Below are 101,677 nucleotides of genomic sequence, written 5' to 3' on the forward strand. Positions count from 1 at the left end.
TGTAATATTATAATCACTATTTCTATCCAGATATAAAATACTTTGTATGATAAAGACAAAGAAAAAGTAAATGTGTTGATTTCTTGCCCCTTCCATCGCTATGTACACGCCGTAAAATAGTTCCAATCTTATCTATAAAAGTTAACAAACTGGTTACATCAAAGCGATAACCCGGTTTGATAGTTCGTAGAAACACGAAGTGAGAAAAGTTATGAATGTGCTCTCCATGGTGATGGAATTGAAAATTAAGGTAATATGTCTTGAAATAATATTTGTAATGATTGGAACTATTTTAAAGCTCTTTGTCGCGTTAACTATGATATGAGGGCAGGAGTGTTCTGTGCCCCGGCATTTACTTACTAATTACTCAGATTTCATGATGTAACTATCCTATGCATTGCAAACGCGTTCTATATACTTAACAAAATATATATTGACTGTTCCTCATTAGAATTAAACGTTCTATGAGTGCTTTAGCACTGTAACCTCTATAATCTTCTACTGTTATTATGCTGTTCAAGATAACACAAAATTATTTCAATTTGGATTGACAATCATTTCACGTTATATTTGTCTGACATATATTTTCCTGAAATCTACAAAGATATAGTGAAGCTTTTGCTTTGTCTTTGGTTGCTGTATCTATCTATCTATCTAGTATATATATATATATATATATATATATATATATATATATATATATATATATATATATATATATATATATATATATATATATATGTATATATATATATGTATATATATATATATATATATATATATGTGTGTGTGTGTGTGTGGTGTGTGTGTGTGTGTGTGTGTGTGTGTGTGTACTGCTAAAAAGCTGAATAGATTTTAGCCATGCGATTCGTTCTCAACCAACTGTGCTTCCATGTTATCGACCACATAGTACTCTGGGGGAGGCGACGAGGCCGAGACATTGCTCACGCTTGGACTAGTGCCTCCTACGATGGCGATACCACGGGGAGGATGCTGTTGCTGACGAGTGGGTGCGGCATGTGTGGTGTCGACATGACCCAGTTGCTGTGGTGGTGGAGATTGCTGCGATTGAAGTGGCTGCGATGGAGGTTGCTGCATCTGCTGGGGCTGTGTTCGCTGCAACTGCGGTGGTTGTTGCTGAGGAGGAGATTGGTGCAAACTTAACGGCTGCGATTGCGGTCGCTGCAGCTGTAGCTGTGTCGGCTGCTGCAACTGTTGTTGATATGGCAGTGTCTCTATCTGCTTAGACGGTTGGGATTGCTGAGGTGACATACGTGACTGTGTGTGCCGCTGCCTCTGCCGCCAAGCAGGTTGTTGTTGTAGCGCAGGATGTTGTTGTGATTGTTGTTGAAAATGCATTGGTTGCGGCTGACGGACTGTGGGAGATGTCCCTTGCTGGGAAGTAGATGTCCAAGTATTCTGTGGTACCGTTGGAGATGGGATCGTGTAAACCTGTTGTTGTATTACTGTGTTGTGATGTAAAATAAAATAAAAATTAGAAATGTTTTACTGCCAAACTGTGCAATACTCATCTTGTGAATTTCAATTTATTTGGAATTTAGTTACCTATTCTTTAGATTACCATTGTGAGAAGGAACAAAATATGAAAACATAATTTGTCATTAATTATGCTCTCATATTTTTCATGACTGTCATATTGACTGACTAATATAAGGCACCCTCGCCTTTCCTTTTAAAGAATGATTACCATGTTCGAAGTGTAAGCTTATCACTCATAAAATTTGGATATATCTACGTCAAAGCCTTACCTCTCTGTCTGGCATCAAACTGGGTGTTCCCTGACAATGCATAAGGATTACCAATCACGTGACCTTGTTCTGTTGGCACTCTGTGTTGAGCAGTTTGGTCATGCATTGAAACGCCATACATAGACTAGGGGGTAACAGAAAACATCACGTGATTTTGAATAATTTCTCGAGTTATGATACTGCCTGAAGAGCAAGCATATTCAGGTTTGATTTCGCATATACGCACATACATAAAGATAGAGAGTAAAATGGTAATATATATGTACACACACAGTACACAAACACACATACAACCATAGACACACCCACACAGACACAGACACAGACACACACACACACATATATATGTTTGTGTTTTGCGTGTTTGTGTCTACGAACAGTCCATAAATGCATACATACATACATACATACATACATACATACATACTACATACATACATACATACATACATACATACATACATACATACATACATAATACATACATACATACATACATACATACATACATACATACATACATACATACATACATACATACATACATACATACATACATACATACATACATACATACGTTTGTCTTTCATCCACTACCTATTTACCTATCTATCTGTCGGTCTGTCTGTCTGTTATCTATCTCATTATCTTTCAGTCTATGCTTCCTCTGTGTATCCCCGATCTATCTTTATAGAAAACAAGTGACTTGAACATTATAAACGACAAAATTTAATTTTATATAACATACTCCACTCACGTTTTGGTTTTTGTTACAGCAAACTGCTCTGCAGCAAATAGCTGATGCAACGATAGCAACAACAGCTTCTGCAACAGCCACTGACACTAGAAGAACATCAACCACTAGGCGCCCTTCCTGTTAAAGAAATCGCAGTAGTGACAAGGTAAAGGGGTCTGTTCATTGCTAAATTGCATACGTCGATGTCGTGCAAGCCATAATTACTTAAAGAACGTCAGTAGATTTGTGTAGTATTGGTTGTACACCTGTTCTACCCTTACACCTAAGTAAAAATCTCTGACGGCTAGTATGAATACAGACCACCGAATTTCTTTCAGATATCAATTGTAAAACTTACTCTCTGTAGTTATGAGAAAGGGGAGACTAGACATCATACCAGCAAAGCTAAAATTTCTCATATTCCCAGAACAGGAGAAAAACTTCAAATGACATTGACTGTTAGCTACATATCTGATGAACTGAAAAGTACCATATGAGGCAAGTTTCTTCTGGTTTTGTTTTAGATATTGTACAATGTATATTATTATGTCTTCTCACTGATTTTTTGTAAGACTGCAATTTGGTCACTTGTACCGGAAGAAGCGCTGCCTTCAGTCTGGGTATGCATTTGTGTTTGCATGTGATTGTTGTTTTAATGTTTTGTTGATGTAGGTTTTTATTGCACGTACCTGGAATTGTGTCAGTGTTAATAAATTCATTTGCTGTTGCATTAAGTTTTTATATATCGGAAAGACAACGCTAGAACATTTATGTAACACAGCCAAACTCCCTATGCATGGAAAGATATAAAAAAACACAACTTTAAAGCAATGTCGGACGTCGTACAGTTAGAATACTTACAGGATTGGGGCAGAATGTACAGCTGCGTTCCCAGGTTGCCGCCACAGTACTGATAACAAAGAGACAAGTCGCAAAGACGCACGCCGATATTATTGACAGAACCATGAAGGCTGTGATCTGTGACGAGTGTTCAAGAATAGAAGAAAGAATTTTATAAGTCTAGTCCAGGACATGAGTAGTAACCTTACAGTGAGTAATGTCGGAAGGTTCTACGTGGTTTGAAAATTCGGAGTGTGCAGCCCTTACGCCCATATATAGTGGACTACACTTCTATGGGTGTGAACGACAAACGCACATGCGGGTGGAACACAGTACATGTACTGTATCCAGGGGGTTTCTGTGAAAGATGGTTTCAAAAATAATACTAGCATGTTAAGTGACTGACGAAACATTCGCGTAACTTTCTTGCGACTGAAACAACTTAGGTCATATAATATACACCACTATCACATACTACACATAAACTCTGCGTATGTATTCGTCATACATGTCCTTTTCGCTGTAAGTCGTCTATGCCTGAGACCTAAACAAGTCTATGTGTAAACGAGGTTAATGTGTTTCACATATTCAGTGTAAGTTGTATGGAATAGGGCTAGGAGTACTTTTATGGTACTTTGCACACAGACATTTGCCGTTAAAAACAAAAAAGAAACGACCTGCTGCCATATATGCGCCAAGTCTAGAGAGGGGTTTTACGATCGTTGGAATAAAGAATATAGTTCACATCCTGATTATATCGTCTGTGGATATAATAAATAGAACTCACCGCTCCCGTTGTTTTCTTAGCTGCCGATACGAGTCCAATAATTCCTGTGATTACAAACTGCAATTAATGAGACACGTTTATGAAGTAACAATCAGGAGAACAATGTCTGAGGGGTTGAAGTATACTATCAGTAGATAAAACAATATGTCTTTATTATAACTGTTCAAACATTTCCGATTAAGACATTATTGTTGGGAGTCATACCGCATAACGACAGATAATGTTGTTTTCTATCTCGTTTTGAGAGTATAATACCTGCAATGAAATGATGGTCTTTCTCGTCAGCAAAGAAGAAAAGATTTGAAAAAAAACTATGTGTTCTGCTTCTTGGACACCGAAATACCTTCAGGACTAAGTGTTGAACTTTGATGTGTAATAATAATCGGAAGGTTATTATGGTTTATAACGCCTCGGGTACGCGGGTTATAATCAATGTCAGATTGTGTTGATAGGATCAGGTGTACTTACAAAAGCACCACACCATATCCCAGTGCCGATATGAGACAATTCACATTTGATGGCGATGGCGGCTATTCCCAAGGATATGGCGGTTAATCCAAGAATAAATTGACAAATACTTAGGCCTGCGGTGGTGCGATGCGCGAAGCCTTCCCTAGCGCCATAGTTTGAAGCAGTCAACTGCAGTGGAGCATGGTCTACAAATCAACATAATGCTTTGTTTAAAAACTATTCAAAATGCATGTTTGCTTTTGTTTTTTCAGAATGCTCATACTTGACAATAATGTTTCACGGTAGCATAATACCAAATAATACAAAACAATGAAACTCAATAATTCCTCTGTACTCATATTGTGCTTGACATTATTTAAAAAGTCACACCACCGAATCAGTGCTAGCAAAAATATTATCAATATAAACCTAATATTTTCATTATATTGTTACTGAAAGCAATCACAGTGCCTTACTTGTCTGTCTGGCATTGTACTGGATATTTGTGGACGATGCATAAGGATTGGTTATCACGTGACTTTCTTCCATGGGAGCTCCTGTTTGAAGTGTTTGGCCTTGCGCGGAGAAACCATAGAATACCTGGAATATCAGACATACCATACAGGTAGGTAGGTAGGTAGGTAGGTAGGTAGGTAGGTAGGTGTAGGTAGGTAGGTAGGTAGGTAGGTAGGTAGGTGTGCATGTATGTATGTATGTATGTATGTATGTATGTATGTATGTATGTATGTATGTATGTATGTATGTGATATATGCGTATACAATTAACACGGTCTTATAGGGCATGTCGAACGTATAATTAACTATAGTTTTTCATTAACACCTTCTGTTATTCCATAACGCTACTCACCTGCTGAGGTTTGTTACAGCAAACTGCATTGCAGCAAATAGCAGACGCTACAATGGCGACAGCAGCTTCTGCGACAGCCACTACTGCCAGAAGAACATCAACGGCAAGCCGTCCTTTCTGAGGAATTGAAAAGCAAATTCTTTGTTACGGCATTGATGTTTAGAGATGTAGTGTTAATCAGACACAAAGAAGAAATGTAAAGACATTAAAGCGAAAAGTACATTCTCAATCTGGCCAACGAAATCTAAACAGTCAATTTTCCTTTTGTGTACCACATTGAGCCCTTCATACTTGGAAGAAAACGTTAAACAGTATAATTGTATAGCTTTTCTGTGGTAGATTTTTCTGTGGTCGAGGAGGTTTAAAGAAATCAAAATGATATCCAGTTCAATTATACTTCAAACTGTTATAGCCATGTATTTAGCATATCATCGTGACAGCCAGGGCCATGTTTCACATGCCTTGTTCATGTGGCCTTATGACTTATATTGACAATTTTAAATTAATATGACACCCAGAAATCGAGCTATTCAACATGTTTAGAAATTCATTTTCTCACTTTTCTAAGGCTATTAATATGCGCGCATGTTTAGAATTTATGGTCACGTCTGTTAGATAATTAGACTCAAACTCCATGTGTGCAGCTGGAAATCAAACAACGTAGAAAAACACTTTATTATAACACAAGCCCAAGGTGATAGATCGGCGATCAACATCACACTTTCCTTCTAAGAATTCAGAGATGCACATCGCATATGACACACACTTTTGAAACTTGCCAAGCGTTCAAACTGTGCCTAGTTTGCAAAATGAATATATAATGTTTTATTTTTTTTATGATTTCCATGCTTTGCCATTAGGTTCATAGATACGTATTGCAGGTCAATATACACGAATCATAGAGCTTCCTCGCTGCGTCACAATGTGTAAGGTTTAATACTTACAGGGCTGCTACAATAATAGCATCGATATTCTCTGGTCGCCGCCACAACACTGATGACAAAGAGCATCGTCGCAAAGATTGCCGCCGATGATATTGACATAATCATGAATGTCGAAATCTACAGACAAAAATGTAACAATCATGTCAATGGTTACAGCAATATTAACTTTGCCAATTCTATGAAAATTTTTCATCGAATCAGCAGGAGCTGACAGGACCAACATATCATCCAGATACTTTTCGATGTTCATGTCCGTGATTTTGTTGTAAATATTAATATTCGTTTCGGCAAGTGGTAACACATTATTTAGTGTTACTTTTACACGAAACGCTTCCACTTGGATGACAGCAATACAGTTGTACGCTATCTTCACGGAGTTGGATGAAAGCGTGGCATCTGCGCATGTGTGGTGGGGTGAAGGCGATAGGGACGTTTCAGTCGAAATCACCGACTCTGAAAATCGCGATTAATCCACTACAACTCCATAATTCTATATAGTCTGGTGTCCTGTCCCATTTCTACAGCTGGCTGCGCTGCCTATTTCCGCGAGCAGCACAGCCAGAGGTAGAAATGAAGTAGGGGACTAGAATACATAATTTTACTACATCGCATTCAGTTCAAGAATTAGTTTGATTTACAGACTTTTACCAAGTCTAATAAATATCTATCATCTCTAAGCGTACGTCATCTATGCCTTGATCGATAATCGTTGGTAAAAATATCTTGTGAAACCGGGAGTGCAAAAACTTATTTTGTTCTGTTTACACGCATTGTGTTGTTGATTTGATTTGTTGGGTTTTTTTTTGTTTTGTTTTATATTTTTTGGGTTTCTGGTTGTATATAAAAGATGAGTCAGGCTTCGGAATTGTATTATCAGAAAGTTCTTGATTTTATCGCGAGATCACCTCAATACTGTATAGGCCTTCCTGTAATTTTTCTGCTTGTCCTTTGAGGATGAAATTTATTGAAGCGAAACTTGAACCATGATAATTTTGCAACTGACTTCATTACCACAAAAACTTTTGAACCACAATCTAGTGGAAAAAGTATCAAACATTTATAATCTTCGAATGAGAGACCGAATTACTTAACTATGTAATTTTAAATGTATCACAATTGTCCTGCGGTATATAAGTAAAAAGTCTGAATTCTATTCCGAGTAAATCTGATGTATACGCAACCTACTGAATTGGATGAGGGTTTATTTCTTACAAGAAACCCTAAACTACGATCATCTGTCATATGATTACTTTCACTTACCATTCCAGAGCTCTTTTTCGATGCGGTTACCAGTCCGACAATGCCGGTGATTGCAAACTGGAATAAATAAGGTCCGATTAGAAAGGTTACAAGAAGAATGCATAATTCTATTATATAGAAAAATGCCTTGAATAAAAAAGTGGTTTTTTATATGCTTTTACCCGGTAAATACGTTACAGTTTCTAATTCATGTTTAGGATAAATGTCCACAGTTTAAGTGTTCTGTTCATATAAGACTAATTCGACAACATCCATAGGAAAATATGTCTTGAACTTTTTTTTAAATTTTCACAGAGCAAGGTGAACAATGATTGAAAACGTGTTATACACATAGATATAAATTTCGAAGAGTGCTTACGAAGATACCGCACCATATCCCTGTACCGATATAGGCCAGTTGACAACCAATGACGATCGCAGCTATTCCCAAACACACGGCTGTTCCGCCAAGAATAATCTGACAAATGCTCAACCCGGCGGTAGAACGATGAGCGAAGCCTTTCTTGGTACCATCGTTTGAAGTGTTGCCATGTTGCGAGGAATACCCTTGCATCACTTGTATCTGAGGCTGGTTTTGTTGTGGATACCGCTGCATTTTGATTGCAACTGTGAACAAATAACAATGATGGTGACAAAATGGTCTCTCAGGCTACACTCAATGAAGATATCATAATCAATGCTAGCCAGAATAGGACATCGATGGTGTGTTACACATTAACTTCTGATATTTGTACTGTAAACCTTAATGGCCAACGATCGCAATGATGCCAGATCAATGCAGTTGACGCTGATGTCTAATTGACAGTGACTGCTGACGCTTGTCTATGTCATACATAGTAGACCAGAATCTTTAACAATCGTACCTTGAGGCTAGACCAAACAAACAGTGAACCGCAGATGAACACATGACGCAATCATGTGAACTAACTTCAGTAATGATTTTCATCAGCACGTGTCGCAATAAGAAACCATGGGAAGCGAATAATCTGGTCCTATAGATGTATCAAATGTCCAATATCAATCTAATGGAATGTTTTATGAATGTAATACCCCATATCGTGAGGGTGGGCTTACCTATGTATAACAGTCGTCACCGTTGATCTATCTGCATTCACAGAGATACTAATTAACGTAACCTTTACTTCACCTCTTAAGTTATGACGTCGTTAGCTGCTGACTCGCCCATTATTTTGTTTTGACCCGCTAAACTATTGAACAGTATATATGATCACCTCTCTGTTTTTATACGAATTTTCAGAACAGTTTTGGCGACCATCCCTGTGCAATGAAAGCTCTGTGAGCCGTAACTTTCGAAGAATTTTCCGTCATTGTTCATCTGTTTGTAAAGCACTATAATTCTTGTTCTATGCCAATGATCAATATCTAAATGTCCGGTGTTTAAATTGTCAATACAGCTTGTATTGGCGTGTTATATCCTATCTTATTAAAACAAATTGGCCGGGGCTAAGATTGATTTGTCTACAATAACACCGCGCATTATATCATAATGTCATCTTCAAAAGGCTAATGCTGCCTAATTCAACACACTTGATAAAAATCAGCAACGAAGTGTGCTTGTTCCATACACCAAAAGTCAAGAAATGTTCAAGTTCTCGAATGTAAAAACTACAATGTCCCTTCAAGGTAACAGGTGTTTGTGCTAAGTCTAAATTGCAGCATATTTTTAGTCTTTGAGCTTCAAATTTTACCACAAAATATTAATCCACTTATTGTATCAGCAGAAGTAATATTAACAGGACGATGTATAACAAGCCATTCTATGATAATTATAAGGATAAAATATCAAATAATGATAAAAGATAATCAATATTTCGCAAAATGATGACAGTATTATTTTATAGTTCCCATTTTCATAGTATTACAAACCATTTTGGGCTTAGAACTAGACTTGATCTAAATATGGTGACAATGCTCCACTTGAAATGACAGGTCATGTCAAACGTTTACTCGTCTTATCATACAGTCGTTCCCCATGTACGCCATTCTACCCAACCCTGATTTTTTGTGGAATCACTGATTGCTTAGGCTGCCCAGTTATTTTTCAATTTCAATGAAAAAACATTGTGACTTTGGATTATGATTTGTCCAATCGACACACTAGGTACAAAACAATTTGTTTTCCACTCTGGACATCTGCACTGAGGTTAGCTTGGTTTGTCGTAACCTAGATATTGCCTGCGATCAACATACAATACGAATTGCACCGTTACCACGGTATTAACCTTCTGCGATCCAAAGGTGTCGACAATCCAAAGAATCAGCATCCCGTCAGATATAATCGTAATACAGTTCCTTTGTTCAACTTACCTGTAAGATGAGAAAGTCGAGTCGTCCTACTGCTCTTCTACCCTAATCTCAGACACATATGACGTCACGAGTACCTCTATCATTACAAATATTTTACTGTTAATGTAGAGCCCCCGGGTTACTGCTTTTTTGTTCACTAGCTTCTGTCTTGTCTTGCCAAATGGCTATGCGATATGCAAATACTCGTCTTTACGTAGATAGAATAAAAATCAAATCATGCCCAATGCGATCACGTCTCCTCCCCTTCGTCCCATCCTCTTACTTGATTCTATACAGAAACTGCGTGCACGAAGTGGTCTTGGCTGGAGAACAAGTAGCAAGATCAACCGAATGTGATACGGACTAAGCATCTTGATCGATGCTTGGAATGTATTATTATAGAGTTCTACCTGCATAATTGTAGTGGTGATGAAACTTAAGGTAGATAAAGAAACAGATGATAGTGAAGGCTATGTAAATGAAAAAAATGTCCTCACTATGATTGAATACCTCGATGAAAGAAGCTAAAAGTGTGTAAACCGAGGCAGACGAAGACATCCATTAATTAACAAACCCGGTCTAAGCCACGACAGTGCAAGTGTTGATGATAAACAAAATGATGGAGGGATGAAAGTCGGTGGGAGTAACAAAACAAATAAAGGTTCGATGTATCAGCTACTGTTGATTGATCTACTTCCCACAACATTAAAATACCTGGTATTCGGTTTGACGGTTTGTTAATGCGATGTGTCAGAGTGTGACATTTAACGTATATGCATCCCCTCTAACTTCCATAATATCTCTTTATCAAACTGTTTATATATGGCCAAGGTATATTCTAATAGTAACCAACCGCAATGAAGAACAGCTTATAGGTTAATATTTTTTTTCCATAGCGACTGATAGATATTACTGACTTTCATCGGATACATATTTCAGTAGAAAAGAGCAATTACATCGTAAAAGAAAACGTAAGCGTTTTTTGTTTTTTAACTTGTTGGCTAATCTATCTTTAACCTTTCTCCCCTTGATTGCGTTATTAATTTGCAGTTTGTTGCATTGAGACACATGTAAATCATATCTGCCAACCTATTATACGTCCCATTACATTACCTCGATCAAGCTAAACGTCAGCACATGGGGGAAAAAAAGATTTTTCTATGTAAATTCATCGTCGAAATGTCCTTGAGACCATAGAGAAGGTAACTTAACCTTAAAAGTTTATATTACCTTTGTACCCGTGACGTCAGCAGTTGACTGCCCATGCTGCCACTATCCCCTGCCAACCTTGCTATTTTGCAGAACAGCGTTTGCGACTGAATCTTCACAGCACACATGTACATAAAAGGCGACCGTTCTAAGTCCACAAAACTTATCACATATTATCTTAAAAAGGTGATTCAACTGTACTTTTTTCATTGCATTTAAAGCTAATAACTGCACCAGACAAATAGTCATGCAAAATAAGGCAAAATTGAAGCTAGACGCCCCTATGAACCTAATCCCATGGTTTTCAGCTTACATGTACTTCCTGCTGTACTGTATGTTATCTTTGTAATTTGACACAAATGCCATCTCTAACCAGTTAATCAGTATGCTACGGAAGTCAACAATGCCGTATGGATAGAATGTGAGATATTATAAAAAGAGAAAATGACTTAAGAATAACCAACTGTACATAGGGAAAACGTGACCGACCGTGCTGTCATGTAGTTTTCAACATGGTTCCGAATCTCCAATGTGAACACCATGATTTGTCAAAAAAAGTCCTTACTATCGTGACTGGTTATCCTGTGTGGACATGTTAAATGAGTATCACGCAATCGTTTCCGACTACGTCATTCTGTTCTGTCTCCAAAAAGTTTAACATCAAAAGATGATTTACTTTAATACGCTGCCGAGGCAATATGAATATGTTAAGTTCAAATTGATATGAACCGATTTAAGCTGGTCAGATAAAAACTGAACGACAAAGTATTCATTGAACTCTTGAACCTTGGAAGAAGATAGCCTTGTCGACGAGCACGCTTAAAGCACGATTAACGGAAAGGTAACTCTTTAATTTTAATGATCCTTATTTTCCTTTGAAGCAAGGTCAAAAATGTGTCAATTCGTCCTAGTAGCAAGCTACTGCCGGTAAAATGCTGACATAATGTTAAAATCCTTTCTGCATACTTCCTTTTTAATCTTTATTTTTTACTTTTACTTTTTATTTTACTTGTCTGCTAATTTTAAATCAAACATCAATATTTTAGAACTACGTCCTGCTCAGTCCTTAGTGTTGGCAGCATTCATCGAGTTTATCTGTTCAGAACTTGAGACAAGTTTCAGGATATTTTTCTTTGCCAAAGTGTGTTTAACTTAATCAAACAGATGCGGGTCACAGGGGCTGTATCAGGCGATACTCACAATTTGTTTGGAGAGTAGGGCGCTACGTCGCCTTCGGTGCACCCATTCTTACTCACTGCATGCCAGCGTTACGCCATGGAAATCTCGTATAAATGATATCCGTTGCGGCCTCCAGCATTCTATGTCACTAACGCAAACTCTGGCGAGTTCTACTGCCGATACTTCAACTACTGCTCCTGACCATATGTCCAACAACAAACAATGGCTATATGTTCCAAGTGGCCTATGTTCACCAGTTATTGGTAAAATTCGACTGTCTTTTGTTACTCAGTCACCAACGACGTACAGCGTCATCCAAAATCGTGACAACTTTGTCGTCTGCCGCCGTACTCTGACCTGCTTACTTTTTAGTTTTGGACCGTGTTACTCATCATGCCACTGGATAATATTTTGCGCGTGGAACAAAAGGCTGTTTATCATCCAATCTGAGCTCGAGTAACATATACTGCAGAGTGTGGGACGGTTTCAGAAAGTGTGGGATCGATTTTTCCTACACCGGCGATCCCACACTCCAATTGGCCAGGGAAGTGAGAATCTTTGTTTTTCAAACATCATTACTTGTCATGGGCGAAAATTTGTTAATCCAACTCAAAATCTGATAGTTGAGACATAGCGGGAGTCAGCGACACTGGATTTTTTATAAAGTGCATGTCGCTATATCATTAGGGAATTTTCCAACTAGGTACAATCGCAGCTTTGAGCTAATTTCTAATGAAAAATGTTGGACGAACCCAAATCATACCTTCAAGTTGAAAGGTGTTAGACGCATGCCAACTTGAGCATTAAGGCAGAATGCGCCAGGGGGACAGAAATTCGGACTCTCAAATTTGTACTTTACTTTTCTGATCTACTGCTTGGAGGGGGCTGATTTTTAATGTCGGGAAGTAAGTATATGTTGCATCGTATTATTTTTATGAACATTAAAATATTTCGGTGACGTTAAAAGCAAGGATTTTAACCATTTTAAAGTAAATTTTTTCCCCATTTTAAAACATTGCATGAATATAACTAATTTTAAACCGAGTGATTTGTACTAACACGAAAGTCAAGATATTCATTCAATTTATCGTTTCCTATTCTAGCTTTTGCGTGACACATCCGTTGATGTATTTTAAGTTTCGCTTATTTAGTTTCGGCTGTGTCATTTAACGGTATGTTTGCTTGACTTATCGGGAGATATACCAGTGGTGCAATATATTTTTATTCCTTTTTCTAAAAAATAATCGAATTTTGACTGTGAAGACTCCGCAAAAACTAAATGAACGAAACCATAAATACTTGAGCGGGTGTTGTGATAATATCTTCTTCTGTATGTGGTAGAAGCGCTGTGGTGTTTTGGCTTTGTGTAATGAAAAGACGGTTTCAGTAAGACTAGACATCCTTATATCCACATCAAAGTTGATTTTTCCTGGGTACTGTGAAATATAAGTGAATAACACTAAGACGAATGAAAGTGAAAGTAGTTATATACGCGAAAACACGACCATAACGTTTTTGTAATAATCGCATTTGGTTTAAGATATTGTATTGTTTGTTGCATTGTTTATTGCACAGGTAAAGTTATAACCATCATTTTTATCCAGATATAAAACACTTTATATGATAAAAAAGAAAGTAAATATGTTGATTTCTTCTCTATTCATCGCTACGCAACTATCCCAAAATAGTTTCAACCGTAACTTCTAATTATATAAGTTTACAAATGGTTACATCAAAGCGATAACCTCGTTTGATATTTCGTAGAAACACGAAGTGAGAAAAGTTATGACCCGCTATGCTACTTTCAGTATATGCTAACGATGTCAAAGGAATCAAAAATTATCGTAATATGTCTTGAATAGTAATTGTTATGATATGGAAACGATTTTAAAGCGTCTTTTTTACATAACTATGAAGGCAATTGTGCCACGGCATGATTTACTGATTACACAGATTTCAGGATGTTACTACGTCATAATTACTGTCTATCATTAGAATTTACCGTTGAATCAGTGCCTTACTGCTAAGTCGCAGTGTAAGATGAGACCAAACAATTTGGATTGACAATCAAATCACATCACTTTAGTCTGACGCAATTCCTGATGTCTGTAGACATATAGTAAAGGTTTTGTTTATCTGTGGATGCTGTGAATGTCTATATATTATTTTATGTCTCAGTATATTTTAGCTGTGTGATTCGTTCTCCACTAAATGTGCTTCCATGTCATCGACCACATAGTACTCCTGGGGTGGCGACGAGGCCGAGATGTTGTTTGCACATGGACTGGCGCCCCCTAGGATGGCTGTATCGCGAGGTGGACGCTGTTGTTGCTGACTTGATTGCGTCTGTGTGGTGTTGACATGATGCAGTTCTTGTAGTTGTGGTGGTGGAGGAGATTGCTGCGATTGAAGTGGCTGTGATGGTGGTAGCTGCAGTAGTTGCGGTTGTGTTCGCTGCATTGGTGATGGCTGTTGCTGCGGAGGAGATTGTTGCAAATGTAACGGCTGTGATTGTGGCTGCTGCAGCTGTAGCTGTATTGGCTGCTGCAACTGTTGTTGATATTGTAGTGCCTCTATCTGCATAGGCGGCTGGGATTGCTGAGGTATCATACCTGACTGTGTAGGCTGCTGCCTCTGCCGCCAAGCAGGTTGTTGTTGTAGCGCAGGATGTTGTTGTGATTGTTGTTGAAAATGCATTGGTTGCGGCTGACGGACTGTGGGAGATGTCCCTTGCTGGGAAGTAGATGTCCAAGTATTCTGTGGTACCGTTGGAGATGGGATCGTGTAAACCTGTTGTTGTATTACTGTGTTGTGATGTAAAATAAAATAAAAATTGGAAAATGTTTTCCTGGCAAACAGTGCAATACTCATCATGGGCATTTCCAATTTTTGGAATTTAGTTACTTAATTCTTTAGATTACCATTGTGAGAAGGAACAAAAGATGAAAACACAAATTTGTCTTGAAGTCATATTTTTCATGACTGTCATATTGACTGACTAATATAAGGCACCCTCGCCTTTCCTTTTAAAGAATGATTACCATGTTCGAAGTGTAAGCTTATCACTCATAAAATTTGGATATATCTACGTCAAAGCCTTACCTCTCTGTCTGGCATCAAACTGGGTGTTCCCTGACAATGCATAAGGATTACCAATCACGTGACCTTGTTCTGTTGGCACTCTGTGTTGAGCAGTTTGGTCATGCATTGAAATGCCATACATGGACTAGGGGGGCAACAGAAATGACACGTGATTTTGAATAATTTCACGAGTTATGATACTGCGTAAAGGAGGTTGTTCAGAGTATGCAGATTGATAGAGCAAGCATACTCAGGTTTGATTTCTTATATATGCACATGTATAAAGTTAGATATGGTGTAAAATGTTAATATTTACGTACACACACAAATACATGGTGGTTGCCTATTTGTGTGTCTAGTTTACGTAAACACACACACACACACACATACACACTTGGGGATTGCCCGTTTGTGTGTCTACGAAGTCCATGCAAGCATGCATATGTACATACATACATACATACATACATACATACATACATACATACATACATACATACATACATACATACATACATACATACATACACGCACGCACGCACGCACGCACGCACGCACGCACGCACGCACACACACACACACACACACACACACACACACACACACACACACACACACACACACACACACACACACACACACACATACATACATACATACATACATACATACATACATACATACATACATACATACATACATACATACATACATACATACATACATACATACATACATACATGCATACATGCATATCTATGTATGCTTGCCTGTGCTCTATATATTCATTACCTATTTACCTAATAGTATCTATCTGTCTGTCTGTATTCTCATTATCTATCTGTCTACGCTCCTCTGTGTATCCCCCGATCTATCTTTATAGAAAACCAGTGACTTGAACAATATAAACAACGAAATTTATTTTTATATACCATACGCTACTCACGTTTTGGTTTCTATTGCTGCTAACTGCTCTGCAGCAAATGGCTGATGCAACTATAGCAACAGCAGCTTCTGCAACAGCCACTGCCACAAGGAGAACATCAACCACTAGGCGCCCTTCCTGTTAAAGAAGTCGCAGTGACAAGGTGAAAGGGGTCTGTCCAATACAAATTCGCTTACGTCTGTGTCGTGCCAGCCATAATTACTTAAAGGTCTACGTTGGCACCAGATTGTCTCATAAGAAAATTTACCCACAAGATTACAATTTCAATGGAAAACAAAAGGCTATCACACCTTTCTAATCCTCTTACAGACTAGAACAAAGGCGATCTCAGGGATCGCGAACAGTGCCTTTAAAATGAGTCAGTAGATTTGTGTAGTATTGGTTGTACACCTGTTTTACCCTCACACTTGAATAAAAATCTTTGATTGCTAGTATGAATACAGATCACCGAATTTTTAAAGACATCAATTGCAAAATTTACTCCTTATCTATGAGAAAGGGGAGAGTAGAAATCATACTAGCAAAGCCAAACTTTCTGATATTCTCAGATAAAGTGAAAAAATGCAAATGAGTTCATTGTAGATATTGAACTAAGTACATATTCCATTGTGTTGTAACTGTTTTTGTTTTAGGCTACAATTGTTCATTTGTACTGAAAGACGAGATGTCTTCAGCTTTTGTATGAATTTGAGTTTGAATGTGTTTGTTGCTTTTCATGTTTTGTTGATGTAAGTTTATATTGCACATACCTGAGATTTTGTCAGTGTTAAAGCACAGTCCCTCTATCCACAGGAATTGTGGTTAAAGTATGATTGGCTAAGTTCATTCATTTGATGTTGCATTAAGTTGTTACATGTTGGAAAGACAACACTGAAACATTCACGTAATACAGCCAAACTCCTTATGCGTGGAAAGATATACAAAACACAACTTTAAAGCAATGTCGCACGTCGTACAGTTAGAATACTTACAGGATTGGGGCAGAATGTACAGCTGCGCTCCCAGGTGGCCGCCAAAGTACTGATAACAAAGAGACAAGTCGCAAAGATGCACGCCGATATTATTGACAGAACCATGAAGGCTGTGATCTGTGACGAGTGATCAAGAATAGAAGAAAGATTTTATAAGTCTAGTCCAGGACATGAGTAGTAACCTTACATTGTGTATTGTGGGAGGGATTGACGTAGCTTGAAGAATCGGTTAAGCAGCCCCTTACGTCCATATATGATGAATGGTCTACACTTCTATGAATGTGAACGACAAACGCACGTGCTGGTGGAACACAATACTGCATCTAGGGGTTTTCTGTGAAAGAAGGTTTAAAAAAGCATACTAGAATGTCACGTGACTGACGTAACATTCAAGTAACTTTCTTGCAAATGAACCAACTTAGGTCATATAATATACACCACTATCACATACTACACATAAACTCTGCGTATGTATTCGTCATACATGTCCTTTTCGCTGTAAGTCGTCTATGCCTGAGACCTAAACAAGTCTATGTGTAAACGAGGTTAATGTGTTTCACATATTCAGTGTAAGTTGTATGGAATAGGGCTAGGAGTACTTTTATGGTACTTTGCACACAGACATTTATCGTAACAAAAACGAAACGACCTGCTGCTACATATGCGCCAAGTATAGAGAGGAGTTTATGATTCTTGGAAAAAAGATTATTACATGTCTCGTATATCGAAAGTCGCGCGCTCCATAGGATTCAATGTTAACTTGCCATGACGTCGTGGGCCGCATAGACATCACTGGACTGAAAGTGAACCGGAACTATTTTCAACTTGAAAACTTTTGGATGTGAAAGTCTTGAAATTTCATGTTTCGCACAGAAAATCCGGTATTTGGAAAATTTCGCATAAAAATATCGATCAACCGCATACCAGTAATTAAAATATATCATGCGCCATTCGATTTCTAACAGTTGTTCGTCTAAAATGAAAATAAAGCACTTGACTATAATTTGCCAATAAACGTAAATATTTTTGGTGCAAACGGAGTAAGAGAGGCATGTAATAAAAACATTATAGCCCAAACAAGGGACTATGTACCCTCGGGGCAGGAGACCATTTGCCCTCCTTACGTCGGGCAAATGGTCACCTACCCTCGGGCACATAGTCCCATGTTTGGGCTATGATATGTAATATAGCTCACATCCTGATCATATCGTTAGTGGATATAATAAATAGAACTCACCGCTCCTGTTCTTTTTATCTGCCGATACGAGTCCAATAATTCCTGTGATTACAAACTGCAATTAATGAGACACGTTTATGAAGTAGCAATAAGGAAAAAATGGCTGAGAGTATACCGTCTGTATATAAAACAATATGTCTTTACTATAACTGTTCAAACATTTCCGATTATAACATCATTGTTGGGAGTCATGCCACATAACAACAGATAATGTTGTTATCTTTCGCGTTTTGAAATTATAATGATTGCAATGAAATTACGGTCTCTCTCGTCAGCATAAAAGAAAAGATTTGAAAAAAAAATATGTATTTTGCTTCTTGGAAACCGAAATAATTACATGACTAAGTCTTGAACTTTGACGTGTACTAATAATCGGAAGATTAATATGGTTTATAAAACCTCGGGTACGGTGGTAATAATCAATGTCAGATTGTGTTGATAGGATAAAGTGTACTTACAAAAGCACCACACCATATCCCCGTGCCAATATGAGACAATTCACATTTGATACCGATGGCGGCTATTCCCAAGGATATTGCGGTCATTCCAAGAATAAATTGGCAAATACTTAGACCAGCGGTGGTGTGATGCGCAAAGCCTTCCCGAACGGGTTTTGAAGCAGTCAACTGCAGTGGAGCATAGCCTACAAAGCAACATAATGCTTTGTTTAAACACTATTCAAGATGAATTTTTGCTTGTTTGTTCTTTCAGAATGCTCATACTTGACAAGAATGTTTCAGGGCTACATGATACTATATAAAACATAAAAATGAAAATCCATAATTCCTATGTACTCATACTCTGCTTGACATAAATCTTACAAAATTTAAAAAGTCACACCTCCAATCAGTTCAAGCAGGTAACCAAAATATTATCAATATAAACCTAAAACTTTTCATTAGGTTGTTACTGAAAGCAATCACAGTGACTTACTTGTCTGTCTGGCATTGTACTGGATATTTGAGGACGATGCATAAGGATTGGTCATCATGTGACTTTCTTCCATGGGAGCTCCTGTTTGAAGTGTTTGGCCTTGTGCGGAGAAAACCGTAGAGTACCTGGAATATCAGGCATACCAAGAGTTCTGGTGGTCTTTGAACAAGATAGATCACAATATTCTATAATATATGTACACACACACACACACACACACACACACACACACACACACACACACACACACACACACACACACATATATATATATATAGGGAAAGTCGTATGTATGTATGTATGTATGTATGTATGTATGTATGTATGTATGTATGTATGTATGTATGTATGTATGTATGTATGTATGTATGTATGTATGTATGTATGTATGTATGTATGTATGTATGTATGTATGTATGTATGTATGTATGTATGTATGTATGTAATCCATGCGTATACGTCCGTACAGCCATTAACAAGGTGTCATAGGAAATTTTTAACGCATTATTAAAATGTAGTTTTTCATTAACACCTTCCGTTAATCCATAACGCTACTCACGTGCTGATTTTTCTTACAGCAAACTGCTCTGCAGCAAATAGCAGACGCAACAATGGCGACGGCAGCTTCTGCAACAGCCACTACAGCAAGAAGAACGTCAACCGCAAGCCGTCCTTTCTGTTGAATTGAAAAGCAAAATATTCGTTACGACATTGATGTTTAGAGATGTAGTGTTAATCAGACACAACGAAGGAATATACTTCAGACATTCAAGGGAAAAGTACATTCTCAATCGTGGCAAAAAATCTAAACATTAAATTTTCCTTGTATTTACCTCATCAAGTCCTTCATACTTGGAAGAAAACATTAAACAGTGTAATATTATAGCTTTTCTTTGGTAGAGACGGTTTAAAGAAATTAAAATGATATGTTCACCCAGATCAATTATACTTCAAATTGTTACACCCATGTATGTAGCATGTGACAGCCAGGGCCACGTTTCACGTGCCTTGTTAATGTGGCATTTGGAGTTTTACAACCCTTTTCAGAATTAGAGCGCGAAGCCACTGCAGTGAACTGCAATAAAACTGCTCACACTAATTAGTTTCAGCTGTAGCCAGCTGGCAAAGTCGACAACATTGTATGTCCCATGCAGACAGTTTGTCTGGGAAGTTGAAATAAAAAAAGATTTGTACATGGACCAGTGCATGGTAATGTTACATTGTATCTTAATCTTGAACACAGGGTGCCAATCGTAAACTCTCATTTACAACTCGAGCCTCAGACAGAGCTAGTTTTTCCTTTGTACAAGCAGACTTTTGGTCTTTATCAAGTAGCCTTGTTCAACACCAAAGTGGCCACGGCTACAGTTGAAACTAATTAGTGTAAGCAGTTTTATTGCAGTTCACTGCAGTGGCTTCGCGCTCTAATTCTGAAAAGGGTTGTATTGACAATTTTAAATTAATATGGCACCCAGAAATCGAGTTATTCAACATTTTGAGAAATTCATTTTCTCACATTTCTAAGGCTATTAATATGCTCGCATGTTTAGATAATTAGACTCAAACTCCGTGTGTCTGCATTCTGGAGATCAAGCAACGTAGAAAAACACTTTATCATAACAAAAGCCAATCCGCCGTCTATAAATATTGTCAAAAATCATTATTTTGTGATATTAATGATAGATCGACGATCAACATCCACTTTCCTTCTAAGAATTCAGAGATGCATATTGCATATGACACACATTTTTATAACTTGCTAAGCGTTCAAACAGTGCCTAGTTTGCAAGATGAATATATAATGCTTTAATTTTGTATGATTTCCATGCTTTGTCATTAGGTCCATAGCTACGTATTTCAGGTCAATATGCACAAATCATTGAGCTTGCACGCTGCGTCACAACTTGAGAGGTTTGGATACTTACAGGGCTGCTACAATAAAAGCATCGATATTCTCTGGTCGCCGCCACAACGCTGATGACAAAGAGCATCGTCGCAAAGATGACAGCCGATGATATTGACATAATCGTGTATGTCGAAATCTATAGACGAAAAGTAACATGGTGTCAATGGTAGGTTACAGCAACATTTATTTTGCCAATTCTATGAAAACTTTTCATCGAATCTGCAAAGGCAGACATGACCCACATATCATCCATATAGTTTTCACATAATTTTCACATAATTACACTAAATTACGTCATATCACTTGTATAACAAAAGCTCCAAAAATACATGGTAGCAGACTTGATTCAAGTCGCCTATTTTATAGAATGTGGTCGTTTCGGCACGTATAACACATTTTGTTATTTAGTGTTACTTTAATACGAAACGCTTTGACCAGGATGACAGCAATTGGATCGTTAGCTGACTTCACACAGTTGTGTGAAAACGTGGCATCTGCGTATGTGTGTACGTTGGGTGAAAGCAATAGGGACATTTCAGTCGGAATCACCGACTATGAATCTCGCGATAAATCTACTCCATCGCATTCAGTCCAAAACAAGTTCTATTTACATACTTGAACCAAGTCCAATACAATAGATATTATCTCTCTTTGTGTTCGCATAGTCTTTTATACCTTGATCAATAGTCGCTCGGATGTTGTGAGACCAATAGTGCAAAAACTCATTGTGCTCTGTTTCCACATTTCGTGTGTTGTTCGTTTTGATTTGCATTTTTGTTTGCTTTGGGGATGGGGGTATCCGATTGTATCTAAAAGATGCGACAGGCATCGGAATTATATAATCAGAAAGTTCTTGGTTGTATCGTGAGACCACCTCGATGCTGTATAGGCCGCTAAAAGGCGGGAGAAATTCCTATAATTTTACTTTTTTGTTTTTTTGAAGATGAAACTCATTAAAGCGAAACTTAAACCATGATAATTTTGCAAATGACTTCATCACCACAAAAACTTTTGAACCACAATCAGAAGAAAAAGTATCAAACATTTATAAATAAAGACCATGTCACTTAACTATGTAATTTATATGTATCACAATAGTCCTGCGGTAAATAAGTTAAAAGTCTGAATTCGGTCTCTAGGCCCGTCCAAGCAAATCTTATCTATACGCAACCTACTGGATTGGATAAGGGTTTGTTTCTTACGCGAAATCCTAAATTACCATATCTGTCATTTTGATACTTCTACTTACCATTCCAGGGCTCTTTTTCGATGCGGTTATCAATCCGACTATGCCAGTGATGGCAAACTGAAATTAATAAGGTCTGATTAGAAAGGTTGCGGGAAGAATGCATAATTCTGTGATATAGAGAGTTGTCCCGTATATAACAACATGGCTTATTTAAATGTGCTTTTACCTGGTAAATACGTTACAGTTTCCAAATCATGTTTCATAGGGTAAATTTCCACAGTTTAAGTGTTGCCGTTTATACCAGACTAGTTCGACAACATCCATCGAAAAGTATGTCTAGAATTTGTTTTTTAATTTTCACAGAACAAGGTAAACAATGAACGAAAACATATTATGCACATAGATATAAATTTCGAAGAGTGCTTACGAAGATACCGCACCATATCCCTGTACCGATATAGGCCAGTTGACAACCAATGACGATCGCAGCTATTCCTAAACACACGGCTGTTACTCCGAGAATAATCTGACAAATGCTCAACCCGGCGGTAGAACGATGAGCGAAGCCTTTCTTGGTACCATCGTTTGAAGTGTTGCCATGTTGCGAGGAATACCCTTGCATCACTTGTATCTGAGGCTGGTTTTGTTGTGGATACCGCTGCATTTTGTTTGCAACTGTGAACAAACAACAATGGTGGTGACAAAATGGTCTCTCAGGCTATACTCAATGAAGATACCATAATCTATGTTAGCCGGAATAGGACATCGATGGTTGTCTGTAGGATGTGCGTTACACATTAACTTCTGGTATTTGTACTGTAAACTTTAACGGCCAAAGATCGCAATGATACCTGATCAATGCAGTTGGCACTGATGTCCCATTGACAGTGACTGCTGACGTGTGTCTATGTCATACATAGTAGACTAGAATCTTTAACAAAGGTTGCTTAGGGCTAGACCGTGAATGTCAAACAGTTTACCGCAAATGAACACATGACGCAATCATTTGAAATAACATCAGTAATGATTTTCATCAGCACAAAATGTCGCAATAAGAAACCAAGGGAAGCGAATAATTGTGCGTGTACATTTCATTTTAGTACTAACAGAATGTTTTATGAATGTAATATCCCATATCAAAAAGGTGGTCTTCAGATACCTCTGTAAAACAGTCGTCACCGTTGATCTATCTGCATTCACAGAGATACTGATTAACGTAACCTTTTCTTCACCTCTAACGTTCTGACATCATTAGCTGCTGACTCGCCAATTCTTTTATCGCGAACAGTTCAACTATTGCAGAGTATATATGATCACCTTCCTTGTCTTTTAAACAAATTTTCAAAAAGTTTTGGCCATAACTCCAGGGCAATGAAAGCTCTGTTCGCTGCAGCTTTCGAAGAATCTTTCCATCACTTTTTCTTTTCTGTTTGTAAAACGCTGTCTTTGTTCCATGCTAATGATCAATGTCGAAACGTTTAGTGTTCAACTTGTCATCATACCCTGTTGGTGTGTTATGTCCAATCTTATTTTTAAAAAACTGACTTCTGGTCTGGCTAATTCAGCACAATTAATAAAAATCAGCAATGAAGTGTGCTTGTCTTATACACCAAAAGCCAAGAAAATGTTCAAGTTCTCAAATGTAAAAATAAAATGTCACTTCAAGGTAAAACGTTATTGTGCTACGTCAGTGAGCTTCAAATTTTACCATACAATGTTAATCTAATCCATTTATTGTATAGCAGAAGTAATATTAACAGTATTATGTATAACAAAGCCATTCAATGATAATTGTAATGATAAAATATCATATAATGATCAAAGATAATTTATTATTTCATAGTTCCCATTGTCACAGTATTACAAACCACTTTAGCTTAGAGCTAGACTTGATCTAAATATGGTGACAATGCTCCACTTGAAATGACAGGTCATGTCAAATGTTTACTCATCTTATCATACACTTGTTCCCCATGTACGCCATTCTACCAAACCCTGATTTTTAGTGGATTCAGTTATGTTTCAATTTCAATGAAAAAACGTTGTGACTTTGGATTATGATTTGTCAAATCGACACATTAGGTACAAATACAACTTGTTTTACTCTCTGGATATCTGTACTGACGCTAGCTTGGTTTGTCGTAACCTAGATATTGCCTGCTATCAACATACAGTACAAATTGCACCGTCATCATGGTATTAACCTTCTGCGATCCGAAGATGTCGAAAATCCAAAGAATTAGCATCCCGTCGGATATAATCTGAATATCGTTTCTTTGTTCAACCTACCTGTAAGATGCGAAGTCGAGTCGTCCTACTACTCTTCTCCTGAAATATCAGACATAGATGACGTCACAAGTACCTCTATCATTACAAATATTTTACTTTAATGTAGAGCCCCCAGGTTACTGCTGTTTTGTTCACTAGCTTCTGTCCAGTCTTGCCGAATGGCTATGCGACATGCAAGTACTCGCCTTTACGTTGATAGAATAAAAATCAAATCATGCCCAATGCGATCACGTCTCCTCCCCTTCGTCCCATCCTCTTACTTGATTCTATACAGAAACTGCGTGCACGAAGTGGTCTTGGCTGGAGAACAAGTAGCAAGATCAACCGAATGTGATACGGACTAAGCATCTTGATCGATGCTTGGAATGTATTATTATAGAGTTCTACCTGCATAATTGTAGTGGTGATGAAACTTAAGGTAGATAAAGAAGCAGACGATAGTGAATACTATGTAAAGGAACAAAACTGTCCTCACTATGATTGAATACCTGGATGAAAGAAGTTAAAAGTGTGAAAACTAAGGCAGACGAAGACACCCATTAAAACAAACCCGGTCTCAGCGACGTCGACAAGTGTTGATGATAAACAAAATGATGGAGGGAGAAACGTCGGTGGGAGTAACAAAAAAAATGAAGGTTCGATGTATCAGCTACTGTTGATTTATCTATTTCCTACAACATAAAATACCTGGTATTCGGCCCGTTTGGCCGTTTATTAATGCAATGTGTCATAATGTGACATTCAACTTATATACATCCCCTCTAACTTTCATAATATCCCCTTTATCAAACTGTTTATAGATGGCCTGGGTATATTCTAAAGGTGACCAACCGTAATGAAGCACAGTATATAGTTTAATATCACTACTTTTTCCCAGAGCGACTGATAGATATTACTGACTTTCATCGGATATATATTCATTAGATTACAAGGTACAAGAATACGTAAATGTTTATCGTTTTTTAACTTGTTGGCTGATCTATCTTTAACCTTTCTCTCCTTAATTGTGTTATTAATTTGCAGTTTGTTGCATTGACACACATGTAAATCCCATCTGCCAACCTATTTTACGTCCCATTACATTACCTCGATCAAGCTAAACGTCAGCACATGGGAAAGAAAGAGATTCTTCTCTATAAAATTCATCGTTGAAATGTCCTTGATACGGTTGAGACGGTCACTTAACCTTCAAAGTTTATATTACCTTTGTACCCGTGACGACAGCATTTGACTGCCCACGCTGCCAATATCCCCTGCCACCCTTGCCTTGCTATTTTGTAGAACAGCGTTTGCGACCGAATCTTCACAGTACACATGCACAAAAAGGCTACCGTTCAAAGTCTATAAAACTTATCACACATTATCTTACAAACGTGATTCAACTGTACTTTGTTCATAGCATTTACAGCTAATAACTGTACCAGACAAATAGTCATGTCAAAATAAGGCAAAATTGAAGCTTGACGCCCCCGTGAAGCTGATCCCATGGTCTTCAGCTTACATGTACTTCCTGCTGTACTGTATGTTATCTCTGTAACCTTTGCCACAAATGCCATCTCTACCTAGATAATCAGTATGCTAAAGAAGTCAACATTGTCATATGGATAGAATGTGAAATATTACAAAGTGAGAAAATGACTTAAGAATAACCAACTGAACATAGGGAAAACGTGCTGTCATATAGTTTATGACATGGTTCCGAATCTCCAATGTGAACGCAATGATTTATCAAAAAATGCCCGTACAATATCGTGACTGTTATACTGTCTGGACATGTTAAATGTGTATCACGCAATCGTTTCCGACTACGTCATTCTGCCCTGTCTCAAGAACTTTAACATCACAAAATGCTTTATTTTAATACGCTGCCGAGGCAAACATAAATATGTTAGGTTCAAATAGATATGAACCGATTTAAGCTGCTCAGATAAAAAACTCAACAACAAAGAGATCGTTTATATCTTGAACCTTTGACGAAGATAGCTTTGTTGACGATCACGCCTGAAACACGATGAACGGAGAGAAAACTGTAGCTTTTATGATCCTTATTTCCCTTTGAAGCAAGTTCGAAAGTAGCAAGGTAAAGTCCGAGTAGCAAGGTACCGCCGGAAAAATTCTGACATAATGTTAACGTTCTTCATGCATATCTCCATGTTTTTGTCTTTATTTTTTTTTTCTTTTGTTTTACCTTTCTTTGCTTTTTGCGGTTTGCCCCCATTTAACCCGTATGCCGATTTTAAATCAAATATCAACACTTTAGAACTGCTTCCTGCTCGGTCCTTAGTATTCGCAGCATTCATGGAGTTTAACTGTTCAAAACTTGAGACAAATTTTAGGATATTTTCCTTCGCCAAGGTGTGTTTAACTTTAGTCAAACAGATGCGGGTCACAAGGGTTGTACCATGCGATACTCATGTGTTTGGAGAGGAGGCGCTACGTCGCTTACGGTGCACCCATTCTTACTCACTGCATGCCAGGTTACGCCATGGAAATCTCCTATAAATGATATCAATCACCGTTCAGGTTTTTGCTTTGAAGTGTTTAAAATGCAGACGTTGGAAGATCCGGAGATCGAATGCAATGAGTTTTGTTAGCCATGTACGAAAGAAAGCAACGGGTTTATATTTATAGAGGACCTTCACACGTCGACAACATCCTTCAAAACCGTGTCTGGGATTTTCTTTATATGCCTTTGTTTTTTTTTAATGCGCTCTTAAAGGTGTTAGATGAAGGTGATTTTCAAGGAATTTTAATTATCACGCCATATAATTTGAATGGAGCCTCCGGGAAAAAATCGCAGACACGGTTTTGAAGGATATTGTCAAGGCTTGTCAATGAAGAAATTCCAACCGGAAATCTTGCAGCTTGTTTGCATAAGGCGGGAAAAACCGGTTTTTGGAAGGTTCAGCAAAACGCTTGTCACGTGACTCTTATGCAAATAATGACCGTGTACTGTGCTTGGCCGGATAGCTCTATATCAGGGCTTTCAGAAAATGTATACTTTATTGGGGTTTGGGACGTGTTCAATTGAGAAAAAAATAAAAATCTGAAAGTGGCTAAAAGGTATTTAGCTACCTTAAAGTTAAGTTATACCTCACAATTTGTTGCGGAAACAATTTTGGTGGCCACCTTTGATTGGTGGTATCAATTTCAGATTTTCGTGATTGATTTTACTGAACAAAAAATACCAATGCCCCGACACGTGTAACCTGTCCGAAGACACTGAAATCATTAGTATAGTTATTGAAATACAACCATTTTCAGTATTAGACAGCGAAGCCCCTGCAGTGAACTGCAATAAAACTGCTCACACTAATTAGTTTCAGCTGTAGCCAGCTGGCAAAATCGACAACACTGTATGTCCCATACAGACAGTGTGTCTGGGGAAACTGAAATAAACATGACTTGTACATGGACCAGTGCATGGTAATGTTACATTGTATCTTAATCTTGAACACAGGGTGCCAATCGTAAACTCTCATTTACAACCCCAGACAGAGCTAGTAATAGAAACTGCCCAGTCATAACACGCCAATCTGCCATGCCAGCTGGCTACAGCTGAAACTAATAAGTGTAAGCAGTTTTATTGCAGTTAAATGCAGTAGCTTCGCTGTATCATACTGAAAATGGTTGTATGACACCTTACATGTTGAAACAGACATTTTGGCGGCCTTCTTTGATTTTTATGCAAATGGAGAATTGCACATAAACGATATGAATTCCTTGACCCATGTACCGGACAAAAGACACCAAAATTACTTCAATATTATTTCATGGAATGGCATAATATGATAGAACCCCATGACCTGTGAGTGCAAGCGCGCCGAGGCCTCAGGAAGAGCATAGGCGCAACTTAATTTCCGGTTTAAGTAAGACACATTAAAGTTGATTTTTCCTTGGTACTGTGAAACAAATGTGAATAAACCTAGGACGAATGAAATTGAAATGTAGTTATAAACGCGTAAATACTAAAATAACGTGTTTGAATAATTACATTTGGTGTAACAAATTGTATTTCTTGTTTGCATTGTTTATTGCACAGGTAATTTATAAACATCATTTTTATCCAGATATAAAACAGTCAGTATGATAAAAAGAGAAAGTAAATATGTTTATTTCTTCTCTATTCATCGCTATGCAACTATCCAAAAATAGTTTCAATCGTAACTACTACAAACTGGTTACATCAAAGCGATAACCCTGTTTCATATTACTTGGAAACACGAAGTGAGAAACGTTATGACATGTTATGTTACTTTCAGTATGTGCTAATGATGGTAAACGAATAACAAAATATCGTAATATGTCTTGAAATAGTACTTGTAATGGTATGGAAACGATTTTAAAGCTTCTTTATCACGTTAACTATGAAGGCAATTGTGCCACGGCATAATTTACTGATTACACAGATTTCATGATGTAACTATCACATGCACCGTACAACACTTTCTGTACTTTACTTCATATTGACTATCATTAGAATTTACCGTTGGATCAGTGCTTTACTGCTAAGTCGCCGTATACGATAAGACAAAACAAATTCAATTTGGATTGACAATCAAATCACATCAGTTTAGTCTGACAAAGGTGGTGGTACAGGAGATTGCTGCGATTGAAGTGGCTGTGATGGTGGTCGCTGCAGTAGTTGCGGTTGTGTTCGCTGCATTGGTGGCGGCTGTTGCTGCGGAGGAGATTGTTGCAAATGTAACGGCTGTGATTGTGGCTGCTGCAGCTGTAGCTTTGTTGGTTGCTGTACGTGTTGTGGATATTGCAGTGTCCCTCTCTGCTCGAACTGCTGTGACTGCTGAGGTGACATAGGTGACTGCGCAGGTTGCTGCCTCTGCTGCCAAGCAGGTTGTTGTAGCATAGGATGCTGTTGTGATTTTTGTTGAAACTGCATTGGTTGCGGCTGTTGGACTGCAGGAGATGTCCCTTGCTGGGAAGTAGGTGTCCCAATATTTTGTGGTACCGTTGGAGATGGAATTGTGTAGACCTGTTGTTGCATTACTCTGCTGTGATCTAAAATAATAAAAAAATTAAAAATGTTCTACTGCCAATTTGTGCAAAGCTCATGACGTGCATTTCAGATTTTAGGACTAAGGTACTTATTTTTTATATTAACATCGTGAGAAGGAGAGAAGAAAACGTAAAATTGTCATTTATGGTGCTCTCATATTTTGCATGATATCGTATTGAGTAACTGATAAAACGTGCCCTCGCCTTTCCTTTTGAACGAATGATTACCATATTCGCCAAAGCCCATTACTGTTCCTTACCTATCTGCCTTCTATGAAACTTGGTAGACCCTGACGATGCATAAGGATTACCAGTCACGTTACTCTGTTCCATTGGTGCTCTGTGTTGCACAGTTTGGCCTTCGATTGGAATACTATACATTGACTAGGGGGTAACAGAAAATCACAAGTGATTTTAAATAATTTCACAAGCAATTATACTTGATAGAGGTGTTTGCTCACAGTATGCTTTTTAATAGGGCAAGCATATGATTTCACTCATAAAATCATATGCATATAAAGTAAGATACAGTTAGAAATATTAATATCTTAGTACACATACAATATATATATATATATATATATATATATATATATATAATATATATATATATATATATATATATATATATATATATTTGCAGTGAGGAGACGATCGGATGTAGCATTGTGATTTTTCTCCTAAGTTTATACAATACATTGCCTCGCTACACAACACTGGGGAATCTGTCATATTACATACGTTTATATATATATATATATATATATATATATATATATATATATATATATATATATATATATATATATATATATATATATATATATATATATTATATATACATTTTGGTTTGTGTATTTGTGTCTACAGTCATGCACATGCATACATACATACATACATACATACATACAAATACATACATACATACATACATACATACATACATACATACATACATACATACATACATACATACATACATACATACATACATACATACATACATACATACATACATACATACATACATACATACATACATACATACATACATACATACTACATACATACATACATACATGTTTGTCTATTATCTATAAATCTCCAATCTACCTATCTATCTACGTATCCGTCTGTCTGTCTGTCTCTGTCTGTCTGTCTATTTATTATCTGTCTGTCCATACTTTCTATGTCTATCCGCTATCTGTATAGGGAACCAGTGACAAAAAGAATATGAAATGCAATTTAACTATTATCGACCTATCTAGTCAGTTCGCTACTCACTTTTTGGCTTCTGTTACAGCAGACTGCTCTGCAGCAAATTGCTGATGCAACTATGGCAACAACAGCTTCTGCAACAGCCACTCCCACTAGAAGAAGATCAACCACTAGGCGCCCTTCCTGTTAAAGAAATCAAGTAACAAGGTGAAAGGTGTTCGTCCAATGCAAATTGTCACATATTTATGTCGCTACCTGCTACAGTTACTCAAAGGATGTCAGTAGATTTGTGTAGTATTGATTTCACACCCTTGTTTTCCCTTGCACCTGAAAATATCTGATCGCTATATATGAATACAGATCATTGAATTTGTTTAAGACATTAATGGTAATATTTTTCCTTCTGTATCTATGAGATACGAAGAAAGGGGATAAAGTGAATCATACTAGCGAAACTAATATCTTAGAAAAGGTAAGAACTTTTTAGTGGTCTTGACAGTCTGCTACATATTTGATCAACTTATATGTACAGCATAAGGCATGTTTCTTTTGATTTCATGTTGGACATTGTACAAGTGTATATTTCAGTGTCTTCTCATTTGGTTATTGCTAAAACTTAGTCATATTATAACTTATTTGGTTGTTACATGTCGGAAAGGTAAAGATTGAACATTGACATATTACAGTAAAACGCCTTATGCACGGATAAAAATGGAAAACACATTATCACATGCATATACAAATGCCATGTCGTACCGGCACACATCGTACTTACAGGGTTGCGGCAGTATAGACAGTTGTATTCTCTGGTTGCTGCCACAATACAGATCACAAAGAGACAAGCCGCAAAGACGGACGCCGATATTATTGACAGAACCATGAAGGCTATGATCTGTAAAGATCGTTCAAGAACAGAAAAAAGTATTTATAAGTGTTGTCCACAACATGAGTAGTAACCTTACACTAAGTTACATTAGATACCCATAGCGTGAAGATATGGTGGTATACACTTCTATGAATGTGAACGAAGAAAATCAAGTGACAGACTTAACATTTAGGTATTTTTTGTAAGTAAACCAACTTATGTATATATACACGTCTTTCGCACACTACAAATAATCTCTCTCTATGTATGCGTCATATGTGTTCTTTTGGCTGCAAGTCCCTGTCTTAGAGCGGATAATAATAAATATAAGGTTAAATATTTATTGAAGTTACCGCGTCTCTACTTTTTCGATTCATGTGAAAATGAGTTACTTGGTATTAAACTTAAAATATCTGTTTTGTATATGACATGCGTTAATTTGGGGTTTTATATTCACCCAAAATGGACAATTTTTTGTACACTTTACAGAAATTTCAGAAGATGCCTATGTTACCGTACAAACAAGGCATCCACAATATTCATGATGATATAGAAATACATAGCGCAAAAGTCTCCTTTCGATATGAATAACATATTTCAGCACTTAGAGTCGAAGGCAATATTCGCCCTGAATAATTTCATCCCGTTTTCCAAAGACCCTAAAGGGAATAGGTGTAAACGAAGTGGACATGTTTCAAAGTTTCAAATTTTGTGTAAGTTGCATGGAACGGGACTAAGGTTAATTTTATGATACTTTGCACACAGGTAGATATCGTAAAATATGAAAATAAAACGACCTGCTGCCATTGAAGCTCCAGTTCTGGAAACAGGTTTACGTTCTTGGAATAACCTAGTATTTATTCTTACATCTTGATTTTATCATCTGTCGATATAATGACCAAAACTTACCGCTCCGGTCTTGTTTTTAGCTGCAGATATAATGCCAATAATTCCTGTCATAGAAAACTGCAATTAATCAGAGACACTTTTCTGAAGTAGCAATAAGGAGAAAACGTCTGATAGGTAGAAGTATACCGTTAATAGTTAAAGGTATACTGTCATCTGTTCCAATTTTGCCACAGTTACCATGGAAAGAGAAAATCTAACCAATCACAGATTATAAGCGGGTGGCCGCTTTTTAAAAGAGCACCCTCACATGGGCATTTTGAATACCAAGGAACGCCTCTTTGACCATATGTGGGCATATTTGGATTACAGGTGACTGTACACCTTTAATAGGTCTTTACTATAACTGTTCAACATTTTCCATTGAAACATTGTTGCGCGTCATACCGCATGACAAAAGGTAATGTTTTTTTATTTTTCGTTGTGAGAGTATATAATGTGAGCAATGAAATTTTGGGAAAACACGAAAGTCATCTGTCTTCGACACGGAAACGCTTTCAGGACTTAATGTTGATCTGCGACCGCAGGCATTAAAATCAAAGAAGGGGTTATTCGATAGGATAAAGTGTACTTACGAAAGCACCACACCATATTCCAGTGCCGATATGAGACAATTCACATTTGATGATGATGGCGGCTACCCCCAAGGATATTGCGGTCACTCCAAGAATAAATTGGCAAATACTTAACCCAGCGGTTGTGCGATGCGCAAAGCCTTCCCTAGCGCCATAGTTTGAAGCAGTCAACTGCAGTGGAGCATGGCCTACAAATCAACATAAGGCTTTTTTTTTTTAAATTATTCAAAACGCATGTTCGTATTGGCGTAATTTATGCTCATATTGGCGATGTTTTTGGTTTAGTTAGATCAGGCCAAAGAAAAATAATTGTGCTGTTCTGATCACCCGACCTACCCTATTTTTGCCTGCCGACCCGAAACTTTTTAGAGGTACGTAAATTCTGAATTAAAAAAACACCGTAAAATCAGGTGTTCGTGACCTGGCATTTGATTTTTGCTTGAACAAGGACGCCTTTTATGTTTTCATTCCTTTCATTTGTATGATACATTTTTTTCTGGAAATGTTGTGGCCAGTGTTTGATAGCCCTGGACCCCTGAAAAGTGCATATTTAGAAATAAAAATATTTTGAAAAAAATCCCTGCTGACCTACCTACCCTATTTTTGAGAACTATGTTATCGGAACAACACAATTTATTTTATTTACTTTTTTTGGCCTAATACAAAAAAAGATCATTTATAAAATCAGCGATAGGGCACTTGATGTTATTGATAAATTTGAACAAAAGATCATATTATTTAAAATTAGCTTCCATGTAATCAAAGTATGCTTGATATTAATCTTACAAGATTTAAAAAGTCTACCACCCCATCCGTACGTGTGAACAAGTAGCCAACATTGTAGCAATGTAAACCTGTGAATTTTCATTACATCATAACTCAAGGCAATCACAGTGTCTTACCTGTCTGCCTGGCATTGTACTGGATGTGTGTTGACGATGCATAAGGATTACTGATTACCTGACTTCCTTCCATGAGAGTTCCTGTCTGAATTGTTTGGCCTTGCGCTGAGAAACCATAGGAAACCTGGAATATTGTCAGACAATGAGAATAGATCGTTATTAATTTCAATAGTTGTGATGGTCTTTGAAGAAGGTAGGTCACATGAGTGGAGCATCTTTCCTCTTCAGTATAATGGCGTTGAAATGTGTATAACCGTTTACCTCTGTATTGCTGTATGTATGTATGTATGTATGTATCTATGTATCTATGTATCTATGTATGTATGTATGTATGTATGTATGTATTTATGTATGTATGTATGTATCTATGTATCTATGTATCTATGTATGTATGTAATGCGTGCGTATAAGTCCAACAATTACAACGATGTCGTTGGATATTTCAAATGAGATATCAAAATGTATTTTTTATTAACATCTTCCGTTTGTCCATAACGCTACTCACGTGTTAAGGTTTGTTACAGCAAACTGCTCTGCAGCAAGCAGCAGACGCAACAATAGCATCAGCAGCTTCTGCAACAGCCACTACAGCGAGAAGAACATCAACCGCAAGCCGTCCTTCCTGTTGAAGAGAAAAGTAAAATTTAAGTCATGATATTAATTATTTGAGCTGTAATATTAATTAGACACAAAGTAGGAATATACTATAAATATTCTCGTGCAAGGCACGTTCTCAATCATTGTATTTACCTTATCAAGCCCCTTATACTTGGAAGAAAAGGACAAGTAGCGTTTAAGAAAGTTTAACGAAATTGAATTGATACATGTGTTACATGTCTTTGTTTATGTGGCATGAGTTAATTTGTATTAAACATTAATATTGACACCAAAAAATCGAGTACTCATGTTTACATGTTTAGGAATTAGCCTTTTCACGTTTCTGAGGTTATTTGCGTGAGTTTAGCATTAGCCCACGTCTCTTTGATAATCAGAGTCCAACTCCGCATGTTTGTATTCTGGAAATCAAACGTAGACAAACACTTTCTAACGTCTCAAAAAAGACAAAATACCGTCCATAACTATTGTCCAAAAGGCCGAACCTCTTCATGATATTGATGATAGACTGGAGATGAAAATCACACTTTCCTTCTAAGAATTCAGAGATGCATATTGTATAAACACAATTTTTTGAAACTTGCCCATCTTCAAACTGTGCTTGATTTACAAAATGAACGCGTCATTTTTCATGACCTCCATGCTTCGCTATTAGGTTCATAGTTACATACAGTATTGCCGCAGTAAGCCTATAACTTCCACCGTTGCAATAAATAAAACTCTACATGTTCAGGTCAATATAAACATATCACAGATATAAACAAAAAACTCGCACAGGCGCAGTTCCGACGACTGTTTCTCTTTACATGAGAATATAAAAAAGCTGTATTATCTGGAATGCGACATCCATTGTTGTCTGTAGAATGGGCGTTACACATTAACTTCTCTATGGTCACTGTAAACCTTGATGGTCTACGTTCGCAATTATATCTGGCCGTTTCCTGTACATCCCACCCATGCAGTTGATACTGAAGTCTAATCGACAGTAACTGCTAACATGTGTCTATCATATGTCACACATGGTAGACAAGGATCATTAACATTCGTGGTTTGGGACTCGAGCGTAAATACCAAACAAAGAACTGCAGATAAACATATGACGCAATCATGTGAAATAACATCAGTAATGATTTCATCAGTACAATAAGAAACCATGGGAAGGGAATAATCTGGTCCTCTAAATTTATCAAATGTGCAATCTAAGTCTACTAGAATGTTTATTGAATTGAATACCCAATATCATGAGGGTGGTTTTACCTATGTATAACAGTCGTCACCGTTGATCTATCTGCATTCACAGAGATACTTATTAACGTAACCTTTACTTCACCTCTAAAGTTATGAGGTCATTAGCTGCTGGCTCGCCCATTATTTTGCTTTGACCTGCTTAACTATTGATCAGTATTTATGGCCACCTTGCTGTGTTTTTATACAAATTTTCACAACGGCTGTGGCAATTATTCCTGTTCAATGAAGCTCTGTTAGCCGGAACTTTTGAAGAATATTCCACAATTGTTCATCTGTTTGTAAAACACAATACTTGTTCTGTGCTAATTATCAATGTCGAAATGCTTGTCATTTAACTTGTCAACACACCCTGTAGGTGTTTCATGTCCAATCTTATTGTTTCAAAATCTAAATTCTGATTTGAGATAATATTCATTTGTCAACAATATCATTACATATTGTACATAATGTTAAATTCAGAAGGCTAATGCTGTTATTTCAACACACTTCATGAGTAAAACAGCTAGGAAGTATGCTTTTTTACTACATTAAAAGTAATGAAAATGTTCTTAAAAGCAAAAATTGCACCGTCACTTCAATGTAACAAGTGTTTGTCCTAAGTTTAGATTGCATTATATTTTAGGTCTTTGAGCTTCAAATTTTTAATCTAATCAACTAGTGTTATAACAGAAATAACATCAACAGAATATGTGAAGAGACAATTCGTGATGATAAAAAAACCAAATTATGACATACGACACAGACAAAGAGAATGACAGACTGGCAACGGGTATTTTTTAAGGCGTGAAGAGTGTACGTAAGCCCTCATGTTTGCCTCGCCTCCGGTAGCTCACGTCTCTCTTTTCCGAAGAGTGCCGACCATGCACCCTTCGGTAGTTTACGGATTTTCACCAACGTTAAAGCTAAAGTATGTTCGGCAAACTTTGTGTTGTTGTTGTCGTGTGGCGCTGAGCGGAATGGGCGTGCTGGCGTAAACGGGAAAGTTTTGAGCCTCGGGAAAGTGATCATTACCGTTTTAAAAATTCCTCTCACATTTTTATGAATATATAATGAGTGTGTTTGAACCGAATTTGAAAGTCTTTTATCGATACTCTCTGGTTTTACTCAATGGTTTACGGTCAGTCATATTGTCTCTTACAATTTGGTCATGGAAGGACGTGTTTATGAAACTGCTGGCGTGTTATGTTTTGAGTGTTTCTGCCCTGAGAGCTCAAAAAGTAGGTATGGTTGCTACGCGACTGGCAGCACGATGCCATCTCGTCGTACTTTTCGCATAATCTCGTGCAATTATCAACCACGGACAAAGTCTCCAAAAAATCTAACACCTGTGAAGCTCATTTTAATATGAATCGTCCATAGACTACCGAGACGACCATGGAACAAAAGGCATGCTGCGTTGCTAGTCAGTCTTTCTATTTGTCTGTGCATAAGATAATTAAGATTTCCCAAATTGATGGCAGTATTGTTTCATAATTCCGCTTTTGATAGTGTCACACACCATTTTAGGCTTAGAACTACACTTGATGTAAATATGGTGGCAATGCTCCACTTGACATGACAGGTCATGTCAAACGTTTACTCGTCTTATCGTACAGTCGTCCCCTTGTACGCCATTCTACCCAACTCTGATTTTGAGTGGATTTACTAACTACCCAGGCTGTACGGCTATTTCTTTTCAATTCCGATGAAAATCATTGTGACTTTCGTTATTCGTCCAATCGACACATGAGGTACAAAAACACCTTGTTTTCCACTAAGGTAATCTTTTGTTGTCGTAACCTAGATATTGTCTGCGATCGACATACACTACAAATTGTACTGTTACCACAGTATTAAACATCTGCGATCCTAAGCTGTAAGCTTGACAGCATCATGTCAGACATATAACCTGAATATCGTTTCTTTATTCCGACCTACCTGTAAGATGTCGAGTCGTCCTACTGCCCGTCTGCCCAAAACTCAGATACAGATGAAGTCACGAGTACCTCTATCAGTACAAATATTTTACTGTTATTGTAGAGTCCCCGGGTTACTGCATTTTTTATCACTAGCTTCTGTTCGATCTTGCTAAATGGCTATAAGATATGCAAATATGCGCCTTTACACTGATAGAACAAGAATCCAATCGCGATCCGATCCCTGCCCCCTCTCCTTCCCCGCCCCAGTAATTGATTCTATACAGAAACAGATTTTAGCTGGAGAGCAAGTAGCTCCAAGATCTACCGAATGTGATACAGACCAGGCATCTTGATCAATGCTTCACAGTTATTATCATAGAGTTCTATCAGTATAACTGTAGTGGTGGTAAAAGACAGTATTAAGTGTTGTGTAAAGATGAGAAATAGGAGGTGACACTGAAGGCGATGTAAAGAAACAACATGGTACTCACAAAGAAACTGAAAGTGTGTAAACAAGCGTATAGACATTCACGAAAGCGATGAGTGTGCAAGTATTGATAATTTACGAACGGATAGAGCGAGGAAAGGAGATGGGAATATAAAAACAAATAAAGGTTGTATTTTTCAGCTACTGTTTTTGATCATCTTCCTACAACATTTAAATACCCTGTATTCGGTTTGACCGTTCATCAATGCGGTGTGTCAGAGTGTGACATTTCGCGTATACACCTTCCCTCTATCTTTATGAAACATTTTATAGATTATTCTTGTCTGTTCCTATATTTACCAACCGAACTGATGAAAATCTTATTGGCTACAATTTTTAGGTTTTTCTCTAGAACGACAGATGGACATTTTTATTTTTCAGCGCAGTTACATAGCACATTAATACGTAGGTGTTTATCGATGACAAATTGTTTCCAACTTTTTGGTAATTTTTATTTCTTTCTCACTCTCCTTCAGTCTTACTAGATTCATTCATTAATTTATTTACTGTTTGTTTGTATATTTGTTGCATTGATACTTCGGTAAATTTCCTGTGCAGACCTCAGGCTGTTATCCTGTAAAAAATTCGTCGGCGATGTCCTTGATACCATAGAGACTGTCACTTTACCTTCAAAGTTTATTTACCTTTGTACCCGTGACGTCAGCAGTTGACTACCCACGCTGCCAATATCCCCTGCCAACCTTGCTATTTTGCAGAACAGCGTTTGCGACTGAATCTCCACAGTACACATATACATAAAAGGCGACCGTTCTAAGTCTACAAAACTTATCACACATCATCTTACATGGGTGATCCCACTGTACTTTTATAGCATTTAATTACTGTACCAGACAAATAGTCAAGTCAAAATATGGCAAAATTGAAGTCAGACGTCTCCATGTGCGTGATCCCACAATTCTTCAGCTAACATGTAGTTCCTGCTGTATTGTATGTTATCTTTGTAACCTTTGACACCAGGGCCACTTCTACCCAGTTAATCACTATGCTACAGAAGACGACATTGTCGAATTAATATAATGTAAAATAAACTATAATGTGAGAAAATTGCTCAAGAATATCCAACTGTACACATGGTGGAACGTTACCTCGTTATTGCATTGTTTATGACATGGTTCCAAATCCCGACCACGGGCTACATGTGAACACAGCGATTTTTCCATAATATGCTGACAATGCTTATCATGTCTAGACATGTTAAACTTTTCTCTTAATATAATGCAATCATTTCCAACTAAGTCATTCTGCTTTGTCTCCTGAGTATGATACAGCCTAAACATAACATGTTGTTCTACATGTATACGCTGCAAAGAAAAATACACATATATTTCTTAAATTCTAATTTCATAAGAAACAATTTAACCTGGTCGGATAAAAATAATGAAAGCGGACAATGATAGCCTTTATTGATAAATGAAAAATAATTTGGAACTTTGAACTGCAAAATAAACCACAGTGAGTGTAATTCCATGAAATGACCTATACCTCCCTGAACTCTGATTATTGCTCATTCCCTAACTCTTTTTGTGAACAAAATCTCTGGATTTTTACTCTGACCGACCGTCACGACATTCACATTCGAATGTGCGACGTCCTTACCAATAGAAGTCAAAGTACGCTGCTGGAGTGAAAATATTGAGTACTCCTTGGAAAATCAGCCGAATTACATAAACGAACCAATTATTTGTTCATAAAAGAAGTTAGGGAATAAGCAACAATCAGAGATCTGGCAGGTATACGTCATTTTATTGAATTACACTTACTTTGGTTTATTTTGCCGTTCAAAGTTCCAACACAAGTGGGGTCGTCGTAATGGACCCATTTTCGCCGCTATAGTTGGCCCGCAGCTATCCGTGGCGGGGTTGACCTTTTGATGACCCGCATAGGGACCCACGCTACCCCGCCAACAGATAGCTGCGTTTCCACATCTACATACATACATACATACATACATACATACATACATACATACATACATACATACATACATACATACATACATACATGCATGCATGCATGCATGCATGCATGCATGCATGCATGCATGCACGCACGCACGCACGCACGCACGCACGCACACACACACACACACACACACACACACACACACACACACACACACACACACATACATACATACATACATACATACATACATACATACATACATACATACATACATACATACATACATACATACATACATACATACATACATACATACATACGTTTTAAAACGACTTGAGATATATGGTATGTCAACAAAACAATTTCAATGAATTGTCTTATACTTCCATAGTTGAAAGCAGAATACGGTAATAAAATCAATTTGGTAGTCTATATATCTGTACATTCATAACAGACCTGTCCAAAAATGTTTCAATGTTAAAATTGTGCAAAATGGAATAATATCCGTTATAAACCAAAAATGGGACCATGTGACCGAAGGTACTTGACAATTTGCTATTGTTCGGCGTCAAGAAAGCAAATAGTCTCTTGCCTCGAGAGTACATAGTCCCTTGTTTGGGCTATAATGTTTTTACAGAATGCCTCTGTCACATATTTTCACTAAAATCGTAGAGTTTATTTGCAGATGACAATTATATGCGTAAGTTCCATTTCAGGAGAAAATCCATCTTGAAACAGAAGGATTTTGAACGTCGAAAGATGCATTTATATTATTGAAATCATTGTTATGCAGTTGGTCGATTTTTCATTCGTAATTTTTTAATAATCGGATTTCCTATCAGAAACATGTAATTTTCACATTTTCAAATCCCAAATCTGTCAAGATGAAAATATTTCCGCTTAACTTTCAGCAAGTTAATGACTATGCGGCTCTGGACGTCATTGTCGAGTAACAATTGATTCCTATTGGTATACCAATCAAAAGCGTTTACCTGTATTATGAAAAGGAGAATACTGAACCAAAATTCTACATCTACTTTAAAAGTCTGAAATTTCTACCCAAAGCCCTGTGACTTCTGCAGAAAGTTATCAATATATATTATGGCCAAAACATGGGACTATGTGCCCGAGGGTAGGTGACCATTTGCCCGACGTAAGGAAGGCAAATGGTCTCCTGCCCCGAGGGTACATAGTCCCTTGTTTGGGCTATAATGTTTTTATGACATGCCTCTCTTACTCAGTTTGCACCAAAATTTTACGTTTATTGGCAAATTATAGTCAAATGCTTTATTTTCATTTTAGACGAAAAACTGTTAGAAATAGAACGATTTTCATAAATGAATGGTGCATTGATATATTTAAACTACTGTTATGCGGTTGATCGATGTTTTTATGCGAAATTTGCCAAACCGGATTTCTGTGTAAAACATGAAATTTCAAGATTTTCACATCCAAAAGTTTTCAAGTTGAAATAGTTCCGGTTTCTTTTAGTCCAGTGATGACTATGCGGCCCGCGACGTCATCGATGAGTTACCATTGAATCCTATGGAACGCGACGTTCGATATACGAGGCATGTAATAATGGTAACTATTGTTATACCACTCTCCGCCTCGTGCCCATTGTTCTAACCATGCTCTCTAATTTCCATAACCGAATATTTTATTATATACCACCTGGCTTTCTTTTGTTTAAAAAGTGTCCGATTTACAAGTTCTTTTGTTTAAAAGTGTCCGATTTACTAGTAAATCGGACACTTTTAAACAAAAGAACTTGTAAAATGGACACTTTTTAAACAAAAGAAAGTCACGTGGCGACGAGTAAAAAAACAAATGCGAGACATTATACCAGAAGAAATTTATTTCACCATTAAGTACAGAGTAAAGACACTTTAAAAGAATCACCGAACTGAATTAATTTTGCACGACTGTACATCTCAAAATCAATTACAGGTCACCGTGAAATAACGGTATTGATTGCAAATATCACTTCTGTGTGAGGGATATTGTTATCACGATCATTCGAAGCTGAAATTTAAGACTTCAAAGTCAGTTATCAACACTGAATGTAGAGGTTTCAGTCGCCTTTGGTAAAGTTAAATCTAGCTACAGCAAACACACACGCAGTACCACAGTCATTGTGGATCTACACGTATTTTTATGTACTTGCAGTTTCTGTTGCGCCTTTCTCTGACGTGGCTGTGTAGCTTGGTCTTCCGATTGTGGCCGTTAGCACTGGCGTAACAGGGGGTTTTTCTTTTCCATCTTTGGCTTTGGTAGTTGAAGTGCACCGGATACAGCTTTCATTTGTACTTCATCCGCCATATCGAAATACGTAGAGCGACTCGGCAATTGCGTGTATGTTGCTCAAAGTTTTCGACCCAAATGCGCAAAGCGTGACTCTAACGTCGATCTGCAAACACCTTTTCACTTCATTCAACAACCAATCAATCAAACATAATTCAAAATATGGTTTGTACATCTGTAAATATGGTTTTTACTTCTATAAAGTAAAATACAGTCAGAATAGTCCTATAATACATGAGGGTTCATTAAAAAGCTGAAAATGATCAAATACAGAATTGTCGATTAATGGATTCTTGCACTACTTGTATCGTTCGCCCAGTTAAAGCGATGAAATTCGTTTCTTCGCTTCGATAAAAGTGTGTATGTGTGATGTATGATAGTGAGCATGCGTGCGTGAGTGCTTCACGAACTCTACAACGTGTTGAGCGGTCTCAGTCAGAAAAATGTAACAACTTAGCCGGCTATTGAACCACTCTTTTTAGGAGTGGAGATTTAGCCGAGCGGTTCTCTCTATGTCCTCTCCGCTAGGCGCCTGATGCCGTATGTTGTGGGTTCGAACCCGATTGAAAACTAGCCGTTTATTGTATATCATTTTATCAAAACTATCAAATATCAAGTTTTTGCTATCAAGTTTCTCGTCCTCTGCATATGGACTCATTTAGAGCCTGTTGAGTAAATGATACATTAACTATCTTACTTTTTGTGAAAATTAAAAATTTACATTTTTGTTCTAATTTTAAACTATCATGATCGTAGAGTGAACTATCTGTCGATTTGTTTTTCTTATCATGATATGTCAAACTTTCGTTTTCAGCCAAGCTAATGTAACCTCGTTTTCGATCAGTCCAGCTGAAATGTCTTCTCGGACTGAGGAACTTGTTGGCGACTGAACCTGATCCTGGTCTACATTCACATCCGAGTTGGTAACCTTTTCTACAGGCTGCCCGGGAGGTCCAAGTGATACCTTTGGATGTGGCTGTGGTTCAAGCCAACCCTCTTGTTGTTGAGCCATAGCTCCAGCTTGCACGAATTGCTGTGGTTGATCATACGGCTGCTGGGTATGTAGCTGTGGCACTTGTAGACCCAGTGGTTGCTGATCGATAGCTACTGGTTGCACTGCCTGCAGCATTTGATGCGGCAATTGCTGGGGCTGTGGCTGAGGCACTTGCTGCTGTGGCAACTGCTGCTGCACTTGATGCTGCAACTGCTGGGGCTGTGGCTGAAACACTTGCTGCTGTGGCAACTGCTGCCCCTGTTGTTGTTGATGGATGGCTTCATATTGTAACACCTGATGCTGCTGAGGTTGTAACTTAATTATTAACTGGCTTTGTTGTAGTTGATGTTGCTGCTGTGGTAACTGCTGCCCTTGTCCTTGTTGATACACAACACCGGGTTGTGGTTGCAGTTGGATACTTGGCTGCTGATTGGATGTCACGACTGGCTGCTTCTTCAAGTTATCAACGTAACCTTGCGGTACTGGCTGTTGATCTGTTTGTAAGAATTAAAGTTTTTAAAGAAGACAGCAACACTGGTGCAGTGGCAAGCTTTGTGTCTTAGCTAATGGGATGATGAGAGGTAGTATTAAGTTGCTTTAGTTCAATCTTGACTTGTGTAACATGCTAGCAGCGTACCCTTAACCATTCCGGACACCTTGTCTCATCGCTTAACTAGATAGTGCTTCGAGATCGCACTTTTGATTTTGTCACGGTTTTGTTGTTCTTGTTGTTGTTTTGTTTGTCGTTTTATGGACCTGGTGTTTTACTTGCCTTGAATGATAATGATTAATGGAATTGATTTTATGTCCTATTTTAGTATTCTTAAATATTGGCTGTGGAAACGAATTCGTGGTCTCTGTATTATATAGTATGCTAATAAGTTTATTTTCACGAGTGCATATTGATGAGTAGTTGTAAGAACAAGTGAACCTGACGAAAAGTTATGTCCCATTAATCCCAAATAGATAGGAACTTACTTGGATAATGTTGCACAAACTCAACTCCAGAGGGCGTCATATCCTGTGTGGGTTCGTTTTGGATCACGGCATTAGGAAAGTCATGGCTGGTCTCTTCAGAGCTCCTCGCGGCAATGTACATCTGTGTCGAGAAACCAAACAACACGTTGTGTGTGAGGGTAATTTCTTTGTGAACTAGCACACAACTCCACCAAAATTTTCCAAACATCTTCTTTACTATCAGAGCGTTTATCCCTTTTCCTTCTATTCACAACTTAATAGAGAACAGCCACTTTTGAAAAAAAAGAGTAGATCATGACTTAATTTACATACCATTGAGCATCCATAATCATAATCTATACAAGTAAAATTCAAGGAATGTGTGAAAACACGTAAAGTACACAAATAGTAATATGCGAAGTACGTTCAGGACACACACTACTTTTAGAATAACTTGGGTTTGACATTCTGCATCGCATGCATTCGTCATTGATATGATGGATGACATAAAGCCCCGACATATGAAAACACAGCTTTTGCCTTCCCCTCAAAGGAGCTTTTTTTTGCTATCGAATACATGAAAAGTTAATCGAATACATGCTAGACACTCAATAACGTACCGTTGACGATGAGGGCTTTTGATTACAGCAGTACGCTGAAAAGTAAAAGACGGACTGAAGAGTGGCAATCACTAATTCAGCGAACACTATAACAGCCACTATACTGTCAACGGCAACTTTGGCATCCTGGAAATGAAGAATAAACTATGGATCAACTAACAAGCCATACCGCAGGTATAGAACAGTACTAACGCAACATGTTCATAGTCACTCATTCATTTACTCATTCACTCCTTCCTTCCCTCCTTCCTTCCTTCCTTCCTTGACCTATCCACCCATCCATTCATTCATTGACAATAAATATTAACAGAGACAATAGTTCCAACCTACGTAGCTTGTATGACAGTAAGATAGATCCCAGGGACATGTTTTTTCATTGACTGCAGCCATAATACTTATAATGTAGGCACCGGCCGCCACAGTTGCCGAGATGATAGACAGGATCATGGTGGTAATTATCTGTTGATATACAGATTAATCAATACCATAAATATCTTTGAGCAGATAATATACGTAGACCTGAAGTTCTAATAGGTTTTTTATGACGTGGACTGAGAAATGTGACTCCGAAAACGAATTGTGCCTTTCCTTGCTGAAGAAAAGAAAATGTTAAGCTTCGCTACTTTTAGCTGTGGAAACGCAGCTATCTGTTGGCGGGGTAGCGGGGATCGCTATGCGGGTCAAAGGTCAACCCCGCCACGGATAGCTGCGGGCCAACTGCCATCGAAAGTGGGTCTATTACGACGACACAACATGTATCGGAACTTTGAACGGCAAAATAAACCAAAGTGAGCGTAATTCAATAAAATGACCTATACCTGCCTGAACTCTGATTATTGCTCATTCCCTAACTCCTTTTGTGAACAAAATTTCTGGTTCGTTTACGTAATTCGGCCAATTTTCCAAGGAGTATTTAAGATTTTCACTCCAGCAGGGAACTTTGACTTCTATTGATATGCTAATAGAATCTGACCGACCGTCACGCTATTCACGTTCGAACGAGCGACATCCTTATTAGCATATCAATAGAAGTCAAAGTTCGCTGCTGGAGTGAAAATCTTGAGTACTCCTTGGACAATCGGCCGAATTACGTAAACGAACCAGAAATTTTGTTCACAAAAGGAGTTAGGGAATGAGCAATAATCAGAGTTCAGGCAGGTATAGGTCATTTTATTGAATTACGCTCACTTTGGTTTATTTTGCCGTTCAAAGTTCCGATACATGTTGTGTCGTCGTAATAGACCCACTTTCGATGGCAGTTGGCCCGCAGCTATCCGTGGCGGGGTTGACCTTTGACCCGCATAGCGATCCCCGCTACCCCGCCAACAGATAGCTGTGTTTCCACAGCTACGCTACTTTCTACTCTATAACCCAGTAGGATGTTAACTTTACGACAGTCTAAGCCAGCGTCATGGAGCAGAGTTTAGTATATGCACATTATCTCTTCTTTAGTATCTTGAAGACAAGTGATTTTGTAAGTCCATAGATCAGCAATTGTAGTCAATGATAATGCCATCAATTGAACATAAGATATTATTAAATGTATTTTTTATTATTTGTAACAACAGTTTTGGTAATATCAGAAATTCATTTCGTTCTGTGACAAAGTCGATGTTCTTTAGGCCTCATTTTCAAGCCCTGCGACACTTCGCGATAAAGAATACTTTAATGATATAATTGTCGGTATGTCATTCACGCTAATTCTTTATACTTTTATTTGCTTTACATATTTACAGTCATGTTTACTTGACGTCCATGTTTATAGCTAAAAATAAATTTAATTTCAAAAGTTGGCAAGCCATTGATAATCATTAAAGGTGAACATTTTTCTGCCAGCAAGCTCATGAAATCCAATTACCATCGTGTTCGTCTTCTTCAAAAGATGCGGCTATCCCCAACGATCCTGCAACTGCGAACTGAAAAAAACACCCCAAATATATCACATACCTCTTCAAGTGATTAAGCTTAAGTTTTCTAAGCAGATGACACTAGATCGACACTTACTTTGAAATCTAAGGCGATTTCTTTGAGCACAGATGCATCTCAGATGCCCAAAATGCCGAAGTGTGAACATTTGACAACAGAATGACATGATCATGATCAACAGTTCGGTAGTACACTCTTAAGACTATACCTTTGAGAAGTATCTACTTCGTGGAACAAACACTGGATATAATAACAATCAAGCGGTACTCTTGAAAACCCTCGAAAATTTATTCCTTTGCTACTTTTAATACGTCAATTTTGGTTTGTTTGCTGAAAAAGGGGTCTCTGAAAATTTCACATCTACCACAATACCACACCATATACCAGCACAGGAATTTCTGCTCTCGGTGGCGTGCATTATAACGTCTATGTCAGGTCGAGGTGTTAGATTCAGATTGCTCGTTCAGAGTTCAAAAGTTGACAGTCACTGGTATAATATTTCTATCATTAGCTTTCACTGATCTACGTACAAGTCTGGTACTGTTGATACTTGTGTGTTGAAATAAAACGTTTACTCTTTTGAAAATCCATTTCTTTGCGGTGCGTGACATTTGTACTTCACTGGTCCCGGTGAAAGATAAGGATATTCATGTTATGGGGCCCTCTAAATACGCAAAATTAACGTGAGCTCATGATCAAAGAAAATGTCAGCTTAAAACATTTTACGCAGAATTTCAATATATTGGTATAATATTAGAGCAATAAACGCTCCGAGGGATGGTATACCACTTGATTTTGACTAATTCAACTCCATACGCACTCGCTATCGCTCGTCATTATATTCCGTGAACTGGTCAAAATCTCGTGGTTTACCATCCCTCGGGTGTTTTATTGCTTAATCAAGCGATACCTTATGAAGCCCTCGAAAATCTATTCGTTTTCTACTTTAATATGTCTGTTTTGGTTTGTTTGCCGAAAAATGGTCTTTGAAAACTTCACACCTACCACAACACCACACCATATACCAGCACCGGAATAGCGAAGATTCGATCTGATAACAACAGTAGTAATACCCAGTATTACACAAATGCCGCCGAATATGATCTGGAAGATTGAAAAGACCATGGTCGCCCTCGAAGCAAAGCCCGGTCGTTTTCTCCTTGCGTTGGTGTTTTTATGGGTTCGTCCCTGGGGAGCCTGGGTTGGCTGGCTGGCATAATATTGCTGCTGATGTTGCAGCCGTAGCTGTTGTTGCTGATGTAACATGCTGAAGAGAGATATTAGACACATAATTGTCTGACTTCTATGTAAATTAATTCATTGCATCGTAAGATGACACGGAAGTAAGCTGAGATAAATGAAGTTACACTGAGCTAAACTTTGGCATTTGTTTTGTTTATCTCAAGAATAATAATTCATCGAATTTTAAACAATATATAAAAACTGTTCAATAGAATTTTCATTTCAATTATGTCACAAACAAATTGTAAGAAAAAAACGGAATGTCTATTGACAGGCAGTTGCTCATGAAATCGGGTATTGACAAGGGAAGATATTTCGGTAGAATTACCAAAATTTTGTTTAAATAAAGTGCTCTTCACTCCCGTGCATAATAAATGCATTCTCCCTACTCGCACAATGAGTTCAGTGACATTACGGCTAATGTTAATTATCGATAAAGAATTTTAATTTTTGGTGAATTCCGGATGACAGTCAGTACTTTGATGGAGATATACATGACGTTGCTATGTATAGCTTGATACATGCGTCGAACCGAGAATATGAAAATGCATCGCTAAAATACAAGTTTTATAGTGATCCTTTACCACTTAATGGTACGACTAAATACTAGGTCGGAGGTAAAACACATTTGTCGGCAGAAGGTCAATGTCTCGTCAATATCTGACTAGCCAGTTATCACAATTTCTAGAGTGACATGTAAACTATACTCAAAGTGAGGCCTGGGTAAATTACCTGGTCACTTTCTGCTGAATTCCTGTCAGAGTGCAGAGTGTTCGCCTCTAAGTTACACGACAGACGTAACAAACCTGGCCGTCGAGGATTGGGTTATTGCCTTCTCCCTGACGTCATTGGTGCCCCTTGCACTTTCTCGCCTGTGTTGCCATAGATGCGCTGGTTGCGCTTTGAATATGAAACGCGTGAGTGAGTGTTAACTCTGCAATTTACGTCGGCTCTGTATAGCTATGGTAAAGGGAAGGCCTTCGTAAAATACAGCTGCCCTGCCATGCATAGCTAAATTTTACTGTGTTCAAGATCAGTCCTATCACAAACCGGAACCAAGGTGAGGGCGTAATAAATACAGCAGCCGGTAATTTTTCGCAAATGCTTTGTACATTTTAAATACTAGTAAACTTTCAGTTTATCGGTAAGTTCAACACAATTCTAGCACTGATTTCGGAATCTAGTCACCCTGTAATGAGTAAGGTAATGCGAAAGTTTTGCTGTCAGCTGATTCAATTCGGTAACATGAAGACATGCAAGAAGCAATGTTGTCAATATTTATATTGTTCTCAAAGAAAGGAAGTAATTGAGCAGTTTTTCTTCTTCAATTTAGAAGAAAAAGATATATTTTTGTCTTGATTACTTAATAGATTTCATTTATCTGACATTTCCTGCTGTATAAGAATATTTTGAAATCTGGATCGAAAATGATTTGAGAACTTCGATCTTAGTTTCCCTCTGGCTTCTTTATTAACTATATCAAAGGCTTCTAAGTTGTAAAACCAAATATTTCTCATAACACAACACATCGTAGCAACGACTAGTTGATCTAATAGTTTCAGTATTCTCGTACTTACAACATCCTCTATCTTACAGAAAATGCCTATTTTTTATTCTCACATGTAAGATTGTATGAGAACTAAATAAAAAAGTCGAGATAGGTGCAAACAGAAGCTTTTGAATTTAAAACCATGCAGGGGCCGGGAATGTGGTCAATTGCACAAGAATAGATACCCAGGCTATAGGACAGAGAGACGCACAGATAAATTTACATGCCATAAGCAGGTGACACAATATTGCGGCTTTGTTAAAGTATCAGCGGAGTATGTAGCTTCCTGCCTGAAGTAGTGAAGATTACTTTGACTACAATATATTGATAATGCTAGTTACCATAATATAATTGTTCATAATAATAAAATACGAAGACATGCTCTCTGTTTATTAACAATTAAGTTTATTACAATAGAAATACTAAGGGAATCGTCATTATTTACGGCAAAGGTAGGGGCGGACTGTCTTAGGCATTAAGAAATTTATATAATCCCCTACCCATAACGTGCAAATTCTCAAGCACACATACACGCACGTTTTCAACAAAAAATTACAATGTATCGTCCTATACTTAAATATTTGCCAGTTGATCGAAAATTAATTCAATTCAGTAGTCTTCGTATCTGTACATTCGTATCAAACCCTTTAAAAAGATAGCGGAATACCAAACCAAATCTAATGTAAAGTAATATAATCTAATGTAATTCTTGAAAGGTATCCAGACTTCTGATGAGAGCTGCCACATAAATATCATGCACTCAATAGCCGAGAGTTCGTTATTTTGTAATATATAAGGAGTTTTCCTGAACAACGCAGCATTTAAACGTCTAAACCACTTTTGAAACAATATCGGTACGCCGTCTCAATAATTTCTACTCGTCGGTCGCTTGAGCGAGGAACACTCTGCCTTAGTTGGTGTACGGAGCAAATTTAATGTCAGATGACCTCACACAAAATGGCCACTTACGTACCTTTCGAGAAGTCATGCACGATTGCAAAGATAACATAGGCCTAGAAATCGGACTCTCACAACGTTGGGCTGTTTTTTCGAGAACAAAAATCGACTGAATAAGAGTGACTATGTAATGTCGCACACCGACCGTACACTGATTGAAATGTTTACGGAACCCAGGGTAGTTCGCCGGATTAGCTTCAAGAACGTTGTTTCCGAAAATTATTCAAATGATTGCTTACGGATATACGAGCGTTACACCCCTTTTGTTTTCGTAGTTCGGATTATTATTGTCGCAATATATGAAAATATTGATTTCATAACATGACTTTTTGAGGCTCTGCGAACGGCCTGGATGAGCACTTGACTCCCATTGTTGCAGTGGCAGTTGCATGTCTTCGGCATGAAAGTTGGGCTAGTGTGCAGCATTGAATAAGCTCTTATCCGATTGTGTAGCTGATTCTTACCATTATACTTAAAACAATACAAATAATACAAACTCCCTAAGTCGCTGTGAATAGTGACAATGGACCAATCAGAGAAACAGCTTATTCAATGTTGCACATCAGCTGTGAAAGTACTCTGTGCGTCCAAAGTTCAAGCGGCGGTGGGGTCTTTATCGATACGAATCTCCACAGGCGACAAAAAGGACTCAAAATTTGCTAAGTTGATGTATTTTATTAGATCGATTTTTAAAATTATGGCTGATTTTTACAAATTTTAACTTCGGACAAAGTTTGGGCGCTGTAGAAATACTGGCCGCAATCTTGTTTGCTTACATTGACGAGCACATCGAAGATTTTCGCAAAAAAGTTCCGACGCACCAAAATTGAAGACATTGACGTGGGTTGCCGTGACGTAGAAAGACCAAAGTATAAATCCCAGTATTTCATGTTCAGAGACGACAGACTTGACTTGTGCATGTGATAATGGTAATTATTGGTAATAATGATAACAGAGTTAATATTGTATCTTATCAAATAAATCATTATTTCATTAGAGTTCGGTGATGCTGTAATAATATGTAACAAATAATCCTGGTATATCCAATTATCTACACCACATCTACCTAGATGATTTAGAAATAAAAGAAACAACTGAAGTGTGGACTCGGCATCATACCTAGACGTATTGAAATTAGACATAATACACTATATACTAAGCTGTATGACAAAAGAGACGATTTCAATTTGGAAATGATAAACTTTCCCTCTTTGTCGAGCAATATACCATCATCTCCAGCTTATGGTAAGTATATTTCAAAACTCCATAGGTACAGTAGAGCATGCCATTCATATGAAGTCTTTCGAGTTAGACACAGCCTACTAACTCAAAAGTTAGTGAGGCAAGGATTCTCAGAAAGTAGATTAGTGAAATCTTTGAGAAGTTTTACGGTAGATACGGAGATGTTGTATCAAAATATGACCTGTCTGTTTCTCAGATGAGTGACAGCATACCAAATTTTGACTCACAAAAGTAATTTGGTGAATTCACCAAATAACAATTGATCAATCTGAATTCACCAAATAACAATTGATCAATCTTGACGGGTGCGGCTAGCTGGCAGGGTACGCTTTCCCATTCCGGACACCTGGTACCACCGCTATTTCGTGGTTCAAGATGACCCCATTGCCTTTGTCACCATCTATATGTTCCTTGGACCTGGTAAATGTCATAGTTACCTTGAATGATAACGATTATTGGACCTGATTTGATGTCTATTGACGTGTAAATATAGTTTGAACATCTACAGAAATAAAGATATTACAGTGTCTAATACTAAATAAAAGTTTGGTTGATATGTGGAAATTGTTAGATACATAATTAGGGATCCTTGGATAAAGGTACTACCTGTATGTGAACTCATCAAACTATCAAATCTCAAGTTTTGCGATACTTTACTCGTCTGCTACATATGGACAAATTTGGAGCCAGTTGACTAAATTATATAAACTTATAAGTTGTAAATATTAACATTTTGCCTTAATATGAACGTTTTGTGCTAGTATCTAGAGTATCTGTCAATCTGTTTTAATATATTTCTGACAATGACGTGCGAAAGTCTCGCTTTCAGCTAAGCTAATGGAACCTCGTTTTCGACCAGTCCAGCTGACATGTCTTCTCGGACTGAGGAACTTGTTGGCGGCAACTGAGCCTGATCCTGGTTTACATTCACATCCGGGCCAGTGACTTCCCCTGCCAGTTGCGCGGGTGGTCCAAGTGGTGCCTTTGGTTGTGGGTGTGGTTCTGGCCAATCCTGTTGATGTTGATCCACTGGTACTGCTCCATATTGCAGGGACTGCTGCGGTTGATGCTGCAGCTGCTGGGTCTGTAACTTTGGCACCTGTTGGTGTTGTTGCTGTGGTAGCTGCTGTCCCAGTGGTTGTTGATGGATGGCTGCTGGTTGCACTGCCTGCTGCATTTGATGTTGCATCTGCTGATGCTGCGGCTGCTGGGTATGAAACTGTGGCACTTGTTGGCGTTGTTGCTGTGGTAACTGCTGCCCCTGTGGCCTTTGATGGATGGCTTCAGGTTGTATCACCTGATGCTGCAGCTGCTGAGGCTGTAACTGTAGCATTTGCTGGCGTTGCTGCGGCTGTCGCTGTGGTAACTGCTGCCCTTGTCCATGTTGATACACAACACCAGGTTGTGGCTCCATTTGGATACTTGGCTGCTGATTGGATGTCATGACTGGCTGCATGTTAACAACGTAACTTTGAGGTATTCGCTGCAGATCTGTTTTGTAAGAATTAAAAAGTGTTTTAAGAAGACAGTAGTTGAAATCTTTGTGTAGTATTCTTAAATATAGGCCATGGAAACGAATTTATTGTTTATTATATAGTATGCTTGTGAGGTAATTTTTCACGCGTACATATCGATGACTAGACATAAGAATACAATAGGAACCTCATGAAAAGGTAAATATCGTTCCATTAATAGCAACCAGATAGGTACTTACTTGGATAATGTGGCACAATCTCAACTCCAGAGGGCGCCATACACTGAGCGGGTTCGTTTTGGATTGAAGCCATCGGGAAGCCGTGACTGGCCCCTTCAGAGCGCCTCGCCGCAATGTACATCTGTATCGAGAAGCAAAAGAACAGGTTGTAAGTGTTAAGGTAATTTCTGCATGAACTTACATATAACTATAAACTTTTATTGCCAAATTATCTTAAAATACTATTTATTATCACACTATCAATTTCCGCTCTATTTCACAACTTATGATAACGGCTACTTCTGGACAAAGAGTTACTAAATTAATGTACATACACATGCGCATTAATATTCATAAAGTCATAGTAAAATTCTGCGAATGTGTAAAATCAACACTTTCAGCCCAAACACGCAAAACAGGATACTAATATGCGGAGTATGATATGATAGATATACACAGCTTGTAGAAACCAATTGTATTCGACGTTTTTAGTTGCAAGTAAGTATCATTCATGTGATGAATATTATGAAGTCCGATATAATGAAAACGCTAACAGTTTTGCTTTCCAATCGAAACGGTTTCTTGTTTTTTTTAATATGAAGAATATATCGAATGCAATGCTAGACACTCAATGACGTACCATTGACGCTGAAGGCTTTGTTTGCAGCAGTACGCTGAACAGCAGAATGAAGATTGAAGAATAGCAATCACTAATTCAGCCAATGCTACTACAGCCATTGTACTGTCAACGGTAACTCTGCCACCCTGAAAATGGGAATAAATTCAAGGTCAACCAAACAAACCAAAGGACAGGTTTAAAATTATATTGATGCACATATTCACTAATATTATATAGGGCTCAGCCTTTGGTGTCGCGCCAGGCTTTGAGATTAAAAATATAATTTGTATAAGTTCATGATTAGTAATCGTAAAGGATAAAATACAATTAATTGTTACATTCTAAATACGATTGTACAAATATGACCGGTTTACCCTCTGATGAAAACAGTTCACGTACACGATGTCAGGGCACCCTGTAGGTATAGATTTCATGTAATGTGTAATAATTGGCAATTTTACCATGATAACTACCAATTGTGTTTATTAAAAGATGTATTGTGCCATCATTAACGTTGCAATAGTAACTGTACCGCCCAACTTTCGATATTGTAAGCTGAAAAGCAGCGTTACAGTTAAAAACGGGCAAATTTTGCACCAAGTTATTGACACAGAGGGCGCTTTCGAGATTCAAACCCAGCATTCATTGCGAATGTTCTCGTTTATATGCACGACAGTTTTCTCTCTTCTTCTATTTTTGGGCGTGGTAGTAACGATATTTTGTATCAGCGACAGGGTGTAATAATATTACTCGTTAATAAAAAGACATATTTTATTAATGAGATGTTATAAAATAATAGCGAGCATGTTTCGTATTTGTTTATTAACGAGCACTCCAAAACACATGGCGGCACCCGCGAAAGTCGGGTACACTTCCGGTTACTCGCATAGTATATTATGAATCTGCGCATGCGTAGTCAGTAAGCCGCTGGCGCGACTATTCATTCATTCATTCATTCATTCATTCATTCATTCATTCATTCATTCATTCATTCATTCATTTATTCATTCATTCATTCATTCATTCATTCATCTCCCTTCCTTCCTTCCGTGCGTCATCTTTTCTTCCTTCCTCCCTTCACCCATACATTCTGTCATTTATTTACCAGGAATAGGGAAGATACAATAGTTTCAACATACGTAGCTGTTCTACAGTAATAAGGGTACCAGCCGCCTTCCCATTGGTAACAACGTTCTTCACTAACTGCAGCGATGATACTAGGAATACAGGCACTGCCTGCCATAGTTGCCGAGATGATAGACAGAACCATGGTGGTAATTATCTGTTGAGATACAGACAACTTGTACCATTAAAACATTTAAATAGAGTACATACGTACACCCATAATACCATCGTAAGGCTTACACACGTGGCCACTTTAGTGTTGATCAAGCCTACTTGATACAGACAGAAATTCTGCTTGTATAAAGACAAAACAGACCCTGCCAAGGGTTGTAAATGAGAGCTAACGATTGGCACTCTGTGTTAAAAATTGAGACACAAGATACCACTTCCATTCATTAAAGCCTCTACGCAATAATTAATTTATTGAGGCAACACACTTTTATGAGCTCACTGCTATAGCATCAAGTAAAATTGTATGTCCCATGCAGACAGTGTGTCTGGGGAAATTGAAATAAACAAGACTTGTACATGGACCAGTGCATGGTAATGTTACATTGTATCTCAATCTTGAACACAGGGTGCCAATCGTAAACTCTCATTTTAACCCCAGACAGAGCTAGTTTTGCCGTTGTGTATATAAACAACATTATATTTAGTCAATTATTTAAATTAGGAAACTCACATAGGCCAAATTACATTAAGCATGGCAAAAGCTTTGAATTTATGAAGAAATTTGTTTGTTTGTTTGTTTGTTTGTTTGTTTGTTTGTTTGTTTGTTTTACATACAAATCATGTAGACTTGACATCCAAATTGGCAAGTGATTGAAAACCTATATCGTCAAAGGTTAGACGCCTGCAATACTATGAAAGCTAATTACCATCGCATTCGTCTCCTTCAAAGAGGCGGATATCCCAAACGATCCTTCAATGGCGAACTGTAAAAAACATAAATATATCAATTATATGCCTGTTGTAAATGATTATAGTTTTCCGATTAGATATCACTTATATTGTGATTTCTATAAGCGCAGATGCTCCTCGGATGATCAAATTTCCGAAATGTGGATCAAACCCATGAAAACAGAATGACATCATAATCAGCAGATCATCGTGGTACAGTGCTCAGACATCACCTTTCAGAAACAACTTCTTGAACGAAAAAGTGCTTGATATAATTAGCATAACAAATGTTTACCTTGTATATGCAATGTATGTTACAATGATAAGATGGAAATCATCGAGAGTCCATTCCTCTTCCACTTTTAATATGTCTGTTTCGGTTTTTTGAAAAAAGGTTATTAAACATTTATTTTAGGGTTATACCTACCATAACACCACACCATATACCAATACCAGATTCATGATATCGGCAGTCGATAACGATGGCAGTAATACCCAGTATTACACAAATGACACCGAATATGATCTGGAAGATTCCAAAGACCATGGTCGCCCGTGAAGCAAAGCCTGGTCCTTTTCCCTTTCCATTGGTGTTTCCTCGGGGTCGTCCCTGCACAGCCTGGGTTGGCTGGCTGGCATAGAATTGCTGCTGCTGTTGCAGCGGTTGTTGTTGCTGTTGATGTAGCATGCTGATAAGAGGCATAAGACATCAATATTCCTGTATGATTTCTTATGTATGGAAAGTCACTGAATTTAAAATGGCACAGTTAAAATAAGCTGAAATAAATAACTACACTATGACAAGCTTTGGCAGTTGTTTTGATTTTCCTTTCAATAATAATTCAAGAATTAAAAAAATTGGTCAAATTGCTCTATTTCCGCAATATCTGCTCAAAAGATTTATCATTCAAATCATGTCACTACAAAAATGTGAGAAAAACGGAATGTGTTTTGACAGGCAATTGTCCTTGAAATTAGACTATTGACCAGCTGACGATATTTTTGGCAGGAATACCAAGATTCTAATTAATAAACTGTTCTTCACTCCAATGCATGACAAACACATTATCCTTCCTCTCACTATGAGTTCAGCGACATTACGGCTATTGTAATTGATGATAAGGGGTTTTTCATTTTTGGTGAATACCCTATGCCAGTCAACGCATAGATAGAAATACACTAGACGTTGCTATGCAGCTTAATATGCATCGAGCATGCGAGTTGCATACTGACAAGCAGAACCGAGAATATGAAAATGGGTCGCAAAAGTGCCAGATTATTTCATAGTTTTCCTTTTACTTCTTAAAAATTGACTGGGAGAAATGGTGATTGTCGAGATCGATCACGTTTGTGGTACAACCTGACCTAAATAAAGAGTCAGCGGTATATAAACACATTTATGGATAGAAGAACGATACCTCGACAGTATCAGATCAGTCAGTAGTAACAATTTCTAGTGGTACATGTAAACGGGATTAAAAATAATACTATTTGTACATTACCTTTTCACTATAGCTGCTAAGTCCTTGTCCAAAAGCCAACTGTTTGCCTCTTACTTACATGACAGTCGCAACCAACATGGCCGCCAATAACTGGGTCATTTTCTTCTGCGTGACGTCATGCATGCCCCTTGCACTTTCTCACCTGTGTCACATGTGTCATGCGGAGTACTTTGGTTAACCGTAGTCGGCAGGGTAAGTTGTATCTGAGTTCTTAGTTTTCCGACATGCAGAAATTCTTGTTCAATTCGAGATTGACATCTGAAAGACACGTGATAAAATGCCGCTTCATGCTCCTGCCTATGTGTAAAGTCAGGTGAGAAGTTAGAGACAGAAAGTGCTGTCCTCCTCAAGAAAGCAGAGGCGAGTACTCGGCCGTGTGAGGGGGTTTTGGCTACCCAGGCAAAAATAAGGCTCCGCCGGAGCAGGTAGACAGTTTCCAAAGAGCAAAATGTTTCAAAAATTCCGAAAATTCTCGAAATTCCAAACAGTAAACTTTCTTAGCATGTCAAGCTTATATCCAAGCATAAATTTGAATTTTTTTCCGATATAAAACCACTTAGTAGGTCAATATTAGACAAACGGCCACCACAGGTAGGTAAGCGTTAATGCAGTCAAAACATATAGTGTTGCATTCCTATAAGAAGAATGTAGCTACGAACCTTCGAGCATCTTCGTCTTATTTATGGGGACCAAAAGGGCAAAGACTTGCATGGTAAAAACTCCTTTACTCAAGTATACTTATAGGTCAATGACCCTGAGTGACCTCATGTCAATCCAGAGTGCAGAAAATTGCCTGTTTTGTTGCTTGTTTTGTGCCCTATCCAAACTTTTTTGCAGTATGGGTCGATCCCTTGCATAGATCAGTGAGTTCACTGTCATGCTGAGTGCTTTGGTTACCCAAAAATATGTCGGTAAAGGAATTAGTGTCTGATTTTGAGTTGTCTTGATGTTGAGCAATAGTTTTGCCTAACTTCACTAACTTGAGTTTCAGATTTGAAAGGTGGGTGAGTTCATTTAGTGAGTTCATTATTGTTGATAGTGAAGCTCAGAGAATTTCGATGTTGCAGCCAGCATGGACACAAAATGGTTATGATGCATAGTGGTACTCTACATAAACCTGCATTGTAAAACAACTGACATCAAAGATCCTCGGGATGTGAATGGATGAGCGAAAATTGATTAAAGTGTATTACAATTTCAGTTAATTGTATAGTTCATGTATAATAGCTGTCATGGTATCCCGAGTCGTATTACATCATGACTTGAGCTGTGATACACATTGGTTTGTATTGTACTTGATTGGTAAAACTTTAAATCTTCTTCGAATGTGTGTGCTTTAAAGCAACTTTAAATCTCAAGTACAAAATCTTCGGACCTATAGTAGTAATTTTATTCAAATCCATAAGTGTTTTTTGTTTGAAAGTGTGAATTGTGGTGGTTCTCACTATTGCAGGTTAGTTTGAAAAATACTCCTCGACAAATGCTTTAACAACTTCAGATGTAAAAAATGGCAACAAAACACTTTTATGTACTGTTTTACACATAGATACTTGTGAGCGAAAACCGTCAATCAAATCAATTTGGTAGCCCTCGTGACTGTACATTCTTATCAGACAGGTATAAAACTGTTTCGGCGTTATAGTAAATTGAATACATGTCGATTGAAAATGTATCTCTATTCAATATAGGAAAATACCGATCTAAAATTAATATACATTTTAATTCGTAAACAGTCTGAAGACTTCTGCTGAGAGCTGTTAATTATAATATTGATAATAACGATAACGACGCTAATATTGTATCTTTTCAATGAATAATAATTTCATCAGAGTTCGATGACACTGTATCAGCACAGAAATACACGTCGACTTGTAAATATGGATTGTACATCTATAACAATAAGGTCTTAACAGATTCTAATACTATATGAGAGTTCGCTTTATATGAGAATACTTAGATAGAGAATTGGGGAGGTTTTGATTTAGGCACCACTGTTATCAAACCATAAAAACTCACGTTTTTGCAATAGTTTGCTCGTCTGCTGCATATGGACTTATTTGGAGCCTTTGGAGTAAATGATACATTAACTACATGTATCTAATTTTTGTGAAACTTTCAAACTTGGCTAGATATGAACGTTGAGTTCGAGTTTTTAACTTTTATCAAAGAGTGGTTGATCCGTCAATTTGCTCAAATACATTTCTGATTATAATATGTGAAACCCTCGTTTTCAGCTACGCTAATGGAGCCTAGTTTTCAACCAGTCCAGCTGACATGTCTTCTCGGATTAAGGAACTCTGTTGTTGTTGTTGATCCACTGCAGCACATAACATTGATTGCTGCGGTTGATAAGGCGGCAGCTGGGTCTGTAACTCTGGCACTTCTCGGTGTTGTTGCTGTGGGAACTGTAGCTATTGTCCTTGTTGATACACAAAGCCAGGTTGTGGTTCCAGTTGGATATTGCTGCAGACTGGCTGCACTTCAACACGTAACCTTGTGGTACTTGTCCATGGTCTGTTTAGTCAGAATAAAAGATTCATGAGAAGAGAGTATCACTGTTAGTCTGTGCTCAAGAATGTTGAGGGGGCTGGATGAATTCAGGGGAATTCGAAAAACCTTGGAGTAGTCAAGGGGGAACTTTAAAAATTTTTTCTGCCTATTGGGGAAGGACCTGAAAATATTTTGGTTCCCAACATTTTGATGCTGTCATGGTTCTAATGTTAGTAATAATTAAACAAAATCTAGAACCGTTTTGTCGCATTTTATGACTTTAATCTTGAAAAATTCTAAAAATGTATGAATGCCATTAAATTTACGTAAAAACAACAAGTTTGCCTTGTAACAGGGAAGGAGCTGCAACTGTTGATATATATCAAACAGTTTCTTGGTTTCTCGCTACAGCATGCTGAAGAACACAATATTATGAAGAGTAGTTATTAATGACTAGACAAAACAATATTGAATGTGAACCTTATAAAAGGATACACATCGTGTCATAAACATCAACCAGATAGGAACGTACTTGGATAATGTGGCACAAGCTCAACTCCAGAGGGCGCCATCTGCTGTTTGGGTTCGTTTTGGATTACGGTCACCGGGAAGCCGTTATTGGCCCCTGCGGATGTCCTCAAGGCAATATACATCTGTTTTGAGAAACCAAAGTATTGGTTATAATTTATTCAACAATGACATGAACTTCCTTGTAACTGTATGAATTTTTACGAGCAAACTTTCCTGACATGCCATTTTTATAAAAGTCTTTATCCCTGTTTGATCTATTTCACAATTTGCCCAATGACAAGGGCTTATTCATATTTAATTAATATATGTTCGCATTCATATATTTCAAAATTACAGAATTAAATGTCTATCAATTTCTACAATCAAAACTGTCAACTCAAAAACCAAAATCAAATGTCACAAGACTCCCTATTGAAGGAAATTGTTTGACACAGAATAATTACCGGTAGAAACCATTCATAATTTGACTCTCTGAATAGAAAGCATTCATCACGTGTCTTTGTGATCGAAACTGATAATTCTTGCTGCTTTGGAATATGCGAGGAATTTTTCGAATGCAATGCTAGAAATTCTATGACCTACCGGTGACGCTGAGAGCTTTTGATTACAGCAGTACGCTGAACAGCAGAAAGCAGACTGAAGGACTGCAATCACTAATTCAGCTAATGCTACGACCGCCAGTAGACTGTCAACAGCAACTCTGCCATCCTGAAAAAATGAAGAATAAACTTGTGGTCAACTAAGAAACCGCAGCGCAGGTATAAATCTACAATGTTGAAACAAACGCTGTAAAATTATTATCATATAATATTCATTCGCTCATTCCTCTTCTTTCCCTTCTTCCTTCCTTCCTTCCCCATCCATTAGTTTGTTCATTTACAAGAAATAGGAAGACAGAAAGTAGTGTAAACATACATATTCTGTATCACAGTAATATGGGTACCAGTCACCGTCCCATTGGTAACAATTTTCTTCAATAACTGCTGCGAAGACGCTTATAATACATGCAATGCCTGCCATAGTTGCCGAGATTATAGATAGAACCATGGTGGTAATTATCTGTTGAGATACAGACAACTTAATACTATTAATACATTCCAGCAGAAGGCAAACGTATAACCATAGCGTAATACGACAAGGCTTATGCTCAAACACAGACCTAAATGGTTTCAAATATGAACTGAAAACTTTGAAACCGAATTAGATTTTACCATCTTAAATAAATGAAAATGTGAATTACGCTATGATCTCCGCTCCAGCCGAATAAGGTTAACCGAACTGTATATGTGACGACAACCTTAGCCAGTTTCGTGGAGCAAAGTATGGTATATACACCTTGTCTCTTAAGTCTTTATTCTTTTATTTATTTTACATATCGACAGTCATGTGCATTTGGCATCTATATTGATGGTGAAATCAATTTTATTTTCAGAGAAATTGACAAACGATTGAAAGCCTATGATGAAGACAGTTTGCCGCCATCAAGACCATAAAAGCTAATCTTAATTACCATCGCGTTCGTCTTCTTCAACGATGCAGCTATCCCGAACGATCCTGCAACTGCGAACTGTAAAAAATATAATTTGTCACATGCTTGTTCTAAATGGTTACGGTTTTCTGAGGATATATCACGTACTTTGAAGTCTAACGTGACTTATATAAGTGCAGATGCATCTCAGATGCTCAAATTACCTACATGTTGATCGGACACATGATAACGGAATGACATGACTATGATCAGTAGATCGTCTTGGTACAGTCTTCAGAAAACACGTTTCAGAAATATATCTTTTTAATTTGGATCAAACACTGGATATAATAACCAAACGATACCATTGGAAGCCCCATTCCTTTTCTACTTTTAATAAGTCTATTTTGGTCTGTTTGCCAAAAAAAGGGGTGTTTGAAAATTCCATACCTACCATAACACCACACCATATACCAGTACCAGATTCACTAACTTTACATACGATAACGACGGCAGTAATACCCTGCAGAACACAAATGCCGCCGAATATGATCTGGAAGATTCCAAAGACCATGGTCGCCCGTGAAGCAAAGCCTGGACGTTTCCCCGTTCCGTTGGCGTTTCCTCGGGGTCGTCCCTGCACAGCCTGGGTTGGCTGGCTGGCATAGTATTGCTGCTGCTGTTGCAGCTGCTGAGGTAGCATGCTGAAGAGAGACAAAGGCGACAAATATGTCTGTATCATTTGCCATATCAGTAACGCCACTGAATTTAAGACGGCACAGATGAATAAAGATACAATGTGACAAACTTTGACAGATATTTCTAATATTCCTTCAATAATAATTCAAGACTTTAAAACAATAGGTCAAAACTGTTGTGTTTCTGAAATGTCCGCTGAATAGAATTGTCATTTACGACATGTCACATACATGTGAGAAAAATGAATGTGTATTGACTGGCGCTTGTCCATCGGAAGACAATTCCGCAAAAATGTAACGATTGTGGTGAAGTAAAGTGCTTTTCAGAGTCACGCCCATAAATGACAAATGCACTGTCCTTAACCATGAGTTCAGAAACATCACGGCAATATCGTATATCAACTTTGGTGAATTTGCAATGACAGTCAAATAGGGACATTGCTAGACTTGGTTCAAGTCGGTGAATTTTTTACAAAATAAAATCATTTGCAACAGTCTCTCTTGTGACTCTTCCATTTCATACATACTCATTTGAAAATTAGCAGCCCAGGTCAGGTTTACTTTGTGATCGAACGCGTAATACCTTTGAGTCTGCAGTGCGCCGTTGTGAGTACGTTTCTGCCGAGTGAAACTCTCGGCAGCGTATCGCGTAGTACACCCAACTCATCGCGTTCATCCCAACTCACACGTTTCATATGAAAATAAAACACAAATCATCGCGTTCACCACTCAAACGTTCACAGACTTGACCCAGTCAAGGACGTTACAGCTATACCGGATTTCAATTTCGGTGAATGCGCTATGACGGTCAACGCATCGAAGGAATCATACAAGACGTTGCAAAATAGTTGAGAGGCATTACACGTCAAACCGAGAATATGATAAAAACATGTAGGATATGTACCAGCGTGTTTAACTATGTTCTTTTCTCTATTGAACAGCAAACCCAGAGTCCTTGAGTGACTGTAGGGGTCGCTACGATTACGCCTATTGTACAAGGAGTATTAACTCGGAGGTGAAACAACACATTTTTCGATCGAAAGACAATTCCTTGACAATATCCGATAAGTCAGTTGTCACAGTTTCTCGAGATAAAGGTTGCCTGGGTAAATTACCTTGTTTCTGCTCAGTCTTTGTCTGAGTGAAAACTATTCGCCTCTAACATATATAACAGTCGCAACAAACATGGCCGTCAATGACGGCGGCCAAATTCCTCCTGCGTGACGTCATTGTGACCTTGGCACTTTCTCAGCTGTGTCATTAGAGAAGCACTGTGTGCGCTGTGAATCGCAAAATCGTGAATGAGTGTGCAAACACGTCGCTCTGCATAGCTGTGTCACTGGCGAGGTCTTTGTATGCACACATACATTTTAAGGTATTAGAGCTCAGCCCCTTTACAAACAGAAATCAAAGTGCGGGGCCAAATGAATATTGTAGACTAACATTGCGAAAGTGCATTGTCAGTTAATTAAATTTCGTAGAATATACACATTCAAGAGATAATGATGCAAATGTTGATATTATAATTAAAACAGGAAGTAATTCAGCTGTTCTTCTTATTCGATTTAGAATAAAAAATAATATTTTTGTCTTGGTGACGCTGTAGTTTTCATTTACTTGGTATTTACTGTTGTATAAGAACGTTTTAAAACAGCCGTCGAAAAAAGTCTGCAATCGCAACTTCGATTGCAATTTGCTCACGGCTTCTTAGGTAGCATACACTGTATGAAAGTATCCCGCTTTGTATGAACCATTTATTTCTTACAACTCAAAATACCTTACCAATAACTCATTCTTATCATTTCCTCGTCACTTTCTCATACCAATTCTCTATCTAGCAGAAAATAGTCAGAAAATGCAAATACTTTTGAATTCTTAATGCACATGTGTAAGAAGACCACATTCTAGAGACGAGATATGTGATATATACATAATCGTCTTCGAATTCACGTGGATAATATCACGAAATACGAACAAAAAGTTGCAATGTAGTAGGTATGTGCGGAGAGATTGTTGTTTGCAAAGAATAACTCGTCAAATAGCTCAAAGACAAAACTAGAACATGGCCAACATCATCAACGGTCATGAGTTCAGCAACTTGGCAGGAATCACGTGACATCAACAAGGATGGGCATCTTCATCTTCTCTGAGCTGCTGTGAAGTGATGTTTTTACGATCTGTTTTCTCTCCCTATAACACTTAATGTAGATATACAATCTTTAGGTTTTCCTATCATCATATTAGGTCACACACCATTTCATGAATTTTCGTTGATTAGATTTTTCAATTTGATTACCACGCGCGCTCGTAAAGCATTGCATATTTCCGTTATAGGTCCATTTCAGAAAGACAGTGAGTGCCTCAAATTTGTGCTGTCATACGATATATTTTAAAATTTCTCTCTCCTTTTATTGATATAACCAGTAAATTTAATACGTACAGAAAATTCTTAGCCTTTGTGGGAAACAACCTTTTGCTATAATTGGGGATCAAGTTTACCAAAGATAGTACAATATAAATGACTGTACAAATCTAACACATTTATTTATCTAGAACAAGCGATGAACGAGATTTTTGACGGAAATGAATAAAAACTAAACAAATGTAATCAAGGCCTTCGCCTCACCATATTTTACAGACTGATCACAGAGAAATGTCAGTAAAGCGAAAAAGTAACAGTTAACGAAACTTAAAAGCAAAATCTTGAGAAAAACACGCATACGGTTGGGTGATATGCTACGGTTCGTTTACGTGCTATTATTATATGTAGACCTATGGAGCATATCATTTCTGGCTAAAATAAAGAAAAAAATGGAAAGGAAACTTGAAATTGCTATAGTTGCCAAACACTGGTTACAAGACTGGTAGCTGCGATAAGAAATCACTACTGATTTTTTTTTCTAACGACAATTACTGGTTGCATTTAACTAGTTTCCTTTTGCTGCCATTCGTAATAGCTGTATTGTAATTTTTAATACTTAAAGGAATTACATAGAAACTGAACAATATAATAATGATGATTGGTGCTAGCGGTTAATAATAGAGTCTGATGAATTTGAGAATTTTTGAGAATTCCGGAATTTTTCAAAAGATCTCAAAGCTTCAGCTTGAAATTTGTTAATAAACCATTAATCAAATGTATCTGGAAACAAAAGGTGTAATATCAGGCGCATATATAATATATATATATATATATATATATATATATATATATATATATAATATATATATATATATATATATATATATATATATATATATATATATATATATATATATATATATATACAGGTGATCTCATTACAGCCCGATGGTGTAGAGTTCAAGTTTGGTATACTGCAACTTCAAAAATGGTTTGTATATCAGATTATACCAAAAATAATATCATCAATAATTTCCTGCATCACAACTAATTTCGGTTACCATGGTTACATGTATAAGTAACCACATGTAAGGTGTAGCTGTAGGATAAACAAACTATACGTACTGATAGTGATGACAACAATTTAAAACCGATTTAATTGAACACTATGAATGGTAAAACTATCGTTTAGAGACGATCTGTCGATTAGTTTTCATGTATATCTGATATGACAAGTGGGATTCTAGTTTTCGACTAGCTAAGCTAATGGAACCTCGTTTTCAACCAGTCCAGCTGACATGTCTTCTCGGACTGAGGAACTTGATGATGGCAACTGAACCTGATCCTGGTTTACATTCACATTCGGGCTAGTGGTTTTTCCTTCAGGCTGCTTGGGAGGTCCAAGTGGTGCCTTTGGTTGCGGTTGTGATTCACGCCAACCCTGTTGTTGTTGATCCACTGTTCCAGATTGCAGGGTTTGCTTCGGTTGATACTGCAACTGCTGGGACTGTAAATGTGGCACTTGCTGGCGATGTTGCTGTGGTAACTGCTGCCTCAGTGTTTGTTGATGGGTGGCTCCAGGTTGTATCAGCTGATGCTGCAGCTGCTGAGGCTGTAACTGCAACATTTGCTGGCGTTGCTGTACTTGATGTTGTTGCCGTGGTAACTGCTGCCCTTGCCCTTGTTGATACACAACACCGGGTTGTGGGTCCTGTTGGATTCTTGGCTGCTGATTGGATGTCACGACTGGGTGCATGTTTAAAACGTAAGCCTGCTGCTGACGATCTGTTGTGTGAGATAGAAAGATTTATGAAAATACAATATCACTATTACTTGCAACATGACTGTTTGGTACCCTTGACTACAGACTTGTAAAAGGAACTCATTGTTTCACCATATATTGTGTGCTTGTTCGCTTATTTTTACGATTATTTATCGATGATCAGAAATAAGAATACGATATGAGCCTCAATAAAATGGTCCATACCGGCCAATTAATGTCAACAAAATAGAAACTTACCAGGATAATGTTGCACAAACTCAACTCCAGAGGGCGCCAATTGCTGTGTGGGTTCGCTTTGGATTACGCCCATCGGGAAGCCTTGGCTGCCCCCTTCGGATGTCCTCACGGCAACGTACATCTGTATTGGTAAACAAAAGAATCGGTTGTTAAGTGTTATGATAATTTATATATGACCTTACATACAACTGTATAAATTTTACCACCAAATTATCCTAACATGCTAACATGCTATTTATGATCAAAGTATATACCTTTTTGCTCTCTTTTACTTCTTGAATGGATAACAGCTATCTCTGAACAAAGGGTTAATCATAATTTAATTTAATATATTCATATTCATATTCAGAAATTTACAGAAGTAAAATCGAATGACAAGGACAATAAAATGGTCAGTTAAACACGCATTAGGAAAGTAACAAGTATCCCTATTGGACAAAAGTGCTTGACACAGAATAACATGCGGAGTGCGATATGAAACAGACACACACTACCTATAGATATAAACTGTAATTTGATTTTCTGAATAGCAAGCATACATCATGTGATATGATGATTGTTACAATGCCTGATACATGGAAACAAGAATAGATTTTCTTCCACTCAAAAGTTATATTTTGCTGTTTTGGAAGAATTTATTGAGTGCTAGGTCAGACATTCATGGACGTACCATTGACGCTGAGGGCTTTTGATTGCAGCAGTACGCTCCACAGCAGAAAGCAGACTGAAGGATTGCAAACACTAATTCAGCCAATGCTACAACGACCAGGATACTGTCAACGGCAACTCTACCAGCCTGAAAAATGAAGATATAAAATCAAGGTCAAAGACCACATTACAGAACAGGTATAAAAAGTCAATATTACAATAAATGTTATAGCACTACTATGATTTTAAAGGCGCAACAATATACATTTATTCGTCCGTTCACCCATTCCTCTTCCTTTTTTCTTTCATTTATCTTCTCATCCATTTACAGGAAACAGGAAGGAAGGTTATAGTTTTACCATACGTTGTCTGTACTATAGTGATACAGCCATCCGCCACGCCAGTAGTACGCAATTCTCCAAGTCAGTAATTCCTTACTCCGTTATTCATTTGCTTATTCATTCATTTACACGAAATACGAAGAAAAGCACTGGTTTCAACTTACATAATATGTGTCACAATCGTAAGAGTCGTCATCTCTCACTCGGTTACCGAAATCGTCATAGTGATAGTCATAGTCATAGTAACACTGTTCTTCCATAAGTGCAGCGATAATACCTATGATAAAGGCACTGCCTGCGACAGTTGCAGATATGATAGACAAAACCATTGTAGTAATTATCTGTTGAGACACAGACAGATTGATACCATCAATATCTTTTAGCAGAGAATATATGTATACCTAAAGTACAATACGATGGACAGGATTAAGTTCAGGCATGGACAGAGAGATTCGACTGTGAAAGCGGAATGACGTTTTTAATATAGCTCAGTATGGTACACTCACGTTATCTCTTTTATGACACATGGACACAAGTGAAATTGTATGTCCGTTGTTTGCGTATGGCACAGCAAAATGTGGCCTGTATGACCTCTCTTTTTTGTTGCTCGTGTGTAACCAAAGTACTCTTTAGCCGGAAGTGAGTATTTCCTCGCACACAGCACATTCAGTAACTCCCCATAGTATTAATGTGATACTTCAATCCTGTCTTTCACAACCAAATGCTATCACATGGATGGATAAAAACGTTGTACATTACTTATAAGATGATAAACAAAGTTAATGATTGTTGTTGCTAAGATATCACACTCAGTGGATGCGTTAATTTGTCAAACTAACTCTTTGTACGTTTGTTTCTTGTTGTTTTACATATTTACAGTTATGTAGAACTGACAATCACCGTGAATTAATTTCACTTAAAACACGACAAGACATTAGATTACAAAGCTATAATGTACAAGGTGTGCAGACAGCAAGATCAGAACTCTTACCATTGCGTTAGTCTTCTTCAGAGATGCCGCCATGCCAAAACGATCCTGCAAGTGCGAACTGCAAAAAACATACGCAGAGATCACACGTCTGCTCGAAATGATTTCGGTTTAGGGGTGGACCATTTGATATCCTGGGGGGCTTGGAAGATTTGGGGGAAAAAAGATGCCAGATGGAGTTGCTCGAAAAAAAATCTGGCTTTAAGCGGCTGATGGAAAAACAATTATGGACCATTGCGACTCGGAAAAAAAAATCTTGGCAATTGTTCGATGCACACTGCAGCATCAATAAAAATCAAGTAATTCTCATCGATCTTGCAATTCTCGCGAGTTTGTGATGTCATCCGAGATCATAAGCCCATGTGCAACTCATTCATTGATGCACCGTCCCTCCTCCCTCATGGGTGGAGGGACGGTGATTGATGGCAGCCATATTTGCATGGCACAGTCCGTAACGTTAGCCACGGTCAGTCCCTCCATAGGGGCCGTGCATAAGGTAACCGACTTAGCCGTATAAACATGCCTAGGAACTTGAGGGTAACCAAGGACAGCAGAGTACTCTGAAGTTTTTATAGAGGTTAGAATTTCGCTTGTGTATTAATTCCAAAAGCAAAACGACCTATTGTTAGACTCGGTCGGACGTGTATGTGTATCAGGCTGAGAACACATAAGCGTAAGTGTTATGGTGATAATTTTGACATCGATGAATAAATGTATGTCTGTCGCCATGTTTTCGTTTTCAAAAAATGTAATCTTCATTGAAATCAGTGAACTGGAATTAAAGTTATGGAACACTGTCTCAGATATCTTTTCCTTTGAGCTTTTTTATATGAAAAAATCTGAAAAATACTCCCTAAGTGCCACCAATTAACACTATTTTAATCTCTGTTTTTCAAAGCTCCAATGGCACGAGGGGGACACCCCCCCTCCCTGACCTCCCCCCGCGACCGCTGATGCGGTCGCTTGTGGTGCTTCGCACCGCGTCTTTACCCTCTTTTAACAACATCCTGGGGAGAACACTGTGCCATAAATGTACATGATTTTACAAATATATGTAGGATACCATCATCTCTTCTGATGACACCAGTGATGTTCTCAGAAAAGTTTTCACTGTAAGTTTGTTAATGCTTAATGTAGAACTCAGTAATCAGGTTGTTTGATTTGTATTTTCAGTGTGTTACCCATGGTATAAATAAGATCTATAAACTGATATTTTTGTAAAGTGAATCAAAAATGTACATGTATTTACATATCTTTATTTAGTTTCTTGAATATAGTCTGTGTGCGATAGAACAGCATCTTGTTACTGGGTGTGAAAAACCAAGCAAACAAACATTGCACCGAAATTTGGTAAAAAAAAATATATCTCGAAGAAGGAAAGTGACAAAAACGTTGCCAGCATATGCCCTGTAGAAAAAAAATAATTCATGGCGAAGCAGGTGGGAAACACAATAATGGCTCTCCACCAATCTTCCAAGCCCCCCCCCCCAGGATATCAAATGGTCCACCCCTTATGTAGAATATCACTAATTTGGAGTCTATCATGATTTCTGTCAGCGCAAAGGCATTTCAGATGCTTAAATTGTCTTTGCGTGCATCAATAAGATGAAAACGGAAAGATATCACCATCAATAAATAGTAATCAAGGTACAGTCTTAGGACATTAACTTGAATCAAAAACCTGCATATAATTCCCACCAAGCATTGTTTACCTTGTATATTTAATTTCTTTTAAAACAATGACTTGGAAGTCATCAAAGATTCATCCTCTTCTATTTCTCATTTGTCTATTGTTATTTGTTTGTTTGTTTGTTTGTCGGAAAAAAAACGGTTCATACCTACCATGACACCACACCATATACCCGTACCAAATTCTCGAAGATGACATTCGATGACGATGGCAGTAATACCCAGTATTACACAAATGCCACCAAATATGATCTGAAATACTCCAAAGACCATGGTCGCTCTTGAAGCAAAGCCTGGTCTTTTTCCCTTTCCATTTGTGTTTCCTCGTGGTCGTCCCTGTACAGTCTGGGTTGGCTGGCTGGCATAGTATTGCTGCTGCTGTTGCAGCCGTTGTTGTTGCTGCTGATGTTGCATACTGAAGAGAGACATTAAGATACATACTAAGATAAAAACACGTCTGATTTGTTCGAAAACTGGACCACCTGTCATTTGAGTAAAGTCACTTAATTTATGATTACACGGAAATGCGCAGTGATAAATAAATTTACACTGTGACAAACTTTGGCAGTTGTTTTTATTATCCCTTTGTAAGAATGTTTCAAAAAGTCAATAATAATTCCTTTTGCATGAAATAAACAGGTCAAAACCGTTCAGTTCCTGAAAATGTCCGCTCCTTAGAATTGCTATTTAATTGCTGTTACTAAAAACTGAGAGATAAAAAGAAATGTCAAATACGTCAACATTTTTCTTACACGAAGCACGAATTCAGAGACGTATCGGCTATTGAGAATTTTCAATAACGGATTTTAATCGTGGTTAATTAGAGGTTATTACCCAATATCGCCTGTTCCTGTGTCGTATCAGCATGAGTGTCATTTGTGCTGCGTCAGACATGAGACGAAGTCGAGTGTCTGACGCAGCACAAATGACACGAATGCTGATACGACACAAGGAACAGGCGATATTGGGTAATAACCGATTTATCATATACCCATGCCCATAATTTTAGGGAATTTTTACTAACAGAACCTAAACCTTAAATTTTGAGGCTTTACTTTATTACGCTTTGTGCATAAATATCAGAATGTTTATGTGAACAGGCTTCATTCATAAAGTATACGACGAAGATGTCAACATCACTCGCGCACATCGCTGCAAGTCGTCCATATCTCAATGAAACCCAAAAAGAAAGACACCGGATACAAAAATCGTCATACAGAAGGAACATTTTAAGGTGCAATACGCTATTACAACTGTAACCGATCAAAAACTGCTGCAGCTTTAAATCTATCGTGATTTCGGTCGTCGTAAGGCACGGAGCTCGCGCGGAGAGGGGACGCCATTTTCATGATTTTGTTAGTTTACCTTTAGAGTTGCCATGTCAACAGTCGTCGCGCGCGCGACATCGCTGTCACGCCACGCGCTCACTACCTGTTCGGTGGAGACCGTGCACAGTGCCGGCGCCGCGCGAACGGCATAATGTTTGCTAGAACTTGACCAACAAATACCATGGGAAAACATTTCAAACTCAACGAGATATTTCCGTATTTTGCAACCACAAATACCCGTGTTCCTCGAAGCCCTTCAAGTTTTTACGTCGGCGACATCGCTTCGCAGGCGGGGAGCGGCAGCCATTTTGTTGTTTACGTTGTTTACCAACAAACTGCTAATGTAGTTCGGGAAAACTCTAAAACTGATGACGTTCATCGTGCATATCTCGACGTTTACCGTGAAATATCACGGCTGATATTTTACGTTGAACGTCACTAGGATGTAGCAATATGGGCATGGGTATATGATAATGCGCTGTAGCAATCAACGCATCGAAGGAAATACGTTGCTATGAAGCTTGAATTCATGCGTCACGAATCAGCATAAAATGTCAAGCAAACATGTAGAACCGAGAATGTGAAAACGCGTCACAAAAGCACTGTTTTGTTGCATGTTGTTTTCCCTCTACTAAACAATTCACGCAGAGTCTGTGTTAGCTCTGCGTGGCAGGGCTGTTACTGGCGTTATACGGCCTTCCGCCTTGGGAGGCCGTATAACGCCAGTAACACACAGCCCTGCCACGCAGAGCTAAGTCTTTGTCTATCTGTCGGGATCGCTGCCATTACATGCATTACGCCCATTGAAGTTGGTATAACTAAATATTAACCAGGAAATAACACACATTTAAGTTTTGTCGATAGAAGGACAATACCTCGGCGGTATCCGGTCAGTCACTCGTCACAATTTTTAGAGTTACACGTAAACTAGAGTTACAAGTAACTATTTTTGTAAATACCTGGTTGCTAGCTACTGAGTCCTTGTGTGAGAGCAAACCGTTCGCCTCTAACTTATATAGTCGCAACCAATATGGCCGTCAATGATGTGGCCCTTCCCTTTTGCGTGACGTCATCGATGTACAAGCAATGGGTGCGCTGCTGTCACAAGCCTCACTGAGGCGAGTGAGTGTAAACATTGTGTGTTACAATTAGGTACAAAGGTGGGGCCTAAAAACTGCTGCCGCGGTAATTTCTGGTGTGTGCTTTGTAAACATAATGAATCCTGGTAACTTTATTCCTGCCTCTACTTAAGGAAGCTAGTCATATCTTGTAATGAGTGTTGTAGACATCCAAGATGTGCATATTTTTTGATATTGTAATTAAAACACAAAGTAATTGAGCATTTCGCTTCTTTATTCTAATAAACACATCATATTGTCTTAATTACTCCATCGCTTTTGTTTACCTGGCATTTACTGCGGTATAAGAACGTTTTGAAATATCCGTCGAAAAGTTTTGAAATCTGTGTCGCAAACAATCAGCAAAACTTCAAACTTAATTTGCTACTGGCTTCTTTGTGAGCGGATCATATGGCAAAGTCTCTAGATTTGTATAAAATTTAAACGACGTATTTCTTTCAACTCTATGGCTCGAAGAAATAACTCATTTTTCTCATCATTTTTATGTCTACTTATAATATTATCATATGCCCATGACCGTATCCGTGTCTCCTCTGACGCGTCGTGACGTGGAACGTAAAACATCAGTCTGATACGGCACGTTATACGTCATCAATTGTTGTTTATTTCCGATTTTGATGTTATGATGTTCATCTTGCATTTAACGATCAAATCCATCTTTCACTTCAATCAAAATTTACCGATATAAAACGAAACATATACTAGTACATATGAATTTAACGTTCCTTATTTCAGATCTAAAGAGAGTTACAGGACAGGTTGTTGTAGAAAATTAAAAGTTGATGTTTACAATCTGTTGTATTTTGCGCTACTTCGTCGTTCCTGTTCACGTCAGCCATGTTTCAGCAAGAGTTATTAAAGTGAATTCAAACTTACAATATTGTCCGTGTAATAATTATCCACCAGAACACCGGGACTGTGACCAGAATAAGTAAATTGGCTCCATTCCTTTTCTGAACTGCGGTAAATTGCGCTGAAATAATCCTGTTTAGACTGTATACACTCGACACGATGCGATCGACGACTTGATCAGCTGTTGTAAACAAACATGTATCAATGTGCTCAGACCAGCGGCAGAAATAAAAACATAGTCTCTTCGAAAGACTGACAAAAACTAATAAAATTTCTTGTTTTTTAATTACCTTTTGCATAAATATACGGTCATGGGCATATGATAAATCGGTTATCCTACGATATCAGCGCTTGGTTGGGACGTATTGCCACTCGTGAGGGTGCGCGCCGCATCACACTCGTCTTCGACTCGTGTGATGCGGCTCGCATCCTCACTCGTGGCAATACGTCCCAACCAAGCGCTGATATCGTGGGATAACCTCATAATATCATACTCTATCTTACAGAAAATGACAATAATTTTTAACTCCGAACGTAAGAGTGTGTTCACTGAGAAAACCAAAATCAAGAGTCTAAGTGCTTATATATTGTCTTCATCAAATTCAAGTGAACAGTATGACGAAATCAAAAAGAAACCATCTGAATGCAGAAAGGTAGGTTCAAAGAGGTTGTTGGCTGCAGAGAATAACTTTTCTTATAGGTCATATACGACACTAGAACAGAACACATCATCAAAGGTCACAAGGTCATCAGCTTGGCATGAATCACAAGACATCAAAAGAGTAAATGAACCATCATCTTTAGCCCTCTGAGCTGCTATGGAGCAAAGTCTCTTGTGAGCTGATACACGACTGCCGCTGTGTTGTGTGTCTTAGAAATGTACTTTTTCTAATGCATACAACACAGCGGCCGTCGTGTATTGGTTAACAAGGCGACTGTGCTGCGAAGTTATGTTTTATCACCTCTGAAATCAACGAAACTGCTGCCTTGGAAACGACGCAAATGATGATACGATGACCAATGGTCCTGAGCGGGGATTTCTGCACTAAAGATATTCCTTTGCTTCTCATCCCGGATTTTTCACTCACAAAAAATCTTCCCAATCAACCGAACGATGAGTCATGTTGTCATGTTTCATGGATCTCGACGTTTCGATATTCAAACTATTCAAAGGTCCAAACGACCATCATTAAATATTTTGCAATGCTATACGCAAATGATTTGGTACTTTTCTTTCGAAAAAGTAATCATAAACCTAAATTTTAGTTTTGAGGTAATTTGGTACGCGATCAAAATAATGTTTTTGAGCATATTTTTAAAGATCCACAAAGCAATAGTAGCAGGTGGCAAAGAATCAATCTGTTCTCTGCTAACTGCCTAAAGATATATAAATATCTTTAGATTCCGTATCATTGTACTACGGTATAAATTACTCCATAAATCCTTGTTTATTACATTTTTCAATATGATCATCACGCTTGCAAATTATATAGCCTGTTATTTTTGGGGGTACATTTTTGAAATGACAGAGAATTCCTCAAATCGATGGTATTGTATGATGTATTATAAAATTACCTTTGTTTTATTTATATAAAAAAATATTTTAAGCCTTAAGAAAAAACTTGTAAAATTGATTGTAGAGAACCACAGATACTACAATACAAATGATTGTAGATACCGGACATTTTGTTCCCCAGAAGAACAATAATACGTAAACAAATGAATGACAGTCTTTATGATGCAAACACAGACGATGTCTTGATGGAAGTAAATAGTTTTTAAAAAGTCATGAATGACTTTCGATTCGTAATACTTTAAAAATTGACGTCTGAGAAAGTAAGATGCAAGAAAAAGTGATAAAAAAGGAATAGATGACTAAATTAAAACAAATTCTTGACAAAAACATGTGTGGGTAATCTTGTACAGTTCGATTATGTTTTACTCTTATATGTAGACCAAGGATCATATTATTACTTATTGAGATATTATACAAAATGAAAAAGAACTTAAAAAAATTAATGACTTCAGTCGGCTCCGAGACTTGTAGTCGCTATATGAAATCACTACAGCAGCTTTTCTACACAGACTGTAGTATTGTTTACATTTAATTGTTTTCCATTTGTGGTCATTCGTAACATTTGTATTACCGTTCTTGATAATTAAAGGACTGACTAAGAAAATGAATAATACATAATTATGAGTCTTTGTCTTAGGTTTAAGAGCCCCTTAACAAAGAGCGGCGGTGACGACGCAACGCATGCGATACGCCTCGAACGAAGAACGCAGACGGAGAGCTCTAGAAATCATAGCTTCTTGAGTTGACTTTCCCTTAACGTAGATATACGACGACAGGTACGTATAAGGTAGGAGCTCTTAATTTTTCAACCTAACATGCTTGAGAATTCTTGAGAATTACTGGGCCTTTGCACGGCTATTAAGATAGCTGTTATATATATATATATATATATATATATATATATATATATATATATATATATATATATATATATATTACAAACTACTTATAAGTAAAAGTGATAATATTATAGTCACTCACTGATATACTCCTTCCTTCCTTCTTCCTTCCTTCCCCTCCCTTCCTTCCTTTACCCATCCACCTATCCAATCGTTCATTGACAATTAATATTAAAAGAGACAATAGTTCCAACCTACGTAGTCAGTATGACAGTAAGATAGATACCAGGAACATATTTTTTCATTAACTGCAGCCTTAATACTTATAATACAGGCACCGGCCGCCACAGTTGCCGAGATGATAGTCAGGATCATGGTGGTAATTATCTGTTGAGATACAGATTAATTAATACCATTAATATCTTTAAGCAGACAATACGTAGACCTGAATTACTAAAAGATTTGTTTAATAACGCAGAGTGAGAAATGTGACTCCGACGACGAATGGTGTTTTTCCTTCCTGAAGAAAAGAACAAGTTTAGCTTCGCTACTTTCTTCCCTATAACCCAGTAGGATGTTAACTTAACGACAGTATAAGCCAGTTTCATGGAGCAGAGTTTAGTATTTGCATTTTATCTCTACTTTGGTATCTTGAAGACAAGTGATATTGTTTGTCCACAATTTTCATGTATTACACAAAATCATGACCTGTATGACCTTTCTGGTTTGTTTCTTACGTGTAACCTAAGTTACAATACAACCGGAGGGACGTATTTTCTAACAGATAATAGAACGGTACGAATAGAATCGCAGAAGCATAGTGAATTGATGTTTCAAAGATGTTTCACAGAGGCCTAATCACAGTTAGCATTTAAACATAAATGCCATACATGTACCTGATGCTAAGATTAACACATCCTATTTGAGAGCAAATGTGTAAAGTAAATAAGACAAAAATGTATTTCTTAATTTGTTAGAAAAAATGACCATCAACAACTACAAAGATATAGATCAGCAATTGTAGTAATTGATAATGACATCGATTGAGCGTAAGATGTATTTTTTCATTATTTGTAATAACAGTTTTGGTAATATCAGAAATTCATTTCGTCCTGTGACAAAGTCGATGTTTTCAGGCCTCATTTTCAAGCCCTGCAAAACTTCGAGGTGAAGAATACGCCAAAAATACATTCTCGAAATGAAATAATATAATGATATAATTGTCGGTACGTCATTCATCTTTCACATTCATAGACTGTATTCAGGATAATTCTTTATACTTGTTTTGGTGTACATATTTACAGTCATGTTTACTTGACGTCCATATTTATAGCTAAAAATAAATTTACTTTCAAAAGTTGGCAAGCCATTGAAAATCATTAAAGGTGAACATTTTTCTGCCAGCAAGCTCATGAAAGCCAATTACCATCGTGTTCGTCTTCTTCAAAGATGCGGCTATCCCGAACGATCCTGCAACTGCGAACTGAAAAAAAAAAACCAAATATATCACATACCTCTTCAAGTGATTCAGCTTTTCTAAGCAGATGACACTAGCCCGACACTAAATCTAACGCGATTTCCTTGATAGCAGATCATCTCAGATGCCCAAAATGCCGAAGTGTGGATCAAACACATGATAACAGAGTGACATAATCATGATCAGCAGTTCATCGTAGTACACTCTTCAGACTATACCTTTCAGAAGTATCTTCTTCGTGGAACAAACACTGGATATAATTACAATTAGGCGATACACTTGGAAAACCTCGAACTCCATTCCTTTGCTACTTTTAACACGTCTCTTTTGGTTTGTTTGCTGAAAAAGGGGTCTTTGAAAATTTCACACCTACCACAATATCACACCGTATACCAGCACCTGAATCTCTGCTCTCGGTGGCATGCATTGTAACGTCTGTGTCAGGACGAGATACTAGATTCAGAATGCTCGTTCAGAGTTCAAAAGTTGATACTGGTATTGTTATGTAAATATTTCTATTACTAGCTTTCACTGACCAACGTACAAGTCGGGTACTGTTGATACTTGTGTTCTTTGCGTTGCGTGACATTTGTACTTCACGGGTTCCAGGGAAAGATCAACATAAGGATATTCATGATACGGGGCCCTCTAAATACGCAAAATTTACGTGAGCTCATGATCAAGAAAATGTCATCTCAAAACGTTTTATGTAGAACTTAAATATACTGGTATAATATAATAGCAATAAAACGCCCCGAGGGATGGTATACCACTTGATTTTGACCAGTTTAACACATACGCACTCGCTATCGCCTGTGCGTATATGTCATGAACTGGTCAAAATCTCGTGGTATACCATCCCTGGGGTGTTTTATTGCTAAATCAAGCGATACATTCATTCCTTTGCTACTTTTAATACGTGTATTTTGGTTTGTTTGCTGAAAAAAGGGGTCTTTGAAAATTTCACACCTACCACAACACCACACCATATACCAGCACCGGTATAGTGAAGATTCGATCTGATAACAACAGCAGTAATACCCAGTATTACACAAAGGCCACCAAATATGATTTGGAAGATTGAACAGACCATGGTCGCCCTTGAAGAAAAACCTGGTCGTTTTCTCATTCCGTTGGTGTTTTCTTGGGTTCGTCCCTGTACAGTGGGTATGCTGGCAGACATAGTATTGCTGCTGTTGCAGCGGTAGATGTTTTTCCTGATGTAGCATGCTGAAGAGAGATATTAGACACATAATTGTCTGACTTCTAGGTAAGTAAAGTCATTGCGTTGTAAGATGACACGGAAGTAAGACTGAGATAAATAAAGTTACACTGAGACAATTTTTGGCATTTGTTTTGTTTATCTCGTGAATAATTGAATAATAATTCATCGAGTTTTAAACAATATATCAAAACTGTTCAATAGACTTTTCATTTAAGTTATGTCACACACTTGTTTTGTCAGTTCAATCACGCCGACAACAAAGTGAGAGAAGAAATGCATGTCTTTTGTCAGGCAGTTGTATATGAGCTCAGACTAATGACCAGAGGAAGACATTTCGGCGAAATTGCAAAGATATTGGTGAAATAAACTCCTCTTCACTCCTTAACGGGACAAATACGTTCTCCTTGCGAGTACTGCAAGTTCAGTGACATTATGGCTATTGTTAATTGACAATAACGGATTTTAAATTTTGGTGACTGCGCAATGACTGACAACGCAACGATGGAAATATAGAAGACGTTGCTGTGTAGCTTCATAAATGCGTCCAGCACACGTGTTCATATTCTCGAACCGACAATATGAAAAGCGCGTAGCAAAAGTACCAGTTTTCTTCATGGTGTTCCTTTCACTACTTAACAACTGACTAAGAGTCTATGTATGACTGTTGGGATCGCCGCGATTGCGTTCACGGGGCAACTAAAGTCAGAGGTAAAACACATTCGTCGATAGAATGACAAGCTCTACAATATCGGATCAGTCAACTGTAAAAAGTTCTAGAGTTACTCGTAAACTAGACTAAAAGTGAGTGTCCGGATAAATACCTGGTCACTTGCTGCGGAGTCCTTGTCTCAGCACAAAGTATTCACCTCCAACTTATATGACTGTCTAAACAAACATTCCTTCTGCGTGACATCATCGGTGCCCCTTGCACTTTCGCAGCTGTGCCATTATGGAAACAACAGCAGGTGCGCAGTGAATCGGAAACAAGTGAGTTAGTGTTAAGATAGCATGTTACATCCCTCTGCATAGCTCTGTTATCGGCTAGGCTTCCGTAACATACAGCCCTGATATGCACACCTATATACACTTAACTTTCTCTATATCGCACTCACGATAAAAAACAATCTCCCAATTCAACAATCAGCCATGTTTGAATATGTTTTAGGAATCTCGAAGTGTCAGTTTTCACATAATTCAAACTCCTTAACTACCAGTTTTTCACAAAAAGTTTGGAATGCTACTCAAAGGATTTAATTTTTTTCAAAAAGAAAGGCAACATATTTGTCTGTTGTGGATAATTATGTAAGGTTAAATTAATTTTCAGCATTGCTTTGCAGAAGCAAAAATATAACTTGACGAACAATTGGTCTGTTTTCTTTGCTAGCTAAACTAATGTAGATATACAAAGACAATATCTGTACAATTCGATATCATTGCATTAGGTCATAAACAGTTTCATGAATCCTTGATTAGATTTGTCAATTTGATCATCACCTTTGCAAAGTACTGTAATGTCCTTCATGGGTTCATTTTATAAATGACAGAGGGTGTCTTAAGTCTCTGCTATCGTATGATGTTTTTCAAAGTTACCATAGTTTTATTTATATGACCCGTAGATTTAACAAGTACCGAACGATCTTAGCTTTTCGGAAAAAAGCTACTAAATAGGGTTGTAGAGTACACAGATGGTACAATACAAAGGACTGTACTAATCTGACAGACTGATTTTCCTTTACAATAACACATGCAACAAGCGGTGAACAATATTTATAATGGAATAAATATATTGGAAAAGCCCTTGTCTCATCATACTTTACAGATTGATCACGGAGGAAGTAAACTAATAGTAAAGTTCAAAAACTACCAGTTGACAAAGATTAAACACGAATGGATGATAATGTACGATTCGAAGTTTACTTTTCACCTTTGTATGCAGACCTAGGGATCATATTGAAACCAGTTAGAATAATAAAATGGAACAAGAACTTATAATTTCTATAGTTGTCAAAGACTTCCGGCGGTTTCAAGACTGGAAGCAACTACAAAAAATCACAATTGAGGTTTTCCTACACAAACACTATTGTTTACAATATACTGGTCCTTTGTGGCTATTCGTAATAGTTATATTATCATTTTTCACTCATAAAAGGACTGGTGAGACTTGAATAAGTTATAATGAACGCAAAGTAGGCGACACTAACATGCGAAATACTTTGTGCGAAGACACGAAATGAGAGAGAACCAGCAATTACATCTTCTTGACTTGCTTTCTTTCCCTTACTTTAGATTTGTGACAATCGATACTTGCGCTTTATTTTCAGTCTGACGTGCTTAAGAATTTCTTGGGAATTCCTGGAACTTTTTGAAAATTGTCAAAGCCTTTTGAAGATTTTAAATAGCTGTCAATCAAATGGCTACGGAATACACACACAGATATATGTATAACTTGTAAGCAGAAATCAATGACTGTACAGACGTTTTCTTAAATATTTGGATATTAGGACACCAGACGAACACCGATTAAACTAAATGTTTTAACCACTCTGGATACGAGAGGCCGAATGAAATTTAATAAAACTTTTCACTCTTAATTCAAATATGTCGAAAACGTCTTATTTAAGTCTATCGACTTTTACAAAGAGTCGATAAAGAGGCAATAAGGGCAAACGAGAGCTCTGAAACCGTTCTTTGCATACGATGACTGATTTCACTACAGCACGATAGTATAAACATAAATATAATTATATCACATACTTGTTCCAAATGGTTATTGTTTTCTTGGAATATATCACTTACTTTGAATTCTAACGTGATTTCTATAAGTGCAGAGGCATCTCAGATGCTCAATTTGCCGAAGTGTGGATCGGACACATGATAACGGAATGACATCACCATGATCGTGGTAAAGTCTTCAGACTATACGTTTCAGAAACGTTTTCTTTTATGTGGATCAAACACTGGATATAATTACCAAGCGATACCCTTGGAAGCCCCATGAAAATCCATTCCTCTTCCACTTTTAATAAGTCTATTTTGGTTTGTTTGCCAAAATGGGGGTGTTTAAAAATTTATACCTACCATAATACCGCACCATATACCAGTACCAGATTCACGAACTTAACATATGATACAGCGGCAGTAATACCCTGTAGAAAACAAATGCCGCCGAATATGATCTGGAAGATTCCGAAGATCATGGTCGCCCGTGAAGAAAAGCATGGTCTCTCTTCCGTTCCATTTGCTTTTACTCGGTATCGTCCCTGCACAGCCTGGGTTGGCTGGCTGGCATAGTGTTGCTGCTGCTATTGCAGCCGTTGTTGTCGTTGCTGATGTAGCATGCTGAAGAGAGGCAAAGGCGACAACATGTCTGTATCCTTTGCCATGTACCTAGTGTCACTGAATTTAAGAAGACGCGGAAAGAAGCCAAGATGAATAAAGATACAATGATACAAACTTTGGCACTCATTTTCATATTCCTTCAATAATAATTCAAGGCTTTAAAAACAATAGGTCAAAACTGTTCTGTTTCTGAAATGTCTGCAGCACTCTATCTTATTTCTCTTCCAATTCATACAAACTCATTTGAAATTTAGCAGCACAGGTCAGGTTTACCTAGTGATCGAACGCGTTACCTTTGAGTCATTGAGAGTTAGTTTATGCCGTGTGAAACTCTCCTCAGTGTATCGCGTAGTACACCGAACTCATCGCGTCATCCCAATCACACGTTTCATATGAAAATAAAACACAAATAATCGAGTTCACCACTCAGACGTTCACAAAACACAGACTTTAACCCAGTCTAGGAGGTTGCAGCTAAATCGGTTTTCAATTGACATTCAACACATCGACGGAAATATCACAAGACTGTGAAGACGTTGCAATGTAGTTGATACATGCGTTTCGCATGTAATGTATGTAATGCTAAGGGAGCTTTCAGTAATTACAGGGGGTGGGCCGGGGGGGTTGGGGGGAGGTTCACTTTTTAGTCCCCACGGACACCGTCCGGGGGGACTTATAGGTTTGGTCATGTCCGTCCGTGCGTGCGTGCGTCCGTCTGTGCGTCCGTCCGTCCGTCCGTTCACGCAGATATCTCAGATACGCCTGGAGCGATTTCATTCAAACTTGGTACATAGATTACTTCATATGTCATACATATGCACGTCGATTTGTTTTTTGATACGATCCAATATGGCCGCCAGGCGGCCATTTTATTACGATTTTTTCATGTACAGAGCCATAACTCAGGCATATCTGAACCGATTTTATTCAAAGTTGGTACAAGGACATTGACCTATGTCATACATATGCACGTCGATTTGTTTTGTGATACGATCCAATATGGCCGCCAGGCGGCCATTTTATTACGATTTTTTCATGTACAGAGCCATAACTCAGGCATATCTAAACCGATTTTATTCAAAGTTGGTACAAGGACATTGACCTATGTAATACATAAGCACGTTGATCTGTTTTGTGATACGATCCAATATGGCCGCCAGGCGGCCATTTTGTTATGATTTTTTTATGTACAGAGCCATAACTCAGACATGTTTCAACCGATTTTATTCAAAGTTGGTAAAGGACATTGACCAATGTCATAGACATGCACAGTTTGTGATACAATCCAATATGGCCGCCAGGCGGCCATTTTGTTACAATTTTTTCATGTACAGAGCCATAACTCCGGCATATCTCAACCGATTTTATTCAAAGTTGGTAAAGGTCATCAAACTATGTAATATATATGCAAATTGATTTGTTTTGTGAAACGATCCAATATGGTCGCTGTGTGGCCATTTTGTTACGTTTTTTTCATGTACACAACCATAACTCAGACATGTTTCAAGCAAATTTATTCAATGTGGTACAAGGAGATTGACTTATGTCATACATATGCATGTCAATTTGTTTTGTGATACATTCCAAAATGGCTGCCGTGTGGCCATTTTGTTATGATTTTTTCATGTACAGAGCCATAACTCAGGCATATCTCAACCGATTTTATTCAAAGTTGGTACAAGGACATTAACCTATGTCATACATATGTAAGTCAATTTGTTTCATGATATGATCCAATATGGCTGCATGGCAGCCATTTTGTTACAATTTTTTCATGTCCTTTGCCAAAACTAGGGCACGTCTCAACCGATTTTATTCACCGATTTTATTCAAACTTAGTAAAAGGACACCACAGACCAAATTCATGAAGAGGACTCTATCCTCTCTGAGGACTTGTAATCAAAGTACCCATTAACAAGTGGGGACTGTGTCATCTACGATGACTTGTTAGAAAACAGTTCAAGGGGAGGGTCACTTTTATAAACCTGTCTTGGGGGGGGGTCACTTTTGACAGAAGCTGATATTATAGCCAAAACTTTGATTGTCCGTGTGATATTTCCTAAAAAGGAAATCACCAACAAAATACGCACACACTTATAGACCCCAATGCATAGTGAATTGACATTTTGTGAAATTCCAACATCAAATTTCTTGCACAACCATGGACTTGTAACCACTCTAGTCTACTCAAGAAAATTAATATCAATAATCAAGAGCAACTAATTTCAGTTGCTATGGTTACATTTATAAGTAACCACATGTAAGGTGTAGCTGTAGGGTAAAGAAACTATACGTACTGATAGTGATGACAACAATTTAAAACTGATTTAATTGAACATTATGAATGGTAAAACTGTCGTTTAGAGACGATCTGTCGATTTGTTTTCATGTATATCTGATATGACAAGTGGGATTCTAGTTTTCAACTAGCTAAGCTAATGGAACCTCGTTTTCGACCAGTCCAGCTGACATGTCTTCTCGGACTGAGGAACTTGGTGATGGCAACTGAACCTGATCCTGGTTCACATTCACATCAGGGCTAGTGGTTTTTCCTTCAGGCTGCTTGGGAGGTCCAAGAGGTGCCTTTGGTTGCGGTTGCGAATCACGCCAACCCTCCTGTTGTTGGGTTTGCTTCGGTTGATTCTGCAACTGCTGGGTCTGTAAATGCGGCACTTGCTGGCGATGTTGCTGTGGTAACTGCTGCCTCAGTGTTTGTTGATGGGTGGCTCCAGGTTGTATCAGCTGATGCTGAAGCTGCTGAGGCTGTAACTGCAACATTTGCTGGCGTTGCTGATTTTCATGCTGTTGCCGTGGTAACTGCTGCCCTTGCCCTTGTTGATACACAACACCGGGTTGTGGGCCCTGTTGGATTCTTGGCTGCTGATTGGATGTCACGACTGGGTGCATGTTTAAAACGTAAGCCTGCTGCTGACGATCTGTTGTGTGAGATAGAAAGATTTATGAAAATACAATATCACTATTACTTGCAACATGACTGTTTGGTACCCTTGACTACAGACTTGTAAAAGGAACTCATTGTTTCACCATATATTGTGTGCTTGTTCGCTTATTTTTACGATTATTTATCGATGATCAGAAATAAGAGTACGATATGAGCCTCAATAAAATGGTCCATACCGGCCAATTAAAGTCAACAAAATAGAAACTTACCAGGATAATGTTGCACAAACTCAACTCCAGAGGGCGCCAATTGTTGTGTGGGGTTCGCTTTGGATTACGCCCATCGGGAAGCCTTGGCTGCCCCCTTTGGATGTCCTCACGCCAACGTACATCTGTATTGGGAAACAAAAGAATCGGTTGTTTAGTGTTATGATAATTTATATATGACCTCATACACAACTGTGTAAATTTTACAACCAAATTATCCTAACATGCTAACATGCTATTTATCATCAAAGTATATACCTTTTCGCTCTCTTTTACTTCTTGAATGGATAACAGCTATCTCTGAAAAAAAGGGTTAATCATAATTTAATTTAATACATTCATATTCATATTCAGAAATTTACAGAAGTAAAATCGAATGAGAGGGACAATGAAATGGTAAGTTAAACACGTATTAGGAAAATAACAAGTGTCCCTATTGGACAAAGTGCTTGACACAGAATAATATGCGGATTGCGATATGAAACAGACACACACTACCTATAGATGTAAACTGTAATTCGATTTCTTGAAAAACAAACATACATCATGTGATATGATTTGTTACAATGCCTGATAATTGGAAACAAGAATATAAATTTATATTTTGCTGTTTTGGAAGAATTTATTGAGTGCTATGTCAGACATTCATGGACGTACCATTGACGCTGAGGGCTTTTGATTACAGCAGTACGCTCCGACAACAGAAAGCAGACTGAAAGATTGCAAACACTAATTCAGCCAATGCTACAACGACCAGGATACTGTCAACGGCAACTCTACCAGCCTGAAAAATGAAGATATAAAATCAAGGTCAAAAACCAAATTACAGAACAGTATAAAACGTCAATATTACAATAACGGTTATAGCACTACTATAATTTCAAAGGCGCAACAATATACATTTATTCATTCGTTCACCCATTTCTCTTCGTTTTTTCTTTCATTTATCTTCTCATCGATTTACAGGAAACAGGAAGAGAGGTTATAGTTTTACCATACGTTGTCTGTACTATACGATACAGCCATCCATCCGCCACGCCAGTAGTACGCAATTCTCCAAGTCAGTTGTACCTTACTCCGTTATTCATTTGCTTATTCATTTATTTACGCGAAATATGAAGAAAAGCACTGGTTTCAACTTACATAATATGTGTCACAATCGTCTCTCACTCGGTTACCGAAATCGTCATAGTCATAGTCATAGTCAAAGTCATAGTAACACTGTTCTTCAAAAAGTGCAGCGATAATGCCTATGATAAAGGCACTGCCTGCCACAGTTGCGGATATGATAGACAAAACCATTGTAGTAATTATCTGTTGAGACACAGACAGATTGATACCATCAATATCTTTTAGCAGAGAATATATGTATACCTAAAGTATAATACGATGGACAGGATTACGTTCAGGCATGGACAGAGAGATTCGACTGTGAAAGTAGAATGACGTTTTCCTTCTCGAAAAAATTATTAGACCAGGGTATGGGCTTTAACCAAGCTGGACATTAATTGATTTGTATAATATAGCTCAGTATGGTACACACACGTTATCTCTTTTATGACACATCGACACAAGTGATATTGTATGTCCGTTTTTGCGTATGGCACAGCAAAAATGTGACCTGTATGACCTCTCTTTTTTGTTGTTCGTGTGTAACCAAAGTACTCATTGGCCGGAAGTGAGTATTTCCTCGCACACAGCACTTTCAGTTACTCCTCATAGTATTAATGTGATACTTCAATCCTTTCTTTCACAACCAAAATGCTATCACTACCGATGGATGGATAAAAACGTTGTACATTACTTATAAGATGATAAACAAAGTTAATGATTGTTGTTGCTAAGATATCACACTCAGTGGATGCGTTAATTTGTCAAACTAACTCTTTGTACGTTTGCTTCATGTTGTTTTACATATTTACAGTTGTGGAGACCTGACAATCCAGGTTCACCGTGAATTAATTTCACTTAAAACATGACAAGACATTAAATTACAAAGCTACAATGTACCAAGTGTGCCTACAACAAGATCAGAACTCTTACCATTGCGTTAGTCTTCTTCAGCGATGCCGCCATTCCAAACGATCCTGCAACTGCGAACTGTAAAAAACATACGCAGAGATCACACGTCTGCTCGAAATGATTTCGGTTGATGTGAAAATATCACTAATTTGGAGTCTATCATGATTTCTCTTAGCGCAAAGGCATCTCAGATGCTTAAATTGTCTTTGCGTGCATCAATAAGATAAAAACGGAAAGACATCTCCATCAATAAATAGTTAATCTAGGTACAGTCTTTGGACATTAACTTACAGAAACAACTTCTTGAATCAAAAACCTGCATATAATTCCCACCAAGCATTGTTTACCTTGCCTATTTAATTTCTTTTAAAACAATGACTTGGAAGTCATCAAAATTAATAGTCTTCTATGTTTCATTTATCTATTGTTATTTCTTTGATTGTCGGAAAAAATTGTTCATACCTACCATGACACCACACCATATACCCGTACCCAATTCTCGAAGATGGCTGTAATACCCAGTATTACACAAAAGCTACCGAATATGATCTGAAATATTCCAAAGACCATGTTCGCTCTTGAAGCAAAGCCTGGTCTTTTTCCCTTTCCATTTGTGTTTCCTCGTGGTCGTCCCTGTACAGCCTGGGTATGCTGCCTGGCATAGAATTGCTGCTGTTGCAGCGGTGGCTGTTGTTGCTGATGTTGCATACTGAAGAGAGACATAAAGATACAAATATGTCTGTATGACTTGTTATGTAAATAAAGTCACTGAATTTAAATGGGAAGTTAGAGGACGGTGAGCGCACAATAGGGGATTACTGATGATGACGCCATTTGCATACACTGGGCGTAAGTTTTTGAATTCTCATAGCATCGCTTCAGGCGATGCCTTTCATCGCTTTGACCGTCTGATAAATATGAATAATCATGACGGGCACTTTCGTGACATATGCAAAGAGGGGTCAATTGGTCGTACACGGAAAAACATTTTGAAACATATGTGTTCTCCGACAACAAAAAAACCGGAACATTAATTTCTCAGTTTATTTTCGACTCAAGTTTAGTCGCTATATATTCACAGACATCATGTGCAAGATTCAATGACGATAAACGCCTGAAACACGCCAAAATTTATGGGATTCTGGGAACAAACACGGCACGTACGCTTTTTAATATTTGCATAGATTTACGATGGGGAAGTTGCCTTTTTGAGACCCATGACACGGAAATAAGCTGAGATAAATAAAGCTACACTATGGCAAACTTTGGCAGTTGTTTTGGTTATTCTTTAATCACTATCAGAATTAATTTTTTGAGAATTGGATCATTCTATCATTCAAATTTCTAAAAAGTGTTAGGTGCTCTAAAGCTGAAAGTTGCGACATTACAATTACTCATAAAAACAAGTGTATTGTGTAAAACAAAAGCAGATGACCTTAAATTTGAAGATTAAATAAACATGATTTCACTGTCCAATTATCCAAAATTAGTTCTTATCATGTTCTTTGAATGATAATTCATCAAATTTTAAACTGATTTGTCAGTTAAATCACGCCAACAACAAACTGTGAGAGAGAAATGCATGTCTTTTGACGAGCATTTGTATTTGAACACAGACTATTGACCAGAGGAAGACATTTCGGCGAAATTGCAAAGATATTGAAGAAATTAACTCCTCTTCACTTCTATACTGGACAAATACGTTCTCCTTACGAGTACTGCAAGTTCAGTGACATTATGGCTTTTGTTAATTGACAATAATTACTTGTTAATTGTTAACTGTTAATGGTGACTGCGCAATGACTGTCAACGCAACGATGGAAATATAGAAGACGTTGCTGTGTAGATTGATAAATGCGTCCAGCATACCTTTTCATATTCTCGAACCTAAAATATGAAAAGCGCGTAGCAAAAGTACCAGTTTTCTTTCATGGTGTTCATTTCACTACTTAACAACAGACTAAGAGTCCATGGGTGACTGTAGAGATCTCCATGGTGCAACTAATGTCAGAGGTAAAACACATTCGTCGATAGAATGACAATATCTACAATATCTGATCAGTCAATTCTAAAACTTTCTAGAGTTACAAGTAAACTATACTAAAAGTGAGTGTATGGATAAATACCTGGTCACTTCCTGCGGAGTGCTTGTCTCAGCGAAAACTATTCACCTCCACTATATGACTGTCTAAACAAACATGGCCGACAATAATGGGGACATTTCCTTCTGCGTGACATCATCGGTGCCCCTTGCACTTTCGCAGCTATGCCATTATGGAAACAACAACAGGTGCTCAGTGAATCGGAAACAAGTGAGTTAGTGTTAAGATAGCATGTTACATCCCTCTGCATAGCTCTGTTATCGGCTAGGCTTCCGTAACATACAGCCCTGATAAGCACACCTACATACACTTAACTTTCTCTATATCGCACTCACGATAAAAAACAATCTCCCAATTCAACAATCAGCCATGTTTGAATATGTTTTAGGAATCTCGAAGTGTCAGTTTTCACATAATTCAAACTCCTAAACTACCAGTTTTTCACAAAAATTTGAAATGCTACTCAAATGATTTAATATTTTTCTCCAAAATGAAAGGCAACATATGTGTCTGTTTTGGATAATTATGTAAGGTTAAAGTTATAATTTTTCAGCATTGTTTTACAGGAGCAAAACTATAAGTTGACGAAAAATTGGTCTGTTTTCTTTGCTAGCTAAACTAAATGTAGATATACAAAGACAATTTCTGTACAATTCGATATAATTGCATTAGGTCATAAACCATTTCATGAACCCTGATTAGATTTGTCAATTTGATCATCCCCTTTGCAAAGTGCTGTAAATGTCCTTCATTGGTTCATTTTATAAATGGCAGAGGATGTCTCAAGTCTCTGCTATCGTATGATGCATTTCAAAATTACCTTAGTTATATTTACGTTCTTAGCCTTTCGGATAAAGCTACAGTACACAGATGGTACAATACAAAGGACTGTACTAATCTGACAGACTGATTTTCCTTTACAATAACACATGCAACAAGCGGTGAACAATATTTATAATGGAATAAATAAATTGGAAAAAGCCCTTGTCTCATCATACTTTACAGATTGATCACGGAGGAAGTAAACTAATAGTAAAGTTCAAAAACTACCAGTTGACAAAGATTAAACACGAATGGATGATAATGTACGATTCGAAGTTTACTTTTCACCATTGACATTGTATTCAGACCTAGGGATCATATCGTAACCGGTTAGAAAAATAAAAAATGGAACAAGAACTTGAAATTTCTATAGTTGTCAAAGACTTCCGGCGGTTTCAAGACTTGAAGCCATTACAAAAAATCACAATTGAGGTTTTCATACACAAACACTATTGTTTACAATATACTGGTTTCCTTTTGTGGCCATTCGTAATAGTTATATTATCATCTTTCACACATAAAAGGACTAGTGAGACTGAATAAGTTATAATAAACGCAAAGTAGGCGACACTGCTCATGCGAAATGCTTTGTGCAAAGAAATAAAATGAGAGAGAACCAGCAATTACAGCTTCTTGGCTTGCTTTCTTCAAGTTTTCCTTTCTTTAGATATGTGACGATCGATACTTGCTCTTTATTTTCAGTCTGACGTGCTTGAGAATTTCTTGAGAATTCCTGGATCTTTTTAAAAAATTTCAAAGCTTTTTGAAGCTTTTAAATAGCTGTCAATCAAATGGCTACGAAATACACACACAGATATATATATATATATATATATATATATATATATATATATATATATATATATATATATATATATACATATATATATATATATATAACTTGTAAGCAGAAATCAATAACTGTACAAACGTTTTCTTAAATATTTGGATATTATGACACCAGACGAAGACCGATTAAACTAAAATGTTTTCCCGCTCTGGATACGAGAGGCCGAATAAAATTGAATAAAACGTTTCGCTCTCAATTCAAATATGTCGAAAACGTCTTATTTAAGTCTGCCGACTTTTACAAAGAGTAAATAAAGAGGCAATAAGGGTAGACGAGAGCTCTGGTACCGTTCCTTGCATACGATGACTGATTTCACTACTACACCATAGTAAGAAGTAAAAGTGTGTTCTTTTTCAACTTCAAAAATGGTTATTGTATTAAATTATATTAACAAATAGAGTAATTACCACTTTTCTGCATGACAGAAAAAATTGGTTGCCATGGTTACATGTTCGAATAACTAAATGTTAGGCATTACTGTTGATAAAGACCCTTTTTGAGGGGATGATAGTGATGAGAACAAATTAAAACAGATTTTATTGAACGTTATGAAATGTGAAAGTCTCGTTTAGACATGCTCTGTCTGTTTTCATGTATTTCTGATTGTGAAACTCTCGTCTTCAGCTAAGCTAATGGAACCTCCTTTTCGACCAGTCCAGCTGACATGTCTTCTCGGACTGAGGAACTTGTTGGTGGCGACTGAACCTGATACTGGTTTACATTCACATCCGGGCCATGGACGCTTTATACAGGCTGCTTGGGAAGTCTAGTTCCTTGCTTTGGCTGTGACTGTGATCCACGCTAGCCGTGCTATTGTTGATCCATTGCTCCAGGTTACACTGACTCCTGCGGTTGATGCTGCGGTTGATAGGCTGTAAATGTGGCACTTGTCCCAGTGGTTGCTGAAGGATGGCTTCAGATTGTATCACCTGATGTTGTAGCTGCCTAGGCAGTGTCTGCTGCATTTGCTGGCGTTGCTGCAGTTGTTCCTGTGGTAACTGATGCATCGGACCTTGTTGATACACAACTCCAGATTGTGGTCCTGGTTGGAGTCTGGGCTGCTGATCGGGTGTTACGACTGGCTGCACATTAACAAGGTAATCCTGCTGCTGCTAATCTGTTTTTAAGAATTAAGATTTGTAAGAAAACACTATCACTGTTGCCGGCATCATTTTTGGTACCCTCAACTACTAGGAAAATTACTTAAAGGGACATAAGCTGTAACTTGTGGCAAGTTTTTTAGTATTCTGCTTCTTTATATCAACTACCGTGTCTGACCTTAAACCGTTTGTCATGCCGAAATTTCGGGTATTCCTTTTGTCGACACAGCCTATATGTGTGTAGTGATCAATGTTTATTGTTTTCAAATGAATTCTAGTCCGGACTTGAATACAATTTTCAACAATAACAATCTAGATTATACTCATATAGATTGTGTTGATATGCTTAATACTTGGCATTAAATTGCAGTTTAGGGATTTAATGCAAAAAGTGTAGGGAAACCACAAAACAAAAATTCGATGAGATGATATCAACGCATCGACGGAAACAGCCGTCGAAAAAAATCTGCAGTCGCAGCTTCGCTCGCAATTCGCTCCCGGCTTCATTGGTAGCATACCATGTATAAAAGTTTCCCACGTTGTATGAACCACATATTTTTTACAACTCAAAATATCTTACCAACAACTTATTCTTAAGATTTCATTGTCACATTCTCATACCTATTCTCTATCTAATAGAAAATGCCAATGCGCGTTTTGAATTCTTGATGCATATTGTGTGAAAAGACCAAATTCTAGAGACGAGCTAGGTGCTATATACATTATCGTCTTCAAATTCACGTGGATAATATCACAAAATCCGAACAAGAAAGTTACAATTCAGTAGGTATGTGCGGAAAGATTGTTGTTTGCAAAGAATAACTTGTCTTATAGCTCAAAGACGACACTAGAACATGGCCAACATCATCAACGTTCACGAGTTCAGCAACTTGGCAGGAATCACGTGACATTAACAAGGATTGGCATCTTCATCTTCTCTGGGCTGCTGTGAAGTGATGTTTTTACGATCTGTTTTCTCTCCCTAAAACACTAAATGAAGATATACAATCTTTAGGTTTTCGTATCATCATATTAGGTCACACACCATTTTATGAATGTTCGTTGATTAGATTTTTCAATTTGATTACCACGTGCGCTCGTAAAGCATTGCATATTTCCTTATAGGTCCATTTCAGAAAGACAGTGAGAGCCTCAAATTTGTGCTGTCATACGATATATTTTAAAATTTCTCTCTCCTTTTATTGATATAACCAGTATATTTAATACGTACAGAAAATTCTTAGCTGTTGCGGAAAAAAAAGCTTTTGCTATAATTGAGGATCAAGTTTACCAAAGATAGTACAATATAAATGACTGTATAAATCTAACAGATTTATTTTTCTAGAACAAGCAATGAACGAGCTTTTTGACGGAAATGAATAAAAACTAGACAGATGTAATCAAGGCCATCGCCTCACCATATTTTACAGATTGATCACTGAGAAATGTCAGTAAAGTGGAAAAGTGACAGTTGAACAAAATTAAAAGCAAAATCTTGAGAAAAACACAGATTGGTGATATTGTACGGTAAGTTTACATGTTACTATTATATGTAGACCTATCGAGCATTTCTGGCTAGTATAAAGAAAAAATGGAAGAGAAACTTGAGATTGCTTTAGTTGAAAAACACTGGTTACAAGACTGGTAGCCGCGATAAGAAATCACTACTGATTTTTTTACCTTACAATTACTGGTTGCATTTAACTAGTTTCCTTTTGCTGCCATTTGTAATAGCTGTATTGTCATAGAAACTGAACTGTATTGTCATAGAAACTAAACTGTATTGTCATAGAAACTGATCAACATACCAATGACGATTGGTGCTAGCGGTTAATAATAGAGTCTGATGAATTTGAGAATTTTTGAGAATTCCGGAATTTTTCGAAAGATCTCAAAGCTTCTGCTTCAAATTTCTTAATAACTGTTAATCAAATGTATCTGCAAACAAAAGGTGTAATATCAGGCATATATATATATATATATATATATATATATATATATATATATATATATATTATATATATATTATATATATATATATAACACTAATTTCGGTTGCCATAGTTACATGTATAAGTAACCACATGTAAGGTGTAGCTGTCGGATAAAGAAACTATACGTAGTGATAGTGATGACAACAATTTAAAACCAATTTAACTGAACAATATGAATGGTAAAACTATCGTTTAGTGACAATCTGTCGATTTGTTTTCATGTATATCTGATATGACAAGTGGGATTCTAGTTTTCAACTAGCTAAGCTAATGGAACCTCGTTTTCGACTAGTCCAGCTGACATGTCTTCTCGGACTGAGGAACTTGATGATGGCAACTGAACCTGATCCTGGTTACATTCACATCGGGCCAGTGGTTTTTCCTTCAGGCTGCTTGGGAGGTCCAAGTGGTGCCTTTGGTTGCGGTTGTGATTCACGCCAACCCTGTTGTTGTTGATCCACTGTTCCAGATTGCAGGGATTGCTTTGGTTGATACTGCAACTGCTGGGACTGTAAATGTGGCACTTGCTGGCGATGTTGCTGTGGTAACTGCTGCCTCAGTGTTTGTTGATGGGTGGCTCCAGGTTGTATCAGCTGATGCTGCAGCTGCTGAGGCTGTAACTGCAACATTTGCTGGCGTTGCTGATTTTCATGCTGTTGCCGTGGTAACTGCTGCCCTTGCCCTTGTTGATACACAACACCGGGTTGTGGGTCCTGTTGGATTCTTGGCTGCTGATTAGATGTAACGACTGGGTGCATGTTTGAAACGTAAGCCTGCTGCTGACGATCTGTTGTGTGAGAAAGAAAGATTTATGAAAATACAATATCACTAATACTTGCAACATGACTGTTTGGTACCCTTGACTACAGACTTGTAAAAGGAACTCATTGTTTCACCATATATCGTGTGCTTTTTCGCTTACTTTTACGATTATTTATCGATGATCAGAAATAAGAGTACGATATGAGCCTCAATAAAATGGTCCATACCGGCCCATTAACGTCAACAAAGTAGAAACTTACCAGGATAATGTTGCACAAACTCAACTCCAGAGGGCGCCAATTGCTGTGTGGGTTCGCTTTGGATTACGCCCATCGGGAAGCCTTGGCTGCCCCCTTCGGATGTCCTCACGCCAACGCACATCTGTATTGGGAAACAAAAACTCGGTTGTTAAGTGTTATGATAATTTATATGTGACCTTACCTGTATAAATTTTACCACCAAATTATCCTAACATGCTAACATGCTATTTATCATCAAAGTATATACCTTTTCGCTCTGCTTTTACTTCTTGAATGGATAACAGCTATCTCTGAACAAAGGGTTAATCATAATTTAATTTAATATATTCATATTCATATTCAGAAATTGACAGAAGTAAAATCGAATGAAAGGGACAATGAAAGGGTCAGTTAAACACGCATTAGGAAAGTAACAAGCGTCCCTATTGGACAAAAGTGCTTGACACAGAATAACATGCGGAGTGCGATATGAAACAGACACACACTACCTATAGATATAAACTGTAATGTGATTTTCTGAATAGCAAGCATACATCCTGTGATATGATTATTGTTACAATGCCTGATACATGGAAACAAGAATAGATTTTCTTCCACACAAAAGTTATACTTTGCTGTTTTGGAAGAATTTATTGAGTGCTAGGTCAGACATTTATGGACGTACCATTGACGCTGAGGGCTTTTGATTGCAGCAGTACGCTCCACAGCAGAAAGCAGACTGAAGGATTGCAAACACTAATTCAGCCAATGCTACAACGACCAGGATACTGTCAACGGCAACTCTACCAGCCTGAAAAATAAAGGCATAAAATCAAGGTCAAAGACCACATTACAGAACAGTTATAAAAAGTCAATATTACAATAAATGTTATAGCAATACTATGATATTAAAGGCGCAACAATATACATTTATTCATTATATTCATATATATTTATTCATATACATTTCGTTCACTTATTCCTCTTCCTTTTTTTTTCTTTCATTTATCTTCTCATCCATTTACAGGAAACAGGAAGAGAGATTACTGTTTTACCACACGTTGTCTGTACTCTAGTGATACAGCCATCCGCCACGCCAGTAGTACGCAATTCTCCAAGTCAGTAATTCCTTACTCCGTTATTCATTTGCTTATTCATTCATTTACACGAAATACGAAGAAAAGCACTGGTTTCAACTTACATAATATTTGTCACAATCGTAAAAGTCGTCATCTCCCACTCGGTGTCCGAACTTGTCATAGTCATAGTCATAGTCATAGTAACACTGTTCTTCAAAAAGTGCAGCGATAATGCCTATGATAAAGGCACTGCCTGCGACAGTTGCAGATATGATAGACAAAACCATTGTAGTAATTATCTGTTGAGACACAGACAGATTGATACCATCAATATCTTTTAGCAGAGAATATATGTATACCTAAAGTACAATACGATGGACAGGATTACGTTCAGGCATGGACAGAGAGATTCGACTGTGAAAGTAGAATGACGTTTTCCTTCTCGAAAAAATTATTAGACCAGGGTATGGGCTTTAACCCAGCTGGAAATTAATTGATTTGTATAATTTAGCTCAGTATGGTACACACACGTAATCTCTTTTGTGACACATCGACACAAGTGATATTGTATGTCCGTTGTTTGCGTATGGCACAGCAAAATGTGACCTGTATGACCTCTCTTTTTTGTTGCTCGTGTGTAACTCGTTGGCCGGAAATGAGTATTTCCTCGCACACAGCACATTCAGTTACTCCTCATAGTATTAATGTGAAACTTCAATCCTTTCTTTCACAACCAAAATGCTATCACTACTGATGGATGGATAAAAACGTTGTAGGCATTACTTATAAGATGATAAACAAAGTTAATGATTGTTGTTGCTAAGATATCACACTCAGTGGATACGTTAATTTGAACGTTTGCTTCTTGTTGTTTTACATATTTACAGTTGTGTAGAACTGACAATCCAGGTTTACCGTGAATTAATTTCACTTAAAACATGACAAGACATTAGATTACAAAGCTACAATGTACCAAGTGTGCCTACAACAAGATCAGAACTCTTACCATTGCGTTAGTCTTCTTCAACGATGCCGCCATTCCAAACGATCCTGCAACTGCGAACTGTAAAAAGCATACGCAGAGATCACACGTCTGCTCGAAATGATTTCGGTTTATGTGAAAATGTCACTAATTTGGAGTCTATCATGATTTCTGTCAGCGCAAAGGCATTTCAGATGCTTAAATTGTCTTTGCGTGCATCAATAAGATGAAATGAACGGAAAGACATCACCATCAATAAATAGTTAATCTAGGTACAGTCTTCGGACATTAACTTACAAAAACAACTTCTTGAATCAAAAACCTGCATATAATTCCCACTAAGCATTGTTTACCTTGTATATTTAATTTCTTTTAAAACAATGACTTGGAAGTCATCAAAGATTCATCCTCTTCTATGTCTCATTTATCTATTGTTATTTCTTGATTGTCGGAAAAAATTGTTCATACATACCATGACACCACACCATATACCCGTACCAAATTCTCGAAGATGACATTCGATGACGATGGCAGTAATACCCAGTATTACACAAATGCCACCAAATATGATCTGAAATACTCCAAAGACCATGGTCGCTCTTGAAGCAAAGCCTGGTCTTTTTCCCTTTCCATTTGTGTTTCCTCGTGGTCGTCCCTGTACAGTCTGGGTTGGCTGGCTGGCATAGTATTGCTGCTGCTGTTGCAGCCGTTGTTGTTGCTGCTGATGTTGCATACTGAAGAGAGACATTGAGATACATACTTAGATAAGAACACGTCTGATTTGTTCGAAAACTGGACCACCTGTCATTTGAGTAAAGTCACTTAATTTATGATTACACGGAAATGCGCAGTGATAAATAAATTTACACTGTGACAACTTTTGCAGTTGTTTTGATTATCCCTCTGTAAGGATGTTTCAAAAAAATAATAATTCGTTTTGTATGAATTAAACAGGTCAAAAACGTTTCCGTTCCTGAAAATGTCGGCTCCTTAGAATTGCTATTTTAATTACTGTCACTAAAAAATGGAGAGATAAAAAGAAATGTCAATATTGGGGGCGGTTTCCCGCATAAAAGACTCTTGACCAGTGGAGGATATCTTGGTCAAAATTTCAAAGATTTTGTTGGATTAAGTAAACTGTTCTTCATTTCTTTATAAGACAAACACACTTTTGTTACTTGAAGCACGAATTCAAAGACGTATCGGCTATTGTGAATTTTCAATAACGGATTTTGATTTTAGTTAATGCGCTGTAGCAGTCAATACATCGAAGGAAATACAAAATAGGTTGCTATGAAGCTTGAATGCATGTGTCACGAATGCAGCATACAATGTCAAGCAAACATGTGGAACCGAGAATGTGAAAACGCGATATAAAAGCAATATTTTTTTGTATGTTGTTTTTCTCCTCTTTAGAACAATTGACGCAGTCTTGCGTATCTGTCGAGATCGCTGCGAATACGCCCATTGAAGTTGGTATAACTAAATATTAAGCAGCAAATAACACACATTTAAATTTTGTAGATAGAAGGACAATACCTCGGCGGTATCCGATCAGTTACTCGTCACAATTTTAGAGTTACACGTAAACTAGAGTTACAAGTAACTATTTTTGTAAATACCTGGTTGCTAGCTACTGAGTCCTTGTGTGAGAGCAAACCGTTCGCCTCTAACTTATATAGTCCCAACCAATATGGCCGTCAATGATGTGGCCCTCCCTTTTGCGTGACGTCATCGATGTACAAGCAATGGGTGCGCTGCTGTCACAAGCCTCACTGAGGCGAGTGAGTGTAAACATTGTGTGTTACAATTAGGTACAAAGGTGGGGCCTAAAAATCAATGCCGCGGTAATTTCTGGTGTGTGTTTGTAAACATAATAAGTCCTGGTAACTTTATTCCTGCCTCTACTTATGGAAGCTAGTCATATATTGTAATGAGTGTTGTAGACATGTAAGATGTGCAATATTTTTTGATATTGTAATAAAAACACAAAGTAATTGAGCATTTCGCTTCTTTATTCTAATAAACACATCATATTGTCTTAATTACTCCATCGCTTTTGTTTACCTGGCATTTACTGCGGTATAAGAACGTTTTGAAATATCCGTCGAAAAGTTTTGAAATCTGTGTCGCAAACAATCAGCAAAACTTCAAACTTAATTTGCTACTGGCTTCTTTGTGAGCGGATCATATGGCAAAGTCTCTAGATTTGTAAAATTTAAACGACGTATTTCTTTCAACTCTATGGCTCGAAGAAATAACTCATTTTTCTCATCATTTTTATGTCTACTTACAATAATATCATACTCTATCTTACAGAAAATGACAATAATTTTTAACTCCGAACGTAAGAGTGTGTTCACTGAGAAAACCAAAATCAAGAGTCTAAGTGCTTATATATTGTCTTCATCAAATTCAAGTGAACAGTATGACGAAATCAAAAAGAAACCATCTGAATGCAGAAAGGTAGGTTCAAAGAGGTTGTTGGCTGCAGAGAATAACTTTTCTTATAGGTCATATACGACACTAGAACAGAACACATCATCAAAGGTCACAAGGTCATCAGCTTGGCATGAATCACAAGACATCAAAAGAGTAAATGAACCATCATCTTTAGCCCTCTGAGCTGCTATGGAGCAAAGTCTCTTGTGAACAGATACACGACTGCCACTGTGTTGTGTGTCCTAAAAATGTACTTTTTCTAATGCATACAACACAGCGGCCGTTGTGTATTGGTTAACAAGGCGACTGTGCTGCGAAGTTATGTTTTATCACCTCTGAAATCAACGAAACTGCTGCCTTGGAAACGACGCAAATGATGTTACGATGACCAATGGTCCTGAGCCGGGATTTCTGCACTAAAGATATTCCTTTGCTTCTCATCCCGGATTTTTCACTCACAAAAAATCTTCCCAATCAACCGAACGATGAGTCATGTTATCATGTTTCATGGATCTCGACGTTTCGATATTCAAACTATTCAAAGGTCCAAACGACCATCATTAAATATTTTGCAATGCTATACGCAAATGATTTGGTACTTTTCTTTCGAAAAAGTAATCATAAACCTAAATTTTAGTTTTGAGGTAATTTGGTACGCGATCAAAATAATGTTTTTGAGCATACTTTTTAAGATCCCAATAGCAATAGTAACAGGTGGCAAAGAATTAATCTGTTTTCTGCTAACTAAACTGCCTAAAGATATATTAATATCTTTAGATTCCGTATCATTGTATTGCGGTATAAATCACTCCATAAATCCTTGTTTATTACATTTTTCAATATGATCATCACGCTTGCAAATTATATGTCCTGTTATTTTTGGGGCCCATTTTTGAAATGACAGAGAATTCCTCAAAT

At 37.6% G+C, this 101,677-nt stretch overlaps 6 protein-coding genes across 12 annotated transcripts; all 6 read right to left on the minus strand.

Annotated features, from left to right (window-relative positions):
• Nucleotides 1-835: 835 nt before the first annotated feature.
• Nucleotides 836-10,075, minus strand: LOC139119938 (uncharacterized). 3 transcript variants are annotated; one of them, XM_070683900.1, is made up of 12 exons: nt 9,983-10,075; nt 8,013-8,260; nt 7,655-7,711; nt 6,395-6,511; nt 5,451-5,567; nt 5,059-5,182; nt 4,601-4,788; nt 4,133-4,189; nt 3,367-3,483; nt 2,527-2,643; nt 1,770-1,893; nt 836-1,466 (listed from the first exon to the last, which is right to left on the minus strand). In XM_070683900.1, the coding sequence occupies exons 2-12, from the start codon at nt 8,247-8,249 to the stop codon at nt 856-858; spliced, it is 1,866 nt and encodes a 621-aa protein (XP_070540001.1). In that variant the 5' UTR covers nt 8,250-8,260; nt 9,983-10,075; the 3' UTR covers nt 836-855. The 3 variants fall into 3 exon arrangements, with proteins under 3 accessions (XP_070540001.1, XP_070540011.1, XP_070540019.1); XM_070683910.1 differs by lacking the exon at nt 9,983-10,075 and adding an exon at nt 8,729-9,005; XM_070683918.1 differs by lacking the exon at nt 2,527-2,643.
• Nucleotides 10,076-14,451: 4,376 nt separating this feature from the next.
• Nucleotides 14,452-15,569, minus strand: LOC139119957 (uncharacterized protein DDB_G0285291-like). Its single transcript, XM_070683929.1, has 2 exons — nt 15,452-15,569; nt 14,452-15,153 (listed from the first exon to the last, which is right to left on the minus strand). The coding sequence occupies exons 1-2, from the start codon at nt 15,555-15,557 to the stop codon at nt 14,534-14,536; spliced, it is 726 nt and encodes a 241-aa protein (XP_070540030.1). The 5' UTR covers nt 15,558-15,569; the 3' UTR covers nt 14,452-14,533.
• Nucleotides 15,570-18,584: 3,015 nt separating this feature from the next.
• LOC139119967 (uncharacterized) lies at nt 18,585-22,723 on the minus strand. Its single transcript, XM_070683939.1, has 6 exons — nt 22,673-22,723; nt 21,443-21,559; nt 20,077-20,193; nt 19,518-19,642; nt 19,043-19,227; nt 18,585-18,639 (listed from the first exon to the last, which is right to left on the minus strand). Exons 1-5 carry the CDS (start codon nt 22,673-22,675, stop codon nt 19,083-19,085), a joined length of 507 nt encoding a protein of 168 aa, XP_070540040.1. The 5' UTR covers nt 22,676-22,723; the 3' UTR covers nt 18,585-18,639; nt 19,043-19,082.
• Nucleotides 22,724-29,474: 6,751 nt separating this feature from the next.
• LOC139149951 (uncharacterized) lies at nt 29,475-38,265 on the minus strand. Its single transcript, XM_070722027.1, has 9 exons — nt 38,164-38,265; nt 34,906-35,005; nt 34,384-34,507; nt 33,482-33,669; nt 32,910-32,966; nt 31,911-32,027; nt 31,202-31,318; nt 30,178-30,301; nt 29,475-29,920 (listed from the first exon to the last, which is right to left on the minus strand). Exons 2-9 carry the CDS (start codon nt 34,945-34,947, stop codon nt 29,475-29,477), a joined length of 1,215 nt encoding a protein of 404 aa, XP_070578128.1. The 5' UTR covers nt 34,948-35,005; nt 38,164-38,265.
• A 2,642-nt stretch (nt 38,266-40,907) lies between these two features.
• Nucleotides 40,908-89,050, minus strand: LOC139119977 (transcription factor SPT20 homolog). Of its 5 annotated transcripts, XM_070683985.1 has the most exons (11): nt 82,937-83,245; nt 80,680-80,797; nt 79,607-79,863; nt 78,583-78,639; nt 77,299-77,543; nt 71,576-71,837; nt 69,737-69,794; nt 68,910-69,086; nt 68,427-68,552; nt 67,757-67,877; nt 66,640-67,521 (listed from the first exon to the last, which is right to left on the minus strand). In XM_070683985.1, the coding sequence occupies exons 7-11, from the start codon at nt 69,767-69,769 to the stop codon at nt 66,995-66,997; spliced, it is 984 nt and encodes a 327-aa protein (XP_070540086.1). In that variant the 5' UTR covers nt 69,770-69,794; nt 71,576-71,837; nt 77,299-77,543; nt 78,583-78,639; nt 79,607-79,863; nt 80,680-80,797; nt 82,937-83,245; the 3' UTR covers nt 66,640-66,994. The 5 variants fall into 5 exon arrangements, with proteins under 5 accessions (XP_070540052.1, XP_070540060.1, XP_070540069.1 ...); XM_070683951.1 differs by lacking the exons at nt 66,640-67,521; nt 67,757-67,877; nt 68,427-68,552; ... (2 more) ...; nt 71,576-71,837; nt 77,299-77,543 and adding exons at nt 40,908-44,349; nt 44,834-44,954; nt 45,433-45,558; nt 45,763-45,891 and having other exon boundaries at nt 82,937-83,764; XM_070683959.1 differs by lacking the exons at nt 66,640-67,521; nt 67,757-67,877; nt 68,427-68,552; ... (6 more) ...; nt 80,680-80,797; nt 82,937-83,245 and adding exons at nt 40,908-44,349; nt 44,834-44,954; nt 45,433-45,558; ... (3 more) ...; nt 49,333-49,406; nt 64,556-64,568.
• Nucleotides 59,556-65,039, minus strand: LOC139120004 (membrane-spanning 4-domains subfamily A member 4D-like). Its single transcript, XM_070683998.1, has 7 exons — nt 64,490-65,039; nt 63,131-63,380; nt 62,719-62,775; nt 62,124-62,267; nt 61,791-61,916; nt 61,210-61,330; nt 59,556-60,701 (listed from the first exon to the last, which is right to left on the minus strand). Exons 2-7 carry the CDS (start codon nt 63,377-63,379, stop codon nt 60,475-60,477), a joined length of 924 nt encoding a protein of 307 aa, XP_070540099.1. The 5' UTR covers nt 63,380; nt 64,490-65,039; the 3' UTR covers nt 59,556-60,474.
• Nucleotides 89,051-101,677: the final 12,627 nt, after the last annotated feature.

The sequence above is a fragment of the Ptychodera flava genome, chromosome 2 (genome assembly GCF_041260155.1).
Source record: "Ptychodera flava strain L36383 chromosome 2, AS_Pfla_20210202, whole genome shotgun sequence".
NCBI lineage: Eukaryota > Metazoa > Hemichordata > Enteropneusta > Ptychoderidae > Ptychodera > Ptychodera flava.

Excerpts from the sequence above, each read along its gene's own strand:
- LOC139119977 (XM_070683951.1), bottom strand. The coding sequence starts at position 79,816 with ATGTCTGCCAGCATACCCACTGTACAGGGACGAACCCAAGAAAACACC. Across the intron at positions 45,892-78,582 it reads TGAAGAAGACGAACACGATG|ATAATTACCACCATGATCCT; the intron begins GTAATTGGCTTT and ends GTATATCAACAG. Across the intron at positions 44,350-44,833 it reads GTTTGTGCAACATTATCCAA|ATCAACAGCCAGTACCGCAA; the intron begins GTAAGTTCCTAT and ends TCTTACAAACAG.
- LOC139119957 (XM_070683929.1), bottom strand. The coding sequence starts at position 15,557 with ATGCATGACCAAACTGCTCAACACAGAGTGCCAACAGAACAAGGTCAC. Across the intron at positions 15,154-15,451 it reads GTTTGATGCCAGACAGAGAG|TAATACAACAACAGGTTTAC; the intron begins GTAAGGCTTTGA and ends ATCACAACACAG.
- LOC139120004 (XM_070683998.1), bottom strand. The coding sequence starts at position 63,379 with ATGCTACCTCAGCAGCTGCAACAGCAGCAGCAATACTATGCCAGCCAG. Across the intron at positions 62,776-63,130 it reads GTATATGGTGTGGTGTTATG|TTCGCAGTTGCAGGATCGTT; the intron begins GTAGGTATGGAA and ends TATTTTTTACAG. Across the intron at positions 60,702-61,209 it reads GCTTGTGCCACATTATCCAA|ACCATGGACAAGTACCACAA; the intron begins GTACGTTCCTAT and ends CTGACTAAACAG.
- LOC139119967 (XM_070683939.1), bottom strand. Across the intron at positions 20,194-21,442 it reads GCTTTTATTGTAGCAGCCCT|AAAGGACGGCTTGCGGTTGA; the intron begins GTAAGTATCCAA and ends TCAATTCAACAG. Across the intron at positions 19,228-19,517 it reads GTACAATGCCAGACAGACAA|GCTATGCTCCACTGCAGTTG; the intron begins GTAAGTCACTGT and ends GTTGCTTTGTAG.
- LOC139149951 (XM_070722027.1), bottom strand. The coding sequence starts at position 34,947 with ATGCTATTGTTGCGTCTGCTGCTTGCTGCAGAGCAGTTTGCT. Across the intron at positions 32,028-32,909 it reads CTAAAAACAAGACCGGAGCG|ATCATAGCCTTCATGGTTCT; the intron begins GTAAGTTTTGGT and ends CGATCTTTACAG. Across the intron at positions 29,921-30,177 it reads GTTTCATAGAAGGCAGATAG|ATCACAGCAGAGTAATGCAA; the intron begins GTAAGGAACAGT and ends TTATTATTTTAG.
- LOC139119938 (XM_070683900.1), bottom strand. The coding sequence starts at position 8,249 with ATGCAGCGGTATCCACAACAAAACCAGCCTCAGATACAAGTGATGCAA. Across the intron at positions 5,183-5,450 it reads GCTGTAACAAACCTCAGCAG|GTATTCTATGGTTTCTCCGC; the intron begins GTGAGTAGCGTT and ends CTGATATTCCAG. Across the intron at positions 4,789-5,058 it reads GTACAATGCCAGACAGACAA|ACCATGCTCCACTGCAGTTG; the intron begins GTAAGGCACTGT and ends GTTGATTTGTAG.